General features: G+C 52.5%; 4 protein-coding genes and 1 long non-coding RNA gene across 17 annotated transcripts; 3 read left to right on the top strand and 2 right to left on the bottom strand.

Annotated features, from left to right (window-relative positions):
• The first annotated feature begins 13,266 nt into the window (after nucleotides 1-13,266).
• Nucleotides 13,267-37,531, top strand: JAK3 (Janus kinase 3). 2 transcript variants are annotated; one of them, XM_010361433.2, is made up of 24 exons: nucleotides 13,267-13,393; nucleotides 16,884-17,080; nucleotides 17,413-17,536; nucleotides 17,827-17,938; nucleotides 18,145-18,290; nucleotides 18,706-19,000; nucleotides 19,555-19,677; nucleotides 19,771-19,928; nucleotides 21,317-21,428; nucleotides 22,277-22,463; nucleotides 23,539-23,666; nucleotides 23,866-23,997; nucleotides 24,710-24,794; nucleotides 26,288-26,415; nucleotides 27,123-27,255; nucleotides 27,334-27,485; nucleotides 27,615-27,765; nucleotides 29,400-29,539; nucleotides 29,621-29,810; nucleotides 30,531-30,655; nucleotides 30,936-31,108; nucleotides 31,590-31,707; nucleotides 31,966-32,076; nucleotides 35,751-37,531. In XM_010361433.2, the coding sequence occupies exons 1-24, from the start codon at nucleotides 13,278-13,280 to the stop codon at nucleotides 35,916-35,918; spliced, it is 3,504 nt and encodes a 1,167-aa protein (XP_010359735.1). In that variant the 5' UTR covers nucleotides 13,267-13,277; the 3' UTR covers nucleotides 35,919-37,531. The 2 variants fall into 2 exon arrangements, with proteins under 2 accessions (XP_010359735.1, XP_030793062.1); XM_030937202.1 differs by lacking the exon at nucleotides 13,267-13,393 and adding an exon at nucleotides 14,881-14,902.
• Nucleotides 37,532-38,491: 960 nt separating this feature from the next.
• On the top strand, nucleotides 38,492-44,288 carry INSL3 (insulin like 3). The gene is made up of 2 exons (XM_010361434.2): nucleotides 38,492-38,962; nucleotides 43,741-44,288. The coding sequence occupies exons 1-2, from the start codon at nucleotides 38,773-38,775 to the stop codon at nucleotides 43,944-43,946; spliced, it is 396 nt and encodes a 131-aa protein (XP_010359736.1). The 5' UTR covers nucleotides 38,492-38,772; the 3' UTR covers nucleotides 43,947-44,288.
• Nucleotides 44,289-46,360: 2,072 nt separating this feature from the next.
• On the bottom strand, nucleotides 46,361-59,386 carry B3GNT3 (UDP-GlcNAc:betaGal beta-1,3-N-acetylglucosaminyltransferase 3). Its single transcript, XM_010361435.2, is given in 4 exon segments — nucleotides 46,361-47,191; nucleotides 50,413-50,823; nucleotides 50,825-51,032; nucleotides 59,309-59,386. Coding segments are annotated over 3 exon segments (1,122 nt in total). The 5' UTR covers nucleotides 50,984-51,032; nucleotides 59,309-59,386; the 3' UTR covers nucleotides 46,361-46,639.
• Nucleotides 59,387-65,884: 6,498 nt separating this feature from the next.
• On the bottom strand, nucleotides 65,885-108,522 carry FCHO1 (FCH and mu domain containing endocytic adaptor 1). 11 transcript variants are annotated; one of them, XM_030937194.1, is made up of 30 exons: nucleotides 105,022-105,075; nucleotides 104,361-104,423; nucleotides 102,186-102,230; nucleotides 101,877-101,966; nucleotides 101,369-101,442; nucleotides 92,534-92,625; nucleotides 90,604-90,678; nucleotides 87,971-88,112; nucleotides 84,446-84,598; nucleotides 84,130-84,234; nucleotides 82,424-82,522; nucleotides 82,238-82,334; nucleotides 80,505-80,549; nucleotides 80,307-80,391; nucleotides 79,705-79,729; nucleotides 79,273-79,330; nucleotides 78,626-78,804; nucleotides 78,517-78,541; nucleotides 78,102-78,153; nucleotides 76,257-76,348; nucleotides 75,602-75,877; nucleotides 73,367-73,479; nucleotides 73,171-73,258; nucleotides 72,892-73,000; nucleotides 71,568-71,723; nucleotides 70,262-70,394; nucleotides 69,576-69,775; nucleotides 67,897-67,952; nucleotides 66,681-66,845; nucleotides 65,885-66,169 (listed from the first exon to the last, which is right to left on the bottom strand). In XM_030937194.1, the coding sequence occupies exons 5-30, from the start codon at nucleotides 101,393-101,395 to the stop codon at nucleotides 66,147-66,149; spliced, it is 2,670 nt and encodes an 889-aa protein (XP_030793054.1). In that variant the 5' UTR covers nucleotides 101,396-101,442; nucleotides 101,877-101,966; nucleotides 102,186-102,230; nucleotides 104,361-104,423; nucleotides 105,022-105,075; the 3' UTR covers nucleotides 65,885-66,146. The 11 variants fall into 11 exon arrangements, with proteins under 11 accessions (XP_030793054.1, XP_030793053.1, XP_030793057.1 ...); XM_030937193.1 differs by lacking the exons at nucleotides 104,361-104,423; nucleotides 105,022-105,075 and adding an exon at nucleotides 108,426-108,522; XM_030937197.1 differs by lacking the exons at nucleotides 104,361-104,423; nucleotides 105,022-105,075 and adding an exon at nucleotides 108,426-108,493 and having other exon boundaries at nucleotides 101,937-101,966.
• Nucleotides 105,206-109,846, top strand: LOC115899279. 2 transcript variants are annotated; one of them, XR_004059023.1, is made up of 3 exons: nucleotides 105,206-105,233; nucleotides 106,883-106,960; nucleotides 109,386-109,846. It is a non-coding gene; the product is annotated as an uncharacterized LOC115899279 (long non-coding RNA). The 2 variants fall into 2 exon arrangements; XR_004059024.1 differs by lacking the exon at nucleotides 105,206-105,233 and adding an exon at nucleotides 105,785-106,422.
• Nucleotides 109,847-127,508: the final 17,662 nt, after the last annotated feature.

The raw sequence follows: 127,508 nt of genomic DNA, 5'->3' as shown, positions 1-127,508 counted from the left end.
GCCTGGGAGACAGGGCAAGACTCTGACTTGGAAAAAAACAAAAAGAAAAAAAGAAAGAAAAAGGACAGCAAGTATGCAATTTTTTATTTTCATTTTCTTATTTTGCATTTCAGGTTCTCTGAATCTGGTTTTGTGGATTCAAGTCACTACTGGGTGTGATTTTCTTTTCTTTACTTTTTTTTTTTTTTTGAGACGGAGTCTTACTGTGTTCCTCAGGCTGCAGTGCAGTGGTGAGATCTCGGCTCACTACAACCTCTGCCTCCTAGGTTCAAGCGATTCTCCCGCCTCAGCCTCCAGATTAGCTGGGATTACAGGTGCCCACCACCATGCCCAGCTAATTTTTGTATTTTTAGTAGAGACGGGGTTTCACTATGTTGGTTAGGCTGGTCTCGAACTCCTGACCTCAGGTAATCTGCCTGCCATGGCCTCCCAAAGTGTTGGGATTACAGGCGTGAGCCACCGCACCCGGCCCAATGATTTTCTTATTCCAGTATGGCTTGGCTGCCTTCACCTCCTTTGTGCTGTTAATGTCAAACATATTACCTTTCTCTATATTATAGACCCAACAATACAATTAATATATAGTTTTTGTTGTTGTTGTTTTGAGATGGAGTCTCGCTCTGTCGCCCGGGCTGGAGTGCAATGGCGCAATCTCAGCTCACTGCAACCTCCGCCTCCTAGGTTCAAGCGATTCTCCTGCCTCAGCTTGCCAAGTAGCTGGGACTACAGGTGTGCACCACCACGCCTGGCTAATTTTTGTATTTTTAGTAGAGACATGTTTTACCATGTTGGCCAGGCTCGTCTCGAATTCCTGACCTCAGGTGATCCACCCCCCCTTGGCCTCCCAAAGTGCTGGGATTACAGGCATGAGCCATTGCACCCAGCCTGTTTTATTGTCTGTTTTGTTGTTTTGAGAATCCACCTGCCTTGGCCTCCAAAAGTGCTGGGATTACAGGTGTGAGCCACCGGGCCTGGCCAATATATAGTTTTGTACAATTGCTTTTTAAATGTGTTAAGAGGCAAGGATAGAATAAATTTGCATTTATGCTATATTTTATTTTTATTTATTTTGAGACAGGGTCTCGCTCTGCTACCCAGGCTGGAGAGCAGTGGCGCAATATTGGCTCACTGCAACCTTTGCCTGCCAGGATCAAATGATTCTCCTGCCTCAGCCTCCCAAGTAGCTGAAATTACAGGTGTGTGCCACCATGCCTGACTAATTTTATTTTTAATTTTTAGTAGAGACAGGGTTTTGCCATGTTGGCTATGGCTGGTCTTGAACTCCTGACCTCTAGTGGTCTGCCTGTCGTGGCCTCCCAACATACTGGGATTACAGGCATGAGCCACTGTGGCTGGCAGATTTTATTTTTATTTTTTTGATACAGGATCTCACTCTGTTGCCCAGGCCGGAGTGCAGTGGTGAGATCTCCGTTCACTGCAGCCTCAAACTCCCAGGCTCAAGAGATTCTCCCACCTCAGACCTCCCGAGTAGTTAGGACGTGTGCCATGAAACCCAGCTAAGTTTTGTATTTCTTTTCTTGAACTCCTGACCTCGTGATCCACCTGCTTCCGCCTCCCAAAGTGCTGGGATTACAGGCATGAGCCAACATGCCCGGCCAAGTTTTGTATTTTTTGTAGAGACAAGGTCTCTCTATGTTGCCCAGGCTGGTCTTAAACTCCTGGACTCAATTGATCTGCCCACCTCAGCCTCCCGAAGTTTGGGATTACAGGCATGAGCCAAAGCACCTGGCCTTATGCAATCTTTTAAAATTACATACATTACCTTTATATGTGTTCTTCAGATTTTCACATGGATTGGAATAAATGTCTGGGGTCCCTTGTTTTCAGCCTAAAGAATTTATTTTTTTTTTTTGAGACGGAGTCTCGCTCTGTCGCCCAGGCTGGAGTGCAGTGGCCGGATCTCAGCTCACGGCAAGCTCCGCCTCCCGGGTTTACGCCATTCTCCTGCCTCAGCCTCCCGAGTAGCTGGGACTACAGGCACCAGCCACCTCGCCCGGTTAGCTTTTTTTGTATTTTTTAGTAGAGACGGGGTTTCACCGTGTTAGTCAGGATGGTCTCGAACTCCTGACCTCGTGATCCGCCCGTCTCGGCCTCCCAAAGTGCTGGGATTACAGGCTTGAGCCACCGCGCCCGGCCAAGAATTTCTTTTGGGCAGGTGCGGTGGCTCTCGCCTGTAATCCCAGGTCTTTTCGAGGCCCAGGTGGGTGGGTCACCTGAGGTCAGGAGCTTGAGACCAGCCTGGCCAACACGGTGAAACCCCGCTTCTGTTAAAAAATACAAAAATTAGCTGGGTGGGGTGGCGGGCGCCTGTAGTCCCAGCCACTTGAGAGACTGAGGCATGAGAATCACTTGAGCCTGGGAGGCGGAGGTTGCAGTGAGCCGAGATCACGCCACTGCAATCCAGCCTGGGCAACAGAGTGAGACTCTATCTCAAAAATAGATAAATAAAAATAATAATAATAATAATTTTAAAAGATTGGTATTTCTTGTAAGATGGGCAAATTAACTTTTGCACTAAAATCTTTAGCCCAACTGTAACACAGGTGGTTAGTTACCCAGTCCCTTCCTGATGGACACTTAGACTGTGAAAATTCGGAAAACTGATGGGTGTGATGAGGGACAGGGAGGCCAGAGGAGCAGGTCAGCCCTCCTCTGCCTGGGGTCTTCTGGGCAGGACGTGAGGTGAGAGGCGACTCTATCCGAACAGCGCTGCCGCGAATGTCCACCAGGTGGCAGCAGAACCCCGTCCCGTCTGCGGTGGCCCAGCTGAGGCCAAGCGGAAGACTGTGGAATGATATACAACCAGGTTCAAATCCCACCGATGGTTCGCTGGCCGCGTCGCCACTCTGGGCCTCAGTTTCCCCTTCCACACAATGAGGCCAATGATAGTCGCCAGCTTTTAGGGTTGTTGTGAGATTTAAATGGCGTCTGATTGTTTGGACTGGGGAGCCTGTCCCTGTTGAGGCCCTGTCCCTCCCTCTGTGCTGGAACTCACCACTCTGGCCTTAGTTAGGCTACAAGCAGGTGGAAAGAGATCCTGGAAAGGGCAGAGTGCAGCCTGGAGCACAAATTGGATCCTAGGACAGCAGGAGAGGGGCAGGAAAAGGAATTTAGGGAGGATGGGGAGGAGGAAGAGGAGAGGGAGATAGATCCCTGAGACCCAGCCCTGGCCTTGGGGCCTGGTGCTTCTGCCTTCAAGGCCTGGGTTGGAGCAGAGGGAGGGCATGCCAGGGTGGGGAAGGGCACGGGTTGTGATGTGCTGACTGTTTGTTTCAAAGCTTTATTATTTTTCTTTAGTTTTTTTTTTTTTTTTGAGATGGAGCCTCACTCTGTTCCCCAGGCTGAAATGCAATTGCGTGATCTCGGCTCACCACAGCCTCTGCCTCCCAGGTTCAAGCGATTCTCCTGCCTCACCCTCCAGAGTAGCTGGGATTACAGGCGCCCACCATCATGTCCGGCTAATTTTTGTAGAGACAGGGTTTCACTATGTTGGCCAGGCTGGTCTTGAACTCCCGACCTCAGATGATCCTCCCACCTCGGCCTCCCAAAGTGTTGGGATTACAGGCATAAGCCACTGTGCCTGTCCCAAAGCTTTATTATTTTTCTTTTTGGCTAGGCACGGTGGCTTACATCTGTAACCCCAGCACTTTGGGAGGCTGAAGCGGGCAGGTCACTTGACGTCTGGAATCAAGACCAGCCTGGTCAACATGGTGAAACCCCGTCTCTACTAAAAGTACAAAAATTAGCCAGCCTTTTTTTTGGGGGGGAGGGGACCGAGTTTTGCTCTTGTTGCCCAGGCTGGAGTGCAATGGTGTGATCTCGGCTCACCGCAGCCTCTACCTCCTGGGTTCAGGGGATTCTCCTGCCTCAGCCTCCCGAGTAGCTGGGATTACAGGCATGCGCCACCACATTCGGCTAATTTTACTTTTTCAGTAGAGATGGGGTTCCTCCATGTTGGTCAGGCTGGCCTCGAACTCTCGACCTCAGGTAATCCGCCCACCTGGGCCTCCCAAAGTGCTGGGATTACAGGCATGAGCCACAGTGCCCAGACTTTTTTTTTTTTTTTTTTTTTTAAATACAGAGTCTCACTGTCACCCAGGCTGGAGTGTAGTGGCGTGATCTCGGCTCATCTGCAACCTCTGCCTCCCCAGTTCCAGCAATTTTCATGTCTCAGCATCCCGAGTCCCTGGGATTACAGGTACCCATCACCACAACAGGCTAGTTTTTGTTTTTTTATGTTTTTTTTTTTTTTTGAGACGGAGTCCGGCTCTGTCACCCAGGCTAGAGTGCAGTGGCGCAATCTCCGCTCACTTACAAGCTCCACCTCCCAGGTCCACACCATTCTCCTGCCTCAGCCTCCAGAGTGGCTGGGACTACAGGCGCCCACCATCATGTCAGGCTAATTTTTTGTATTTTTGGTAGAGACGGGGTTTCACTGTGTTAGCCAGGATGGTCTCGATCTCCCGACCTCGTGATTCACCCACCTACGGCCTCCCAAAGTGCTGGGATTACAGGTGTGAGCCACCGTGCCCGGCCCAGTTTTTGTATTTTTAGTAGAGGTTGGGTTTCACTATGTTGGCCAGTCTGGTCTGGAACCCCTGACCTCAAGTGATCTGCCTGCCTCAACCTCCCAAAGTGCTGGAATTACAGGAATGAGCCACTGTGCCCGCCCCAGGCCCTGACCTTCCACCCCGTCCTCTTCTGCCTCCAATTGTTCCTGATCCCTGCTCCTATCTCTCCCAAGAGTCCTCCTCTGAATTCATTTCATTCATTCATTCATTGAGTACTTACTGTGTGGACACATGGCACAGGGGACACAGCTGTGACTGGGACAAACAAAAATCCCAGACCTGGGAGAGTTGAAAGGGAAAAAGATGGGGGAAACGGGAAAAACAAGATACATAAGAAAAATGAGCCAGGCATGGTGGCTCTCACTTGTCATCCCAGTGACTCGGAAGGCTGAAACGGGAAGATTATTTCAGGCCAGGAGTTCAAGACTAGCCTGGGCGACATAGTGAGATCCCATCTCTAAAAGAAAAGTTTCGGCCAGGTCTGGAGAGATGGGTGGATCACCCCAGGTCAGGAGTTCAAGACCGGCCTGACCAACAAGGTGAAACCCCATCTCTACTAAAAATACAAAAAATTAGCCAGGTGTGGTGGCATGCATCTGTAGTCCCAGCTACTCAGGAGGCTGAGACAGGAGAATTGCTGGAACCCGGGAGGCAGAGGTTGCAGTGAGCCGAGATTGAGCCACTGTATTCCAGCCTGGGCAACGGAGGGGAGACTCTGTCTCAAAAAAAAAAAAAAAAAAAGAAAGAAAGAAAAGAAGAAAGAAATTTACAAACAACAAAAATTTATTTCTCAAAGTTCTGGAGTCTGGGAAGTCCAAGATCAAAGCACATTCAGTGTCTGCTGAGGTCCCACATTCTGGTTCATAGATAGTGGCTTCTCACTGTGCCCTCACATGGTAGAAGGGGTCAAGGCATCTCTCTGGGGCCTCTTTTACTTTTTTTTGTCTGTCTCTTTCCCTCCCTCCCTCCCTCCCTCCCTCCCTCCCTCCCTCCCTTCCTTCCTTCGGGCCTCTTTTACTTGTTTTCTTTCTTTCTTTCTTTCTTTTACTTGTTTTCTTCCCTCTCCTCTCCTCTCCTCTCCTCCCCTCCCCTCCCCTCCCCTCCCCTCCCCTCCCCTCCCCTCCCCTCCCCTCCCCTCCCCTCCCCTCCTCCTCTCCTCTCTTTCCTCTCTTTCTCTTTTTCTCTCTTTTTTTCTGACAGTCTCACTCTGTTGCCTGTGCTGAAATGCAGGGGCATCATTTTGGTTCACTGCAGCCTTGACCTCCTGGGCTCAGGTGATCCTCCCACCTCAAGCTTCCAAGTGTCTGGGACTGCAGGTGGGCACCACCATGCCCAGCTACTTTTTGTGCTTTCTTTGGTAGAGGTGGTGTTTCGCCACATTGCCCAGGCTGATTTCAAACAAAAGTTCTTTGTCGGAGACCAGCCTGCAGTTCTCCCAGGGCGGTCAGATTACAGGCTTGAGCTACCACACCCAGCCTAGGGGCCTCTTTTATAAGGGCATTAATCCCATTCAAGAGGTTTATGATTCATGATCTAATTACCTCTTAAAAGGTTCTGCTTCTGAATACCATCGCCTTTGAGGTTAGGATTTCAATGTATTAATTTTGGGGAGACACAAACTCTCAGACCATCGCAGTATTTTATCTTTTTCAGTGCTACTGCAAAGGAAATTTTTCAAAATTTTTTTAGGTTCCAATTGTTTGCTGCTAGTATATAAAAATTCAATGGACTTTTGTATTGAATTCAATGGACTTTTTAAACCTGCTAACTTGCTGAATTTATGTATTAGTTTCCATAGTTGTCTTATAGATTCTCTTGGGTTTTTGACATATACAATCATATCCGCAAATAGCAACAATTTTATTTACTTATGTTGTTTTGTTTTGGTTTATCCAGAATCTTGCTATGTTGCCTTCAAATTCGTGGGCTCTCATTTCAGCTTCTCCAGTAGCTGGGGCTACAGGCATGTATCACCATGCCCAGTCACACCTGACTTGTTTATTTTTCTCATCTATTTTTTTTTTTTTTGAGACCGAGTCTTGCTCTGTTGCCCAGGCTGGAGTGCAGTAGCCGGATCTCAGCTCACTGCAAGCTCCGCCTCCCAGGTTTACGCCATTCTCCTGCCTCAGCCGCCCAAGTAGCTGGGACTACAGGCACCCGCCACCTCGTCTGGCTAGATTTTGTATTTTTTAGTAGAGATGGGGTTTCACCGGGTTAGCCAGGATGGTCTCGATCTCCTGACCTCGTGATCCGTCCGTGAAGGCCTCCCAAAGTGCTGGGATTACAGGCTTGAGCCACCGCGCCCGGCCTATTTTTTTTTTTTTTTTAAGACAGGATCTCGCTCTGTTGCCCAGACTGGAGTGTAATGGTGTGATGATGGCTTACTGCAGCCTTGACCTCCCTGACTCAAGCAATCCTCAGCCTCCCAAGTAGCTGGGATGACAGGTGTGAGCCATCACACCCTGCCAATTTTTAATTTTTTTTTTTTTTTTTTCGAGACAGAGTCTCCCTCTGTTGCCTAGGCTGGAGTGCAGTGGCACGATCTTGGCTCACTGCAACCTTTGCCTCCCGGGTTCAAGCGATTCTCCTGCCTCAGACTCCTGAGGAACTGAGATTACAGGCACGCGTCACCATGTCCCGCTAATTTTTGTAATTTTAGTAGAGATGGGGTTCACCATGTTGGTAAGGCTGGTCTCGAACTTCTGACCTTGTGATTCTCCCACCTCAGCCTCCCAAAGTGCTGGGATTACAGGCGTGAGCCACCGTGCCCGGCCATTTTTTTTTTCCTGAGTATAGCTCTGTTGCCCAGCCCAGGCTGGAGTACAGTGGCATGATCTCAGCTCACTGCAACTTCCACCTTCCCAGCTCAAGCCATTTTCCTGCCTCAGCCTCCTGAGTAGCTGGGATTACAAGCATGTGCCACCATGCTTGGCTAATGTTTGTATTTTTAGTAGAAACAGGGTTTCATCATATTGGCCAAGCTGGTCTCAAACACCTGACCTCAAGTGATCTGCCTACCTCAGCCTCCCAAAGTGCTGGGAGTACAGGCGTGAGCCACCACACCTGGCAATTTTTAAATTTTTTTGTAAAGATGAGGTCTCATTATATTGCCCAGGCTGGTCTCCAACTCCTGGGGTCAAGCGATCCTCCCATCACAGCCTCCTAAAGTGCTGGGATTACAGGCATGAGCCACCATGCCTAGCTTTTTCTTTTCTTTCCTTTTTTTTTTTTTTTTTTTTTTTTTTGACAGAGTCTTGCTCTGTTGCCCAGGCTGGAGTGCAGTGGTGCAATTTTGGCTCACTGCAAGCTCTGCCTCCCGGATTCACGCCATCCTCCTGCCTCAGCCTGCTTTTTCTTTTCTTATTACAGTGGCTAGCATCACCAGAACAATGTTGAATAGAGGTGGTAAGAATGGACATCCTTGTTCTCAATCTCAGGAGGAAGTTATTCAGTCTCTTACCATTTTTGTTTTTGTTTTTGTTTTCTGAGATGGAGTCTTGCTCTGCCACCCAGGCTGGAGTGCAATGGCACTGTCTTGGCTCACTGCAACCTCTACCTCCTGGGTTCAAGCGATTCTCCTTCCTCAGCCTCCTGAGTAGCTGGGGCTACAGGCACACACCACCATGCTTGGCTAATTTTTGTATTTTTAGTAGAGACGGGTTTCACCATGTTGGTCAGGCTGGTCTCAAACTCGACCTTGTGATCCGCCCTCCTCGGCCTCCCAAAATGTTGGGATTACAGGTGTGAGCCACTGTGCCCAGCCTTCAGTCTTTTACCATTAAGTAGAATATTACCTATGGCCTTTTGTAGATGTTGCCTATCAGTTTGAGGAAATTCCCATTTATTCGTAGGTTGCTGAGAGGTTTTTTTGTTTATTATTATCCTGAAAAGGTGTTGAATTTGTCATATCTTTCTCTCATTTGTTGAAATGATCATGTAGCTTCACTGTATTATTTTTCTTTTCTTTTTTTTGAGACAGGATCTTGCTCTGTTGCCCAGGCTGGAGTACAGTGGCACAGTCTTGGCTCCCTGCAACCTCTGCCTCCTGGGCTCAAGCCATCCTCCCACTTCAGGCTTCCAAGTAGCTGAGACTACAGGTGCACACCACCATGCCTGGCTAATTTTTGTATGTTTTATAGAGACGGATCTCACTACGTTGCCCAGGCTAATCTCCAACTCCTGAGCTCAAATGACCCTCCCACGTTGGCTTCCCAAAGTGCTCAGATTATAGGCATGAGCCACTGTGCCCGGCCCTGCCTCACTATACTCTTGATTTTCATTTGGCAAGTGAAGCTGAGGAACTTTATCTGGGTTTAAGAGCTGTTTGGTCTTTGTTTTCTGTGACTTCTGGATTCATATCCGCCTAAGTGGTTGGCATTTTCTTACTGCTTTCTAGATGTTACTTATATAACGAGGATATTTTATCCATGAGTTCAACTTTGTTTCCAGTTACACTTTGATTATATTTTATTCTTTGATTGTATTTACGGACTTCTTCTCAGCAGAAAAATGCGGGTATTTGTATCACTGATGTGCCCCGTTTTTCTCGGGCAAGTTCTGCGTTATGTCCCCAGAACTTCCTTTTAAAAAAATGTGAGGCCGGGCGCGGTGGCTCAAGCCTGTAATCCCAGCACTTTGGGAGGCCGAGACGGGCGGATCACGAGGTCAGGAGATCGAGACCATCCTGGCTAATACGGTGAAACCCCGTCTCTACTAAAAAATACAAAATAAACTAGCCGGGCGAGGTGGCGGGCGCCTGTGTAGTCCCAGCTACTGGGGAGGCTGAGGCAGGAGAATGGCGTTAACCTGGGAGACAGAGCTTGCAGTGAGCCAAGATCCGGCCACTGCACTCCAGCCTGGGCAACAGAGCGAGACTCCGTCTCAAAAAAAAAAAAAAAAAAAAATGTGTATCCGAGATGGGTGGATCACGAGGTCAGGAGATCGAGACCATCCTGGCTAACACAGTGAAACGCCGTCTCTACTAAAAAATACAAAAAACTAGCCGGGCGAGGTGGTGGGCGCCTGTAGTCCCAGCTACTCGGGAGGCTGAGGCAGGAGAATGGCGTAAACCTGGGAGGCGGAGCTTGCAGTGAGCCAAGATCTGGCCACTGCACTCCAGCCTGGGCAACAGAGCAAGACTCCCTCTCAAAAAAAAAAAAAAAAAAGTGTATTTATTTATTTATTTATTTATTTATTTTTTATTATACTTTAAGTTCTAGGGTACATGTGCACAATGTGCAGGTTTGTTACATATGTATACATGTGCCATGTTGGTGTGCTGCACTCATTAACTCATCATTTACATTAGGTATATCTTCTAATGCTATCCCTCCCCCTCCCCCCCACAATAGGACCCGGTGTGTGATGATCCTCTTCCTGTGTCCAAGTGATCTCGTTGTTCAATTCCCACCTATGAGTAAGAACATGCGGTATTTGGTTTTCTGTTCTTGTGATAGTTTGCTGAGAATGATGGTTTCCAGCTGCATCCATGTCCCTACAAAGGACACGAACTCATCCTTTTTTATGGCTGCTTATTTATTTTTTGAGATGGAGTCTCGCTCTGTCACCCAGGCTGGAGTGCAGTGGTGCAATCTCGGCTGACTGCAACCTCCGCCTCCCAGGTTCAAGCGATTCTCCTGCCTCAGCCTCCTGAGTAGCTGGGACTACAGGTGCCCACTACCATGCCCGGCTGAGTTTTGTAGTTTTAGTAGAGATGGGGCTTCACCAGGTTGGCAAGGCCGGTCTTGAACTCCTGACCTCAGGTGATCCGCCCGTCTCGGCCTCCCAGAGTGCTGGGATGACAGGCGTGAGCCATCGTGCCTCGCCAGAACTTCCTTTTAGAGCTTTCACATGCTCTTCTCTGGGGCTGAAGGGACCACTTTGGTCCTCACCCCAGTCTCCTCTTACTCATTCTCAAAATATTGCAGACACCATCACACTGGAGATAACAGAGACCCAGAAACTCACTTTACTTCCAGAGAGCAGAGGCTTCCGTCTCAGGCCAAGGATGAGAACAGAAAGTTGCATTCCTGTCTGCTGAAGCCACCCAGGAAGTGAAAGAGAACACTACGGCCAAGCTTCTGCTTGGCACTTCCTGCCGCAGGTCAGCTGTGGCTCCACAGAGCTGAGGGCATAATCTCTATCTCTTTCCCTTGACCCACGCGGCCCTACCCACGCCATCAAATGAGTCTCAGCTCCCCGTGTCCCTGACATCCTGCTCTTCTCAGGAACACTGTGAATTCGCGAAGCCTCCTGGCCTTTGCCTGGGCTGTTCTGCCTGCCAGAACTGCCCACACTCCCACACTCTCAGGTCACTCTCGGGCTAGTCCCACTTGTTGTTGGATTTCAGTATCAAAGCCAACTCTTCTAGGAAGCCCTCCCAGATCCAGTCATCTCTCTTAGCAGCCTGGTCCCAAGGGCAACTGGTATCATTATTGGGCAATAGCTTGTTTATTGCCATCTCCCCTGCTGGACTCTCAGCTCCCCTGGGCAGGGATTGGGTCTGCTTTGTCCCCGATTCCCTGCACACAGGCTGTGTGCAATAAGCATCTCTAGGTGATTGAACAGTTAAGGTCAACAAAATACTTCCCAAACCATTTTTGTGTTAAGACTTGTGATGGTGATACAGAGATGAAGATGCCTTTTTTTTTGAGATAGGGTCTCACTCCCATTGCCCAGGCTGGAGTGCAGTGGCATGACCACGGCTAACTGCAGCCTCAACTTCCTGGGCTCAGGTGATCCTCCCACCTCAGCCTCCCTAGTAGCTGGGACTACAGGCACATGCCACCACACCCAGCTTATTATAATTTTTTTTGTTGTTGTATTTTTTTGTAGAGACAGAGTTGCACCATGTTGCCCAAGCTGGTCTCGAACACCTGGGCTCAAGCCATCCTCCTGCCTCAGCCTCCCAAAGTGCTGGGATTACAGATTTGAGCCACTGCTCTTGGCCACAACTTCTTAAATCTATTCCTTTTTTTTTTTTTTTTTTTTTTTTTTTTGAGACAGAGTCTTGCTCTGTCACCCAGGCTGGAGTGCGGTGGCATGATCTCAGCTCACTGCAACCTCCGCCTCCTGGGTTCACGCCATTCTCCTACCTCAGCCTCCTGAGTAGCTGGGATTACAGGCGCATGCCACTATGCCCAGCTAATTTTTATATTTTTAGTAGAGATGGGGTTTCACCATGTTGGCTAGGCTGGTCTCGGACTCCTGGGCTCAAGCAATCTTCCCACCTGGGCCTTCCAAAGTGCTGGAATTACAGATGTGAGCGACTGCACCCAGTCTGCACCCAGTCACCACTTGTCAGTTTATTCCTGAAGCTCTACTGCCAGGGGCTCCAATCCTATTATCCTACGAACACTGGCCCAAGTATCTGTGCATTTGGATGCTGCCCAGGCCTTCTGCCTCTTCCATTTATAACAGCTCCTACTTCCAACCCTCCTGTGGCTCCAGATTATGATCTGGGTAAAACCCACCCTTCTCCCAAAGACTGTGATCCCCCTGTCCCCGCACGATCTTGCCCCTGTTGACCGCCCTGCAGTCCCCTTCCCCCTCATCTCACCTCTGCCCCTGGCCTGCTGACTGCTCTTCAAGCTGCTAAGATCATTGCTGTCTCAAGGTCTTCGCCCATCCTGTGCCCTCCTCCTGCAGCGCCCTTTCCCTGGCCAGCTCCCTGTCCTGCCTCGGGTCCAAGTTCCAGTCCGTGCCGGTCCTGACACCCTGGCTTTCTTTGTTATCTGCGATGATTTGGCTCCTTCATTTGCTCATTGTCTCGGGGCCAGATCACAAGTTCCAAGAGGCCAGGCCGGATCCACCTGGTTTTTTAGGACTGGGCCCAGGGCACCACAGGCAGAGGTGGGTCATTATCTCTCCCTGAGTCTTTTTTTTTTTTTTTGAAATGGAGTCCTGCTCTGTTGCCAGGCTAGAGTGTAGTGGTGCCATCTCGTCTCACTGCAACCTCTGCCTGCTAGGTTCAAGCAATCCTCCCACCTCAGCCTCCCGAGTAGCTGGGATTACAGGCATCACCAGGCCTGGCTAATTTTCCTATTTTTAGTAGAGATGGGGTTTCATCATATTGGCCAGGCTGGTCTCAAACTCCTGACTTCAAGTGATCCGCCCACCTCAGCCTCCCAAAGTGCTGCCACAGGCCACCACGCCTGGCTAATTTTTGTATTTTTAGTAGAGACGGAGTTTTGCTATGTTGGCTAGGCTGGTCTCAAACTCCTGATCTCAAGTGACCGCCTGCCTCAGCCTCCCAGAGTGCTGGGATTACAGGCGTGAGCCACTGCATCCAACGTCTCCCTGAGTCTTAAGGGAGAAATACCTCAAAGAAGAACTTGACCTTCCTCTGGGGCAACTTCCCTGCTTCCCTCCTGGGCAGATCCAGCCAGGTTTCCTTCCCCGGGTGCAAAATTAGTTCCACTGGGTGCTCAACTCACACATGCTACAGATGGATTAACTGAGGCAACAAGGGGCGGGCCAGAGCCCCCACTTAACAAGTGGGTCTAGAGTCAGCTGAGCCCCTGGTGTGACCCAGACCCTTCTCTGTGTTATCATCAGTTCCTCTGGGTTAGGGGTCTCCAGCAGCCTGTCTGAGCAGGGCGGCTGCTGCAGAGGCTTCCGGAACTTTCTGCCCCTCCTTGGCCGCCTCCCCGCCCCCGTCTCCCACAGGGCCCTGACTTTCGGTAAATGACAGTGGCTCAGGAAACCAAGGGGCCCACACAGGAAGGAGCCGAGTGGGACTTTCCTCTCGCTGCCTCCCGGCTCTGCTCTCCCTTCGAAGGCCCAGGGTCCCTGCCTGCTAGGTAAGAGCTGGTGATGCCGCAGGGCTCTGCCCAGACACTGGGGGAGGACGGTGGTGGCTGGGGATGGCTGGGCTGGCACAGGGGGCTGCCAGGGCAAAGGTGAGCTCGCCTTCCAGGCCTCAGAAGAAAGCTGCCAGACAGATGCGAGCTGGGACTCGCATCCTCCGATTGCTCGCTTCTCTGGACCTCAGCTTTTAATAAGACCCGGAGTTGCCCGCCTTGCGGACCTGGAGGGGTCAATGCGCATGCGCAATGGGGGCTGTGAGGTTGAGGGGTGGGAAGGAGGGGTTGAGGGGCGGAGTTCCCATCCCCGACCCTCGGAGCCTTCCCGGTCCAGACACAGGGTGCCCGACCATGCCAGGATGTAGAACGCTGGGGATTATAAACGGGATACCGAGGCAGAAGGATAGCTTGAGGCCAGGAGTTCAAGACCAGCCTGGGCAACATAGCCAGACCCCCATTTCTACAAACATTTTTAAAAAACCAAAAAAAAAAAAAAAAAAAAAAAGGCGTTTTCTAGGCCCAAACATCACCTCTGACTTCATTGTTTTCATTCAATATTAAAAAAAAATAATATTTTGTTAAGTTTTTTTTTTTTTTGGAGACGGGGGTCTTGTTATGTTGTTCAGGCAGGTCTCTAACTCCTGGCCTCAAGCCATCCTGCTGCCTCAGCCTCCTGAGTAAGCTGGGATTGCAGTGGGGTGCCATTGCCACTGAAGCTTTATTTTAAACTTGATTGGGGCTGGGCACAGTGGCCCATGCCTGTAATCCCAACACTTTGGGAGGCTGAGGCAGGTGGATCACTGGAGGTCAGGAGTTTGAGATCAGATTGGTCAACATGGTGAAACCCCATCTCTACTAAAAACACAAAAATTAGCCAGGCATGGTGGTAGGTGCCTGTAATTCCAGCTACTCGGGAGGCCGAGGCAGGAGAATTGCTTGAACCTGGGAGGTGGAGTTTGCAGTGAGCCGAGATCATGCCACTGCACCCCAGCCTGGGAGACAGAATGAGAATCCGTCTCAAAAAAAAAAAAAGGCTGGGCGAGGTGGCTCACGCCTGTAATCCCAGCATTTTGGGAGGCCGAGACGGGCGGATCACCTGAGGTCAGGAGTTTGAGACCAGCCTGGCCAACATGGTGAAACACCGTCTCTACTAAAAATACAAAAATTAGCCGGGCGCAGTGGTGCGCACCTGTAATCCCAGCTACTCGGAAAGCTGAGACTGAATAGCTTCAACCCAGGAGGCAAAGGCTACAGTGAGCCAGGATCGTGTGACTCTACTCCAGCCTGGGTGACAGTGCGAGACTCCGTCTCAAAACAAAACAAAACAGCTTGATTGACTGATGTTGAGGGGAAGATAAAGAGGACATGCTGTGTGATTTTATTTCTATAAAGGGCAAAACTAGGCATCATCTCTCTTTGGGAGACAAGGGGCTTCTTCAAGGTTCCTGGGACGAGGAATGTGCTCATTCTTGGTCTGGGCATTGGTGACATCAAAGTGTCCCTTTGGTAAGGTTCTTTCCCCCACAAGACTTCCCTTCCCATGGTAACCACCACACCGCTGTGCCAACTGCCCTTCCTGTTTGGTTTAACAGGCGCTTGTTGATTGCTTACTGGCACATCATCAAGAAGTATACAAATTAATGCAGATTAATTGAGTTGACACTTTAGGCCTGGACTGGGCTCAGCAAAGCGCCTCACTGAGGCTGCTGTGGAGTCAGCTCATTTCACAGCTGCGAAAGCTGAGTCCTAGGGGTCCTAGTCCTCTGGTTGTCTTAAACCTCATTAGGCCACGAGCAGTTTCTCAGACCGGTAATCCCAGCACTTTGGGAGGCTGAGGCGGGAGGATCACTTGAGGTCAGGAGTTCCAGACCAGCCTCGCCAACAAGGTGAAACCCCGTCTCTACCAAAAATACAAAAATTAGCCGGGCATGGTGGCATGCCCCTGTAATCCCAGCTACTCGGGAGGCTGAGGCAGGAGAATCACTTGAACCCAGGATGCAGAGTAAGCCGAGATTGTGCCACTGCACTCCATCCTGGGAGACAGAGCTAGATCCTGTCTCACAAAAAAAAAACAAAAACAAAAACAAAAAAGACCCTTATTAATGCCGCCCCACCCCAGCCCTGGGGCATTATTTTGGATCATAGTTTTGTATCGTGTTGTTGTTGTTTTTTTTCTAGAGATAAGGTCTTGCTCTGTCACACAGGCTGGAATGCAGTGGTGTGATCATAGCTCAATGCAGCCTCAACCTGCAGAGCTGAAGGTATCCTCCCGCCTCAGCCTCCCAAGTAGCTGGGACTATGGGGGTGTGCCACCGTGCCTTGCTAATTTTTTAGACATGAGGTCTCAAATTCCTAGCCTCAAGTGATCCACCTGACTCCGCCTGTCAAAGTGCTGGGATTACAAGGCATTTTTTTCTTTTTAAGAGGCGGTCTCACTATATTGCCCAGGCTGTTTTCAAACTCCTGGTCTCAGCCAGGCGTGGTGGCTCACACATTAATCCAGCATTTTGGGAGGCTGAGGCAGGCAGATCACTTGAGGCCAGGAGTTTGAGACCAGCCTGGACAACATAGTGAAACTCCATCTCTACTAAAAATACAAAAAAATTAGCTGAGCATGGTGGTGCCCACCTGTAATCCCAGCTACTGGGGTGGCTGAGGCACGAGAATCTCTTGAACTTGGGAGGCGGAAGTTGCAGTGAGCTGAGATCACACCACTGCACTCCAGCCTGGGCGACAGCACGAGACTCTGTCTCAAAAAAACAAAAAACATAAAACAAACTCCTGGTCTCAAGCTATCCTTCCTACTTGGCCTCCCAAAGTGATGGGGTTACAGGTATGAGCCACTGCGCCCTGCTGGAACATAGGTTTTTGTTTGTTTTTCCCGATATTTTCTTCAGATCTTCTTCATTCAGGTCAATTTGAGTGAACTGCTTTTTCTCCCTGATTTTTCTCAGGGGACTCGAAGCCCCACCACTTGCCCCACCCAGCTGGGGGCCCTGAGCGCTGTTTCTGAGGGCAAGTGAGCGAGAGGGTGGGAGGTGTTGGGAGCTGGGAAGCAGGGAGTCAGTTTCCTCCTGGGCCCATCCCAGGGAGGCTCCTTCTTTATTTCTTTTCTTTTCTTTTTTTTTTTTTTTTTTCTGTTGTCCAGGCTGGAGTGCAGTGGCATGATCTTGTCTCACTGCAAGCTCTGCCTCCCGGGTTCAAGTGATTGTCCTGCCTCAGCCTCCTGAGTTGCTGGGATTACAGGGGCACATCACCACACCCGGCTAAGTTTTGCACTTTTTAGAGACAGGGTTTTGCCATGTTGGCCAGGCTGGTCTCAGACTCCTGACCTCAAGTGATCCCCCTGCCTTGGTCTCCCAAAATACGGTGATTACAGGCATGAGCTGCCGTGCCTGGCCTCCATTACTCCTTTCCATGCCCTCCCCGCTCAGAAGTCCAGTCCTCTCTGAGCAGGACTGAAGGGCTTTTTCTCTCTGTGGCCCAGGCAAGTTGCACTCATGGCACCTCCAAGTGAGGAGACACCCCTGATCCCTCAGCGCTCCTGCAGCCTCTTGTCCACGGAGGCTGGTGCCCTGCACGTGCTACTGCCCGCTCGGGGCCCCGGGCCCCCCCAGCGCCTATCTTTCTCCTTTGGGGACCACTTGGCTGAAGACCTGTGCGTGCAGGCTGCCAAGGCCAGCGGTGAGTGCATCCCTAGTAGATCAGGCCAGAGGGAAGGATAGGGCTGTGTGGGGCCGAGATTGGGAGCTGGAATAGTTGCCTGCAGAAGTCAGCATTGGATTTGGGGCTTTGGGGGATGAGTAGGAGTTTAGTAATGGAGAAGGGTGTGCAGAGTGAGCCTCTGAGGCAGTGGGAATGGCCTGTGCAGACTGAGAGGTGTGACGGCACATGAAGGGAACAGCTGGTCATCTCTTGAGGTATGGAACGATCTGGATGGTTGGGTATGATCCTGGCACTCCTGAAGCCACCGATGGGGTGACTCAGGAGGGAGCTGATGGGACCGTCACCTGTAGGCATCCTGCCTGTGTACCACTCCCTCTTTGCTCTGGCCACGGAGGACCTGTCCTGCTGGTTCCCCCCGAGCCACATCTTCTCCGTGGAGGATGCCAGCACCCAAGTCCTGCTCTACAGGATTCGGTAGGAAGTGCCCCCTCCAGCCCCCAGGGATTGATCATCTCCTTGCATTTCGAGGTGCCCACACCCCTGCCCCAGGGAGGATATGATCACTACCCATTTCTCAGATGAGGAAACGGAACAGAGAGGGTGGGTCACTTGCCCAAGGTCACACAGCAAATTAAAGGTATAAGCTGGGCTCTGTGAGGCCTCTGCAGAATCTGTCCCCCCCTCCCCCCGCCCCACCACCATACTGTCACCCCTACTGAGGCTGGGTTGCACTTTCATCCCAGGGTTCTCTCCTCTCCTAACAGCTTTTACTTCCCCAATTGGTTTGGGCTGGACAAGTGCCACCGCTTCGGGCTACGCAAGGATTTGGCCAGCGCTATCCTTGACCTGCCAGTCCTGGAGCACCTCTTTGCCCAGGTGAGGTTCCGCCTGGGGTTTGACCCAGGGGTTGGGGGCCCAAGGGACAACATCAGGGCTGGCTTGCAATCAGGTGGGGCCTCGTCTGACCCTCCCTGTGGCAGTCCAGGGGTGGGGGTCAGCCCAGGATTGGGGGGATCTGCAGGTTAACATCAGGGCTTGAAGTTGGGTGGCCTCAGTTGATGCTCCCTGTGGCGGCCCCCCAGCACCGCAGTGACCTGGTGAGTGGGCGCCTCCCTGTGGGCCTCAGCCTCAAGGAGCAGGGTGAGTGTCTCAGCCTGGCCGTGCTGGACCTGGCCCGGATGGCGCGAGAGCAGGCCCAGCGGCCAGGAGAGCTGCTGAAGACTGTCAGGTGAGAGCCACCAGACTGTGGAGACGGCCTCTGCTTGGGAGTAAACAACGTGGGCTCCATTGGGGCTTTGCCGGGCTCCCAAAATGGAGTTCCCCTGCAAGCTTTCAGGGTGTTCCTATGACCCAGGGCCTCCCACGAACCCAGCCCTCTCCACCTCCAGGCTCCAGCTGGAAAGACACCTGACCTCCCCCAGCTAAAAGGCCTGTGGGGTCCCTGTCCGACCTGTGGGCGCCAATGGCCCTCCCCTACTCTGAGGTCCTGTCCCCATATCTGACCCTGAATGAGAGTCTATATGTGCCTCTTGCTCCAACTGGGGCTCACCCCAGCCCCTGGCCTAAAGCCTGGGTTTGTGTGTGTCCCCGCGGTGACTCGTCCCGACGCTGAAGACCGGCTCCCTCCCCTCCAACTCCCGCAGCTACAAGGCCTGCCTACCCCCAAGCCTGCGCGACCTGATCCAGGGCCTGAGTTTCGTGACGCGGAGGCGTATTCGGAGGACAGTGCGCAGGGCCCTGCGCCGCGTGGCCGCCTGCCAGGCCGACCGGCACTCGCTCATGGCCAAGTACATTATGGATCTGGAGCGGCTGGATCCGGCTGGGGCCGCCGAGACCTTCCATGTGGGCCTCCCTGGGGTCCCTGGTGGCCAGGACGGGATGGGGCTGCTCCGCGTGGCTGGTGACGGAGGCATCGCCTGGACCCAGGGAGAACAGGAGGTGAGGGCGGACCCTCCGCTGGGCGGGGCCAACGTGGGGTGGGGCTCGGGAGGGGCTGGAGAGTGGGCGGGGATGTGGGGCGGAGCCAAAGCAAAAGAGATGGGGAAGTGGGCGAGGCTTAACGAGGGGCGGGGCTTAGGAAGGGAGGAGACTACGGGAGTGGGAGGGGCAAGATGAGTGAAGGGTGGGGCTGAGCAACGCCGGAATGAAAATGGGAGGGGTTGAGGAGGGGAAGTGGGTGGGTGGGCGCTGGAACGAGGCAGGACTAAGAGACGGAGTGAGGCTCCGAAAGCTGGGAGGCTGCGAAGTGGGGCAGGGATCAAGGAGCGGGGTACCAGCAGAGAGAAGGAGGCGGGGATTGGCAGAGTGGGTGGGAGATGTTTGGGGATGGGCAGGGGAGGGGTTGAGAGGGTTAGAGTTGATAGGAGGGGGCACGGCTTGGAAGGGTTGAGTGGGAAAGGGGTAGGGAAGGGGATGGCGTGGTTTGGGGAGCTCATGGGCATGGTTTGGTGGGGTCCAGCAGGGCCCCCACTTCGGTATCTCCTCCTTCCCAGGTCCTCCAGCCCTTCTGCGACTTTCCAGAAATCGTAGACATTAGCATCAAGCAGGCCCCGCGCGTTGGCCCGGCCGGGGAGCACCGCCTGGTCACTGTCACCAGGACAGACAACCAGATTTTGGTGGGTGCAGGATCCCCCTCCCCTCCAGCCTTACCCCGAGGGCGGGACCGGCACCCTCCGGTTGCACTGGGCTCTGACGCTTGTCCCTCGCAGGAGGCCGAGTTCCCGGGGCTGCCCGAGGCTCTGTCTTTCGTGGCGCTCGTGGACGGCTACTTCCGGCTGACCACGGACTCCCAGCACTTCTTCTGCAAGGAGGTGGCACCGCCGAGGCTGCTGGAGGAGGTGGCAGAGCAGTGCCACGGCCCCATCACGTAAGAACCTGCCCCCCATTCCCGGCCTCTGCGGCCACGCAGTGTCCATGCTTCAGTGTCCTCACCTTCCAGGAGCCCTGGACAGGGGTCAAGTGCTCAAACCACACCTGCCGCACAGTCAGCGCTCAGTGAAGCTGAAGTATTCCGTCTGCTGCCCAGGGTGACCGCTACTCTCTCTCTCTCTCTGACCCCAGGGCCATTTCCTGGAGATGGATAAGTCGCCTACCTTCACCTACAGCCTCTTGTTTCATCTCCCAGGAAGGGCCAGGCATAGTGGTGCACACCTGCAATCCCAGCACTTTGAGGAGCCAAGGCGGGAGGATTGTTTGAACTCAGGAGTTGGAGACCAGTCTAGGCAACAAGAGAGACCCCATCTCTACAAAAAAAAAAAAAATAGCTGGCTTTGATGGTTGACCTGTAGTCCCAGCGACTCTGGAGGCTGAGGCAGGAGGATCACTTGAGCCTAGGAGTTGGAGGCTGCAGTGAGCGGAGATTGCACTCCAGCTTGGGCAACCAAACCGAGCAAGACTCTGTCTCTTAATACAAACAAACAAACAATCTCTCGGGAAGACTCGAAGACTTACGGCCAATTTTTTTTTTTTTTTTTTTTTTTTTTTTTTTTTTTTTTTTTTTTTTGAGATGGAGTCTGGCTCTGTCGCCCAGGCTGGAGAGCAGTGGCGCGATCTCGGCTCACTGCAGCTTCCGCTTCCTGGGTTCACACCATTCTCCTGCCTCAGCCTCCTGCATAACTGGGACTACAGGTGCTCGCCATCACGCCTGGCTAATTTTTTGTATTATTATTATTATTATTATTATTTTTTTTTTTTTTGAGACGGAGTCTCGCTCTGTCGCCCAGGCTGGAGTGCAGTGGCCGGATCTCAGCTCACTGCAAGCTCCGCCTCCCGGGTTTACGCCATTCTCCTGCCTCAGCCTCCCGAGTGGCTGGGACTACAGGCGTCTGCCACCTCGCCCGGCTAGTTTTTTTTTGTATTTTTTAGTAGAGACAGGGTTTCACTGTGTTAGCCAGGATGGTCTCGATCTCCTGACCTCGTGATCCGGCCGTCTCGGCCTCCCAAAGTGCTGGGATTACAGGCTTGAGCCACCGCGCCCGGCCAATTTTTTGTATTATTAGTAGACACGGAGTTTTACCGTGTTAGCCAGGAAGGTGTTGATCTCCTGACCTCGTGATCCGCCTGCCTCAGCCTCCCAAAGTGCTGGGATTACAGGCTTCAGCCACCATTCCCTGCCTGTGGCTGATTTTATAAATGGGGGGAGAGTATCACCTGGCAAGGATCCCAGGGCTACAGAGGTACCTGAATTTGAGCCCAGGTCTCTCTGTCTCCTTCTGTTTCTGACTCCTCTCCATTCCCTCTCACCTTTTCCCACAGTCTGGACTTTGCCATAAACAAGCTTAAGACTGGGGGCTCACGTCCTGGCTCCTATGTTCTCCGCCGCAGCCCCCAGGACTTTGACAGCTTCCTCCTCACTGTCTGTGTACAGGTCGGTCTACGGCTAGGGTGGGTAGTGGAGGGCTTTCTGGAGGAGGTGATGTTTGAGTTGAGATTTAAAAGATCAGTCAGCATTTGGTTCCTGAAGAATAGGAGGGAAAAGACACCCTCAGGGAACAGAACAGCACATTCAAAGGTCTAGAGACTGGAATGAGTTTTGTGATGCTTTAGGAGGAAGGACTGAGACTGGGCATGGTGGCTCACACCTGTAATCCCAGCATTTTGGGAGGCCAAGGCAGGCAAATCACCTGAAATCAGGTGTTCGAGACCAGCCTGGCCAACATGGTGAAACCCTGTCTCTACTAAAAATACAAAAATTATCTGTGCGTGTTGGCACAAGCCTGTAATCCCAGCTACTCGGGAGGCTGAGGCAGGAGAGTCACTTGAATCTGGGAGATGGAGGTTGCAGTGAACAGAGATCATGCCATTGCACTCTAGCCTGGGGCAACAGAGCGAGACTGTCTCAAAAAAAAAAAAAAAAAAAAGGCCTGGCACAGTGGCTCACACCTGTAATTTCAGCACTTTGGGAGGCCAAGGCAGGCGGATCACAAGGTCAAGAGATCGAAACCATCCTGTCCAGAATGGTGAAACCCTGTCTCTACTAAAAATACAAAACTTAGCTGGGCGTGGTGGCACACACCTGTAGTCCCAGCTACTTGGGAGGCTGAGGCAGGAGAATCGCTTGAACCCAGGAGGCGGAGGTTGCAGTGAGCCGAGATTGCACCATGGCACTCCAGCCTGGGCAACAGAGCCAGACTCCGTCTCCAAGAAAAAAAAGGAAGAAGGACTCAGAGGAAAAGTGTCACTCACTCTCACTCAGGGTTCACTCTTCTTTTGCAGAGCCCCCTTGGTCCTGATTATAAGGGTTGCCTCATTCAGCGCAGCCCCACAGGGACCTTCTTTCTGGTTGGCCTCAGCCGATCCCACAGCAGCCTTCGAGAGCTCCTGGCAGCCTGCTGGGATGGGAGGCTGCATGTAGATGGGGTTGCAGTGACCCTCACCTCCTGCTGTATCCCCAGACCCAAAGGTGAGCCCCCTCCTCCCCTGAAATGAGTGGCTGATCTGGGACCCTGGCTTTCTATGTCTGTGACAACTCCTGTGTGGGTGGCAAATGGCAGAAACTGCAGATCAAGGTGGGTTAGGGAAGAAAAGGTGATTTATTGGCTCAGGAAGTTAGAGATATATAACCTTTAGGTCTGGCTTGATCTAGGCACAGCTAGATGTGAGCCATGTCACCTGCACCTAGTCTCTCTCCATCTCTCAGCTCTGGGTGAATTTCACTCTTCAACAAACCCCTCTGATGGGACAACTCTGAGATGTGAGTTCTTCAGAGTCTCCCAGAATCCCTAATAGAACCGAGCTCTGGTTGTCCACAGTGCCACTTGCTCATTAAAGCCCCCTGCAGGGCTCCTTCCTTCCTTGTCTCTCATCCAAAATCCCTATGAGGGCTTTCTGGATCTCCTTTCAAGTAAACCATATGCCAGCCAGGCGCAATGGCTCACATCTGTAATCCCAGCACTTTGGGGGGCTGAGGCAGGTGGATCACTTGAGGTCAGGAGTTTGAGACCAGCATGGCCAACATGGTGAAACTCCATCTCCACTAAAAATACAAAAATTAGCCGGGTGTGGTGGCGCACACGTGTAGTCCCAGCTACTCTGGAGGCTGAGGCAGGAGAATCACTTGAACCTGGGAGGCAGAGGTTGCAGTGAGCCGAGATCGCGCCACTGCACTCCAGCCTGGGTGACAGAGTGAGACTCTGTCTCAATAAAGACAAAAAAATTAGCCGGGCATGGTGGCACACACCTGTAGTCCCAGCTACTCGGGAGGCTGAGGCAGGAGAATCGCTTGAACCTGAGAGGCGGAGGTTGCAGTGAGCTGAGATCTCGCCACTGCCCCCCTAACCTGGGTGACAGAGTGAGACTCCGTCTCAACAACAGCAGCAACAACAAAACAAAAACAACAACAACAGAAAACCATGTGCCCTGGAGTCTTCATCAGGGGCGGCTTCTAGAGGTACCCCAAACTAAGCCATGAGTTAGCTAACCCTTGGGGACTTTTCACCTCTGATTTCTGGTTTTTGTCCCTCATCCTCTCCCCATAGAAAAGTCCAACTTGATCGTGGTCCAGAGAGGTTGCAGCCCACCCACGTCCTCCCTGGTTCAGCCCCAATCCCAATGTCAGCTGAGTCAGATGACATTTCACAAGATCCCCGCTGACAGCCTAGAGTGGGTAAGCAGCCCTGGGAAATGGGACAATACCTCAGTCTGTGGACCAGAGACTCAGATGTGTGGCCGCAGCCACACGCTATAACTTTGCCTTGCTTCGGTTTTCCCATCTGTAAAATGGGGCTAGCAGCTATGTATCACTTGGGCTGGGATCCTGCAGGAACCCCCTCACTGGCCCCTTCTGCTGTCCCCTCACCATTCAGCATGAGAACCTGGGCCATGGGTCCTTCACCAAGATTTACCGGGGCTGTCGCCACGAGGCGGTGGATGGGGAGTCCCGAAAGACAGAGGTGCTGCTAAAAGTGATGGATGCTAAGCACAAGAACTGCATGGAGGTGAGAGCGGTGGGGACCAGACATTTGGAGTCAGGGCTGGCTGGAGAGGGGGTCATGGATACAGAGAAATTTAAAAACACACAGGGGCCTGGGCGCGGTGGCTCATGCCTGTAATCCCAGCACTTTGGGAGGCTGAGGCAGGAGGATGCTTTGAAGCCAGGAGTTCAAGAACAGCCTAGGCAACCTAGCGACACCTCATCTTTATAAATTTTAGGCCGGGCACAGTGGCTTACGCCTATAATCCCAGCACTCTGGGAGGGTGAGGCGGGCAGACCATCTGAGGTCAGGAGTTGGAGACCAACCTGACCAAAATGGAGAAACCCGGTCTCTACTAAAATTACAAAATTAGCCAAGCATGGTGGTGCATGCCTGTAATCCCAGCTACTCGGGAGGCTGAGGCAGGAGAATCGCTTGAGCCTGGGAAGTGGAGGTTGCACTGAGCCAAGATTGCGCCACTGCACTCCAGCCTGGGTGACAGAGGGAGACTCCATCTCAAAAAAAAAAAAAAAAAAAGAGAAAAGGTAGATGATAGTGGGAGCTTCCGTCCTGTATCAGAAAATCATGGTAGTGCTGTGTGCACTAATGGCAGACTCCAGGGCCAAAAGTGAACTGTGGCCAGATGTTCACCTAAGGCAGGTTTGTGAGCCCAAAATGTGGGATTGTTGGAGTGGAAGGAACCCACGTATCTTCTCTCCCTTCCCATCTTCCCCAGTCATTCCTGGAAGCAGCGAGCTTGATGAGCCAAGTGTCGTACCGGCATCTCGTGCTGCTCCACGGCGTGTGCATGGCTGGAGACAGTGAGAGCCCCTCACCCTCCCACCCCACCCCTGCCTCACCCAAGTCCAGGCTGTTCTTCCCGCCTCTGTTCTGAGCCTCTATATGACAGCACCGGCAACACACTAGGCCTCCGTGGATGGGGGCCATGTTCATAACCCTTTATTTATGTCTCTTCATCATCACTGCTTGGAAAGTGGCTCCAGGTTCCCACCCATACTCAGCCCCAGAATGATCTGAAGTCAGACAAACCTGGCTTTCTAATCTCTGCAGCTTTGCGCGGGTCACATAACCTTTCTGAGCCTTGGTTTCATTGTTTGGGAGTCCAGGATGGGCCAAGAGCTGGGGACAGAGGCTAGAATGTGACAGGCAGGGCGTGATGAGGGGCGAGGAGGGCAGCATGGGGCACTGTGGATGATCAGAGAGGCTGTTGGGCCAGCCTGGGGGTCAGGCAATGCTTGTGGGTAGACAAAGATGCATTCTAACCTGGAAAGATAAGGACAAGTGTGAATTAGGAAAGGAAGAGGGGTGTTCTAGGCAGAGGACACAGAACATGCAAAGGGTTAGAAGTAAGATACAAAGGCTGGGCATGGTGGCTCACGCCTGTAATTGAAAAGCCGAGGCCGGGCGCGGTGGCTCAAGCCTGTAATCCCAGCACTTTGGGAGGCCGAGACGGGCGGATCACGAGGTCAGGAGATCGAGACCATCCTGGCTAACATGGTGAAACCCCATCTCTACTAAAAAATACAAAAAAAAAAAAAAAAAAAAACAAAAACTAGCCGGGCGAGGTGGCGGGCGCCTGTAGTCCCAGCTACTCGGGAGGCTGAGGCAGGAGAATGGCGTAAACCCGGGAGGCGGAGCTTGTAGTGAGCTGAGATCCGGCCACTGCACTCCAGCCTGGGCCACAGAGCGAGACTCCGTCTCAAAAAAAACAAAAAACAAAAAACAAAAAACAAAAACAACAACAAAAAAGAAAAGCCGAGGCGGGTGGATCACCTGAGATCAGGAGTTCAAGACCAGCCTGGTCAACATGGCAAGACCCTGTCTCTACTAAAAATACAAAATCAGCTGGGTATGCTGGCATGCGCCTGTAGTTCCAGCTACTTGGGAGGCTGAGGCAGGAGAATAGGTTGAATCCGGGAGGCAGAGGTTGTAGTAAGCCGAGATCACGTCACTGCACTCCAGCCTGGGCAACAGAGTGAGACTGTGAAAGAAAGAGAAAGAAAGAAAAGAAAGAGAAAGAAAAGAAAAGAAAGAAAGAAAGAGAGAGAGAAAGAAAGAAAGAAAAGAAAAGAAAAGAAAAGAAAAGTGAGATACAGATACAGAGAGGGCTCAGCACCTTCTAGGCATTGCAGGCAAATCATTCAGAGATGGAGGTGGGAGGAGAGGTGAGTACAGTATGAACAGAGGTAGCAGGGGAGGGAACAGAGATGAGAGTTTGAGAGACCCTGAGAGCCAGGGTGTTGGCAGAACCTGCTCAACACACCCAATCCCGCCTCTCCCTGCTGCCAACCAGGCACCATGGTGCAAGAATTTGTACACCTGGGGGCGATAGACATGTATCTGCGAAAACGTGGCCACCTGGTGCCAGCCAGCTGGAAGCTGCAGGTGGTCAAACAGCTGGCCTACGCCCTCAACTATCTGGTGAGTGCTCCTCTGCCTGCTCCACCCTCCATTCCCAGGGAAGGCTTTCTCTGGGTGGAAGAGGAATTGGGAGTGGGCTCTGTAGTGTGCATAGGAGTTTGGTATGTGTTCAAGGGGAGGGCATTTTAGGTTGAGGCTGTGAGAACACTAGAAGACAACAAGTCATTTATGGATGTCAGGGGCTGTAGTGAATGATAAGGCTGGGCACAGAGAAAGGCTTCCTAGAAGAAGGAACACTGGAGATGGGGCCTTGAAGATTGAGTAGAAGTTCATCAAGAGAAGAAAGGAAGGCAGGCACGTCAGGCTGTGGGAACAGCCTAGGCAAAGGCCTGCAGGCTAGATAGTGTGTTGCATTCCCTGGGGTCTATCAGGCAGTTCTGTTGGCAGGAGACCAGGGTGCAAGTGTGGAAGGGAAGTTCACTGGAAGCTTGAGCAAGGGCCTTCAATGCCAGGCTGAGGAGCTTCACTTTGTGTCAAAGGCACTGGGGAGTCACAGGATGGGGTGGTGTTTGAGAAGGGGAGGGACATAGCCAGGTCAGTGTAGGGGGTGAACTAGAGGGGCAAGACAGGATGTCAGGAGTCAGGGATGATGTTGGAGCATGTCTGAGCAGTACCAAATGGGCTTTGAAGGATGTCTAGGAGTTTGCCAAACAGACTCTTCATTCATCAAACCCTCCCTGGCATTTCCCTATGCCTGGCCCCCTTAGGAGGACAAAGGCCTCCCCCACGGCAATGTCTCCGCCCGGAAGGTGCTCCTGGCTCGGGAGGGGGCTGATGGGAGCCCACCCTTCATCAAGCTGAGTGACCCTGGGGTCAGCCCCGCTGTGTTAAGCCTGGAGAGTAAGTTCCTGGAGGTGGAGGAGGGAGGGGCTGAGCAGGGTAAGGAAGTGGATGCCTGATCCCACTTCCATTCCTCAGTGCTCACCGACAGGATCCCCTGGGTGGCTCCCGAGTGTCTTCGGGAGGCCCAGACACTTAACTTGGAAGCTGACAAGTGGGGCTTCGGTGCCACGGTCTGGGAGGTGTTTAGTGGCGTCACCATGCCCATCAGCGCCCTGGATCCTGCTAAGGTCAGAGCCCCTCACCTGGCATCAGTCTCTGAGCCCCTACTTTGATAGAGGGTAGACTGATATCCAGTTTGGGGAGATTGGGGTGCATCTGGTGGGATGGGGATTACCAACTCCTCCTCTCACCCTCAGAAACTCCAATTTTATGAGGACCGGCAGCAGCTGCCGGCCCCCAAGTGGACAGAGCTGGCCCTGCTGATTCAACAGTGCATGGCCTATGAGCCGGTCCAGAGGCCCTCCTTCCGAGCCGTCATTCGTGACCTCAACAGCCTCATCTCTTCAGGTGCCTGCTGGGCCGGGTTGGGTGGGAAGGGCTGTGATGTCATATTAGGCCCAGGGGAAGCAGTGTGGTTTGCGGCAGGCCACACCTTGTGTGTCTGGCAAGGTTGGAGGGGTTGGTGACTGTGACAGTGTGAGCTTCAATGGCTGCTGTAACAAACAGTCCCCTCAGTCAAGGTTCAACATGATGATATTTTATTTATGTATGTATTTATTTATTTTTGAGACGGAGTCTCGCTCTGTTGCCCAGGCTGGAGTGCAGTGGCACAATCTCGGCTCACTGCAACCTCTGCCTCCTTGAACCTCTGGTTCAAGCGATTCTCCTGCCTGAGACTCCCAAGTAGCTAGGATTACAGGTGCATGCCACCATGCCCAGCTAATTTTTGTATTTTTGGTAGATGTGGGATTTCACCATATTGGTCAGGCTGGTCTCGAGCTCCTAACCTCAAGTGATCCTCCCGCCTCGGCCTCCCAAAGTGCTGGGATTACAGGCATGAACCACCATGCCTGGCCCATTTTATTCTTTTAAAAAAATGTTTGGCTGGGTGCAGTGGCTCATGCCTGTAGTTCCAGCTCTAGGTAGGTGTATCACTTGAGCCCAGGAGTTCCAGACCAGCCTGGGCAACATGGCAAAACTCCATCTCTCAAAAAAAAAAAAAAAAAAATTTAGCCAGGCATGGTGATGCATGCCTGTATGCATTTTTATTTTATTTTATTTTATATTTTTGAGACACCATCTTCCTCTGTCACCTAGGCTGGAATGCAGTGGTACGATCTTGGCTCACTGCAACCTCCCTGGTTCAAGCAATTCTCGTGCCTCAGACTCCCAAGTAGCTAGGATTATAGGGGTGTGCCACCAAACATGGCTACATTTTTGTATTTTTTAGTAAAGACAGGGTTTTGACATGTTGGCCTGAGCTAGTCTCAAACTCCCGGTCTCAAAAAGATCCATCCACCTCAGCCTCCAGTATTGGGATTACAGGCGTGAGCCACCACACCTGGCTGGAGTTTTTTTTTTTTTTTTTTTTTTTTTTTTTTGTGATGGGGTCTTGCTATGTTCCCCAGGCTGGTCTTGAATTACCGGCTCAAACAATCCTCCTGCCTTAGTCTCCCAAGTAGCTGGGATTACAGGCACACACAACCATGCCCAGTGTGATATTTAATCTTCATTCGATGAGGGTGTCCAGGCCCCCAGGAACCTCTCACCTTGTGGCTGCACTCACCTCTGGTGTTGGGTCTCTGTTGGATCCTTTGCGGATAAAAGAGAGAGTGTGGAGGGCCCCATACTAGGTTTCCATGGGCCAGGACTGGAGGGGCACCCAGCATATCTTGTCCATCAGCCTGAGCTCAGTCATGTGGCCACATTTCATAGCAGTGGAACTGGGGAAATGAGTTCTCATTATATCCTCCATCTTTGTAGCCATGTGGAGTTGCACAGGGTGTACACTGCACAAGGAGGCTTCCTTTGCCTGGGATGGGGTGCGAGACAACTTTTTCCAGTCTCCTTTGGCTTGCAATGGCCCTGCCATAGTGCACAGAGAGGGTCAACATGCAGATGGAGGTTGCACAGCAAGTCAACTCAGGAGTGGGGCCCAGGATGAGAGGCGCTGCTTACCACTGCCCATGCCCCCACCCCAGACTATGAGCTCCTCTCAGACCCCACACCTGGTGCCCTGGCACCTCGTGATGGGCTGTGGAATGGTGCCCAGCTCTATGCCTGCCAAGACCCCACGATCTTCGAGGAGAGACACCTCAAGTACATCTCACAGCTGGGCAAGGTAAGGTGGGCAGGGCCAGGATGGGTTGGAGAGGGCAGAGCAGCATCCAGATGCCTGGACGCCAGTCCTGCTATCCCCCAGGGCAACTTTGGCAGTGTGGAGCTGTGCCGCTATGACCCGCTAGGCGACAACACAGGTGCCCTGGTGGCCGTGAAACAGCTGCAGCACAGCGGGCCAGACCAGCAGAGGGACTTCCAGCGGGAGATTCAGATCCTCAAAGCACTGCACAGTGATTTCATTGTCAAGTATCGTGGTGTCAGCTATGGCCCGGGTGAGCCAGGTCCCGGATGAGTGAACTGAGACGTATGGGTGCTTTTCAAAGTGCACATTCGTACCTTCCTGCCAGGCCACTTTATATAGGCTGGGAACGTGATTATTGATTGATCCAGATTCACATGAGTTACAGGTTTGAATCCTGACTCTACCCCTTACCAGTTGTGCAACCTTAACTTCTCTGAGCCTGTTTCTCCAGCTGAAAAATGGGTCATTGTGATATTTACTTTGTTATTGTTGTTTGTTTGTTTGTTTTTGAGACGGAGTCTCGCTCTGTCACCCAGGCTGGAATGCAGTGGCTCAGTCTCGGCTTACTGCAACCTCTGCTTCCCAGGTTCAAGTGATTATCCTGCCTCAGCCTCCCGAGTAGCTGGGATTACAGGAGCGTGCCACCGCACCCAGCTAATTTTTATGTTTTTAGTGGAGATGGGTTTTCACCATGTTGGCCAGGCTGGTCTTGATCTCCTGACCTCAAGTGAGGCTTCAAAGTGCTGGGATTACAGGCGTGAGCCACTATGCCTGGCCGTGATATATAAACACATCAATGTATGCTGTAGAAAGTACTCAAGAGATATTAGCAATGTGTAATTGTCGCGGTTCCCATATTACAGTCAGCAAAACTGAGGGCGAGAGGGACACAAGGTCCCACTGTGAAACGGGGAAGAATGAGGGGAGGAGCACAGCTGGGCCCTGCTGTGACAGCTCCTGCTTTCTCCAGGCCGCCAGAGCCTGCGGCTGGTCATGGAGTACCTGCCCAGCGGCTGCTTGCGCGACTTCCTGCAGCGGCACCGCGCGCGCCTCGATGCCAGCCGCCTCCTTCTCTACTCCTCGCAGATCTGCAAGGTGCGAGGGGGCGCTCAGGGACTTGTGGGGATTCAGCTGGCTCGGCCTGGGCAGGGGTCTGCGTGGAGGTTGTGGTGAAGGCTGAGGAGTGAAGTTTGGGGTCCAGGTCTCGGGGGTGGTGGGGTTGGCTTAGGGTTCAGGATCAGAACTTCAGTGAAGGATGGCTCGAGGGTAGGGTTAGAGTTGGGGTCTGGGTTAGGGTTAGAGTCCAGGTCAGGCTTAGGGTGCCTGCCGGATTATCCTGGGATCCTCTCTGCACGCTCACACCGCCCGCCCACAGGGCATGGAGTACCTGGGCTCCCGCCGCTGCGTGCACCGCGACCTGGCCGCCCGAAACATCCTGGTGGAGAGCGAGGCCCACGTCAAGATCGCTGACTTCGGCCTAGCTAAGCTGCTGCCGCTTGACAAAGACTACTACGTGGTCCGCGAGCCGGGCCAGAGCCCCATTTTCTGGTGGGGAACCCGCGCCCAGGCTCCGCCCCTACTCCCCACGGCTCTGGCTCCTCCCCTAACATGGCCCCGCCCCCTGCCGCTGCTTTGTTCCCCAGCCTTAGCCCCGCCCTTCTCTCAGCTCTCGCCCCGCCCAAACATCAGAGCCCCACTCCTCCAACACCCTGGCTCCGCCCCTCAGTGCTGGCCCCTTCTTAGTTCCGCCCTTCCCCCAGTTCTGGCCCCTCCCCCTCCCTCGGCTCTGGCTCCGCCCCGTCTCCGCCCCTCCACGCTGGCCCCGCCCCCTCCCCTTGGCTCTTCCCAGGCACCTCCCAGGGCTGGAGAATCCGCCCATCCCACAGCCAGGGAAACCGAGACCCTGGAGATGGGACTGACCTGCTCACAGTCCCCACCTACCCTGACCAGTTCCCCATTCCAAGGCTGCCCCCCTCTTCCTGTCTTTTCTCCACTCTCGCATCTCAAGACCTCCCTGTCCCCTCTCCAGGTATGCCCCCGAATCCCTCTCGGACAACATCTTCTCTCGCCAGTCAGACGTCTGGAGCTTCGGGGTCGTCCTGTACGAGCTCTTCACCTACTGTGACAAAAGCTGCAGCCCCTCGGCCGTGAGTCGGCTCCCGTGGGCCCCCAGCCTCCTTCTCCCTCCACGCCCCTCGTGGCCAGTCTCCAACCTGTCTGCGCCTGCGTCCCTCTTTAGCATGGGGTCACTTGGTCCCAGCATCATAGGCCTCAGTGGGGAGGACCCTACCTCACCTTTCTGACCCCTTCACGGTGCAGGCAGCCCCTCCCCGCTCCATCACATGGCTCCTCCCCACGCCACGGGTGGCCCCTCCCCCACCACATGCGCTCCCTCTTGGCTCCAGGAGTTTCTGCGGATGATGGGATGTGAGCGGGATGTCCCCGCCCTCTGCCGCCTCTTGGAACTGCTGGAGGAGGGCCAGAGGCTGCCGGCGCCTCCTGCCTGCCCTGCTGAGGTGAGCGCCGCAGGGCCAGCCTCAGTTTCCCAGTCTGTAGATTGGGCCGGGGTTTCGGGCCAGCCAGCTGGCGCCTGAGTCTCTGGACTGAGAGGAGAGGCTAGAGTGTGAGGCTGATGAGGATCCTGACCCCCACTTGGCTACTTTCTCACTGTGAAGCAAGTCAGAGCACTTTCAGAGCCTCAGTTTACCCTTTTCCAAAATGAGCATAGTAACGCCTTATAGCTTGAGGGAAGATCAGACTCCTGAACACCTGTGCCTATGAGGGCTCAGCTCAAAGCCGAGCACACAGTCTATGCTCCGTAAATGTTGGTGAGGTTCATGGTTTGTTTGTTTGTTTTTTTTTTTTAGAGATGGGGGTCACTCTGTTGCCCAGGCTGGGGCACAATTATAGCTCACTACAACCTCCACCTCCTGAGCTCAAGTGATCCCCCTAGTTCAGCGTCTGTAGTAGCAGGGACTACAGGTGTACACCACCACGCCTGGCTAATTTAAAAGTAATTTTTTAGAGATGGGGGGGGGGGGTCTCATTATGTTGCCCAGGCTGGTCTTGAACTTGTGAGCTCAAGTGATTCTCTGTCTTCGGCCTCGCAAAGTGCTGGGACTACAGGTGTACACCCCCATGCCTGGCTAATTTAAAAATAATTTTGGCCAGGTGTGGTGGCTCACAGCTGGTAATCCCAGCACTTTTGAAGGCTGAGGCAGTCAGACCGCCTGAGGTCAGGAGTTCGAGACCAGCCTGGCCAACATGGTGAAACCCTGTCTCTACTAAAAATACAAAAATTCCCCGTGTGTGGCCGTGGGTGCCTGTGATCCCAGCTACTTGGGAGGCTGAGGCAGGAGAATTGCTTGAACCTGGGAGGGGAAAGTTGCAGTGAGCTGAGATCATGCCACTGCACTCCAGCCTGGGCAAAAGAGGGAGTCTCCATCTCAAAATAAATAAATAAATAAAATAAAAATAATTTGCTTTTTAGAGACGGGGTCTCGCTATGTTGCCCAGGCTGGTCTTGAACTCCTGGACTCAAGCGATCCTCCTACCTTGGCCTCCCAAAGTGCTGGGATTTACGGGCATGAGCCACTGTGCCTGGCTAACTAAAAAAAAAATTTTTTTAGAGATGGGGTCTCTCTGTGTTGCCCAGGCTGGTCTTGAGCTCCTGGGCTCAAGTGATCCTCCTGCTCTGGCCTCCCAGAGTGCTGGGATTACAGATGTGAGCCACCACATCCCACCCTGTCATGGTTTATAATCATGTAATCATAACCTTTGTGGAAGTGTCTAACATGCGGTTGGTCATTGATAAATTAATTCGCTCAGGCCAAAAACATTTATTGAGTGCCAACTGTGTGCCAGGACTTGTTGGGTGCTGAAGACCCAGATAGGGAGAGAACCCTGTCCCCCCAGTAACTAGCAGAAGCTGATAAGAACATTCTAGGCTGGGTGTGATGGCTCATGCCTGTAATCCCAACACTTTGGGAGGTTGAGGCGGAAGGATCACTGGAGCCCAGGTGTTCAAACCAGCCTGGGCAACATAGTGAGACCCTGTCTCTACAATAGTACAAGCATTAGCCGGTGTTGTGACATGCACCTGTGGTTTCAGCTACTAGGGAGGTTGAGGCAGGAGGATTGCTCGAGCCCAGGAGGTCAAGGCTGCAGTGAGCCATTATTGTGCCACTGCACTCCAGCCTGGACAACAGAGTGACACCCTGTCTCAAAACAAAACGAAACGAAACAGAAAAACAAAATTCTGGTAATGATAAGTGCCTTGAAAGAGATGAACAGAGGGAAATGTGGGGTGGGGGTGGTCAAAGAGGGCCTCTTAGGGGGCAATGCTGGAAGGAGGAGAAGCCTACCTACGAGTAAAGCTAGGAGAAGAAATGTCCAGTGGGAGACACAGAAGGAACAAAGGCCTTGGGGAGGGAATGGGCTGGGTGCGTTTAAGCACCAGTGCGATGGAGGCAGGTGTGACTGCCTGGAACAAATGAGGCAAGGAAGGATGGAGATGAGCAAAGGAGGGCATCAGGGGAGACGTGGTTTTTTTTGTTTTTTTTTTTTTTGAGACGCGGTTTCGCTCTTGTTGCCCGGGCTGGAGTGCAATGGCGTGATCTCGGATCACTGCAACCTCCACCACCCAGGTTCAAGCAATTCTCCTGCCTTAGACTCCCAGGTAGCTGGGATTATAGGTGCACGCTACCACGCCCAGCTAATTTTTTTTTTTCTTTTTTTTGTTTTTGAGACGGAGTTTCGCTCTGTCACTCAGGCTGGAGTGCAGTGGCGCAATCTCGGCTCACTGCAAGCTCTGCCTCCCGGGTTCACGCCATTCTCCTGCCTCAGCCTCCCGAGTAGCTGGGATTACAGGCAACTGCCACCATACCCGGCTAATTTTTTGTATTTTTAGTAGAGATGGGGTTTCACCGTGTTAGCCAGGATGGTCTCGATCTCCTGACCTCATGATCTGCCCGCCTCAGCCTCCCAAAGTGCTGGGATTATAGGTGTGAGCCACCGCGCCCGGCCTAATTTTTTTAATTTTTATTTTTAGTTAAGACGGGGTTTCTCCATGTTGGTCAGGGTGGTCTCAAAAGAAGTGTGTTCTAAGATCCATAGGGGCTGGGTGCGGTGGCTCATGCCTGTAATCCCAGCACTTTGGGAGGCCGAGGCGAGTGGATCACATGAGGTCAGGAGTTCAAGACCAGCCTGACCAACATGATGAAACCCCATCTCTACTAAAAATATAAACTTAGTCAGGTATGGTGGTGTGTACGTGTAATCCCAGCTACTTGGGAGGCTGAGGCAGGAGAATCACTTGAACCCAGGAGGCAGAGGTTGCAGTAAGCCGAGATCGTGCCACTGCATTCCAGCCTGGGCAACAAGAGCGAAACTTTGTCTCAAATAAATAAATAAATAAATAAGATCCCTAGGGAGCCATGGGAGGTTTTGGAGCAGAGATGGGATGGAATTTAATTTGTGTTTTAAAACTGAATGGGGCTGGGTGTGGTGGCTCATGCCTATAATCCAAGCACTTTGAGAGGCCGAGACAGGTGGATCACCTGAGGTCAGGAGTTTGAGACCAACCTGGCCAACATGGTGAAACCCCGTCTCTACTAAAAATACAAAATTAGCGGGGTGTGGTGGCACGCACCTGTAATCCCAGCTACTTGGGAAGCTGAGGCAGAATAATTGCTTGAACCCGGGAGGTGGAGGTGGCAGTGAGCCAAGATCATGCCATTGCACTCCAGACTGGACAACAGAGCTAGACTCCGTCTCAAAAAAACAAAAACAGGCCGGGCGCGGTGGCTCAAGCCTGTAATCCCAGCACTTTGGGAGGCCGAGATGGGCGGATCACGAGGTCAGGAGATCGAGACCATCCTGGCTAACACGGTGAAACCCTGTCTCTACTAAAAAAATACAAAAACTAGCCGGGTGAGGTGGCAGGCACCTGTAGTCCCAGCTACTCAGGAGGCTGAGGCAGGAGAATGGTGTAAACCCGGGAGGCGGAGCTTACAGTGAGCTGAGATCCGGCCACTGCACTCCAGCCTGGGCCACAGAGCGAGACTCTGTCTCAAAAAAAAAAAAAAAAAAAGAAAACAAAAACAAAAACAAAAACAAAAATACACTGAATGGGAGTCGTGTCCTTCTGATTGCTCAGGCATGACCCCATTCTCTGTCCCCCGCCTCTCAGGTTCACGAGCTCATGAAGCTGTGCTGGGCCCCTAGCCCACAGGACCGGCCATCATTCAGCACCCTGGGCCCCCAGCTGGACGTGCTGTGGAGCGGAAGCCGGGGGTGTGAGACTCACGCCTTCACTGCTCACCCAGAGGGCAAACCACACTCCCTGTCCTTTTTATAGCTCCTGCCCGCAGACCTCTGGATTAGGTCTCTGTTGATTGGCTGTGTGACCTTAGACAGGGAGCTGCCCCTCTCTGGGCCTCAGAGGCTTTATAAGGGTCCTCTACTTCAGGAACACCCCCATGACATTGCATTTGGGGGGGCTCCCATGGCTTGTGGAATAGCCTGTGGCCTTTGCAATTTGTTAAGATTCAAGACAGATTGGCAGATGTGTCAGTGAGGCTCTCTTGAGTCCTGGCCCAAAGAAGCAAGGAACCAAATTGAAGACCCTCCCATCTTCCTATCCCCTCAAGCCCTGGCCCCCTGAGTTTCCTTTTCTCTCTCTCTCTTTTTATTTTTATTTTCATTTTTGAGACAGAGCCTCGCTCTGTTACCCAGGGTGGAGTGCAGTGGTGCGATCTCGGCTCGGTGCAACCTCTGCTTCCCAGGTTCAAGCGATTCTCCTGCCTCAGCCTCCTGAGTAGCTGGGATTACAGGTGTGCACCACCATACCCAGCTAATTTTTTTTATTTTCAGTAGAGATGAGGTTTCACCATGATGGCCAGGCTGATCTCAAACTCCTGACCTCAAGTGATCCTCCCACCTCAGCCTCCCAAAGTGTTGGAATAATAGGCGTGAGCCACCATGCCCGGGCTTTTTTTTAATTTGTAATTATTAATTTTAAGAGACAGGATCTTGCTATGTTGCCCAGGCTTGTCTTGAACTTCTGGGCTACAGTGATCCTTCTGCCTCAGCCTCCCAAATAGCTGGGACTACAGGCACCCAGTTTTGAGTTTCCTGTCTTATTTCCAAGGGGACATTCATGTATGATCTGACTTCTGCTCTCCAATCTCTTGTTTCTCTGGAGGAAGCCAAGGACAAGAGCAGTTGCCCTGGCTGGGACTCTGTCTTTTGGGATAGCCCATGTATCTCTTTGGTATCCTGTAAGGGGGCAGGAGGGGCTGGGGTCCCAGTCCACCCTAATGGTACCTGAGCATCCCAGGGCTGCAGTTTTCCCACCTGTCCAATGGGACCCCTTCTGTCCTCACCCTACAAGGGGCACAAAGGGATGACACCAAACCTGGCAGGAACTTTTCGTGCAATCAAGGGAAGGAAAGGCATTCCTGGCAGAGGGAACAGCATGCCAAGTGTGAGAAGGCTCAGAGTAAGGAGGTTAAGAGTCCAGGTATTGGAGCCTACGGTTTTGCCCCTTCCACGCTGTGTGACGGTGGGCAAGTTCCTTTCCCTCTCTGGGTCTCAGTTCTGTCACCTGCAAAATGGGCAGAGCTTACCCCTTGGCTGTGCAGGGTCAACTTTCTGACTAGTGAGAGGGATTCTCATGCAGGTTAAGCTCCTGCTGCTCCTCCTCACCTACCTGCAAAGCTTTTCTGCCACTGTTGCTCCTTGGAAAACTCTTATACATCTCTCTAAACTCCAGCTACCACATCTTTGCAGCCTTCCCTCATATACCCCCACCGCTATTGCACCCCTGTCCTTCCCTCCAGCCCCACTGTGACCCTGGGGTTGGGGAAGTGTCTGTGTCCAGCTGTCTCCCCTGACCTCAGCGTTCCTTGAGGCCTCAATGCAGAGCGGGCTCTGGGAGTTTGTTGACTGAATAAAGGAATTCAGTGGAAACGATGGTTTGTGCTGGACTTGGGGCGATGGGGAGCCTTAGAGGGTGTGTGAGCTGGGAGGGATGTGGTTAGGGCTGTGGGCCAGAGACCTCTCAGGGAGCCACTGTGGGGGCCCTAGGGCAGGCTGGTGGAGGAGGACCACTGCGTAGGGCTTGGCTGGAGCCCTCGAGGACAGAGCCCCCTCACTCCCAGGCCCAGCTGCTGGCCTTGGCTGCAGCCTGGGGGAGCTGATTGCAGGCTCTCTGTGGGTGGGGAAGGAACAGGCTGCTCTCCCAGTTGTCAGAGGACAAGGCCAGGTTGGGGGAGCGAGGCTGTGGAGAGGGGACCAACATCACTGGGGCTAGGCCACCTCCCCCACACCGGCCCCTGTCGTGTGCACCTCATAACTGCTAGAAAGATGTGGAGAGTGGCCAGGTTCAGTGGCTCACGTCTGTAATCCCAGCACTTTGGGAGGCCAAGGCAGGAGGATCACTTGAGCCCAGGAGTTCAAGACCAGCCTGGCCAACATGGCGAAACTGTCTCTACTAAAAATACAAAAATTAGCGAGGTGTGCTGGTGCATGCCTGTAATCCCAGCTACTCAGGAGGCTGAGGCAGGAGAATTGCTTGAAACTGGGAGGTGGAGGTTGCAGTGAGCTGAGATCATGCCATTGCACTCCAGCCTGGGTGACAGAGCAAGACTTTGTCTCAATAATAATAATAAAAGTAATAATAGTCCAGGCACAGCTCATGCCTGTAATCCCAGCACTTTGGGAGGCCAAGTCAGACGGAATGTTTGAGGTCAGGAGTTGGAGACCAGCCTGGACAACATGGCAAACCCCAGTCTCTACTGAAAAAAAAAAAAAAAAAAAAAAATTAGCCAGACATGGTGGTGTGCACCTGTAATCCCAGCTATTTAGGAGGCTGAGGCAGGAGAATCTCTTGAACCCAGGGTGTCAGAAGTTGCAATGAGCTGAGATCAAGTCACTGCACTCCAGCTTGGGCAACAGAGCCAGATTCCATCTCAGAAGAAAAAAAAAAAGAAAAAAAAGAAAAAAGAAAGACTCATTGCCCAGTGCTCCCTCTGGGAGAAATACATCTAAGGGCCTGGCCCTGGGAGAAAGGCCCTGGCACTAACCCCACCCTTGACCTTCTTCCTGGGCGGTACTGAAGAATGTTCTGTCCCTTCTCCAAGGCTCCCAGCTGGGGCGTCCCAGGCGCCTATAAAGGGGGTCCCCGCTTGGCCTAGGCGCCACCCACCGCCATGGACCCTCGTCTGCCTGCCTGGGCGCTGATGCTGCTGGGCCCTGCCCTGGTGTTCGCGTTGGGCCCCGCACCCACCCCAGAGATGCCTGAGAAGTTGTGCGGCCACCACTTCGTGCGGGCGCTGGTGCGCGTGTGCGGGGGCCCCCGCTGGTCCACGGAGGCCAGGAGGCCTGCAGCAGGAGGCGACCGTGAGTGGGGACGGGCAGGGGCAGCCCTCTGGGAAGCTGAGGTGGGGCAGGCGCACGCAGGCGCAGGTGCACACGTGCAGGGCAGGTGGGCAGGCTTGCATGCGTGTGCCCAGGGCTCACCTGCCGGCTGCGTGCACAGATGGTGGATCCGCACTGGAGTCTGTGTGAACCCGCGTGTGAAAGTCCCCGGAGCCATTAGCCAGGCGCGGTGGTTCGTGCCTGTAATCCCACCACTTTGGGAAGTTGAGGCGGGCGGATCCCCTGAGGTCAGGAGTTCCAGACCAGCCTGGCCAACATGGTGAAACCCCATCTCTACTAAAAATAATGAAAAAAAAAAAAATTAGCCGGGCGTAATGGTGTACATCTGTAATCCCAGCTACTTGGGAGGCCAAGGCAGGAGAATTGCTTGAACCAGGAAGGCGGAGGTTGCAGTGGGCTGAGATCATGCCATTGCACTCCAGCCTGGGCGACAGGGTGAAACTCCATCTCAAAAAAAAAAAAAAGAGAAGAAGAAGAAGAAGAAGGAAAGAAAGTCCCTGGAGCATGAGTCCCCTGAGGGGCCAGAAACAGTGTGAGGCAGGAGAGGTAGGCTCTTGCAAGTACACGGTGAGATCCTGTCTTAAAATTTCTATATTTTGATCTTCATGAATTTTTGCCTTAATTTTGCTTTGTTTGTTTGTTTGTTTTTCGAGACAGGGTCTCACTCTGTCGCCCAGGCTGGAGTGCAGTGGTGTGATCTTGGCTCACTGCAGGCTCAACCTCCTGGGCTCAAATGATCTTCCTGCCTCAGCCTCGGAGTAGCTGGGATACAGATGCTGCCACCATGCCCAGCTAATTTCTTTTTGTTTTTTGTAGAGAGGGAGTCTCACTCTGTTGCCCAGGCTGGTCTCAAACTCCTGAGCTCAAGTAATCCTCCCACCTTGACCTTCCAAAGTGTTGGGATTAGGGACGTGAGTCACTGTGTCCAGCCTTAAAGGTATTTAAAAGTATTGCTTTTGAAAAGTATTGCTTTTTACAATTATTTTATTTTATTATTTTTATTTATCTATTTATTTTGAGACATAGCCTTGCTCTGTCACCCAAGTCAGAGTGCAGTGATGTGATTTTGTCTCACTGCAACCTCTGCCTCCCAGGTTCGAGCAATTTTCCTGCCTCAGCCTCCGGAGTAGCTGGGAATGCAGGTACGCACCATCACACCCGGCTAATTTTTGTATTTTGTTTGTTTGTTTGTTTGAGATAGAATCTCACTCTGTCACCCGGGCTAGAGTGCAGTGCCATGATCTTAGCTCACTGCAACCTCCGCCTCCTGAGTTCAAGCAATTCTCCTGCCTCAGCCTCCTGAGTAGCTGGGATTACAGACCACTGCCCAGGCCACCCACCACCATGCCCCGCTGAGTTTTTGGATTTTTAGTAGAGATGAGGTTTCACCATGTTGGCCAGGCTGGTCTTGAACTCCTGACCTCAGGTGATCTGCCTGCCTCAGCCTCCCAAAGTGCTGGGATTATAGGCATGAGCCACTGCACCCGGCCTAGTTTTTGTATTTTTAGTAGAGACAGGGTTTCACTATGATGGCCAGGCTGGTCCTGAACTCCTGACCCTGAGTGATCTGCCCTACCTTGGCCTCCCAAAGTGTTGGGATTACAAATGTGAGCCACCGTGCCTGGCCTTTTTACAAATATTTTAAATTTGATTTTAAAAGTATTGCATTAAAATACTTATCTTGCTGGACATGGTGGCTCACACCTGTAATCCCCGCTACTCAGGAGGCAGAGGAGGGAGGATCACTTGAGGCCAGGAGTTTGAGACCAACCTGGACAATATGAGACTCAGCCTGAGACAGAAACCCTTGTCTCAAAAAAAAAATTATTATTATTATTATTATTATATTTTGAGACAGGGTCTTGCTCTATCACCCAGGCTGGAGTGTAGTGGCATGATCTCGGCTCACTGCAACCTCTGCCTCCCAGGCTCAAGCAATCCACCCACCTCAGCCTCCTGAGTAGCTGGGACTATAGGCACATGTCACCATGTTTGGCTAATTTTTCTATTGTTAGTAGTGATGGGGGTTTCACCATGTTGCCTAGGCTGATCTCAAACTCCTGAGCTCAGGCAGTCTGGTCACCTTAGCCTCCCAAAGCCTTGAATTACAAGGCCTGGCCACAAAGTTTTTTTTGTTTGTTTTGTTTTGTTTTTCTGAGATGGAGTTTCGATCTTGTCGCCCAGGCTGGAGTGCAATGGCATGATCTTGGCTCACCACAACCTCTGCCTCCCGGGTTCTAACGAATCTCCTGCTTCAGTCTCCTGACTAGCAGGGATTATATAGGCACATGCCACCACGCCTGGCTAATTTTGTGCTTTTAGTAGAGAAGGGGTTTCTCCATGTTGGTCAGGCTGGTCTTGACTCCCGACCTCACATCTGTAATCCCAACACTTTGGAAGGCTGAGGCAGGGAAGTCACTTGAACCCAGGGGTTCAAAAGCAGCCAGGCCAACATGGGGAGACCCCATCTCTATTTTATTTAAAAAAACTAATGCTGGCTGGGTGCAGTGGCTCATGCCTGTAATCCCAGCGTTTTGGGAGACCCAGGCGGGCAGAACATGAGGTCAAGAGATTGAAATCATCCTGGCCAACATGGTGAAACTCCGTCTCTGCTAAAAATACAAAAATTAACTGGGAGTTGTGGCGCGTGCCTGTAGTCCCAGCTACTCAGGAGGCTGAGGCAGGACAATCACTTGAACTCAGGAGGTGGAGCTTGCAGTGAGCCAAGATAATGCCACTGCACTCCAGCCTGGCGCTAGAGCAAGACTCCATTTCAAAAAAAAAAAAAGCTAACGCTGACATTTGGGGATGTATATGGTAGAGGGGCCGTCCTGTGTATTGTAGGGTGTTAGATAACATCTTTGTCTTCTGCCCCCTAATGCCATGAATAGCCTCACACCCCACCGAAGTTGTGACATCCAAAACTGTCCCCAGACAAGTATACCCTGGAAACAAGATCACCCTGGTTTGAGAACCACTGGTGTCAATTGTAAACTGCAGATTGGGTAGGCGGTAAACAACCCTCTAAATTTTCATAAGTCCTTTTTTTTTTCTTTTTCTTTTGAGACAGTCTTGCTCTCTCACCCAGGCTGGAGTGCAGTGGCATGAACTCGGGTCACTGCAGCCTTGCCTTCCCAGGCTCAAGTGATCCTCCCACCTCAGCCTCCCAAGTAGCTGGGACTACAGGCACGCACCACCACGCCTGGCTGATTTTTGTATTTTCTGCAGAGACGAGGTTTTGCCGTGTTGCCCAGGCTGGTCATGAACTCCTGGGCTCAAGCAACGCACCCACCTAGGCTTCCCAAAATGCTGGGATGACAGGTGTGAGCCACGGTGCCTGGCCTCAAAAAAATATCCTGATGGCTTCATGCTTCCCTCTCCGTACCCTAGTCCTGGCCCTGGTGCCGGTATATAAGACAAGTTTGTGCAGATGTGTTAACGTGTGTCCACATGCCTCTGTGTGCCACTCCACTTGGGGCGTTAGGGATCCAGGAGAGGGGGTCTGCAAGGGTGTGTCCACGTAGGGGTGTGTGTGTGTCTGTGGGTCCACCACACATGCGTGGGTGACCAGGAGGTGGACCCACAGACACATGCACACCCCTGCATGTCTCTGTGCCATGAGGAGTCTGTGGGTGGGTCTCTGACCTGTTCTGGGTGCCTCATGGACCCTCAGACCTGTTGGGGAAACTGACACCATCTGTAGCTCCAAGACCCCCGACACTCCCTGGGCAGGGCTTGGGGCACTCAGGTGGCATATGGGGACACACGCAGCTGGGGATGTGAGTGTGGACATGAGTGGATGAGAGGATTAACCAGGTGCCTGGTGTACAGCAGGTGCTTAATAAGTGTTTTTTTTGTTTTTTTTTTTTTTGAGACACAGTTTCATTCTTGTCACCTAGGATGGAGTGCAATGGTACGATCCCAGCTCCCTGCAACCTCCACCTCCTGGGTTCAAGTGATTCTCCCACCTCAGCCTCCCAAGTAGCTGGGATTACAGACGCCCGCCACCACACCTGACTAATTTTTGTATTTTTTAGTAGAGACAGGTTTTCACCATGTTGGCCAGGCTGATCTCAAACTCCTGACTTCAAGTGATCCGCCCACCTCAGCCTCCCAAAGTGCTGGGATTACAGGCGTGAGCCACTGCGCCCGGCCAGTGCTCACTTTTCTTTTTTTTTTTTTTGTGAGACGGCATCTCGCTCTGTCGCCCAGGCTGCAGTGCAGTAGTGGGATCTCGGCTCACTGCAAGCTCCGCCTCCCGGGTTCACGTCATTCTCCTGCCTCAGCCTCCCGAGTAGCTGGGACTACAGGCGCCCGCCTCGTCGCCCGGCTAGTTTTTTGTATTTTTCAGTAGAGACGGGGTTTCACCGTATTAGCCAGGATGGTCTCGATCTCCTGACCTCGTGATCCGCCTGTCTCGGCCTCCCAAAGTGCTGGGATTACAGGCTTGAGCCACCGCGCCCGGCCAGTATTTTTTTTTTTTTTTTGTCGAGATGGGGTTTTACCGTGTTAGCCAGGATGGTCTCGAACTCCTGACCTCGTGATCCACCCACCTCGGCCTCCCAAAGTGCTGGGATTACAGGCGTAAACCACTGCGCCCGGCCAGTGCTTTTTGTTTGCATGTGTGATGCGTGTTTGGTGGGCCACTCAGTGGGATGTGTGTGGATTCGTGCACATGCAGCATGGGGTGGCGTGTCCTCTGTCGTTTCCGTTCCAGTTGAGTTTCACTCTATCGCCAGGTGAGTTGCTGCAGTGGCTGGAGAGACGACATCTGCTCCATGGGCTGGTGACCGACAGTAACCCTGTGCTGGGACCTGGCCTGCAGCCCCTGCCCCAGACTTCTCACCATCACCGCCACCACCGTGCAGCTGCCACCAACCCTGCACGCTACTGCTGCCTCAGCGGGTGTACCCAACAAGACCTGCTGACCCTCTGTCCCTACTGATTCCTCCTTGGGTGCAGCCTCAGAGTGGCCTGAGGCCCAGAGGGTCTGGTCTGGTGAGCTCCTGAGGCCACACAGCACCATAAAGTCTCGTGTCTGCAAGCCTTTGATTACCTCCTGGGATGGGGTGCTCACTACCTACCCCAGACCAATGCCACCTGCAGCCTGTTGAGTCAACTGCAGAATAAATCACACCCTAGCCCTGGCTTGGAGGATCCCCACTTTCACAGATGCTGGACACTGAGAGCCAAATGTCTTTACTCCAGAGGCGCCCCAGACGCTCCGCTCCCTGCATGTGTAACACCCCTTCTTGCTGTCTCCTAGTAAATAAACGACCCAAAGCAGCTTCCTGCATTTTTCTCTAGAAAAAGGGACAAGCCGGCCCGGCGCGGTGGCTCAAGCCTGTAATCCCAGCACTTTGGGAGGCCGAGACAGGCGGATCACGAGGTCAGGAGATCGAGACCATCCTGGCTAATACGGTGAAACCCCGTCTCTACTGAAAAATACAAAAAACTAGCCGGGCGACGAGGCGGGCGCCTGTAGTCCCAGCTACTCGGGAGGCTGAGGCAGGAGAATGGCGTAAACCCGGGAGGTGGAGCTTGCAGTGAGCTGAGATCCGGCCAGTGCACTCCAACCTGGGCGGCAGAACAAGACTCCGTCTCAAAAAAAAAAAAAAAAAAAAAAAGGGACAAGCCTCAGTCAGTCCCTGTGTGGGCTTGTCCCCCAGCAGCCACAGACCCACCGGCACTTCCAGGAGCTTGATAACTAGAGAGGCATTGCGACGCAAAGTGGGGAACCTGAGGCCCAGGGTGAGGGCTGCTTGCCAAGGTCACCCAGGGAGGGAAGGGTTAAGTGCAGGACTTGAGCCGAGGTCTCTACCAAGGCCCATGGGAGTCCTTAGCATTGAGGACTTAGAATGGCAGACATTAGACACAAAACAAATGTCTGAAAATGATCATCACAAAACACACTGGTCTTTTTTTTTTTTTTTTTTCAGACAGGCTCTCACTCTGTTGCCCAGGCTGGAGAGCAGTGGCACAATCATAGCTAACTGAAGCCTCCAACTCCTGGGCTCAAGTGATCCACTTCAGCCTCCAAGGTAGCTGGGATTACAGGTGCCCGCCACCACACCCGGCTAATTTTTGCATTTGTAGGAGAGACAGGGTTTCACTATGTTGGCCAGGCTGGTCTTGAACTCCTGAACTCAGGTGACCTGCCCACCTCAGCCTCCCAAAGCATTGAGATGCAGGCGTGAGCCACTGCACCTGGCCCAGTCATTGGATTTAGGGTTCACCCTAATCCATGATAACCTAATCCACCCTAATCCTCATCTCTGTCTACAAAGACTCTATTTCCAAGTAACCCCATATTCTGAGGTTCTGGGTGGACGTGAATTCTTGCAGACACTACTCAATCCAGTGGAGCAGGGGAGCTGGGACTCTCCCCCGAGGGCAATAGGGAGCCACAGAGGGCATGTGAGCAGGGGCAGAACGAGGTCAGATGTGCCTGTTAGAAAGACCTGCAGCTCCATCTCATCCAGGCCTGACTGTCCTGCTTGGATGATGTCTCAGCCTCCCAATTCCCTCCAGTCCCGACAGCAGCCATTTTTAACCATCTTTTTTTTTTTTTTTTTGAGACTGAGTCTCTCTCTGTCACCTAGGCTGGAGTGCAGTGGCACGATCCTCAGCTCACTGCAACCTCCGCCTCCCAGGTTCAAGTGATTCTTTTGCCTACAGCCTCCTGAGTAGCTGGGACTACAAGCACACACCACCACGCCCGGCTAATTTTCCTACTTTTAGTAGAGACGAGGTTTCACCATGTTGGTCAGAATGGTCTCTATCTCTTGACCTTGTGATCTACCCACCTTGGCCCCCCAAAGTGCTGGGATTACAGGTGTGAGCCACCACGGCCGGCCTACTTATTTATTTTTTTGAGATCGAGTCTCACTGTGTTGCCCAGGCTGGAGTGCAGTGGCTTAATCTCAGCTCGCTGCAAACTCCGTCTCCCAGGTTCAAGCGAATCTCCTGCCTCAGCCTCTCAAGTAGCTGGGATCATAGGCATGAGCCACCACACCCTGCTGATTTTTGTATTTTTCGTCGAGACGGGGTTTCGCTATGTTGTCTAGGCTGGTCTTAAACTCCTGACTTCAGATGACCCGCCCACCTTGGCCTCCCAAACTGCTGGTATTACAGGCGTGAGCCACCATGCCCAGCCTCATTTTATTTTTGAAACAAGGTCTCCCTCCCACCCAGGCTGGAGTGCAGTGGCATGGTCCTGGCTCACTGCAACCTCAACCTCCCGGGCTCAAGTGATCCTCCCGCCTCAGCTTTCCGAGTAGCTGGGACCATGGGTGGGCACTACCACACTGGGTTAATTTTTTTCTGTAGAGACAGGGTCTTGCTATGTTGCCCAGGCTGGTCTCAAACTCCTGGGCTCAGGTGATCCTCCCACCTCGGCCTCCCAAAGCCCTGGAATTATAGTCATGAGTCACTGTGTTTGGCCCTATCACCCCATTTAAATTCTGTTCAGGCTGGTGTAGTGGCTCATGCCTATAATCCCAACACTTTGGGAGGCCGAGGCAGGTGAGTCCCTGGCACTCACCTATGCTCAGATCACAAAGGTCTCAGCTTCCTGGGAGGAAGGTGTCACCCCTTCCTATGGATAGGAGCCCAGAGGCTGGGGACCCTGATGCTGACTCAGTAGATCCGTGTCTGTTTGCCGCAGGTGAGGTTGGGCTGGTTCAGTGCATCCCACATGAGCAGCATCTCATAAGGCAGGAAGCGGTGCACCAGCAGCAGGTCTCGGTAGAAGCAGGGGTCAAAGGAGGACAGGTGTTGCGATGGGGCATGCACACCAGCCGTGCGGATGCCGCTGTGGGAGGTAGGCTTCAGTCCCTCGAGCTCCAGACACATACCCAGGAAGACATCATCAATAGGGAAGAGGTCCAAGACAGGAGCGGCACGGCGAAGGGCAGCGGCAGTGAAGCGGGACAGCAGGAAGCCACCACCCGCACAGTAGGGTGGGTACCACTCATTCTGAGTCACCACCTTCGGCACATAGTACTTGCTCCACAAAACCCGGATGGGGCCCACGTTTCGGATCAGTTGCCCCACGAAGAGGTGGCGGCCAGGGTCATGGTCCTGCAGGTAGGAGACCATGTTGTCTGTGTGTGCAAAGACGTCATCATCGCCGTTGAGCACGAAGCTGGCATTGGTGCACCTCGTCTCCTGCCACTGTAAGAACAGCACCTGCAGGCAGGGTGGGCAGGGCATGCTTGCTTGAGGGCTGGAGAAATTGGCCTTGGGTCTCTGTTGGCCACTCCAGTCCAGTGAGCCCAGGAAAGAGAGTGTCCACAATCTGGCCTGGGTTTGAAGCCCTGCCCTGTGGGGTTACTTGGGAAAACCCTCTCTGTGCCTTAGTTTCCAACTCTCTAAACAGGCCTTATCATGTGCCTCTAGGAGTGTTGGGGAATCCATGGAGACCATGCTCCATGAAGCACCAAGAAATGCTGGAAAATTGTTACATTTACATTTATTGCTATTCCTTCCAACTCTGCCTGGCCAAGCCCTGTTGTTAAATCATCATTTGTGTGAATTTTGTTTGTTTGTTTCTGAGACAGGGTCTTACTCTATTACCCAGGCTAGAGTGTAGTGGTACGATCATAGTTCATTGCAGCCTTGAAATCCTGGGCTCAAGTGATCCTCCCACCTCAGCCTCCCAAGTAGCTGGGACTACAGACACATGCCACTACTCCTGGCTAATTAAAAAATATAAATTTTTTTAGAGATGGGATCTTGCTATGCTGCCGAGGCTGGTCTTAAACTCCAGGCCTCAAAGGATCCTCCCACCTCAGCCTCCTAAAGTGCTGAGATTACAAGCATGAGCCACCACCCCTGTGTAATTAATTAATTATTTTTTAGATGGAGTTTTCGCTCTTGTTGCCCAGGCTGGAGTGCAGTGGTATAATCTCGGCTCACCACAACCTCCACCCTCTGGGTTCAAGCAATTTTCCTGCCTCAGCCTCCCAAGCAGCTGGGATTACAGGTATGCGCCACCACGCCTGGCCAATTTTTTGTATTTAGTAGAGACGGGGTTTCACCATGTTGGTCAGGCTGGTCTTGAACTCCTGACCTCAGGTGATCCACCTGCCTTGGCCTCCCAAAGTGCTGGGATTATAGGCATGAGCCATCGTGTCCTGCCTGTGTGATTGTTAACATCCACCTCTCCCAGCAAACACTGGGCTTCCCTACTTGGGTCTGTGTCTCTCTCTTTCTATTCACGCCATCTCCCTCAGCACGCAGCATAGTGCCAGCGCTTCACGGGTGCTAGGTTCATATTTGTCAAGCTGACGTTTATCACAGACTTTTGCAGGTTATTTTTTTGAGACAGAGTCTCACTCTGTCAACCAGGCTGGAGTGCCGTGGCAGGATCTTGGCTCACTGCAAACTCCACCTCCAGGGTTCAAGCAATCCTCCTGCCTCAGCCTCTCAAGAAGCTGGTTTCGAACTCCTGGCCTCAAGTGATCCGCCCACCTCGGCCTCCCAAAGTGCTGGGATTATAGGCGTGAGCCACTGTGCCCGGCCACTTTTGTGTTTTCAGAACACAGCACATTGAGAGGCCGTGGCCCCTACCCACCTCAGCCTCAGTTTCCCCTATGGTAACCTACATGGGCTGGGTATCTGCTTGTTGCTGGGTGCTGTGTTTAGTGCTTACCTACCTTGAATCCTGAATTCACCGTTAGGAGGCAGAAGTGGTCCTCAATCTTATTTACAGACGAGGGAACAGAGGCTCTCCAGAGAAGACTGCAGTAAGGTCACCCGCAGAGAAACGGCTACCAGAGGCCTTGAGCCCAGGCCTGCCTGTACCTCCTACGAGCAGGAACCTGCAGAGTTCCCTGTTCCTCCTTGAAAATGTTATCTCTACTTGTCTTGCTCTACTTGAGGACCTAGGAGGGGTCCTTGGAGTCCCTCCATTTCCTCATCTGCAGATGGGCAGGATTTTCTCACCTCTCCTGGGTTCTTTTATTAAAAAATAGAGACGAGGCTGTGTGCCGTGGCTTATGCTTGTAATCCCAGCACTTTGGGAGGCCAATGCAGTGTGGATCAACTTAGGTCAGGAGTTTCAGACCAGCCTGGCCAACATGGTGAAACCCCATCTCTGCTAAAAAGTACAAAAAAATTAGCTGGACTTAGTGGCATGCACCTGTAATCCCAGCTACTCAGGAGGCTGAGGCAGGAGAATCACTTGAACCTGGGAGGTGGAGGTTGCAGTGAGCCGAGATCGCACCACTGCACTCCAGCCTGGGCGACAGAGCCAGGCTCCATCTCAAAAAAAAAAAAAAAAAACAATAATAATAATAATTAATTAATTTAAAAACATAAAAATTAATTAAAATTAAAAAAAAAAAAAGACGAAGTCTTGCTATGTAGCTCAGGCTGGCCTGAAACTCTTGGGCTCAAGCAATCCTTCCTCCTCAGCCTCCGACAGTGCTGGGATTACAGGCATGAGCCACCACGCCCAGCTACCTCTCATGGCTTTTTGTCCATCAAAAAGGTCTCCACTGAGCACCTGTTGTGCACCTGAATGTATTCTAGGCATTAGGGACACAGCAGTGAGTGAAACAGACACAGCCCCCAGTCTCATTGGGAGACAGAACCAGAACAAATAAACAAGGAGATGTTGGCTGTGCGCAGTGGCTCACGCCTGTAATCTCAGCACTTTGGGAGGCTGAGGTGGGAAGATCGCCTGAGGTCAGGAGTTCGAGATTACCCTGGCCAACATGGTGAAACCCAGTCTCTACTAAAAATACAAAAATTAGCTGGGCGTGGTGGCGAGTACCTGTAATCCCAGCTACTTGGGAGGCTGAGGCAGGAAGATTGTTTGAAACCAGGAGGCGGAGGTTGCAGTGAGCCCAGATCACACCACTGCACTCCAGCCTGGGCAACAGAGCAAGACTCCATTAAAAAAATAAATAAACAAAAATAAACAAGAAGATGTGTCTCTGTCATTGCCAAGATGAGTTGGACATTCAGCACTGGTCTGGGTGCCTTACAAATGCCATCTCCTGTAAACCTCACAACAGCCCTCAGAGGTGGGTGGGACTCATTCACATCCCATTTTCCAGGTGAGAAAACTGAGGCACAGAGAGGTGAATGAACTCCTCCAAGGTCGAACAACAAGTAAGAGGCAGAGCTTGGATTCGAACCCGCGTCATCAGGCTTGAGCTCTGTGCTAGTAACCTAGCTCCTCTACCCTTCCCCCCAGCCACCCTGGGAAGAAGACGATTTGGGGTCACCACGAGGCTAGTGAGGACAGCGGAGGGACAGAATGGGCTGTGATGGACTGATGAGAGCTTCTGGTCCCCTGGGTCCCTCAGGAGTGGGTGGCAATTTGGACAAGAAGGATAGGTGGCCCTGATCAGGTGACCCCAACCCAGCGCACCTGCTCAGGTGACCCCAACCCAGCGCACCTGCTTGAGCGTGAGGTTGAAGAAGGAGTCGTGGAAGTCCCACTGCAGGATGTCTCCGTGAGTCTGTGCCTCCAGCTGCAGCAGCCAGTTGACCTTGCGGGCCTGGTGTGGGTCGGGGGCTGTGCCCACGAGGAAGAGGAGGCGCAGCTGCAAACCCCGCACCTTGCGCTCGCGGCCCCACGTGCGCCGCAGCAGCTCGCGGCGCTCATAGTTGGTGGGGGAGGACTTGATCGCCAGCAGCAGGAAAACCGGCTGCGCGCACTTAGAAGGGGGCACGTCCAGCAGCAGGGGAAAGTCGCGGCAGTGTTTGTACAGCAGGAAGTCCCGAACATTCTTCGGCTGCTTGGCGAAGTCCGAGTGGTTGGCCATAGAGGTGTTGGCCTGGCACCCGGGCCCGGGCTGGGTGGGTGAGTGGAGTGGGCCAGGCCAGGGCCTTGGGGGTCGCCGGTGGCTGCTCCTGGACCTTGCAGGTGGGTGGTGACACTTGCAGACTGAAGAGGAGGAGGAGAGTAAAAGCGACAATGGCCAGAATGAGGGTGGCATTGGGCCGCAGGTGCCGGAGATACTTCATCCTGGCCAGCCAGGGTCTGGGGTCAGCCTGAGGAGCCCCCGTGCGGCTCCTGTGGAAAACAAAACTCACTGAACGCTCACCTTGAGCAAAGTGCTTTTCCTGTGACCCCCAACACCTGGTTGCACCTATACAGTTGCTCAGGTTGGCAAAATATTGAAATTCACCCCCTACTTAACTCCTCCACCCCTTACAAGATCCACTTCAAGGCATTCCAACCCCTGTTGGCTCTGACAGGTGCCCTGGCCCTCCCTGCTGGGGATTAATTTTTTTTTTTTTTTTTTTTTTTTTTGAGACAGCGTCTCTCTCTCGTTCTGTTGCCCAGGCTGGAGTACAGTGTCTTAATTTCAGCTTACTGCAGACTCCACCTCATGGGTTCAAGCGATCCTCCTGCCTCAGCCTCCTGAGCAGCTGGGATTACAGGTGTGCACCACCGTGCCTGGTTAATTTTTTTGTATTTTTAGTAGAGATGGGGTGTCACCATGTTGGCCAGGCTGGTCCTGAACTCCTGGCCTCAAGTGATCCACCTGCCTCGGCCTCCCAAAGGGCTGCGATGATAGGCATGAGTCACCGTACCCTGCCTTTCCGTGTGAAGTCTTAGTTTCCTTATTAGGACATGGGGGTGCTGAGATTCCCTGCTCCAGTACACACACACACACATACAATGGGGCCACTGCTCCCTGACTGCAAAAGGGCTTGACACATATTAGCTGTGTGGTGACCACCTCAGTGACTGTCAGTCCTACCACCCTGGCTACCTTAATTCCCCAGCTATTCCCTACTTACAGACAGGGACAGTGAGGCTCAGCATGGAGCAGTATCAGAACCCAGGACTTTTTTTTTTTGAGACGGAGTCTCACTCAGTCGCCCAGGCTGGAGTACAGTGGTGCAATCTCGGCTCACTGCAAGCTCCGCCTCCCGGGTTCATGCCATTCTCTGCCTCAGCCTCCCAAGTAGCTGGGACTACAGGCGCCTGCCGCCACGCCTGGCTAATTTTTTGTATTTTTAGTAGAGTCGGGGTTTCACCGTGTTAGCCAGGATGGTCTCGATCTCCTGACCTCGTGATCCACCCGCCTCGGTCTCCCAAAGTGCTGGGATTATAGGCATGAGCCACCGCGACCGGCCAGGACTTTTTTTTTTTTTTGAGATGGAGTTGCCCAGGCTGGAGTACAGTGGTGCAATCTCGGCTCACTGCAACCTCCGCCTCCTGGCTCGAGTGATTCTCCTGCCTCATCCTCCAGAGTAGCTGGGACCACAGGCACGTGCCACCACACCCGGTTAATTTTTTTTTTTTCTTTTTTATTTTTTTTTGAGACAGAGTCTCGCTCTGTCGCCCAGGCTGGAGTGCAGTGGCTGGATCTCAGCTCACTGCAAGCTCCGCCTCCCGGGTTTACGCCATTCTCCTGCCTCAGCCTCCCAAGTAGCTGGGACTACAAGCACCTGCCACCTCGCCCGGCTAGTTTTTTGTATTTTTTAGTAGAGACGGGGTTTCACCGTGTTCGCCAGGATGGTCTCGATCTCCTGACCTCGTGATCCGCCCGTCTCGGCCTCCCAAAGTGCTGGGATTACAGGCTTGAGCCACCGCGCCCGGCCCACACCCGGTTAATTTTTTAGAGATGAAGTTCCACCATGTTGGCCAGGATGGTCTGATATCCTGATCTCATGATCTGCCCACCTTAGCCTTCCAAAGTGCTGGGATTACAGGCATGAGCCACCGTGCCCGGCCAGAACCCAGAACTTTGACAGGTAAGGTATGCCCACCTCATACGTCCCTCAACTCGGGGTCACTGGGAGACTCCCTTCCCAGGCCTCAGGGCCTCCCAGAATCTATCACAAGGGACTGCGTCATGGATGGCACCAAACATCCCTCAAAGAGAACCTGGCCAACTCTCAGCCACCTGGGGCACAGACAGGTGAATATCTGTGAATATGCATGAGTCCAATCCTGTTAACTGTCACAGTGACTCAGCAGCCCTAGAGTGTTAACTGAGCACCTACTGTATGCTAGATGCTGGGGAGGCAGCCGTGACCAAGCCAGCCCTGCCCTTATTATAATAAGTAGAACAGCTTAGGCACATGGTGAAACCCCATCTCTACAAAAAACACAAAAATTAGGCTGGGTGCAGTGGCTCACACCCATAATCCCAGCACTTTAGGAAGCTAAGGCAGGTGGATTACTTGAGGTCAGGAGTTCAAGACCAGCCTGGCCAACATGGGGAAACTCACTCTCTACAAAAAACAAACAAACAAACAAACAAAAAATTAGCCAGGTGTGGTGGGCGCCTGTAGTTCCAACTACTCGGGAGGCTGAGGCAGGAAAATCACTTGAACCCAGGAGGTGGAGGCTGCAGTGAGCTATGATCACGCCACTCCACTCCAGCCTGGATGACAGAGCAAGACTCTGTCTCAAATCAAAACAAAACAAAAAATTAGCAGGCTGTGGTAGCATGCACTTGCGGTTTTAGTTACTTGGGAGGCTGAGGTGGGAGGATTACCTGAGCCCAGGACTTCATGGCTGCAGTGAGCTATGATCACACCACTGCACTCCAGCCTGGGCAACAGAGCAAGACACTGTCTCAAAAAAAAAAAATTGTAAATGATATGAACAATTAGTGACAGCCATATTAATTGCTACTGAGGCAGGTCCACAGGGGACCTGAGCAACGTAGGATCAGGGAGGTCCTGAAGGATGATGGGAATTCACTTGGGCAGACTGTGGGAAAGGGCAAACCAGACAGAGTGGAGCACGTGCAAAGGCCCTGAGGTGGATATAAATTTAGGGTGTTGGTGGCAGAGCAAGGAGGCTGATGTGATTGGGACAGGGGGTGAGAAAGGAGGTGATGATGGAATTATGGGACCCTGCTGGGGTACCAGAATAGAATGGGCAGGCCAGGAAGAATGTCTTGTTTCCTGTGAGAAGCAATGGGGAGCCATGGAGGGTCTATGAGCAGGGGAGGGATCAGATTTATGCCTTTAAGAAGTCCCCTGTGGGCTAGGCAAGGTGGCTCAGGCCTATAATCCCAGCACTCTGGGAGGCTGAAGTGGGAGGATTGCTTGAGTTTAGTTCGAGACCAGCCTGGGTAACATGGTGAAACCCCATCTCTACCCAAAATACAAAAGTTAGCCAGCTTGGTGATGCATGCTTGTAGTCCCAGCTATTCAGGAGGTTCAGGTGGGAGGATGGCCTGATCCCAGGAGTTTGAGGCTGCAGTGAGCCATAATCACACCACTCCAGCCTGGGCAGCAGAGAGAGACTGTCATTTCAAAAAAAAAAAAAGTTCCCTGTGGTCACTAAGGGATTAGGAATATTTCAATCAGGGTAGGGCAACAAAGGGAGACCCTGTCTCTGCTAAAAGTAAAAAAAGGAAACAAAATTAGCTGAGTGTGGTGGTGTACACCTGTAGTCCCAGCTACTCGGGAGGCTGAGGTGGGGGGAGATTGGGTAACATCTAGGTGGAAGAGTTTGGTGGTCTAGACAGAGGCTGGCTGCTGGGGTATAGGAGAGTAGGCAGGTTTAGAAAATAAGGTGAAGGGCAGGCGCATTGGCTCACAACTGTCATCCCAGCACTCTGGGAGGCCAAGGTGGGTGGATCACCTGAGATCAGGAGTTCAAGACCAGTCTGGTCAACATGGCGAAACCCCTGTCTCTACTAAATACAAAAAATTAGATACAAAAATTAGCAGGGCATGGTGGCTCATGACTGTAATCCCAGCTACTCTGGAGGCTGAGGCAGGAGAATCGCTTGAACCCAGGAGGCGGAGGTTGCAGTGAGCCAAGATCACACCACTGCACTCCAGCCTGGGTGACAGAGCAAGACTACGTCTCCAAAAAGAAAAGAAAAGAAAAAAAAGGTTGGGGGCAGTGGCTCACGCATGTAATCTCAGCACTTTGGGTGGCCAAGGTGGGTGGATCACTTGAGCTCAGGAGTTCGAGATCAGCCTGGCCAACATGGCAAAACCCAGTCTCTACTAAAAATACAAAAATTACCCGGCTGTGGTGGTGGGTGTCTGTAATCCCAGCTACTCAGGAGGCTGAGACAGTAGAATCACTTGAATCTGGGAGGTAGAGGTTGCAGCGAGCCAAGATCACGCTATTGTACTCCAGCCTGGGCAATAGAACAAGACTCTATCTCAAAAAAAAGAAAAAAAAAATAATAATAAGATGAAGAAACTCATCAATGTTTTGATTACAGCCCAGATGTTAGGAGATGTTGGGGGTGGAAAAAGAAGGACCAAAAGGAGCAGAATGTGAGGAACATCTGGGCAATGGGAGACTCAGTCTGGTAGCCAGGTGAGAGCGACTGGCACACGATGGCCTATAAGCCAGGAAGGCCCAACAGGTATTGATTGTGTGTGCTGTATTTTAAGAGATGGGGTCTCACTATGTTGTCCAGGCTGGTCTTGAATTCCTGGCCTCAAACAATCCTTTTGCCTTGGCTTCCCAAAGTGCTGGGATTATAGACATGAACCACCTTGCCAGCTAATTTTTTAAATTTTTTTTTTCTTTTTTTTTGAGATGGAGTCTCGCTCTGTCGCCCAGGCTGGAGTGCAGTGGCCGGATCTCAGCTCGCTGCAAGCTCCACCTCCCGGGTTTACACCATTCTCCTGCCTCAGCCTCCCGAGTAGCTGGGACTACAGGTGCCCGCCACCTCGCCCGGCTAGTTTTTTGTATTTTTTAGTAGAGACGGAGTTTCACTGTGTTAGCCAGGATGGTCTCGATCTCCTGACCTCGTGATCTGCCCGTCTCGGCCTCCCAAAGTGCTGGGATTACAGGCTTGAGCCACCGCGCCCGGCCTTTTTTTTTTTTTTTTTTAAGCAATAGGATCTCACTTGCTCTGTTGCCCAGGCTGGAGTGCAGTGGTGCTATCTTGGCTCACTGCAACCTCTGCCTCCAGGGTTCAAGAGATTCTCCTGTCTCAGCCTCCAGAGTAGCTGGGATTACAGGTGTGCATTACCATGCCCAGCTAATTTTTGTATTTTTAGTAGAGATGGAGTTTCACCACGTCGCCCAGGCTGGTCTCAAACTCCTGACCTCAGGTGATCTGCCCGCCTTGGTCTCCCAAAGTGCTGGGAATACAGGTGTGAGCCACCACACTCAGCCACAATGAGATTTAATGGCAACTGCCACCACCCTTATCACTCGCATAGTTGTGACTGTTACTGCTCTGAGCAAGTGCTGAGCACCTAGTGTGTGCCACATCTGGGTCTAGGTTCCGAGGACACAGCCAAGATAATGGAGAGAAACACTCGTGTGCACAGGATGCTAATACACTAACAGGGGACAGAGAAGTGGCAAACGAGGACAATTTTCCAGAGGAGTGCAACCTCTGGGGGTGAAGAAACTCCATGGTGGAAGTTGGGGACGCTTGCAGGAGAAGGTGTGAGCCCCTGGCCTGTGGAGGAACCCGAGGAGTCTCACCCAGCCTTCCAGAGGGGAGCCTAGGGTCCAGGTGGGCGATCTGTGCAGAGGGTGCACCCCTGTCCAAGATCACACAGCCGACTGACGCCAGGGTGGGTTGGTGGGATTTGAACCCTGACCTGAGGGTGGTTCCTCATCTGTTCTTACCAGTTTGGGTTTCCCAATAATGATGCACTGTCGCTTTTTACAAGGAGCAGGAGTTGCTTTTGCAAACAGAAGGGGAAGAAAAGAAGAAGAAATAGCCCAGTAAATTATTTAGGTTCACAATGGCCGGACCCTGCTTTAGTGAAACCATGTGTGCTAGTGAGTTCTATCAATATACGCTCAATATTCACACCGGGGAACGCCTGGATGTGGAAAAAGGGGTGGGGCGGGGCAGGATGACAGATGACACATGCACTTTAGACCTTGGTGTCCTGGGTTTCTAGGTCCCGAGGCTCTGTCATGGATGACTCATTGTATGTCACCCATGCCAGGCCTACCCCAGACCTGGCCCTGGTTGCAGGAACTGCCTGGGGCACCTGTGTGAGACTGGAAAGGAGCCGAATAAACCCCAGACCTGGCCCAGTGGAGTCTCAAAGGACATCTCTGGGATCACTCCATAGATGGGGAAACTGAGGCTGGGAAGCCAGGCCGTGCATTGCAGTTCAACCTCAGACCCTTCCCACAATCCAGGAGTGATGGGGGAACTGAGGTATCATGGGCCCCTCCTCTGGGGACTTCCTGGACCCCCATGCCCTCAGGCCAATCAGGGCTCTTCTCCAAGCCTTGTGCTTAGAGCCCAGAAATATTCATGATATTATTTCTGTCATGCAAAGATACATGTTATAAATGAGAACATAATGAGCTGCATAATCAGGACTAGAATCAATATGCCAGGTCGTGTGTGCAGCCTGGCCACCATCTGTCCATCTAAACTCCATATCTGTGCTGAGAAGTAGGGCTGTATTTGCCCCATGTTTATGGACAGGAAAATTGAGGCACAGAGAGATCTAGAAATCCATCTAAGAAAGGTTGGATGGGAGCCTAGTTCCTGTCTTTAACTCCCAGCTGATGAGACTTCCTTTAGTTTGCCATGTTGTTAGTGAGCTCACCATCACGAGGAGCAATCAAGCCAAGCCAGATTCCCACCAGGAAGAGGGTCCACAATATGCATCCTCCCTGGCTCATGGGGTTGGGGGAGTGAGCAAATTCCTGCCTTGCTCTGGGCCTCAGAGGCTGGTGGCAGGAGGAAATGTCACTCAGTGAGCCCTTACTTGCTCCTCCTGGGCTGACCTGGCTTGTCTGGATTCCCTGAACTCTGGCCTGGAACACAGAAGCACCAAGGCCCCCTTTTGGTTCCCCCACACCCAGAGCACCTGCCAGGAACTGCCACACCCTAGGGGTGAGGGTCAGGGAAGGTGTCCAGGCTGGGCTGGGCAAACAGCCAACTGATAACCTAGGCCGGGGGGGGGCCCAGCTGCCTGACCTGGGGACCACACCTCATTCCTCCTGACTCTAGGCCCTGATACCAGCCCTGCCTGGTGTCACCTTGAGAACAGGGCAGTGGGAGGAAGTGATGGCCCCCAGGGCTGGCCCCAGACCGAGACAGCCAGGTGGCTGCCCCTGGGTCCTGAATCCCAGATCTGGACTGCAGGAGGCCCCGGCCCAAGTTGAGGGGTGACCTCAGTTTCCTCTTGAGAAGTGTCCATTTAAAAAAATCAAGACTGGGCATGGTGGCTCACGCCTGAAATCCCAGCACTTTGGGATGCCAAGGCAGGAGGACTGCTTGGGTCCAGGAGTTTCAGACCAGCCTGGACAACATAGTGAGACCCTGTCTCCACACACACAAAAATTTTTAAATTAGCTGCGTGTGGTGTGCCCCTGTGGTCCCAGCTGCTCGGGAGGCTGAGGTGGGAGGATCACTTGAGCCCAGGAGGTTGAGGCTGCAGTGAGCAATGATCGAGCCACTGTTCTCCAGCCTGGGTGACAAAGTGAGACCCCCCAACCTCTACAAATAAAACAGACAAACAAATAAAGTTTAAATCTGACCCAGAGGAAAAGGTAGTCAGGATCCTTGGAACAGGAATGAATCTGAACAGTGGCTACAGACATTATTATTAATATAATTATGATGACAGCTGACTGTCCCTGGGCACCCACTGAGTGGCCACAGCTCTTATCCACTCAACTCATCCTCGCCAAGGTCCCATGCCATGAGATTCCCCCCTTGACACATAGGGAAACTGAGGCTCAGAGACCTAACGCCACTCACGCAAGGGCCCCCAGTGGCTAGCAGTACACCTCATCACAAAAACTTCCTCTGACTGAACGCTTTGGGCATCCTCATCCCAGCTGATTCACTGTTCCACCTCACAGAGGGGAAACTGAGGCCGGTTCAGAGAACAAGAGCAGTGTGTCCATGCCACACAGCCAGGGCCCCTGGAATGCCGCCCAGCACCTGGCAGGGCCTGCAGCACCGGAGCCGCAGGGAGAGAATGGGGGTCACCTGCAGTTCCTAAACCCAACTGGGGACCCCGGTGCTGGCTTGCCCAGCTACTGCCAACCAAGGGGCCAACAATCTCAACAACGCAGGCAACAGTAACAGTAACAGCCAAGGCTGACTGAGCGGCATCTGCCTCGGGGTATGACCCCGCCCAATCTGGGAGGGACGCCGGGGTCCTGGGTCGCCAGCCGTGAGAGAGGCTTCCTCCCCGACCTAGGTTCTAGCTGGCCTTGGGAACGCCGGAGACAATTACGGATGGGTGAGGGCAACCGGTTTCCTGAGACTCGGGGCTCCTGAATGTTCCCACATCTGCAGGGTATACGCGGTGGAGACCGGCAGGGGCTTTTCCAGAGCCCCAACTTCCCCACCCCGAAATCCCCACCACTGGGGTCCGCCAGATCCTCCGGGGGCTGCCGACACTCACCCCGACGACAGTCACGCCTCTGCCCCTCTACCTGCTCCTCTCCGCTCGCCAGCCGAAGACTTTTCACCTGAGCCAGAGCTCCCGCCCCTCCCCCGATTCTTCCCTCCCACCGGACTCACGCCTTCCCGCCTCCCTCCGCCTTCGCCTCCTGCCAGGCCCCCTCTTCCAGCTGGGCTGAGTTTCCCGGTGGCCCAGGCGAGTTCCCCGCCGGCTCCTCCCTCCCCGGCCACGCCCCTTCCCCTCCCCGGGCCCGGCCCCCACCTCTGCCATCCCCCTCTTGCCACCTTTGCCCCTCTCGGGGCGCACGACCCCACCCTGGGTCTGGTCCGCTGCTAGGGAATCTGGGGAATGAGCTCCCCGTGGCTGGAGATGAACAAGCAACGCCTTGTGGGTTCCTGGCACAGAGCCCGGTCGGCGATGGCCCACGTGTGTTCGGTGAAGAAATGATTGGATAAGGCCGTGGAGGAGGGAGGGAGGCAGGTTAAACCTTGCGGAGCCTCTGCTCTCTGGAGGGGATTCAAAGATTCCTGAACCACCCCCGCCCCCCCCCAAAAAAAGATTCCTGAACTCAGGGCGGGGCGCGGTGGCTCACTCCTGTACTTTGGGAGACCGAGGGGGGCGGATCGCTTGAACCCAGGAGTTTGAGACCAGCCTGGGCAACATAGTGAGATTCCATCTCTATATTTTAAATAATTCCAGGACCCAAAAACCTACGATGTGCCCCCAGACATCCAGATGCCACCTGCTGGCATTTGGAAAGGTTCTGGAAGTCGAAAATCAGACAGATTTGTAGTGTTTTCTTTTTCTTTTTTTCTTTTTTTGAGAGACAGGATCTCGTTTTGTCACCCAGGCTAGGGTGCAGTGGTATGAAATCGGCTCGCTACAATGTTGACCTCCCCAGTTCAAGCGATCCTCCCACCTCAGCCTCCTGAGTAGCTGGGACTACAGGCACCCGCCAGCATGCCTGGCTAATTTTTTGTCATTTTTCTAGATATGGGGTTTTGATATGTTGCCCAGACTGGTCTTAACTGTGGGCCTCAAGTGACCCGCCTGCCTCAGATCCCCAAAGTGCTGAATTATAGACTGCGAGCCACTGCATCTGGCCTCAGATTTGTAGATTTTTAGGTTTGGGGTTGGCTAGGATTCAAACCCTGCCCTATGCTGCCTCTGAATCTCTAGAATATTCTAGCCTGGACCCCGCGTTGGGAGCTCTTGGGTTGGGGAAGTCCAGGTGTGTGAGCTGGGCTATGGTTTCAGGAAGCCCCTCCTTTCTCCTTCATCCCTGTTTCTTCCCGAGGAGGAAGCCGAGATGTATACGTGGCCTGGCTGTGCCTCAGTTTCCTCACCTGTAAAATGTAAGAAATAGCTCCTGGGTCATCTAGATGGGAGAGGTTTGGGAGTGAACCCTCAGAGCAAATGCATGATTAAAACTGTATGGAGGGCAGTTACCGGAAATGTCATAGTGTCAAATGTGGCTCTACTGTTCCCAGTGGTACTGGGAGCACACACTTTCTTACTGATAAATCCTCGGACTTTGATTCAGAGTCTATGCTCACCCTATTGGCCCCCTGGATTCTCCAAGTCATGGGCCCCAGGAAGGGAGTTGCTGGCCGGGAAGGAGCCGGAACGGAGCCGGAACCAAAAGTCCCGTGCTGGCTGGGCGGGGTGCCTTACCCCTGTAATCCCAGCACTTTGGAAGGCCGAGGTGGGCGGCTCATGCTGGTAATCCCAGCACCTGCCAAGGCCACAGTGGGTGGGTCACCTGAGGTCAGGAGTTCGAGACCAGCCTGGCCAACATGATGAACCCCTTTCTCTACTAAAACATACAAAAATTAGCCAGGCATACTGGCGGGCACCTGTAATCCCAGCTATTCGGGAGGCTGAGGCAGGAGAATCACTTGAACCTGGGAGGTAGAGGTTGCAGTGAGCAGAGATCATGCCACTACACTCCAGTCTGGGAGACAGAGCGAGACTCCGTCTCATAAAAAACAAAAAGACAAAAAAACTAGCCAGGTGTGGTGGCGGGCGCCTGTAATCCCAGCTGCTCAGGAGGCTGAGGCAGGAGAATCGCTTGAACCTGGGAGGCGGAGGTTGCAGTGAGTAGAGATCGCACCACTACACTCCAGCCTGCGTGACAGAGTGAGACTCCATCTCAAAAAAAAAAAAAATATATATATATATACCATCCTGTGACAGGGTCCCCGCCCATCCCCTCCTCCACCAGGTGCTGGCTCTCCAGAATTGAGGGTGCTGGAAGGATGTGAGCTCTAGCCCCGCCCCACTCACCTAGGAAACTGAACGCTCCCACCCTTTTCCCATGTGTAAGACATGCAGACACCTGAGCCCCTAGTCCTTTTACACCAGGTGATTCTGGGGTTCACTGGATGCAATAGAGTGAATTCTGGTGCTGGAGGGCCTGGGTTCAAATGCGGACTAGAATGACCCTATGATTCCGCCATTGCCCTCTTAGGTATCTACCCAAAGGAACTGAAAACAGGTGTTCCAACAAATGCTTGCATAGCCAAGTTCATAGCATGATTCACAATGCTCTTTTCAGCTGTTTGGGTGGAGCTAACCCACCCAAATGTCCAGTGGATGAATGGATAAACAACGTGTGGTCCATCAGTGGAGTCTTGAGTCTTTTTTTTGTTTTTGAGACGGAGTCTCGCTCTGTCACCCAGGCTGGAGTGCAGTGGCAGGATCTTGGCTCACTGCACCCTTTACCTCCCAGGTTCAAGTGATTCTCCTGCTTCAGCCTCCCGAATAGCTGGGATTACAGGCACCTGACACCATGCCCAGCTACTTTTTGTATTTTTAGTAGAGACGGGGGTTTCACCATGTTGCCCGGGCTGGTCTTGAACCCCTGACCTCAAACAATCCACCTGCCTTGGCCTCCCAAAGTGCTGGGGTTACAGGTGTGAGCCACTGTGCCCTGCCTGGAGTCTTATTCAGCCATCAGAAATACTAAAGTCCTGGCCAGGCGCGGTAGCTCATGCCTGTAATCCCAGCACTTTGGGAGGCTGAGATAGGCAGATCACTTGAGGTCAGGAGTTCGAGACCAGCTTGGCCAACATGGCAAACTCCCGTCTCTACTAAAAATACAAAAATTAGCTGGGCATGGTGGTGCATGTTTGTAATGCCAGCTACTCAGGGAGCTGAGGCAGGAGCTGAGGCAAATCCAGGAGACGGAGGTTGCAGTGAGCCGAGATCATGCCACTGCACTCCAGCCTGGGTGACAGAGCGAGACTCTTGTCTCCAAAAAAAAAAAAAAAAAAAGGAGAGAGAGATTGAAGTCCTGTTAAGATATTGAAGTCCTGATCCAGATGAAACTCAAAAACACGATGCTCAGTGAAAGAAGCCAGACACAAAAGGCCACGTGTTGTATGATTCCATTTATATAAAATGCCCAGAACAGGCAAATCCACAGAGACAGGAAGCGGATGAGTGGTTGCCAGGGCCTGTGGGAGGGGAAATGGGGCATGACTGCTGAAGGGGATGGGGTTTCCTTTCAGAGGGGATGAAAATGTGCTGAAATTAGGTAAAGGGTGTGGCTGTACAGTATTATGAATATACTGAAACTCACTGAATTGTTCACCTTATAGTGGTTCATTTTTTGTTTTGTGAATTTCAGCTCAAAAGAAAATCCAATTAGGTCACTTACCAGCTGGTGGTGGCCTCTGACACGTGACCCAACTGATGGCGCAGTGCCAACAGATCACTCTGTGTCACAGCTGAGGTTTTAAGGCCACCCGGGTGGAAGAGACCAGGGCATGTAAACTAAATAATGAAATCACGCCTGCCCGGGGTTGGCAGGTTTAACGGGTTCCACGCCCTCTCTCTTGGAATTCACTCTTCTAAGACACATTATGTCACACCTGCTCTGGAAGTCCGGGCAGTTAGGATACCATACCTGGGAAAAGTGCCTTCTGTGCTTTATTGTTTGCTTGTGTTTTCTGTGTTGTTTTTGTTGCTCTGTCACCCAGGCTGGAGTGCAGTGGCGCCATCTCATCTCACTGCAACCTCCGCCTGCCGGATTCAAGCAATTCTCCTGCCTCAGCCTCCCCAGTAGCTGAGATTACAGGCACCTGCCACCATGCCCAGCTAACTTTTGTATTCTTAGTAGAGATGGGGTTTCACCATGTTGGCCAGGCTGGTCTCGAACTCCTGGCCTCAAGTGATCCACCTGCCTGGGCCTCCCAAAGTGCTGGGATTACAGGCGTGAGCCAACGCGCCAAGCCCTGGTTGTTTTTTTTGAGATGGAGTCTCACTCTGTCTCCCAGGCTGGAGTGCAGTGGCGTGTTCTCAGCTCACTGCAACCTCCTCCTCCTGGGCTCCAGTGATTCTCCTGCCTCAACCTCCTGAATAGCTGGGATTACAGGCGCCCACCACCACGCCTGGCTTATTTTTGTATTTTTAGTAGAGATGGGGTTTTACCATGGTGGCCAGGCTGGTCTTGAATTCCTGACCTCAAGTGATCTGCCTGCCTTGGCCTCCCAGAGTGCTGGAATTACAGGCATGAGTCACCATCCCAGATGACTTCTTCATTTTCAAAGGTGCCCAGCCTCATTTGTGTCCCAAGGAAGGCCAATTAAAACTACTCGGAGGTGCCATATACCTGCCACTTATCAGACAGGAAATAACCCACACCCAGATTAGGCTACATTATGAGGAGGCGGTGGCAAATAGATTTTGATTTTGTCACCTCTATAAAGCTACAGCTCTCTCCAACACCCAGGACCCCACTGCACAGGTGTGGTCTCTGAATTGATAGCCTAGGTGCTAAGACCTGCAACGGAGAAGACACGAAGGGCTTGGAAGTCCCTGGGCTGTCTGTAGCCAGACAGGGCAGGTGCTGCAGTCACTTCTGCCTCATTTGATGCCCCAACTCCTGTAATCATCATTCCTTCCTACAGCTGATTTTTGTTGTTGTTTTTATTTTGTTTTGTTTTGATACAGGGTCTCACTCTCGTTGCCCAGACTGGAGCACAGGGGTGCAATCTGGGCTCATCGCTACCTCTGCCTTCCAGGCTCAAGCGATTCTCCTGCCTCAGCCTCCTGAGTAGCTGGGATTACACGTGTACACCACTACCGCCTGGCCAATTTTTGTATTTTTAGGGGAGACGGAGTTTCACCATGTTGGCCAGGCTGGTCTTGAACTCCTGACCTCAAATGGTCCACCTGCCTCAGCCTCCCAAAGTGTTGGGATTAGAGGCATAAGCCACCCTACCTGGCCTATTTTGTTTTAAGAGACAGTGTCTCACTCTGTGGCTGCCCAGGTTGGAGAGCACCAGTGTGATCTTAGCTCACTGTAGCCTCAACCTCCTGGGCTCAATTGATCCTCCTGCCTCAGCCCCCCGAGTAGCTCGGACCATAGGTGTGTGCCACCATGCTTGGTCAATTTTCCTATTTTTGTAGAAACAGGGGGGTCTTGCTATGTTGCCCAGGCTGGTCTTTAACTCCTGGTCTCAAGTGATCCTCCTGCCTCAGCCTCCCAAAGCGTTGGGATTACAGGTGTGAGCCATGGTGCCCAACTCTCAGCCAATGTTAATTATGCACTTGCTTTGTGCCAGGAATGCTCCCTGAACCTCTCCCAACTACAGGATTCCTCCCACCTTACAGACAAGGAAACCAAGGCACAGCCAGAGGCACTCTCTCTTTCAAGGACAGGGTGGGAGGATCAGAGAAAGCGCACAGCAGGTCTCAGGCCAAATTCCGCCTCCTCCTTCCTTCCTTTTGAGCTTCGTCCAGTCTGGGCTTGCTCCCTGGGGTCTGTACAGCCTCAAGGTCAGGAACCCGGGATCTGGTTCCCTGAATGTCCATCAGGACCTAAGACTGTCCACTAGGCTCAGACCTGCTCCCCACTGCAGTCTGCTGTTACTGCTTCTGTCCTGCCCTCCCCAGCAGGCCACTCTTGCACACCTGCACCAATGCCCACCCTCCTCCTAGGGCTCCCAAAGCTGCCTGGTACTACTGGGGGTTTTGCCGTATAGTTGGCACTCTTCTAAGTGTGTGACCTCCCACAGATACCCAGTGAGGTGAGTTGCAGATGAGCTAACTGAGGCTCAAGTCCCATGCTCAAAGTCACATGGCCAGTGGCAGCCAACCAGGTTCTTCACTCAGGCTTCCTATCTCCACTTCCTGGCTTCCAAGAACTTTGTCCTGCTCACAGCTCTCTCCCTGCTACACGGTATACAGTAGATACTCAATTAATGTTTGTAGGTTGACTAATTGCTTCCTCACTAAACTAACAACCTTCCATCACTTTGCTTGGGATGCCCATTCCTAGCTTGCAAACTCCTACTCATACCTCAAAACCCCATTTATAATGCCCCCTCCTTAGAAAGTTTTCCTGACTGCTTGAGAAGACTCCTGGCACCCCTTTCTGGGCTTCTCTAGTCCTTCTCCCTCCCTCTAGCCCACCTCTGAGCCCATGGGGCTGGGGTGTCTGGTTCTTTCTCTCCCAGAATGGCCCTGTACAGGTTGAGCGCAGTGCAGGGAGGGAGGTGCATTAGGTCTCTCACATTCATCCGCCTTCTCTTTCTCCCCTCTCTGGCAATACAAAGGATACTTCCTGGAGCAGGAAAAGGTTTCCTTTTTTATTTTATTAGAAAATAAAGTGTTTATTCAAAGAACATTAAAAGGCCAAGACCTGTGTGGGGTTGGCATGAGGGGGAGGAGCGAATCTCGGGCTCAGCCAGGCTGGGCATGGGGCTCCTCTCCGTGGAGTCTGGGCCTCAGGGAGGCTGGGGTGGGAGGCCCCAGGGTCCGGCAGGAGGGTAGGGAGCGGTCAGCCAGCACCAGGGCGCAGTGTAGAGCTGGGGCGGCAGCATTTACGGGTTCAGCAGCTCACCAGGTACATCCCTGTGGGGGCGCAGCTGTGAGGGGGAGGGGTGGGGAGAAGGGGTACGGGAGGGGTTCCCCGGCTCTGACTCTGGGATGCTTCAATCATCCTAAGGGGGAGGGGTGGGGAGAAGGGGTATGGGAGGGGTTTCCCGGCTCTGACTCTGGGATGCTTCAATCATCCTTGTCCTCTTCAAAACACCCCTCTATCTCATAGTCCTTGCTGCCACTGGGCCCCAGGAGCCCCTTGTTGGGGGCAGGAGAACAGGGTGGGGCGGGAGGAGGGGATGGCAGGGGGGACTTCGGGCTCCCTGGTTTGGGTCCTTTCAAGGATGTCCTCCAGGGGCCAGCCCCAGACACATGGGGCCCTGACTCCTTGCCCACCTGTGCCCTCCATCTGGGGTCTCCTGGCCCCAACACCCACCTATCCTTCCCAAGGATCCCCACGCCCCAATCCCTCCCCACATCCCAGGGCTTGCCCCTAGCAAGGTCCCTGCTCCTGAGGTCACCCAGCAGCAGGGCTGGGGAGTACCTGTGGCAAACCTCCTCTTCACCAGTGACATGCGGTAACCACTGCCCACCAGTTCCAAGTCCACGCCCGACAGAGTGGCCCCCTCGCTGGTGAACTGTGCGGCCACGGGGCTGGGTGTGCTGGGCCCTGAGAGCGGCTCCCAGCTGGCAGAGAGGCGGCCAGAGCCTGGGGAGACCTGCAGTCAGCTGCGCCCTGGCACCAGCCCCCATCCCAGCTGTGAAACAGGCTCCTCTTTGGCCCACACCTGAAGCCCTTTGTTCTGTGGTCTTCATGTGCCCCATCAGACCTCCCTTCAATCCCCTGCATCCGTCCCTCCTGGCATCACTGGGCTTTGTGTGGCTGGCAAGGGAGTCCTGCCTCAGGGCCTTTGCATCTGCTGTGTCTGGCCACCTGGCACTGGGACACCCTCTCTTCCAGCTTTTTTCTTTCTTTTTTTTTTTTTTTTTTCAGAGACAGGGTCTGGCTCTGTTGCCCAGGCTGGAGTATAGTGGTGCAATCATAGGTCACTGCAGCCTCCAACTCCTGGGCTCAAGTGATCCTCCCACCTGGGCCTCCCAAAGCACTGGGATTACAGACCTATGCCACTGTGCTCGGCCCTCCTCCAGCTTTTTCTTTTTTTTTTTTTTTTTTGAGACAGTCTCACTCTGTCACCCTGGCCAGAGTGCGGTGGCATGATCTCAGTTCACTAAAACCTCCGCCTACTGGGTTCAAGCGATTTTCCTGCCTCAGCCTCCCGAGTAGCTGGGATCACAGGTGCATGCCACCACACCTGGCTAATTTTTATATTTTTAGTAGAGACAGGGTTTCACCATGCTGGCCAGGCTGGTCTAGAACTCCTGACCTCAAGTGATCCACCCGCCTTGGCCTCCCAAAGTGCTGGGATTACAGGCATGAGCCACCGCACCTGGCCTTTTTTGTTTGTTTTTTAGAGACAGGGTCTGGCTCTATTGCCCAGGCTAGAGTGCAATGGTGCTATCATGGGTCACTGCAGCCTCCAACTGCTGGACTCATGTGATCCTGCAGCCTAGGCCTCCCAAACCACTGGGATTACAGACTATGCCACCCAGCCAGGCCCTCCTCCAGCTTTTTAAAGCCTTCCTCAATGCCCATACTTGCCCGCCCTCAGTATGTCCCCAATTCTTCCCCAACATAAGTAAGTGCCTCCCACCTGACCCCAGTCCCTCCCACCCAGCCCTCATGCACAACCACAGCTCACCCCCTGCCTCAGACACATCTGGAAGCCTCCACGTGAGCCGCTTCTCCTCCAGGTTCCTGGCCATGAGAGAATCTTGATCAGGGCTTCCCCACAGAGGATGCTGAGAGCCCAGGGTCCCGCCTCAGCAGCCTCCTGGCTGTGTGACCCCAGCAAACTTTCTCCCCCACTTCACCTCAATTTCCCCATCTGTGAAATGGGGGTGAGATATGGAACAGCCGCGGAGCCACACAGCCTTGCAGCACTTTTATGTGTGTGTGTGTGTGTGTGTGTGTGTTTTGAGATGCTGCCTCACTCTGTCGCCCTGGCTGATGTGCATTGGAGTGATCTCTGCTCACTGCAGCCTATGCCTCCCGGGTTCAAGCGATTCTCCTCCCTCAACCTCCTGAGTAGCTGGGATTACAGATGCCCGCCACCATGCCTGGCTACTTTTTGTATTTTTAGTAGAGACAGGGTTTCACCATATTGGCCAGGCTGGTCTCGAACTCCTGACCTCAGGTGATCCACCTGCCTGGGTCTTCCAAAGTGCTGGGATTACCGGCATAAGCCACCATGCTCAGCTTCCTTGCAGAACTTTTAGATGATGCATTCTGTCCTGTAAGTCTGGCTTCCTCACAGCAGACTTTTTTTTTTTTTTTAACTTTTGTTTTTTCTATTTTTTTTTTTTTTTTTTTTGAGACGGAGTCTCACTCTGTCGCCCAGGCTAGAGTGCAGTGGCACAATCTTGGCTCACTGCAAGCTCCACCTCCTGGGTTCACACCATTCTCTTGCCTCAGCCTCCCAAGTAGCTGGGACTACAGGCACCCGCCACCATGCCTGGCTATTTTGTTTAGTAGAGACAGGGTTTCACCATGTTAGCCAGGATGGTCTCAATCTCCTGACCTCGTGATCCGCCTGCCTCGGCCTCCCCAAGTGCTGGGATTACAGGTGGGACAATTTTTGTTTTTTAAGAGACAGTTGTCACCCAGGGTAACTCCCTGAGGCCTCAACTCCTGGGTTCAAGCAATCCTTCTGTCTCGGCCTCCCGAGTAGCTGGGACTACAAGAGCACAATACCATGACTGACTACTTCTTAAAATATTTTTTTTGCAAGGCTGGGCACAGTGGCTCATGCCTATAATCCCAGTACTTTGGGAGGCCAAGGCAGGTGGATCACCTGAGGTCAGGAGTTCAAGACAAGCCTGGCCAACATGGTGAAACCCCACGTCTACTAAAAAAATACAAAAATCAGCTGGGCATGTAGCAGGCCCTCGTAATCCCAGCTACTCGGGAGGCTGAGGCAGAGAAAAATCGCTTGAACCCGGGAGGCGGAGGTTGCAGTGAGCTGAGATCGTGCCATTGCACTCAAACCTACACGACAGAGCGAGACTTCATCTCAAAATAAATAAAATAAATAAATAAACAAATTTTTTTTTTGTAGAGATGAGGTCTCACTATATTGCCCAGGCTGGTCTCAAACTCCTGGCCTTAAGTGATCCTCCCACCTCAGCCTCCCAAAGCACTGCAATTACAGGCATGAGCCACGGCACCTGGCCCTCACAATATCACCCTTAGTGCTAAGCAAGGTGGGCTCACAGTTAACGGTCAGGCCTAGGGTGCACCCTTTAATCGTTGCATCAAGGAGAAGGTATGGAGTTATGGGGGAAACTGCTAAGTTTTCCTTGGCCTCCCGCACGCCCTCACCAGGTGGCGGCCGGCTGCAGGCGGACGTTGGTCACAGGTTCCCCCACAGGCAGCAGGATCTGGACGTTCGTGAGTGGCGTGGGCACAGCTGTGGCACCGGGCCGGTAGCCGTACTCCACTGAGACCTGGGTGAGGGTGGCCCCACACTGCCAATGGGCACTGAGCTGCAGAGGCACAGACTGGGGACCCGGGCGGGAGAACTAGGAATAATGAGAATGGGAGAGAGGACACAGCTTGGGCCATCCCGTCTTGCCATATCATGTGCTATTCAACCACTTAACCCCGCGATGCACACACTGCCCCAAGGGGGCCCAATCACAGGGAGATTTGATGGATGAGAGGCTGTATTACACCAGGTTTCCAGCAGGGGGCAGGAGAGCGCCTCATTCTAACAAAGTCTCCCAGGGAAGTTCAAGTGAAAAGATTCCAGGGCTGGGCTTCTAGTTCATATAAAGATGCTATCTGCAACAGGGGATGCATGCTCTCCCACACTGCCTACTCCTCCACCATCCATTCCCCACCCACCCTGCCTACTCCCTCCAGCTCATCGGCTCTCACAGGTTGGATCTCTTGAGGTCAGGAGTTCGAGACCAGCCCGGCCAACATGCAAGCGCCTCCAGGTCTGCTGCCAGCTCACCGTGTCCCCCACTCCACCACCTCCTCCCGGACCCATGCGGGTGGCACACCTGGTATCGCAGCAGCACCACGTTGTAGTAGGAGGCGGTGGGGTTCTGCTCTGCCTGGCGCTGCAGAGCCTCGGTCAGAGCTGCCATGTTGAGCCAGAAGTCTTTGGTCTCAGGGTCACTCTGGGAGGGGTCACTGCAGAAACCCGGACTGATCACCGCAATCCTCGGGACATGCCCTCCCAGGGCTCCCAGCATTCAATCTACCCCTTCCTAAAGATGTAATTTCCTCATCCTGGCTAACACGGTGAAACCTTCTCTCTACTAAAAAATACAAAAAACTAGCCGGGCGAGGTGGCGGGCACTTGTAGTCCCAGCTACTCGGGAGGCTGAGGCAGGAGAATGGCGTGAACCCGGGAGGCAGAGCTTGCAGTGAGCTGAGATTCGGCCACTGCACTCCAGCCTGGGCGACAGAGCGAGACTCCGTCTCAAAAAAAAAAAAAACAAAAAAGATGTAATTTTCTGGTCCACCCTGGGCCCAGCAAAGCCCTACCTGGATGGTAGTGGTGGTGGCAGTAAAGGAGGGATGGAAAACAAGGGTCAGAGAGGGCAAGTTACTTGCCCCAGGCCACACAGCAAATCCCAGGAGGCGGCTGGGTGCGGTGGCTCATGCTTGTAATCCCAGCACTTTGGGAGGCTGAGACGGGTGGATCATCCAAGGTCAGGAGTTTAAGACCAGCCTGACCATCGTGGTGAAACCCCATTTCTACTAAAAATACAAAAATCGGCCAGGCATGGTGGTACATGCCTGTAATCCCAGCTACTCAGGAGGCTGAGGCAGGAGAATCACTTGAACCCAGGAGGCGGAGGTTGCAGTGAGCCGAGATCGCGCCACTGCACCCCAGCCTGGGCAACGATAGCAAAACTCCATCTCAAAACAATAATAATAATAATTTAAAAAAAAATCAGGCCGGGTGTGGTGGCTCATGCCTGTAATCCTAGCACTTTGGGAGGCCAAGGCAGATGGATTGCCTGAGCTCAGGAGTTCGAGACCAGCCTGGGCAACAAGGTGAAACCCTGTCTTTACTAAAATACAAAAGAAATTAGCTGAGTGTAGTGGCATGTGCCTGTAATCCCAGCTACTCGGGAAGCTGAGGCAGGAGAATTGCTTGAACCCGGGAGGTGGAGTTGCAGTGAGCCGAGATCACGCCATTGCACTCCAGCCTGGGTGACAGAGCAAGACTCTTGTCTCTACAAAAAAAAAAAAAAAAAAAAAAAATTCCCAGGAAGCAGAGAGGGAATTCAGAGCCCGGAAGCCCCTGACCCCCAGCAGCCTCTGAGGCCCTCTCCCACTGCCCATCCATAGTACCTGAAGAGCAGATCAGCGTTGGGCTGGAAGTGCTCAATAGGGGCTGTGTGTACAAGCCGGAAGCTGAGGACAGGTGGGGGTGGGGTCCCGCTGAACACACGCACGATGCCAGCAGGGAAGGTCATGGTCAGCTCCCCAGTTACTCGAGCCAGGCAGCTGGGGAGGATGAGGGGACTGGGTGTTGGCTTAGGGCTCTGCCTGGAGTCTCATCCTCCCCCTTCTCCTGGTTCCACTGGTGTCTGTGGCTCCCCAGACTCTTCGGATCTAGAATGGCCCTGATGATCCCCCGTATCCTTTCCCCCAACCTCCTCCTCTTTCATTCCTGCCTGGACAGGAAGAATCCACCCTGGGCTGAAGGAGGCAGGAACATCTCCTTCCCTAGTTCTCTTTTCTCCTAGGCCACCAGGGAGCTCAAATTAAAATGTTCAGTTTTTTTAGCTGTCCTTTGCTTGGGTTTTTGATCTGACACTCTCCTCTTCTTCATGGTTTGACTTTCATATCTTTTCTGCTGAAGGCCACCCCAATATATATCCCTGCCCTCCACTCATCCTTAAACCATCCCCTTACCCCCTTACTGGGCCGAACTTCTAGTGTTACTCCCTTCATCTCAATGCCCACGGCAGCCTTGGAGTCTACAGCAATGCCTAGCCCTGCTCAAATGCTCTCCTATGGCCGGGCACGGTGGCTCATGTCTATAATCCCAGCACCTTGGGAGGCTGAGGCAGGTGGATCACTTGAGGCCAAGAGTTCGAGACCAGCCTGGCCAACATGGTGAAACCCTGTCTCTACTAAAAACACAAAATCAGCTGGGTGTGGTGGTATGCGCCTGTAATCCCATAATTACTTGGGAGACTGAGGCAGGAGAATCTCTTGAACCCAGGAGGAAGAGTTTGCAGTGAGCCAAGATCACACCACTACACTCCAGCCTGGGCAACAGAGTGAGACCCTGTCTCAAAACAAACAAACAAACAAAAAATACAATAATTTAGTCAGGTGCAGTGGCATGCACCTGTAGTTCCAGCTACTCGGGAGGCTGAGGCAGGAGAATGGCTTTAACCCAGGAGGCGGAGGTTGCAGTGAGCTGAGATTGAACCACTGCACTCCAGTCTGGGCAACAAGAGTGAAACTCCATCTCAGTTAAAAAAAAGAAAAAAAAGGCCCTCCTATGGCTCCACTGCCCTCAGGACAGGGGCCTGGTCACTTGGCTCAGTGTTCAAGGCCCTTTCACCATAAGATAGACCATGAAGCACATCTGAAAGCTGTCCCTGCTGGACCCTCCCCAACACAGACCCCCCACAGGCCCTGTCTGCCCATCACCAGGTACCTGGGGCTGTGGCCACGGAAGTAGGCATGGACGTACTCCGTGAAGGCTGTGGCTACGGGCAGAGCATCCTGGGAGCCCAGGACCACAGGGCTCGGACCCCGGGAGACTCCTGGGGGTGGTGGGGAGGGAATGGGGAACAATGGACAGAAAGCATGAACACAGGCTCCAGGCTCGAGACCCCCCGCCCAACCACACCTCTGCCAACAGAGAAGCCACCCACCCAGACCAGAGAAGGTGACACTGAGGCCCAAAGCTGGGCCCAGGACCGCTCTCACGTACCATGTCCTGTCTGGGATGAGAAGCTGGGCCGGTCCAAGGCAGTGCCGGGGGCTAACGAGCCCAGTGGGGAGGGGCTCAGGGAACGAGACTGGAAGGGAAAGAGACAATCTGGGCTATCAGTGCCCCAGGACCAGTGCCTAAAAGCTGACCCCGGAGGCGGCCCCCAGCCCAGCTTCTGCCACACCCCCTCACCTACCAGGTCCCCGTTGCTACGTGTGAGAGGGCAGGACACCTTCCTAGAGCGAAGTCTCCTGGGTGGGGCTGCCAGGCCCTCCCTGGCTGTGGGGTCAGCAGGTGCAGGCATCAGGTCTGGGAGCAAGTACAAAGAGGCACTGCTGAGATGCTGCCCAGGGCCTCTGGGGCCTCCCCAGGGGCACAAACTCAGTCAAAATATAGGAGGTGGGCTTTTCCATGGAGACTCCCTGTGGGTCTGAAGTCCTGGGGTTGCAGAAAAGGTGCCAGACAGGACTGCGGATACCGTGCACACCCCTGACCCTCCCAGACGCCAGAATGGTGGCCCAATAGGAGGTGAGCTCCCCATTACTGGGGATATGCAAGCAAGCACTGAAGGCTTAAGACGCAGGCATACTGTAGGGAGGATTCAGCGAGGGTTTTTAGCCAACATTCAGCCATTCTGTGACCTCTACCCTCTCCAGGAACCTGACTGCAGCCACCTACTGTGGCCTGTGTCTGAGTCTCATGCCTTTAACAGCCAAGCTCCCCTCCCTCTCCTGCTTCTTCAGGGTTCTGGTTGTGTTCCACCTATGAACGTGCTCACTTGCTCAGCTACCTCCCCTCCAACCTACCTCCCCCCTCACCTGCACCCCAGGCTGTGCTCCCCCCTCTACCTGACTTTCTCAGCCTCAGCACTGCAGACATTTGGGGGCTGGACCATTCTTGTGGATGGTGGCTGCCCTGTGCACTGTAGGGTGCTGAGCAGCAACCGAGGCCTCCACCCACTGAATGCCAGGAGCACCACTCCTGCCTGGTGGTGACAACCAAAAATGTCTCTAGACACTGACAATGTCCCCTGGGGGGCAGAATTTGCTAGGTTGGATAAGAGCCTCTGCTCAGGCTGGATTTGGTGGCTCACACCTGTAATCCCAACACTTTGGGAGGCCGAGGCAGGCAGATCACCTGAGGTCAGGAGTTCAAGACCAGTCTGGCTAACATGGTGAAACCCTATCTCTACTAAAAATTAAAAAAATTAGCCGGGCATGGTGGTGGGCGCCTGTAGTCCCAGCTACTCGGGAGGCTGAGGCAGGAGAATGGCATGAACCTGGGAGGTGGAGCTTGCAGTGAGCCGAGATGGTGCCACTGCACTCCAGCCTGGGTGACAGAGCAAGACTCTGTCTCAAAAAAAAAAAAAAAAAAAAATTAGCCAGGTGTGGCGGTGTGCACCTGTAGTCCCAGCTACTTGGGAGGCTGAGGCAGAGAAGTGCTTGAACTTGGGAGGCAGAGGTTGCAGTAAGCCAAGATCACACCACTGCACTCCAGCCTAGGCAACAAGAGCAAAACTCCCTCTCAAAAAAAAAAAAAAAAAAACTTCTGCTCTTGCTCTGTGGTCTCCACCCACTAGGCTCTCCCTTGAACAGGCTCCAACCAGGCCCTTTCCTATGGAGGGCGCCTAGCACCCTTGTTGGCACTGCTGGGGACCTTGAGGTGGTCACAGCCCACAGTCCCTCTGACTCAGGGGCTTCCCATTCTCCTCAGGTAGCTCCTAGGAGCCCACCCCACCGCTCTCCCCCAACCTGCTGTCCTCCTGTCTCCAACCCCTCCGGGGTCCCCGGCTCTGTCCTCTCCTCTACTCTCTCTGGCCAGCTGCTCCTCCTGTTTTGATGACATCTTCAAGGAGGGGGTGCTCTGTCGAGAGGGTGCTCTGACCTGACCTTTCCCAAACTCAGGGTCCACTGTGCACCTGACACCTAAAGGCCCAGCCTCGACGTCCATCCGCCCCTCCCCTGCTCATGGCCCTCAGCGTTACTCAGGGTAACACTTACAAGCCCTCCCTGTGCCCATCAGGCCCTGCCCACACCCCCCTTCTCTTCCTCCTCCTCCCCTCATCACCCTGTTCCAGCAGGCAGACCTCCTTGCTGTTCTTCAGACAGGCCTAGTGTGCTCCTGCCCCAGGGCCTTTGTAGGGGCTGTGCCCTCTGCCCAGCACATCTTTCCCCTCATGTCCACGTGGTTCTGTCCTCACTTCCCTCAAATCTCAGCTCAGATGTCCCTTCCTCGGGTGCCCCCACCTGGCACCCGCTACCGCCTGCCTTGCTAAATGTCTATCTCATTGTTGTCCCTGCAACGGTGGGAGGTTCTGCCTGCCTGGTCCTAGCGGTGTCTCCAGCAGCCTGATCAGGCCCTGCCCACAGCAGGCGCTCAATCCCCCGCCCAGGGTTCCAGCAACTCTCAGGCCCAGACCCGCTGGACTCACCTCCTCCTGCCAAGGTCTCCAGCCCCCAGGGGCCTGGAGACGGGGCGAGGGGCTGCGGTGAGTCTGTCAGAGGCGGTGCTCGGATACCCCTGGCCTCTGGGGGTGGCGCCCTACAGCTGGGCGGGCTCTGCGGGGTGCCTGGGCGGGGGACCCAGGAATCTGGGGAGGGGCCAGGTGCCGCGTGTGACGGAGAGTCCAGGCCGGAATCCTCCACGTTTTCGGGCGACGAGGAGGAGAAAGGGGAGGGGCTGGAGGTGAAGCCCAGGCTGCTAGAGCCTTGGGGAGGGAAGCGGGCGGTCAGCTCCGACCCTCACCCACTCGGAGTCCCTGCCCATCCTCCTGCAGGCCACGGCCACGTCGAGGGAAGGTCGGGGGGGCCCCATTCAAAGTCCTTGAGCACGCCCCCAAGGCTATGCCTTCTGGTGACTTCCCTCTCCACAAATGTCCGGCCCATCCACCCAGTCACTGCCCACTGGCCAAGGCCCCGTCCTATCTATGGCCCCTCCCACCTGTACTCTGGCCCCGCCCACCCTGACACGGACTAGTCCTCCCTCCAGCCTGGCCTCCAAGGTACTCGATTGGCCTAACTTTGCAATGGCCCCACCCATCCTCCCTCCGGCCACACCCATGACCTCCAATCCCTTATCCCCATCACCTGTAAAATCTTCGTGGTCAAAGGCTGACTCCAGGGGCGGCCCAAAGAGGTTCTTGGACACCTGCTCCTCTGACTGCAATCTCTCTGCACAGCTAGAGAGGGTGAGGCCAAGAGGAAACTGGTTCTATTTTTCCCAAGCCTCATCCCACCCTGGGGCCTTTGCACATGCTGTTCCCGGTTTTTTTTTTTTTTTTTTTTAGACGGAGTCTCGCTGTCGGCCAGGCTGCAGTGCGGCACAATCTCAGCTTGCTGCAACCTCCGCTTCCTGGTTCAAGCAATTCTCCTGCCTCAGCCACCAGAGTAGCTGGGATTACAGGCACCTGCCACCATGCCCGGCTAATTTTTGTATTTTTAGCAGAGACAAGGTTTCACCATGCTGGCCAGGCTGATCCCAAACTCCTGACCTCAACTGATCTGCCCGCTTTGGTCTCCCAAAGTGCTGGGATTACAGGTGTGAGCCACTGTGCTCAGCCTGTTCCCAGTCTGGAGTTCCATTTCCCCAGCTCTCTTCATAGCCACCTCCTGGCTCCTCTTTGGGGCTTAGCTCCAAGTCACCCTCTCGAGGAGGTTCCCATCCCCACCTCAAGGGAAGTCACCTCCTTCTGTCTTTGCGTCATCGGCTTTCATTTCTTCATAGCACTTAGAAATATTGAATATGCTCTAACTTATTTGCTTTTTTTTTTCTTCTTGAGACGGAGTTTCCTCCTGTTACCCAGGCTGGAGTGCAATGGCGCAACGGCAGCTCATTGCAAACTCCGCCTCCCAGGTTCAAGCGATTCTCCTGCCTCAGCCTCCCTAATAGCTGGGATTACAGGCATGCACCACCATGCCCAGCTAATGCTGTATTTTTAGTAGAGATGGGGTTTCTCTATGTTGGTCAGGCTGGTCTCGAACTTTCAACTTTAGGTGATCCGCCTGCCTTGGCCTCCCAAAGTGCTGGGATTACAGGTGTGAGCCACCACGGCTGGCCTTATTTGCTATTCTTTTTTTTTTTTTTTTTTTTTTTTTTTGAGACTGAGTCTGGCTCTGTCGCCCAGGCTGGAGTGCAGTGGCCGGATCTCAGCTCACTGTAAGCTCCGCCTCCCGGGTTTACGCCATTCTCCTGCCTCAGCCTCCTGAGTAGCTGGGACTACAGGCGCCCGCCACCGCGCCTGGCTAATTTTTTGTATTTTTAGTAGAGACGGGGTTTCACCGTGGTCTCGATCTCCTGACCTTGTGATCCGCCCTCCTCGGCCTCCCAAAGTGCTGGGATTACAGGCGTGAGCCACCGCGCCCGGCCTCTTATTTGCTATTCTTAAAATCTGAGTCACTAGAATGTGATTCTGAGAAGGGAGACCTGTCTCAGAACCCAGGCCCTAGAACAGCACAGGTACATAGCAGGCACTCAATAAATGTTCATCAAATGAATGACTAAATGGTCCCTCAAAAGCCAACATGGGCCAGGCGCAATGGCTCATGCCTGTAATCCCAGCACTTTGGGAGGCCGAGGCAGGCAGATCACTTGAGGTCAGGAGTTCGAGACCAGCCAGGCCAACATGGTGAAACCCTGTCTCTACTAAAAATACAAAAGTTAGCTGGGCGTGGTGGTAGGTGCCTGTAATCCCAGCTACTTGGGAGGCTGAGGCATGAAAATTGCTTGAACCCAGGAGGTGGAGGCTGCTGTGAGCCGGGATCGCACCACTGCACTCCACTCTGGGCGACAGAGTGAGACTCTGCCTCAAAACAAAAAACAAAAAAAACCCCAGCATGACATCAACTCCCAGCCGAGACAAGAGATCACCAGGCGGAGACATGGGGAGGCAGAGGTGGGGACAGCCCCCACCTGCCCACTCGTGTGGAACCCACCTGCCAGTTCTGGGGGCAGACCGAGGTCTCTGGGGTTTCCCAGCAGCGTCCCCTACAAGAGATGTACCTCCTTGAGCTTTCTTGTCACCCTGCCTGCAATGCTCCCCACTTCACGGACCAAGGGACCGAGGCTTGGGGGTGTCCAGCCAGTTGCCCAAGGTGATCAGCAAATCAGGCAGACACAGATTCAAGCCTGAGCGAGCCCGTCTCCAGATGCTGGCTCCTCCTGGCCCCAGCTACCCCTTTCAGCTCTCACTTAATTTCATAATGACCTCATTTTACAGAAAAGGAGACTGAAGGTCAGTGTGGTTAAGCAGCCTGCCCCAAGTTACAAAACAGAGCTATGATTCAAGCCCACACTCATAGCCTCCCCTCCTTAGGATCCTCCCTACTCTGAAGACCAAAGGCTACTCACGTGAAGAATGGCGTTTCATGGTGCCCTGTGGACAAAGTGGGCGGCATCAACATGAGCACATCCAGCCAGCCTTGCCAGCACCACCCAGGGCACCCCTCCCATGCCTCACCCCTGGGCCAGGAGGAAGGATGAGGCTGCCCGCAGTGGCCCTGAGCTGTGCCGCTGCTGCCTCAGGGCTGCAGGCTGGAGCCCGGGTCGGGGCGGGCTTGATGTGCACGTAGAACTTGCGGGGCTCTTCATCATCGAAGTCGGAGTCGCTGGACGAGAAACGGGAGGGCTCGGCCGTGCGTGGGCTGCAGTCAAGGTCCAAGCCAATCCCAACACAAGCTTCTCCCCAGTCAGCTCTCCAATCCAACCTTGTCCCTCCCTGCTCAAACCCTTCAAGGTCCTGCCCAATCCCATCGCTCGTCATGTGCAACCTTCAGTCCTGACACCATGTCCCACCAGCACTCCCACCCCCCAGCCAAGCCTTTGCACAAGCATGCGCAGACCTAACTGGCAAACTCCTATTCAGCTGCAAAACCCCAACACTGGTGCCTCCTCCTCCAGGAAGCCTTGCTGGCTTTCCTTTTGTCTCTCCCTCTTGCCCAGTGCTGACCCCAGAGAGTGGGTGTTTACATTTAGGTTGGCTTCATCCACAAGGGAGACCCTCTCCAGGATGTACCCAGAGAGGATTGCTGAAGGTGGACTGGTTATTGTGGACAGTTTTGACCTTGCTGTGTCAACAACTGCTCCTGGGGGGTGCCAGAAGGATATTGTTCTGGGTCACGTCAGGCCGGACAGTGAAACCTTCTTCATCCACCTCTGGACACGTCTAGGGGAGTCGGGGGACAGCAGTGAGTCAGGCTCCCCACTATTGAACCTTCCATCTTACCCTGCCAACCACCCCCTGCCCCACCCCCAGGCCTTGACTCAGACCTCAAAACAACCCTGATGGCAACGACTGTCTTCCCTGGGTGTGTGGGCAGGTTCCTGGGACAAACTGAGCTTCGGCAGGGACATTATTCACACCCACGTAGTCCACGGGACTTTGCAGCTGAGGTGGGATATGAACTCAGCCCCCAGGCTCCAGCCCGCCCCTCAATCTCGGCTCTTTAGTTTCCAGTAGGGATCCGGTCTCTAGGAGCCAAGAGTGGGATCAAACTCCTTCCACTTGTAGCTCAGCCTGACCCCTCCCACGTCACTCACCCCTGAATCTGGCTCCAGGAAATCTCTGGGGATGGAGGAAGAGATGTTGGTATCAGCTTCTGCAGCCCATCTGGTGCCCCCTGTCAGCCCGCAACACTGGACATGGAAGCTGGGGTAGCTCCCCGGCTGTGATACTGCCCTGACCTAGCCCTGGAGGCGGTGGGACCCTGGGGCTTGCTTGGGGAGGGGCTTGAATCTGAAGTTAGCTGAGTAGAGAGTGTTCTCAAATAGCCTGGGAGGGAAGGAATCCTGGAACTCATCTGAAGGGCTGCCTTGTGAAGGTAGGGAGAGTTAGGGCTAGCCTTGGCAAACAGAACAATCCTGGGCCAGCTTGGACAGAGGAAATGCTAGGTTACTCTGCGACAGGCAGTTCTTGGCCTAACCTGGCAAAAGGAAGAATTCTGGACTAGCTTGGGCAGCAGTAACATTGAGCTAGCCTGGGGCAGAGGTACTCCTGGTCTAGCTTGGGTGGAGGGAATCCTGGTCCAGCCTGGAATATGGATACTCCTGGGCTATCCCAGGAGGGGACTTCTGGGATAGCCTGGGCAGGGGAAGGGATTCTGGGCTAGCCTGGGCCAGACAAGGCAGGGGTGCTTTCTCACACAGCTGCAGGTGGCTCTGGCTCCCGCTCCCGCCGGCTTAATCCCGGAAGGCGAAAGGTCTTGGCTCCCCGCAAACGTTTCATCGCTGAGGACAGATTGCGGTGCAGCTGAGAACTGGGAGGTGCCTTCTTTCACATTCAGATCAGCCTCCCTCACCCCCACGGTCCAGCCTGGGCGTCCAGGCCCAGACGTACTTGCCTTCCTGCAGGGCAGCCGCACTGTATGCCTCGAAGTCCAGAGGTCCTGAGACGGGAGACAGAAACTCAATTGAGGGGCTGGGCATGGTGGCCTGTGCCTGTATTCTCAGCACTTTGGGAGGCTGAGGTGGGTGGATCACCTAAGGTCAAGAGTTCGAGACGAGCCTGGCCAACATGGTGAAACCCTGTCTCTGCTAAAATTACAAAAAAATTAGCCAGATATGGTGGCAGGTGCCTGTAATCCCAGCTACTCAGGAGGCTGAGGCAGGAGAATCGCTTGAACCTAGGAGGCAGAGGTTGCAGTGAGCCGAGATTGCACCACTGCACTCCAGGCTGGGTGACAGTGTAAACTCTGCCTCAAAAAAATTTAAAAAAGAGAGAGAGAGAGAGAAAGAAACTAAACGGAGGGTGGGGAGACTGGGCTTCGAAAGGGTACTACACTTTTGGCCACAAAATGGCACCTGGATCTGAACTCAAGGTCCATCAGGTTCCCAGACAAGAACCAGCCCTAGATCATCAGGAGTGGGATGGATCAAGGGCTGGTCTGGTTCCAGCTGGTTAGTCCCACCGTAGGGGGTGACATGAGCTACTTCCACATACTTCCAGCATTTGTGGCTGGAACTTGGGTTGGGTTGGGGGATGGACCATGCGTCTGTGCAGTGGGCTGGGCTTTGAGTGACAGGATGAGGCATGGGAACTCTCTCCCAAGAACAATGGGGAGCCATGGAAGGTGTGTGAGCAGGAGGAGGACACAACAGATCTGGGGCCTGTGAAGAGCAAGAGTGGGGCCCCACGCAGGGAGGGGTGACCTGAGCCAGGGCTGAGCCAGAGAGACAGGAGGGAGAAAGAACAGGTTTTGCTGGTTAACAAGACTTGAAGACACAACTGTATACCAGCATTTAGTGAGTGCCTACTGTGTGCCTGGCACACCCTTTGCCCTTTACCTGAATTAAATCACTGAACGTTACATTATTAACATCCTCACTTTACAGATGAGGAAACTGAGGCTCAGAGAAGTCAAAGCACAGGTCCTAGGTCACACAGCAGGTGATGAAGAAAAGACTCAAGCCCAGGTCTGACTCTAAAACTTTTGCTCTTAACTCCTCCCCAGTTCTGTAGCTGAGTATTTGCAAATTGTTCTTTTGCTCAACAACCCTCAATGGCTCCCTTAGGCCCTGGGGGTGAAGTCTGAACAGCTGAGCCTGGCACTCAAGGCTCCTCTGGGATCTGGTTCAAAGAGATTTACACGTAAGATCAAGCTGGAGAGCTGGACTCGTCAGCAGCCCATTTTTCCCATGAAGAAACCAAGGCCTGGCCATGAGCAGTGGCTCACGCCTGTAATTCCAGCACTTTGGGAGGCTGAGGCAGGCAGATCACCTGAGGTCAAGAGTTCAAGACCAGCCTGGCCAACATGGTGAACCCTCATCTCTATTAAAAATACACACACAAAAATTAGCTGGGCGTGGTGGCACGTGCCTGTAGTCCCAGCTACTCCAGGAGGCTGAGGCAGAGAATAGCTTGAACCCTGAAGCAGCAGCTACAGTGAGCCAAGATCGCACCATTGCACTGCAGCCTGGGCAACAGAGGCAGAGGAAGACTCCATCTCAAAAAAAAAAAAAAAAAGAAAGAGAGAAACCAAGCCCCAGGGAGGTTCAGTCTCCTGCCTCTGGAGTCCTGCCCATCACCTGCAGCTGTGGCCCTAAAGCCCGACCCCTGATGGCTGCCCTGACTCACCTGGCTTCTCCTGGCCTGTGCCCTTACTCTCTGCAAACTTCCTGAGTAGCATCTCCACGCTGACGTTCTCGATGTTCTGCTTAAATTCCTCATGCACCTGTGCCAGGTGGGCGGGGTGTGAAACTGGTCAAGGCCCCTTTGCCCAACAGTGACCCCCGCCTCATTCCTCACACCTGCCCAACTCACCTGCCCGATCTGCACGTGCGTGTCCTCCACTGAGTGAGCATAGGAGCCCAGCAACGCCTTCATGTGCCTCAGGTGTGTCTCTTCCATGGCTTGGAAGCGCTGAATCAGGAGGGGAGAGGCAGGTGGAGAGAAGGTCAGGGCCAAGAAGGAGTGGCCATGTGACTCAGCCTGACCAATCAGAACACCCTAAGCCCTTGGCTCACTGATTGATTTGGGGAAGGGACAATGAGAGTCTGCCCTAGGACTTTCTCTGAATCTACAGAAAAAGATACTTCCATTCCTGAACCAATGAGCTGATGGGATGTAAGTGGGGGATGTTGGGGCCCACTTTGATGCACACATGTGCATGCATGCACACACACACACACACACACACGGGCATGTCTGCCTGGGAGTGATGTCCCCAGAGAGCAAAATAGACTTAAGAAGCAGAAATGGTGGTCGGGTGTGGTGTATTATGCCTGTAATCCCAGCACTTTGGGAGACCAAGGTGGGCAGATCATCTGAGGTCAGGAGTTCAAGACCAGTCTGGGCAAAAACCCTGAAACCTGTCTCTACTAAACCCTGTCTCTACTAAAAATACAAAATGGTGAAACCCTGTCTCTACTAAAAATACAAAAATTAGTTGGGCGTGATGGCACGTGCCTGTAATCCCAACTACTACTAGGGAGGCTGAGGCAGGAGCATCACTTGAGCCCAGGAGGTGGAGGTTGCAGTGAGCTGAGACTGTGGCACTGCACTCTAGCCTGGGCGACAGAGAGACTCCATCTCAAAAAAAAAAAAGAAGCAGAAATGCACAATTTCCTGCCAGCACTATTTGAGCACCTGGATTCAGCTATGACTGAAACCTCCACAACTCAAAAATAAAACTTTTCAGTTCCCTGAGCATGTCAGCTATTTTTAAATTTTATTTTTGTTTGTTCTTTTTTTTTTTTTTTCCCAAGACAGAGTCTCGCTCTGTCGCCCAGGCTGGAGTGTAGTGGTGCACTCTCTGCTCACTGCAAGCTCCGCCTCCTGGGTTTATGCCATTCTCCTGCCTCAGCCTCCCGAGTAGCTGGGACTACAGGCGCCCGCCACCACGCCTGGCTAATTTTTTGTATTTTTAGTAGAGACGGGGTTTCACTGTGTTAGCCAGGATGGTCTCGATCTCCTGACCTCGTGATCCGCCCGTCTGGGCCTCCCAAAGTGCTGGGATTACAGGCGTGAGCCACCACCATGCCTGCCTTGTTCTCTTTTTTTATATACACCTTGTCAGTTTGAATGAGGGTTTCTATCACTCGTAGCTTGAAAAAAGTTCTGATTCCTAATCCTGAGATTCCAATCTGCTTTTATTTATTTATTTTATTTTTTCCAGACAGGGTTCCACTCTATCACCTAACCTGGAGTACAATGGCTCAATCTTGGCTCACTGCAATCTCCACCTTCCAGTTCAAGTGATTCTCCCGCCTCAGCCTCCTGAGTAGCTGAGATTACAGGCACCTGCCATTACATCTGGCTAATTTTGTATTTTTAGTAGAGACGGGGTTTTGCCATGTTGGCCAGGCTGGTCTCAAACTCCTGACCTCAGGTGATCCGCCCACCTTGGCCTTCCAAAGAGCTGGGATTACAGGTGTGAGCCACCACACCCTGCCTGGGATTTCTGCGGCCCATAACCTCCAGGGCAAAGGCATGTGTGGGTCTTAAAGGTACAGATGCCTGGTTCTTACCAGGGCCGAGTCCAGCATCTTCTGCTCAAAGTCAGCTCGGGCTGAGTTGTATTTTTCCACTGAGCGTCGCAGGCTCTCTGCCGCCTTCTTGGTTTTAGTTTCTGCCTACGAAGCCCAGGGAGGAAATGGGGATGGAAGGGGGACACTCAGGGGGCTTCCCCCAGGCCCCATCACCTGGCAGGTGGACTCCTCGGGGTACCCAGGGTGTGATCACCCACAAGTTCCACGACCGTTGCTCTGGGACGTGTTTCCACTCTGATTAGGCAGCCCCTCTGCCCCGCGGCAAATTCCTCAGAACCCCCTGCTGTGAGCCCACCTTGTCCATCTCCTTCTGGCTGGTACTCTCCCTCCGCAGCCGCTCCTGGTCCATGCAACGGTTCAGGTAGTTCTCGCGGGACTTGGGCAGGAGCTGGCTGACGCCCGAGAGTACCTGCACAGCATCCAAGGTGCCCACCACTTCCTCCTTGCACTGCAGGGATAGGAGGGGAGATCGTGGGTAGACTGTGAAATTCCTGACCTCCCAAATACTTCCTGCCAGCATAGAAAACACATAGAGGCCGGGCGCGGTGGCTCAAGTCTGTAATCCCAGCACTTTGGGAGGCCGAGACGGGCGGATCACAAGGTCAGGAGATCGAGACCATCCTGGCTAATACGGTGAAACCCCGTCTCTACTAAAGAATACAAAAAACTAGCCGGGCGACGAGGCGGGCGCCTGTAGTCCCAGCTACTTGGGAGGCGGAGGCAGGAGAATGGCGTGAACCTGGGAGGCGGAGCTTGCAGTGAGCTGAGATCCGGCCACCGCACTCCAGCCTGGGCGGCAGAGCCAGACTCCGTCTCAAAAAAAAAAAAAAAAAAAAAGAAAACACATAGAAAAACACATAGTCTTTTTCTATGTGTGTGTGTGTGTGTGTGTGTGTGTGTGTGTGTGTTTTGTTTTGTTTCTTTTTTTTTTTTTTTTTTTTTTTTTTTTTTTTTGAGACGGAGTCTCGCTCTGTCGCCCGGGCTGGAGTGCAGTGGCCGATCTCAGCTCACTGCAAGCTCCGCCTCCCGGGTTTACGCCATTCTCCTGCCTCAGCCTCCCAAGTAGCTGAGATTACAGGCGCCAACCATCACACCCGGCTAATTTTTGTATTTTTAGTAGAGACGGGGTTTCACCATGTTGGCCAGGCTGGTCTTGAACTCGTGACCTCAGGTGATCTGCCCACTTCAGCCTCCCAAAGTGCTGGGATTACAGGCGTGAGCCACCGTGCCTGGCTTGTGTGTGTGTTTTTAATAGCAATGGGGTCTTGCTATATTGCCCAGGCTGGTCTCGAACTCCTAGACTCAAGCAATCCACCTGCCTCAGCCTCCCAGTGTTGGGATTACAGGCGTGAGCCACCATGCCCGGCCTGTATGTTTTTCGTTTCAAAACATTTTTAACTTTTTAAAAAAGTACTATTTACACATGGTTCATATTTCCGAAAGTTGTAAGGGGTTAAGCCAGGAAAAAGCCTCCCATATACGGGCCCTCCAGCCTAGAAGTCCCCAATAGTTACTGTGATACTTCTCTAGAAATAATCTGTATATGGATAAAGATGCTTGTTCTAACCCATGTTTTATGACAAACGGTGGCAGACTGTGTTGCTTAACTCGCCCTTTTGTGTGTGTGTGTGTGTGTTTGTCTTTTTTTTTTGAGACAGTCTCACTCTGTCACCCAAGCTGGAGTGCAGTGTCGTGATCTCAACTCACTGCAACTTCCACCTCCCAGGCTCAAGTCATTCTCCTGTCTCAGCCTCCTGAGTAGCTGGAATTACAGGTGTGAGTGCCACCACGTCTGGCTAATTTTTGTATATTTAGTATAGACAGGGTTTCACCATGTTGGCCAGGCTGGTCTGGAACTCCTGACCTCAAGTGATATGCCTGCCTCAACTTCCCAAAGTGCTGGGATTACAGGCGTGAGCCATCGTTCCTGGCTAGCAAGACCCCTTCTCTACCAAAAATTTAAAAATTAGCGAGGCTGGGTGCGGTGGCTCACGTAATCCCACACTTTGGGAGGCCGAGGCGGGTGGATCACCTGAGGTCTGGAGTTCAAGACCAGCCTAGTCAACATGGTGAAACCCTGTCTCTACTAAAAATATAAAAAATTAGCCAGGCATGCTGGTGTACGCCTGTAATCCCAACTACCTGGGAGGCTGAAGCAGGAGAATTTATTGAACCCAGGAGATGGAGATTGCAGTAAGCTGAGATTGTGCACTCCAGCCTGGGCAACAGAGCGAGTCTCCATCTCAAAAAAACAAAACACAATAAAAACAAAGTATTACCAACTCCCTTTTTAAACAGGAGTTAAAAACGTGGATTTCGGAACTCTGTAAAGGCAATGCATCTACGATTCTACAATTATAAGCTTTGAATATTGTGGAATTCTAAGAGTCTAAGATGGTTCTTCCAAGATTCTAGGTTTATAAGACTGTAAAAATAGTAAAAATGAATATCTGTATCTTCTAATGCTTTAGAACAGCTGTTGGCAAATGTTTTCTGTAAAGGGATATATAGCAAATGTATTTGGCTTGATATAAACACTTGACTCTGTCACTGCAGTGCAAAACAGCCAGAAATGACAGGCACATCAATGGGCATGGCTGTGTGCCAATAAAACTCTATTTACCGGCACTGATGTGTGACAGTCATACAATTTTCACACGTGTTGAAATTTTATTTTTCTTTAGATTTTTTCTAAACCTTTAAAAATGTCAAAACTAGTGATAACCCATTTCTTTTTCCTTTTCTTTCTTTCTTTCTTTCTTTTTTTTTTTTTTTTTGAGGCGGAGTCTCCCTCTGTCCCCTGGGCTGGAGTGCAGTGGCCGGATCTCAGCTCACTGCAAGCTCCGCCTCCAGGGTTTACGCCATTCTCCTGCCTCAGCCTCCCGAGTAGCTGGGACCACAGGCGCCCGCCACCTCGCCCGGCTAGTTTTTGTATTTTTAGTAGAGACGGGGTTTCACCGTGTTAGCCAGGATGGTCTCGATCTCCTGACCTCGTGATCCACCCATCTCGGCCTCCCAAAGTGCTGGGATTACAGGCTTGAGCCACCGCGCCCAGCCTTTTTTTTTTTTTTTTTTTTGAGATGGGTTCTTTCTCTGTTGCCCAGGCTGGAGTGCAGTGGCGTGATCATGGCTCACTGCAGCCTCGACCTCCCATGCTCAAGTGATCCTCCCACCTCAGCCTCCTGAGTAGCTGGGACTACTGGCATGTGCCACCATTCCTGGATAGTTTTTTGTTTTTGGTAATGACAGGGTCTCCCTATGTTGCCCAGGCTGATCTCAAACTCCTGGAGGATCCTGGGCTCCAGCCATCCTGCCGCCTCAGCCTCCCAAAGTGCTGGGATTATAGGCATGAGTCATTGCACTGGGCCCAAACATTTTTTAAAAATTAGCCAGGCATGGTGGCATGCACCTGTAGTCCCAGTTATTCTGTGGGGGCTGAGGAAGGAGGTTCACTTGAGCCCAAGTGTTTGAGGCTGCAAGTAGCTCTGATCATGCCACTGCACGTGGGTGACAGAGCAAGACCCTGTCTCTCAAAAACAAGCAAACGAAAAAAAAACCCTTCTTTGTACAAACACTGGTGGTGAGGCGTGGGCTGGATTTGGCCCGCGGGCCACAGTGTGCTACCTCCTGGTCTGGAATTTTGCAAGTTTGAAATTCAAAAATGCTCAGGTCCTTAAGACCCTGGGCTTGACATTGTGGAATTAACGGAATTATCCGAGGCGCGCATCCGCAGGTTTTAAGGCCCCAGAAGATCTGGGGTCCTGTGAGCTGCTGGTGTTCCACACCCACCCAGCCGCTGGGCGGCGCCCACGACACACACCTTCTTGTGGGTCTTGAGCTGTTCCTCACCGTAGCGGAGAACGTCCTTGATGAGATCCTGTAACTTCCGTGTCAGTTCCAGGTGGCACAGCGCCAGCTTGTCTGAGGAGACGCGGAAGACCTCCCAGAGCGGGGCGAATGTCCTGGGGACAGGCAAGGTCACACGCAGGGTTCATCAGGCTCACCCCACCCCGGGAAAGCGCTGGCACTGGCTCAGGTATGTGCTGTGCGCTGATCCCTGCTAAACATGAATGCATACTAATTCATTTAATCTCCATTGCAGCCGTAAGAGGCGGGCCTGTGACAGATGGGGAAACTGAGGCATAGGGGGTCTATAGGTCATCCCAAGGCCCCTCAACAAATGAACATCAGGGCTGGAATTTAAACTCAGGCCCTGGTAATCCCAGCACTTTGGGAGGCCGAGGCGAGCGGATCACTTGAGGTCAGGAGTTCGAGACCAGCCTGAGCTGGTCTCTACTTAAAATACAAAAATTATCTGTGTGTGGTGGAGGGAGCCTGTAATCCCAGCTACTCAGGGGGCTGAGGCAGAAGAATCGCTTGAACCCGGGAGGCGGAGTTTGCAGTAAGCTGAGATTGCACCACTGCACTCTAGCCTGGGTGACACAGCGAGACTCCATCTCAAAATAAATAAATAGGCCGGGCGCGGTGGCTCAAGCCTGTAATCCCAGCACTTTGGGAGGCCGAGACGGGCGGATCACGAGGTCGGGAGATTGAGACCATCCTGGCTAACACGGTGAAACCCCATCTCTACTAAAAAAAAATACAAAAAACTGGCCGGGCGAGGTGGCGGGCGCCTGTAGTCCCAGCTACTCGGGAGGTTGAGGCAGGAGAATGGCGTAAACCCTGGAGGCGGAGCTTGCAGTGAGCTGAGATCCGGCCACTGCACTCCAGCCTGGGCGACAGAGCTAGACTCCGTCTCAAAATAAAAAAAATTAAAAATTAAAAAAAAAAAGAAAGAAAATTACAAATGCCATCGGGACCACATTATGTGTTTTGTTTTTGTTTTCTTGAGGCAGGGTCTGGCTCTGTCACCCAGGCTGAAGTGCAGTGGTGCAATCATGGCTCAATGCAGCCTCAATCTCCTGGACTCAAGCCATCATCCCACCTCAGCCTCCTGAGTAGCTGAGACTACAGGCATATGCCCCCATGCCCGGCTAATTTTTGCATTTTTAGTAGAGACAGAGGTTTCTCCATGCTGCCCAGGCTGGTCTTGAACTCTTGGCCTCAAGTGATTCTCCCACCTCAGCTTCCCAAAATCCTGGAATTATAGGCGTGAGCCACCGCACCCAGGCACAAAGTTCATATAGAGTTATTAGTATGTCAGGCCCCTAAGGCCTCGCCCTGCCATCTCCCCTCCTACTTCCTTTCCTCATTGCCCAACCCCTGCAGCCACACCAACCTCCTCACTCTTCCTTAAACATGCTACACCTGTCAACTTGGGGCCTTTGCACTGGCTGAGCCACTTGCCTCGGTGTCTGTCCCTCAGACATCCCCATGGCCAGCCTCTCTCTCCCTCCCTCCCTCTCTCTCTCTTTCTTTCTTTCTCTTTCCTCTCTCTCTCTCTCCTCTCTCTCTCTCTTTCTTTTTTTGAGACGGAGTCTCGCTCTGTTGCCCAGGCTGGAGTGCAGTGGCGCGATCTCGGCTCACTGCAAACTCCACCTCCCAGGTTCACACCATTCTCCTGCCGCAGCCTCCCAAGTAGCTGGGACTACAGGCTGCGCCACCTCACCCGGCTAATTTTTTTTCCGTATTTTTAGTAGAGACGGGGTTTCACAGTGTTAGCCAGGATGGTCTCGATCTCCCGACCTTGTGATCCACCCGCCTCGGCCTCCCAAAGTGCTGGGATTACAGGCGTGAGCCACCGTACCTGGCCTGCCAGCCCCTTTCTATTAAGGTCTCAGCTCAGGGAGGCCGGGCCCACCCCTGAGAAAGTGCCCAACCTCTCGTAGTCCTATTTCATTCCCTCCCCAGCACCTTTTTTTTTTTTTTTTTTTGAGACAGAGTTTTCCCGCTTGTTGCCCAGGCTGGAGTGCAGTGGCACAATCTTGGCTCACTGCAACCTCCGCCTCCCATGTTCTAGCGATTCTCCTGTCTCAGCCTCCTGAGTAGCTGTGATTCCAGGCGCCCGCCACCACACTCGACTACTTTTGTATTTTTAGTAGAGATGGGGTTTTGCCATGTTGTCCAGGCTGGTCTTGAACTCCTGACCTCGGGTGATCTGCCCACTTCAGCCTCCCAAAGTGCTGGGAGTACAGGCGTGAGCCACTGTGCCTGGCCCCCTTCCCAGCACTTTTCACCCCAGAAAAAAAAAAAATGTTTTTTTGTGTGTATTTAACATCTGTGTGGTCATGCAACCCAGATGTACATTGCACGAAGGTGACTGGGTTTTTATCTGTCTGGGTTGCTGCTGGTGCTTGGCACACAGAAGGCACTCAATAAATATTTGCGGAATGAATGAGCTAGTGTGTAAATGAATTATATACATTCCTCTATCCAATTAGCCCCATAATCAAGATGGATGACACTCTATTCTACATGCCCTGAGTGTGAAGAGATGTCCACCAAGGAGGAGGCTCCCAATGTCCCCACGTTGGTGACCCCTACCCCACTCACCCCATGGGGGTCCCATTGCTGGCCAGCTTGGAGAGTTTCGCCATCGCCTTGGAGTAGGTCTCCTCGATGGTTGCCCTGGGTAGGAGAATGAGGTAAAGATGGAGAAACTGCCCGGGCGCAGTGGCTCACGCCTGTAATCCCAGCACTTTGGGAGGCCGAGGCAGGCGGATCACCTGAGGTCAGCAATTCAAGACCAGCCTGGCCAACTTGGTGAAACCCCGTCTCTACTAAAAATACAAAAATAAGCCAGGTGTGGTGGTGCATGCCTGTAATTCCCAGCTACTCGGGAAGCTGAGGCACGAGAATTGCTTGAACCTAGGAGGTGGAGGTTGCAGTGAGCTGAGATCGTGCCACTGCACTCCAACCTGGGTGACAGAGCAAGACTCCATCTCAAAAAAAAAAAAAAAAGATGAAGAAGCTTTCAGACACCCTTGAGAGAGGCACTGCACCTCTGGGCCTCAGTTTCCCCATCTTAAACACCTGAACTGTGGCTTTCCATGATGGGGTGATGACACAACCCTCTAAAGGATGTTTTGAAAATTCATAGAAGATTTTTTCTTATGTAATATATTTTATTAACAACAGTAGTAGGCCCGGGCATGGTGACTCATGCCTGTAATCCCAGCACTTTGGGAGGCTGAGGCAGGAGAACCACTGGAACCCAGGGATTCGAGACCACCCTGGGCAATACAACGAGACTCCTTCTCTAAAAAAAAAAAAAATTTTAAACTAGATAGATGTGGTGGTGCACTCCTGTAGTCCCAGCTACTCAGGAGCCTGAGGTGGGAGGATCGCTTGGTCCTGGTAGGTTGAAGCTGCAGTGAGCTATGCCCAGCTATGTTGCTGGGCAACAAAGTGAGACTCTGTCTCTTTTTTTTTTTTTTTTTTTTTTTTTGAGACAGAGTCTCACTCTGTCGCCCAGGCTGGAGTGCAGTGGCCGGATCCCAGCTCACTGCAAGCTCCGCCTCCTGGGTTTATGCCATTCTCCTGCCTCAGCCTCCCGAGTAGCTGGGACTACAGGCGCCCGCCACATCACCCGGCTAGTTTTTTGTATTTTTTAGTAGAGACGGGGTTTCACCGTGTTAGCCAGGATGGTCTCGATCTCCCGACCTCATGATCCGCCCGTCTCGGCCTCCCAAAGTGCTGGGATTACAGGCTTGAGCCACCGCGCCACGCCGACTCTGTCTCTTAAAAACAACAACAACAACAACAACAAAAGGCAGGGCGCAGTGGCTTACGCCTGTAATTCCAGCACTTTTGGAGGCCAAGGCGGGCAGATCACCTGAGGTCGGGAGTTTGAGACCCACCTGGCCAACACAGTGAAACCCCGTCTCTACTAAAAAAATATAAAAGTTAGCCAGACGTGGTGGCAGGCACCTGTAGTCTCAGTTGCTTGGGAGACTGAGGCAGGAGAATCGCTGGAACCCGGGAGGCAGAGGTTGCAGTGAGCCGAGACTGCGCCATTGCACTGCAGCCTGGGCAACAGAGCAAACCTCTGTTTAAAAAAAAAAAAAAAAAAAAGCCAGATGTGGTGGTACATGCCTATAGTCGCAGTTACTCGGGAGGCTGAGGTAGGAGGATCCCTTGAACTCAGGAGTTCGAGGCTGCAGTGAGCTATGCTGGGGTCACTGCACTCTAGCCTGGGCAACAAAGAGAGATCTTGTCTCCAAAAAAAAAAAAATTCCCACCGTGAGTAGGTTATATCATCCTCTTTTGAGGAGGGGCGCTTTCGAAATCAGGTGATTGTTGTTTAAAAGGAGATATGGGGCTGACAGGGTTGAGAATCGGTCATTTCCAGGATCTTCTAGCCCCTCTGGTGTCTGGAATCCTCAGGGATCTAGCCCCTGACCATGTAGGGCGTAGTCATGAGGTGGGCGTGACTACAGGGTGGTGGGCGTGGCCCCTGGTGGATGGGGCTTGGGGACCTCACCTCTCCCGGATGAAGTCCGCCAGCTCCTTGGTGGAGATGGGCCCCTGCTTCACGCTGTGGTACAGGACCTCAAAGCCATGATTTTTCTCGCCCTGTAGGGGATGGGAGTAGAGACTGAGAAAGAATGGGGGGGGGGGGTGCATCATAGTTGCTTAGCAACGGAGGCGTGGCCAAGGAGCAGCAGTCCATCCCCTTGGCTGTAGGGACTCGTTCAGAACTGAGCGAATCAGCTTGCTGCATTTCCCCTGGGCCATAGGATTGTCTATGGACCTTAAATTTGTCCAATCAGAGAGAAGCTTGGGATTTTCTTTTTGTCCCGTAGTTGCTGGGGAGGAATCTCATTTGTTCTGTGTCTTTGTCTCCTTCTGTCTTTGTGTCTCTGTTTTTCTGAGTCTCTCTGCCATTTTCGGTCTCAGTCTCCTCCCCCTTTCTCTGTCTTTCCATAAATGAGGAATTATATGGCCACAGGGGATATTGGAAGTCAAATGCAAACCGCGAACCTTAGAAAGAAGCTGAACCAGGCCGGGCGCGGTGGCTCAAGCCTGTAATCCCAGCACTTTGGGAGGCCGAGACGGGCGGATCACGAGGTCAGGAGATCGAGACCATCCTGGCTAATACGGTGAAACCCCGTCTCTACTAAAAAAATACAAAAAACTAGCCGGGCGACGAGGCGGGCGCCTGTAGTCCCAGCTACTCGGGAGGCTGAGACAGGAGAATGGCGTGAACCCAGGAGGCGGAGCTTGCAGTGAGCTGAGAGCCGGCCACTGCACTCCAGCCTGGGCGACAGAGCGAGACTCCGTCTCAAAAAAAAAAAAAAGAAAGAAAGAAGCTGAACCAGAGGGCTTTTGTATTTAAAAAAAAAAAAAAAATGTGTGTTCAGCTGGGCGCAGTGGCTCACACGCCTGTAATCCCAGCACTTTGAGAAGCCAAGGTGGGTGGATCACTTGAGGTCAGGAGTTCGAGACCAGCCTGGCCAACATGGCGAAACCCTGTCTCTACTAAAAATACAAAAATTAGCCAGGCGTGGTGGCGCATGCCTGTAATCCCAGCTACTTGGGAGACTGAGTCAGGAGGATTGCTTGAGCCCACCAGTGCACTCCAGTCTGGGTATCAGAGCAAGACTGTCTCAAAATGAAGGAAAGGGAAAGGGAAAGGGAAAGGGAATGAAGAAAGAGAAAGGAAGGAAGGAAGGAAGGGAGGGAGGGAGGGAGGGAGGGAGGGAGGGAGGGAGGAAGGAAGGAAGGAAGGAAGGAAGGAAGGAAGGAAGGAAGGAAGAAAAATAAATTGGAGTGGGTCACGCCTGTAATCCTAGCACTTTGGGAGGCCGAGGCAGGCAGATCACGAGGTCAGGAGTTTGAGACCAGCCTGGCCAACATGGTGAAACCCTGTCTCTACTAAAAATACAAAATTAGCCAGGCATGGTGGTGCACCCCTGTAATCCCAGCTACTTGGAAGGCCGAAGCAGGAGAATTGCTTGAACCCGGGAGGCAGAGGTTGCAGTGAGCCGAGATCGTGCCATTGCACTCCAGCTCTGGGCAACAGAGCAAGACTCCATCTCGGGAAGAAAAACAACAACAACAGGCCGGGCGCGGTGGCTCAAGCCTGTAATCCCAGCACTTTGGGAGGCCGAGACGGGCGGATCACAAGGTCAGGAGATCGAGACCACCCTGGCTAATACGGTGAAACCCCGTCTCTACTAAAGAATACAAAAAACTAGCCGGGCGAGGTGGCGGGTGCCTGTAGTCCCAGCTACTCGGGAGGCTGAGGCAGGAGAATGGCGTAAACCCGGGAGGCGGAGCTTGCAGTGAGCTGAGATCCGGCCACCGCACTCCAGCCTGGGCGAAAGAGCGAGACTCCGTCTCAAAAAAAAAAAAAAAAAAAAAAAAAAAGAAAAACAACAACAACAATTTATATATATAATATATATATATACACACACACACACATATGAAAAAAAAAGTCAAATTGTCTCTCTTTGCGACATGATCTTATGTATAGGAAAGCCTAAACACTCCACCAAAAAACTCCTAGAACTGATGAACAAATTCAGTTAAGTTGCAAAATACAAATATCAACATATGAAAATCAGTAGCGTTTCTATACACCATTAATAAAATAGCTGAAAAGAAATCAAGAAAGTGATCGCATTTACAATAGCTACAAAGAAAAAAAAAAGGTGTGTTGAATCAAGTTGCTGGATCAAACCAACCCTGAAAGCCACATTCCCCCATAATCATTCGATCTTAAAAGCCAATACAGTCCCCGTTGCTTAAGTCACTGTAGTTGTGTTTTCTGTTCTTGTCAACATGGAAACTCCCTCTATGAGAACCCAAAGTAGGGTCCAGGTTTGAGTTCTCTCCCTGGACCCAGCAAAGCCCAGCACAGAATAAGAGACAGAGGCCGGGCGCGGTGGCTCAAGCCTGTAATCCCAGCACTTTGGGAGGCCGAGACGGGCGGATCACGAGGTCAGGAGATCGAGACCATCCTGGCTAACACGGTGAAACCCCGTCTCTACTAAAAATACAAAAACTAGCTGGGCGAGGTGGCGGGCGCCTGTAGTCCCAGCTACTCGGGAGGCTGAGGCAGGAGAATGGCATAAACCCGGGAGGCGGAGCTTGCAGTGAGCTGAGATCTGGCCACTGCACTCCAGTCCGGGCGACAGAGCGAGACTCCGCCTCAAAAAAAAAAAAAAAAAAAAAAAAAAAAGAATAAGAGACAGAAAGGGCATTTGAGTTTGTCGAAAAAATGAACAAATGATTCTGCTGTTACCTGCTAGTGCCAGTGGGAACGGAGCATTTCTACCCTGGTGCCTGAGAATGCCTTGCACAAAATCTCTTTACTCCAATTTCTGGGGTTGTCATGGTGGAGGAGACTAGGGCTGCACTGTGTGACGCAGGCAAGTCACTGCCCCTCTCTGAGCTTTTAGCAGCTCCTCATTAAGATGGGGCTGGGAGGCTGCGCGCGGTGGCTCACGCCTGTAATCCCAGCATTTTGGGAGGCTGAGGCAGGCAGATCACTTGAGGTCTTGAGTTTGAAACCAGCCTGGTCAATATGGTGAAACCCTGTCTCTACTAAAAATGCAAAAGTAGTCAAGCACGGTGGCAGGTGCCTGTAATCCCAGCTACTCAGGAGGCTGAGGCAGGAGAATCGCTTGAACCCGGGAGGCAGAGATTGCAATGAGCCAAAATCACGTCACTACACCACAGCCTGGGAGACACCCGCCTCTTACATGGGGATGATACAAGCAGCAACATAATCCATGTCAATGCTCCCCAAAGCCCCAAAGGCAACTCTAGCTTTTGCTAATTTGTAACATTAGTTATTAATAGTTAGCATTTGTTTTAAATTGGCTTATGTTTCTCCCCCAAAGACATTTATGTAAAAGGGCAACTTTTTCTGCCACTCTCGATGGAAAATTGGGACCCTTTGCCGCATGAAAGGAGTAGGAAAAACCGAGGCAACAACTATATCTTAATGCCAGCCAGCTTCTGTCACCTGGGAAGGGCATCATGCCTGAACACTACTAAGCTGTCCATTAAAAATGGTTATCAGGCTGGGCGAGGTGGCTCACACCTGTAGTCCCAGCACTTTGGGAGGCCGAGGCAGGCAGATTATCTGAGGTCAAGAGTTCGAGACCAGACTGGCCAACATGGTGAAACCCTGTCTCTACTAAAAATACAAAAATTAGCCAGGAGTGGTGGCACATGACTATAACCTCAGCTACTCGGAGGCTGAGGCAGGAGAATCTCTTGAACCTGGGAGGCAGAGGTTGTAGTGAGCTGAGATTGTGCGATTGCATTCCAACCTGGATGACATAGCAAGACTCTATCCCCCACTGCCAAAAAAAAAAAAAAAAAAAAAAAAAGGGTGGTAAAACAGGAGACACAACGTATTTCAGGACGAAGCAGGAATGCCTCAAATCATGGCTAATATTTAATGCTGATGTGGAGGTGCTGGCCAATGCAGTAAGATAAGAAAAAGAATTGAGAGCAGATTATATGACCATCTACAGAAAACAAAAAAGAATAAACAAAATTAATTGAACTGAGGAAGAGGATAAAAGGCAAGACCAATATAGATTAAATATAGGGATTTTTTTTTCCTTAACAGGCGCATGCCACCACTATGCCTGGCTGATTTTTGTATTTTTAGTAGAGGCAGGGTTTCACCATGTTGGTCAAGCTGGTCTCGAACTCCTGACCTCAAGTGATCTGCCTGCCTCGGCCTCTCAAAGTGCTGGGATTACAGGCATGAGTCACCACACCTGGCCTCATACACACCTTCTGATCCCACTTCTCTCTACCCCTTGCAGACCTGGTCCTCTGTGCCCACTGTTGGGATTGGACACCTTTAGATTTGGACTTAAAACTCACCATAACAACTTTAAAACCAATGATTAGATGGGTGTGGTGTCTCACGTCTGTAATTCCAGCACTTCAGGAGGCTGAAGCAGGCAGATCACTTAAGGTCAAGAGTTCAAGACCTGACTGGCCAACATGGTGAAACCCTGTCTCTACTAAAAATACAAAAATTAGCCAGGCCTGGTGGTGGGCACCTGTAGTCCCAAATACTCGGGAGAACAAGGCAGGAGAATTGCTTGAAGCAGGGAGGCAGAGGTTGCAGTGAGCTGAGATCCCACCACTGCATTCCAGCCTGGCCAACAGAGTGAGACTCTGTCCCACTCCCCCCCAAAAAAGGTAATCAGCTGGGGTCTTGGGGTCTGATGGAATTGGGGACATTTTAGCATCAAATCAGGTCTTGTAAGAATACTGGAAGAGAAGGCTTGTGGAGGGATCTGATGCCATTTAAGACCCAACACACATCAGTGAAGCCATCCCTCTGGCAGCATTTGGCCGGTTTTCCATAAATGGTAGTTTCCTGTGCCCTCCTCCAACCTGCCGGGTTCACCCTTCCAGGTACCTGGAAGCTTGAATGTTATATATATTTTTCTATGTTTGAGACAGGGTCTCGTTCTGTCTCCCCAGTTGGAGTGCAGCGGCACAATCATGGCTCACTGCAGCCTCAAATTCCTGGGCTCAAGAGATCATCCCACCACAGCCTCCCAAGTAGCTGGGACCACAGGCACATGCCACCATATCCGGCTAATTTTTTTGATTTTTAGTAGAGACGGGGCCTTACCATGTTGCCAAGGTTGGTCTCGAACTCCTGGACTCAAGCAACCCTCCTATCTCAGCCTCCCAAAGTGCTGGGATTACAGGTGTGAGCCACCACACTTGGCCAGAAGCTTGAAGGTTAAAGCCAGAAGTCACTGCCAGATAGCGTTTCCTGCTGCATCAATGGAGAAACTGAAGCCAAGACTGGGGCAGACCCAGGTCAGCCTCAAGCCCAAATCTCCCAATGGTCACACTTCATTCTAGAATCATCGATGGGTCCCGACTGCCCACCAGATGCTGAAGTTCAAGTCCATGGCCTGGAATTGCCACTCCAGCCTCATCTCCTAGCTTCTTCTTAGCCTCACCCACAAAACAGCAAATAGCAAAGACAGGCAGTGCCTTTCCACCACCACACCTTTGTCCAGGCTATTCCCGCCATCAGCTCTCCAGTCTCCATCTCCTTCCACCCATCCACATCCTTCCACTTCTCAAGGATCATTGCCACCTGCTCTAGAAACTTCCCTAACTCTGCTCAACCCCCTCCCCACTTCACTGTTGCTCCCTCCAGCTCACCAGGAATATATTTTATTTTTTATTTATTTATTTTTTTAGACAGGGTCTCACTCTGTCACCCAGGCTGGAGTCCAGTGATATCTTGGCTCATTGCAACCTCCGCCTCCCAGGCTCAAGCGATCCTCCCATCTCAGCCTCCCAAGTAGTTGGGACCACAGGTGCACACCACCACACCCAGCTAAGTTTTTGTCTTTTTAGTAGAGACAGGGTCTTGCTATGTTGCCTAGGCTCGTCTCAAACTCCTGGGCTCAGGCAATCCACCATCTCAGCCTCCCAAAGTGTTTGGATTACAGACATGAGCTACCGTGCTCCATCTATATTTTCTCTCTTCTTGTGTTTGGAATTGTACTTTCAAAGTTCAAGTGTCCAATTGCCTTATACGCACAGGGTCACTTTGGGTTGGTGACTTCATCTCTCTGGCCTCAGTTTCCTTCCTTGTGTGACAAGTGGGGACAACAACAGCACCCAACTCCCAGGGGTCTTGCTGGGATGAGGCTGGCACAGTGCTGGCCCCAGGAGATCCTCGGGTGAGGCTGCACCAGGCACCACCGCCCAGGCCAGCATCTGGGTCTGACTCAGAGCCAACTACTGGCCCGTTTCCCAGACCTGGCAAATCCCCAGCGGCGTCTGCCTCCCTTGGACTGGGCTGGCAGCCGAGGGTCCTAGGAGGGGCTGTCTCAGGTCTGTCTCTCCCATCAGAACTTCAAGACATCAGACTTGCCTCAGTGCCAGCCAAAGTGTGGTTTTTTTGTTTTGTTTTTTTTTTTGAGACAGAGTCTCACTCCATCGCCCAGACTGGAGTACAGTGGTACAATCTCACTGCAACTTCCACCTCTCAGGTTCAAGCGATTCTCCTGCCTTAGCCTCCCAAGTAGCTGGGACTATAGGCTCACGCCACTATGCCCAGCTAAGTTTTGTATTCTTAGTAGAGATGGGGTTTTGCCATGTTGGCCAGGCTGGTCTCCAACTCCTGACCTCAGGTGATCTGCCCCCCTCGGCCTCCCAAAATGCTGGGATTGCAGGCATGAGCCACTGCGCACAGCCAAGAGTGTGGTCTTTGTAACAGAGCTTATTTATGTCCTTCTCCTGCTCACCCTTCCCCCACGACTCCCTAGTACACTTTATGCTTCAGCCCTGCCCTGGCGTGATGAGACTGGGGCATCCCTGTCTGGCTTACTCTCCCCTGATGAGAGCCTCCTTTGAGCCATCAGGGCCCCGGCATCACCCAGCAAAGAACCAGGCTTCTGTGGCGGCTTCAATACCAGCAACTGATAAAAAGAAACCTTGCCAGTGACAGAAGGCCTCCCGGAGTCTGGGGGTGCATGGGGGTGCATGGGGTGGGAGTGGCGGCGCAGGAATTTCATCCCTTTTTCCCAGATGGGGAAACGGAGGTTCAGGCAGACAAAGCCATTTGCTCCAGGGCTTCCAGCAGAGCCCAGTTCGAATCCTGAACTCAAAGCTCTTTTTTTTTTTTTTTTTTTTTTTTTTTTTGAGACGGAGTCTCACTATCACCCAGGCTGGAGTGCAGTGGCCAGATCTCAGCTCACTGCAAGCTCCGCCTCCCGGGTTCACGCCATTCTCCTGCCTCAGCCTCCCCAGTAGCTGGGACTACAGGCGCCCGCCACATCGCCCGGCTAGTTTTTTGTATTTTTTAGTAGAGATGGGGTTTCACCGTGTTAGCCAGGATGGTCTCGATCTCCTGACCTCGTGATCCACCCGTCTCGGCCTCCCAAAGTGCTGGGATTACAGGCTTGAGCCACCGCGCCCGGCCCTGAACTCAAAGCTCTTAACCATTCTCTACCAGGATATCTTTGGGTGGGGTGGGGAAGTCGGGGGCGGTTTCTATTTTCTCTTTGCTGATCTGAATTTTCTGCAGCGAGCCTGCACGCCTCACACAATTAAAAAGGATTTAAAATAAATGTAGGTGCCACTGTCGGGGTTCCAAAATGAGGGTGACTTCTGATCCTCAAATGGTCACCTCCATTACACAGTAGTACTAACAGGAGCTCAGAGAGGGGTAGCCCCTTGCTGGGGTCACACAGCCTTTCAGGGGCAAATCGAGGAGTCTCACCTTTGGAGAGAGGGCAGAGGTCACACCCCTGCAGGTGGCAAGGGAGTGCGGCCCCTTTAAGAAAGCGAGTGCCAGTAAGAGGAGCCCCAGCTGGGGAGGGAGCAAGGGCAGGAGTGGGGCTTGTTGCCAGGGGCAACCAGTCACCTAGCAACAGGCTTCCCCGCTGCAAGCTCAGGGCTTGCAACTGGGGAAGGGGCTTTCTGACCTGGTCCTTCCCTGACTCCTGGGCCCTCCCCTGTTTACCCATCCTCTGTGGCACCCCGTCAGCCTGGCTCTGCAGGAGGAGTCCCTGTTCCCCAAACTTGCCACTCAGTGTCACACCTCTGGTCTTTTGCCCAGGCTGTCCCACAGCAAACACGATTCTGTGTCCTGGTTCCCAATGCAGGACCCCCAAGGCTGGGTTCAGCCCTGGTCTTGCAGGGCTGAAGGTGTCTAAGCTGGCTCTGAAGGTGTCTAAGTTGGCTCTGGGTCCCCTAGACTGGGGACTCCTCCCTTGGGGCTGGGGCTGGGATGGATTCTCTCGGAGGCCCCAGCATCTCCTAGGGCTGGCTGGGGATGAGGTCACAGTGGCAGGGAGAGAGGAAATGAATGAATGAAAACAAATCTGTCTCACTCAGCATCCCTTGGTCTACAGTAGGTGATCTCCAGCCTGAACAGTGGAGGGGTGCACAGGCCATGAGAGGCCAGGTCAGGAAAACCCCTCAATTCTCCAGGGTGGGAAGGGGGTGGAAATTCCCTGGCTGGAATGACCCTGGGTCCTGGAAGTTCAGTTTAGCCCTGGGTTTGAGCACTGACTCTGCACTTTTTCATGGGGCAACTTCAGGTTGCTTAGACGTTCCCACTCTGAGCCTTGGTCTCCCTATGACACAAGCTATGACTTACCCAAGGTCGTAAGGCCTGCGAGGTCTGGGATGGGTATGAATTCAAACCCAGCCTGACTCTTCCAACTTTAACTTCCATCCCTTGCAGACCGTCTACCTGTCCAACACTCTACCCACAACTCTCCAGTCCCCCCATCTCCATAAAAGTCCCTGCAGCCCTGCCAGCATCCCCTGCCAAAATAAGAGTCGGTCTTACCCAAAAATGCTCCCCAAAATACGACATCCTGATGGTCTCTGTGGAGACCCCTGCAGGCCCCGTCCAGTGCCTGTCTGAAGAGAGAGGCAAGTTTGAGCTACAGAGTCATTGCCAGTGTGGGCTTGATGGGGGGGAAAGTCCCTCCCTGTAGAGGAAGGAGAGAAAGGACGAAGGAGGAACTGAAAGCTCCAATGCTAAGAGCATGCCAGGACCCCTGAGATAATTCAGCCCCAGTGCTGGTCCCAAGTAGCTCCAGCAGAGGGGGTCAGAACAAGACATAGATGCTCCCAATTCCAGAGTCAGGACTAGACTAGGTGGAGGGACAAGAGCTGAGGGAGTCTATATTGGAGGAGGGGGCATGGAATGTGGGGTTTTTAGGTACATATAAGAGTTCATAGCAGTGGGTAGGAGCAGTGCTGGATGACCCCAACCTTGGCAGGAAAACTCTGATCCACTTCACAGATGGGAAAACTGAGCCCTCCCCACCCCCAGAGGGGAAGCCACTTGCCAAGATCACACAGCTAGGAAGGGACAGTAGATTTGCACTCTGGACTGGCTGAGCCCAGACCTGAGCTCTCGGCTCCACTCCAGGCGGCTCCTGCAGGAAAAGGGTTTGAAGAGAAATAGATGCAGGGGCTGTGATCAGCCACATGGGGGTTGGGGTCCGTGAAGTGTCCCTGAGGGTCCCTTGGGGTCTTCTGAATTCCTCTAGGACAGTCCCCACCTTATGCACCCTCCTGGGAGTCAGAGCTCACTCCTCCAGCTGGCACTGCTGCCCCCATGAGTCCCAACCCTGCCCTCGAAAGCCAGTGTTCACCTGGTGTCTGAGTCACTGTCCAGCTCCGTGCCTCAGTTTCCCCATCTGCAAAATAAGAAGGAATGCTTAGAAGGGATCTTCCTGGGGAAACCCAGGTGTTTCTGCACAAAGGCTGGGTCAGGCTGCCCGGCAGGGGACGGACAGGCAGTGTCCTTGGCATGTTCTAGAGGCCAGGCTTGTCACTGGAGCCTGCAGGCCTCATTCATAATTCATGACCCCACAGGCAGCTCGGTAGCAGCTGGGAGCCTGGGAGGCACAGCGGCAGGAGTGACAGGGACCCGCGACCACAGGATGGGGAAGCTCCCGGGGCCTTCCCAGGAAAGGACTGAGCAAGACCTTGGGCAAGGCTGCCCCCTCTGCGCCTCAGTTTACCTAATCTTGAAAGTTAGTTTAGGCTAGGAGTGGTGGCTCACGCCTGTAATCCCAGCACTTTGGGGGACTGAGGCGGGTGGATCACTGAGGTCAGGAGTTTGAGACCAGCCTGGCCAAAGTGGTGAAACCCTGTCTCTACTAAAAATACAAAAATTAGCCGGGTGTGGTGGCGGGCACCTATAATCCCAGCTACTCGAGAGGCTGAGAGGAGAATCGCTTGAACCTGGGAGGCGGAGGTTGCAGTGAGCTGAGATGGGGCCACTGCACTCTAGCCTGGGCGACAGAGTAAGACCTTGTCTCAAAAAAAAAAAAAAAAAGTAAAGTAAAGAAAAGAAAAGAAAGAGAAAGAAAAGAAGAGAAGAAAAGAGAAGAGAAGAGAAGAAAGTTTAATTGGACCTATTATCATTGAGCCTCCAATCCCGGGACTTCTGTGAGTCACCCAAGAGCTCCCATTTGCTCACCCAGACTAGGACAATGTCAGGGTCCCTGAGCTGATTCAGCCCTGGGCCTGGCCCTGCAGGAGTCCCCAGTCTAGAGAGACAGAGCTGGACACAGATCCTCCCGTCCTGCATGGTCAGGGCTGGGCCAGATGGAGGGACAAGGTCCAAAAGAGCCTAGACGAAAGGAGGGCTCATGGGAGTTGGGGTTTTAAAGCATGAATAGGAGTTCACTGGGCAAGGAATTATTTGTTTCAACAAACATTCCCAACCCTGCACTGGTTAATGACAGGGGCCCTGAAAACCTTCAGTCCCCTCTGCAGCCCCTTAGGAAACCTAGTTTTGTGGCAGGGGTAGGGTGGTGACCATGCTATACTGACATCCCTAGGGGAAAAGCCCTAAATTTCCATATCACTTCTTAGCTTCTGTCCGTGACCAGGACCCTAAGCATCTCCAAATCCCTTAGAGCTCTGCTGACTGGCATGGGAACCACTAGCCCCACGTGGTGACTTAATTTTTCTTTTTTGTTTTCGGAGACAGGGTCGCGCACTGTTGCCCAGGCTGGAGTGCAATGGTGAGATCATAGCTCACTGCAGCCTCGACCTCCCACGTTCAAGGGAGTCTTGAATAGCAGCCTCCCGAGTAGCTGAGACTACAGGCTCACATCCGAATTTTTGTATTTTTATTTTTTTATTTGTTTTGGAGACAGGGTCTTGCTCTGTCACCCAGGCTGGAGTGTACAGTGGCACGATCACAGCTCACTGCAGCCTTGACTTCCCAGGCTCAAGTGATCCTCCCGTCTCAGCCACCTGAGTAGCTGGGACTACATGCCCAACTAATTTAAATTTTTTTTTTTTTTTTTTTTTTTTTTTTGTAGAGACTAGGTCTCACTAGTGTTGCCCAGGCTAGTCTCGAACTCCTGAGCTCAAGCCATCCTCCTGCCTGGGACTCCCAAAGTGCTGGGATTGCAGCCATGAGCCACCACCCCGGCCTTAATTTTTGTATTAATGTTAAATCAAGGAAAATTAAATACAATTGGCTGGGCGCAGTGGCTCACGCCTGTAATCCCAGCACTTTGGGCGGCTGAGGTAGGTGGATCACTTGAGGTCAGGAGTTTGAGACCAGCCTGGCCAACATGGCAAAACCCCATCTCTACCAAAAAATATAAAGATTAGCAGGGTGTGGTGGCACACACCTGTAGTCCCAGCTACTTGGGAGGCTGAGGCACAAGAATCGCTTGAACCTGGGAGGCAGAGGTTGTAGTGAGCCAAGATCACACCACTGCACTCTAGCCTGGGTGAAAGAGTGAGACTCTATCTTAAAAATAATAAATAAATAAATAAATAAAATAAATAAAATTATATACCCAACTCCTCGGCTGTGCCAGCCTCTCTTCCAAGGCTCAGTAGCTACATGGGGCTGGTGGCTGCTGTAATGGATGACAGATGAGAAAGCCTTGCTGCCAACATTGTTCTAGAAGATCCCAGGAACCAAGGAGCCCAAGTTCCCCAGAAACCAAGAATCTCACTACTGTTTTTACAGTTTCAATTAGATCGCCTCACCCCACCTCTGGCAAACAGATACACACAGAACACTAGTATGTGCGTGACCCTGTACCTAACTATTCACACGCCTCTGCTCATCCAAGCTTCATGCCATGCCCTCAGATGCAACCCCAACTTTATGAGGGAAACTGAGGCACAGAGTGATCAGTCATTGGTCCCAGCTGACTGTGATTTTGCCCCTGGTCTGTCTGCCAATGACCTCCTGTTTGAAACCATCACGCGTGGCTCTCTGGGTTTCCAAGCCCCCTCTGTCGTCCCCACAACCCAAACCACCACTCACAGCTGGAATGGAGGATGGGGGGCAGGGCAACGGGTGGCCCCATGCAGGCTTTCACCAGCCCAGGAAGTGACACCTGCTACTTCTCCTGAAACCCAGGTTCCGGGCAGGGGGGGCCTCCCCTCTGTTCCTGAGGGGGGCCAAGGAGAGATGATGGGCATCTACTGGCCAGGGCTCATACTCACCGGACAGGGTAGCGAGTGGGATGGGGCCCCCGTCTGATGGGGCAGGCGCCAGGAGACAGCCACGAGGCCACTTCCGTCAGCACCAAGTTGGAGGCTTGTGTGCATGGGGGGGACAGGAAGCTCACCCCGCCCCGCCTACCATCCAACCGCCACCTTACCTCCCCCGCCCAATCAGCACCCGTGGGACCTCCCTGGAACCACATAGGCCATGGGTGAGTAAACAAGAGGCACCTGAACCTGGAGCCCCCCCCAGCCTGAACCTGGAGCTGTTCTTACCGAACAAATATTAATCATGACAACAATTGGGAAATAAATGAGCACCAACCCTGGCCCAGGCATTCAACATCTTGCCATCCCGAGGTAGGCTGATACCCACTTCACAGAGGGGGCAAACTGAAGCTCAGAGAGGGAAATGCACTCAGAAAGGGGAAGACATGGCCAGGCGCGGTGGCTCACGCCTGTAATCCCAGCACTTTGGGAGGCCGAGGCGGGGAGATCACGAGGTCAAGAGATCGAGACTATCCTGGCCAACACAGTGAAACCCCATCTCTACTAAAAATACAAAAATTAGCTGGGCGTGGTGGCACGTGCCTGTAGTCCCAGCTACTCGGGGGCGGGGGAGAGAGAGAGAGAGAGAGAGGAGGGAGAATCGCTTGAACCCGGGAGACGGAGGTTGCAGTGAGCTGCGATCGAGCCACTGCACTCCAGCCTCGGCGACAGAGAGAGACTCTGTCTCGAAAACAAAACAAAACTATATTTTACAATTACATTGGCATAAACATGAATATACTAATATTATACACAAAAATGTTTCCTTCAACCCAGAAGTTCATTTTTTTTCCCTTTGGATTTTAAAAGAAGTGAAAACATCAACCTACGGACCCCTGAAAGCACTGTGAGCCTGAGACATCGGGCTTGTTGAGACATCAGGCTCATCTGATGGAGAAGTCAGCCCTGCTAGAACCCAAGTCTCCCAGCCTGAACAGCACCAGCACAAAGCCCAGAGATGGCCAGAGACTTGCCCAAGGTCACACAGCACATTGCCAGCTGACTCAGAGGCCCCCATCCTGCCTTCCCGGCACCAAGTCTTGCAAACCTGGGGCTGAGACATGTGAGCAGCCCCAGAACAGATAAAACAAAGCAGGAACCACATCAGCAACAAAGGCAAGACCCGAGCTCCCATTCTGGGAATTGAGTGCTGCCTGGCTGGGTGTCCAGAGCCGCTGACGTCTTGCCTGGTGACCTTGGGCCACTCCTGACCTTCCAGGATCTGGCTTCCAGGATCCTGGGAAGCAGGAGCTGGCATTTCCCTCTCTCTCTCGGACCCCAGTGAATGTACAGTAGGGCCAGCAGCAGGGATTTTCTCATCCTTCCCACAGACCAGTCACTTGGTTCAAGCAGGTACCGTGCTGTTTCAATGACCCACTATGTCATGTCTCCCCTCTTGGCTTAGCCACCTGGGCTGCGATCACTTATACAATCTGGCTTGATTCTCGGCACCGCACCTCAAGGCAGGGTCTTATCTCGACCAGCACCATGATGGGGAAACTGAGGCACATGCCCCAGGTCACACAGTGACTCAGGCCACTAAGTGGGAATCTGAGCCAGGGATTCTCAGGAATTTTCTGTTCTCTCCATGGGTCTCCTCCCTCTTCCTCACTTCATTTGGCAAACATCTATCGAATGCCTACTGTATGCCCAGCTTTCCCAGGTGCTAGAGTCTCCTCAGGCAATGCCCTTGGTAGACTCCCCCTTCCCCTCCCTCCTCCTGGTCAGCTGTGACCCGATTTAAAGAGCACTAATGCTGTCATTAATATTATAATGATCATGTCTGTATTTACGGAGCTTCCTCCTCCCACAGATTCCTCTCATCTTCCCAGAGGAATTCAGCCCATTTCACAGAAGAACAAACCAAGGGACCAAGTGAAAACACACACAGGTAGAGGCAAATTCAAACCTGGGGGTGTCAGACTCCCAGCCCTGTGCCCACCACTGGGAGGGCGCTCCAAGGGACAGGGGATGAGCTGGCCTGGCAACTCCCACCTCCTCCTCCTGCCCAGGACCTCGCCCGAGAACAGGTTCGCCCCTGGTGTGGGTGATGGTATGTGGGTCAGGGTGTGCCCTAGGTGGCCCCACTGGTGAGACCAGGGTGGTGATGCCCCGTCCCAACGATTGCAGCTTGGTCCTGTGTTTTACTCCCTGCCCCCATGCCCCCAGCCCCAATATCAGAGTGTCATCATCAACCCATTTTGCAGCGCAGTAAACTGAGGCTCAGAGGATAGCAAGACACTGTGGGAGGGTCTCCAAACTCAATACTCTCTTGACCCCAAACCACCCACATGTTAAGCAAAAAAGTGAATCACCATCAGACAAAATGTGGGCTGGGTGAGTTCAGAATCTGTAAAATGCAGGGTCCGAAGCTCCCAACCTCAATTTTCAAAAGAGGAAACCGAGGTTTGGAAAGGCGCTGTCACCTGCCCAAGGTCACCAGTGAAGCAGGTCCATTTGACTCTGCCTCCTGGTCCCCACTGCGGCTGGGGCAGGTGACTCGGGGGATCCAAGGCAGATGGAGGGGCCCCCCACCACCCAAACCTCCTCCGCACCCCACTCACAGCCAGCCTCTGGCAAGATCCTAATTTACCTCGATTTATTTTAATCCCCAGGAACAGATGCTAGCTGTACACCCCGCCCCTCAGTAACAGAGGGACCCCCCCCAAGTCCAGGCTCCAGGCCCTTCAAGGCCTGGCCTGGATAAACCGTGCCAGGCAGGGGACCCCACACTGACCCCCAAAATTCCAACCTTGGGGTCCGCACAGAAGATGCCAGTGAAACGCCCCCCACCCCATCCTTAAGGTGGGGGACTGGGATGGGGCAGATTAGAGGAGGGGCCAGGTGACCCTCCAGCTCCTCCAGCCATCAGGCCTGGAGAGGGGTTCACAGTGGAGGAAAAGGGAAGTGAGTACCTCATCCTCGGTCCCCGGTGGTCTGCAGGCCGGAGCTGGGAAGAGGGAATTTGCGGGTGGTCCTAATCTCAGCCACCGCCCAGGGTTCCAGGCTGGAAGGGGAGCGGCGCCCCCATCTTTGCAGCCCCAGAACCCAGACCTAGGCTTAGAATAAAAGGATTTGGGGAGGGGTCTCGCGTCGTCACCGCCCCCGTGCACGCTCGGTTCTAGGCCAGGAGAGGGTGGATTTGGGGAGCTGTCCCCGTTTCCGCCTGCGGACCCCCGATTACCACTTGGGGGAGAAGCCGGGGCGCCCACCGCTTAGCCCCCAACCCCTGCTCTCCATCCCTCGCGTCCCGCCGCGCCTTTGCCCTCCGCAGCCGCCGGGGCTGCAGGGCACGGTGAGCGTGGGAGGCTGCGCGGGCCAGGGTGTCCCAGGGGGTTCCGGGGGGCAACACTCACCTCCTGAGCTCGGGCCGAGCCCCGCGCTCGCCGCCACCTGCGGCTCGGTCGCTGACACCCGAGCCCGCCCCGCCCCTCCCTCCGCGGCTGCGGCTCGGCTGCCGACTGGCTCCGCCCCCGGGGCGTGGCCTACAAAGTCCCCACCCCCGCGACGCCTCCAGGAGGCAGGGCGGGCTCTGATCCCGCGCGGTCCCCCATTGGACCATTTAGGCGGCCATCTCCGCCAGCCCAGCGCGCTGATTGGTCCATCCGAAGACCAGGATCTTTTTTATAGTCCCCCCTTTACGCCACCCGCAGTCTATTTGCATAATTTAAAGAGACAGGCGCCACTCTTTCCCCCCTGAGATTCAGTGGTAAGGGGTAAGGAGCGACCAACGTTTATTGAGCGCCCAGGCAGGGCTCATTTGATGACCCCCCCACAAGCCTGTAACCGGAACGTTATTGGTCTTTATTTTACAAGTGGAAAATCTGAGGCTCAGAGAGGGCAAGGTCTTGTTTGGAGGCCACACAGCAAGTCTGCAGCCGGCCTAGGGCAGCCCCGGGATCCGGCCCCTTGCACAGGAGGTCATCCCCTCATAGGACATATGACAGTTCTTTTTTGGAGGTCGAACTCGATTGCTTGAGGTTAGGAGTTCAAGACCAGCCTGGCCAACATGGTGAAACCCTGTCTCTACTAAAAATACAAAAATTAGCCGGGCGTGGTGGCAGCTGCCTGTAATCCCAGCTACTCGGGAGGCTGAGGCAGGAGAATCACTTGAACCCGAGAGGTGGAGGTTGCAGTGAGCTGAGATCACACCACTGCACTTCAGCCTAGGCGACAAGAGTGAGACTTCGTCTTAAAAAACAAAGGAAAACGAAGAGAAAGAAGAAATAAACTTACACAACACCCGCTAGTCCCCCATTCTACCCTCTGCTTAGGGACAGGGCACCCAGCTGATCGCTCTTGCCTCTCTCCACCAGCCTCCCAGGCTCAGTCAGGGCAGCCCAGGAGCACAGACCAGAAGCTTGGGACACCCTAAGGATCTTCTCTTCCCTTCATCACCAGCATTTCATCCTGTGGATTCAGTGTCTCTGAAACGGTTTCGAATTGTCCATTCTAGACACCACAGTGGTCCCGGCGAAGACCCAATTATCTTCAGCCTGGATGCCGCCTCAGTTTCCTATTTGTGTTTCTTGTTCCCTCTATCCCAGCCCTACACAATCCCTGTTCTCCAAGGCAACTACAGATGTTCTTTCTTTTCTTTCTTTTGTTGTTTAGAGACGAGGTCTTGCTCAGTTGCCCAGCCTGGAGTGCAGTGGCATGATCATAGCTCACTGCAGCCTCAAACTCTCAGGCTTAAGTAATCCTCCTGCCTCAGCTTCCAAAATGCTGAGACAACAGTCATGAAGCACTGAAACTGGCCAGTTCATTTTATTTCCAAATAAACCCTTTATTTTAGAGCAGTTTTAGATTTATAGAATTATTGTGAAGATAATACAGAGAGTTCCTGTATACCCCACACTCAGCTTTCTCCTATTATTTTTTTCTTTAATTTTTTCTTTTTAATAGAGACAGGGTATCCCCATGTTGCCCAGGCTGGTATCAAACCCCTGGGCTAAAGCAATCCTCCCATCTCGGCCACCCAAAGTGCTGAGATTGACAGTCATAAGCCACTGTGCCTGGCCTATTATCATTATTATTTGAGACAGAGTCTCGCTGTGTCGCCCAGGCTGGAGTGCAGTGGCACGATCTCAGCTCGCTGTGCAAGCTCTGCCTCCCAGGTTCACGGCATTCTCCTGCCTCAGCCTCCCAAGTAGCTGGGACTACAGGCGCCTGCCACCACACTTGGCTAATTTTTTGTGTTTTTAGTAGAGACGGGGTTTTACCATGTTAGCGAGGATGGTCTCGATCTCCTGACCTCGTGATCCGCCCGCATTGGCTTCCCAAAGTGTTGGGATTACACCGCACCCGGCCTATTATTATTATTATTATTAATTTATTCATTTGGTGAGACGGGGTCTTGCTCTTGTCGCCTAGGCTGAAGTATGGTGACGCCATCTCAGCTCACTGCAACCTCTGCCTCGCAGGATCAAGCAATCCTCCCACCTCAGAGCCCTGAGTAGCTGGGATTAAAGGCACGCGCCACCATGTCCAGCTAATTTTTGTATTTTTTTGTACAGATGGAGTTTCACCATGTTGCCTAGGCTGGTCTTGAACTCCTGAGCTCACTCCATCCTCTCCCCTCATCCTTCCAAACTGCTGGGATTATAGGCGTGAGCCACTGTACCTGGCCTGCTTCCCCCGTGATTACCACCTTCCATTGGTATGTCCATTTATTACAATGTCTTTTATCTTTTTCTTTTTCTTTTTTTTGAGACAGAGTCTCACTCTGTTGGCCAGGCTGGAGTGCAGTGGCGCCATCTCGGCTCACTGAAACCCCCGCCTCCCGGGTTCAAGCAATTCTCCTGCCTCAGACTCCCGAGTAGCTGGGATTACAGGCACCCACCACCACACCCAGCTAATTTTTGTATTTTTAGTAGAAATGGGGTTTTGTCATGTTGGCCAGGCTGGTCTCAAACTCCTGACCTCAGGTGATCTGCCTGCCTCGGCCTTCCAAGGTGCTGGGATTACAAGAGTGAGCCACTGCGCCCGGCCCGCCTCCCACATGATTATCACCTTCCACTGGTATGGCTACTGGTTGCAATGTCTTTTTTCTGTCCTAGAATCTTACATGACATTTACTCCTCATGTCTCCTTAGGCTGTTCTGGGGTTTGTCAAACTGTCTTGTTTTTGGTGACAGTTTTGAGGCATGGTGGTCAGGTGTTCTATAAAATGTCCCTCCATTGAGGTCTTTCTGATGTATTTCTCACAGTTAAATGAGGGTGATGGATTTGGGGAAGGAAGACCACAGAGGTGCAGCGCCCATCTCATCACACCATATCAAAGGTACAAACTGTCAACATGCCTTACTCTGCTGGTGTTGACTTTGATTTCCTGGCCGTAATGGGATCTGTCAGGTTTGGGGTTGTTTGTTTGTTTTTTGTTTTGTTTGTTTTTTATTTCTTTGTTTTCTTGAGACAGAGTCTCGCTCTGTTGCCTAGGCTAGAGTGCAGTGGCGCAATCTTGGCTCACTGCAACCTCCGCTTCCCAGGTTCAAGCGATTCTCCTGCCTCAGCCTCCTTAGTAGCTGGGATTACGGGTGCCCGTGACCATGCCCAGCTACGTTTTGTATTTTTAGCAGAGACAGGGTTTCACCATATTGACCAGGGTGGTCATGAACTCGTGACCTCAGGTTATCCTCCTGCCTCGCTCTCCCAAAGTGCTGGGATTACAGACGTGAGCCACTGTGCCTGGCCTGTTTTTTCTTTCAGAATGTCCTTATTTTCCGGCACTGCAGGATGCTCTGGGCTCTTGTATATTTCCTGTCCTGGTTCTAGAATCAGCCTTTTCTCCAAGGAGTAGCCCCGGTACCTTTGAGTGGAGAACGGTGTTAGAAACCAAGACCTGGGTTGTCGGTGTCCTTGTTTTTTGTTTGTTTGTTTGCTTGTTTTTGAGATGGAGTCTCACTCTGTCGCCCAGGCTGGAGTGCAGTGGTGTGATCTCAGCTCACTGCAATCTCCGCCTCCTAGGTTCAAGCGATTTTCCTGCCTCAGCCTCCCAAGTAGCTGGGACTACAGGTGTGCACCACCACGCCCAGCTAATTTTTTTGGGTTTTTTTTTTTTTGTATATTTAGTAGAGACGGGGTTTCCCCGTGTTGGCAAGGCTGATCTTGAACTCCTTACCTCAAATGATCCACCCGCCTGTGCTTCCCAATGTGCTGGGATTCCAGGTGCACGCCACTATTCCCAGCTAATTTTTGTATTTTTAGTACAGACGGTGTTTCACCATGTTGTCCAGGCTGGTCTTGAACTCCTGACCTGAAATGATCCACCGCCTGGGCCTCCCAGTGTCCTGGGATTACAGGCATGAGCCACCACGCCCGGCAAATGTGTACTTGTTGTACACAAAGTCCCCTTGCTTGTCTGTGATCTTCTACTTTATCCCCGAGAAACCTGGCTCCCACCACCAGCCCTCCAAAGTAGGAGGCAGGACTCAACTCCAGAGGTGGGGCTGCGACATTGGACCAAATTGAGGACTAGCTATTATAAAACAGACCCCCAGGGAAGGGGCTTTTCTTAAGCTATGCCCACCGGTGTGCCATGTCAGTTTACCATTGCCATGGCAACATGCAGAAGTTACCACCCCTTTCCGTGGCAACAACCCTGATGACTTGGAAGTTGTCACCCTTTTCCTGGAAGTTTCTGCATAAACTGGCTTAATTTGCATGTATATATATATATATATATATATATAAATTTTTTGAGATGGCATCTTGCTCTGTTGCCCAGGCTGGAGTGCAGTGTTGCAATCTCAGCTCACTGCAACCTCTGCCTCCTGGACTCAAGCGATTCTCCCGTCTCAGCCTCCCGAGTAGCTGGGATTACAGGCGCACGCCTGGCTAATGTTTGTATTTTTAGTAGACACGGGGTTTTACCATGTTGGCCAGGCTGGTCTCAAACTCCTGACCTCAGGTGATCCGCCCACCTCGGCCTCCCAAAGCGCTGGGATTACAGGCTTTAGCCACCATGCCTGGCCTTCATTTGCATATAATTAAAAGTGGGTATACTTATGAGTGCAGCTATGCCTGTGAACGACTCTTCTGGGTGCACTGTCTATGCAGAGTAGTCTTGCTCAGCAAGGAAAAGCACCTCTGATGCTGCTCTACACAGCCACTTCAACAAATGCTGCTGTTTAGGGTCAGGCGTGGTGGCTCACGCCAGTAATCCCAGCACTTTGGGAGGCCGAGGTGGGTGGATCACCTGAGGTCAAGAGTTCGAGACCAGCCTGGCCAACATGGCGAAACCCTGTCTCTACTAAAAATACAGAAATTAGCTGGGCATGGTGGCTCATGCCTATAAGCCCAGCCATTTGGGAGACTGAGGCTGGAGGATTGCCTGAGCCAGAGAGTTGGAGGCTGCAGTGAGCTATCATCACGCCACTGCACTCCAGCCTAGGCAACAGCGAGACTGTCTCAAAAAAAAAAAAAAAAAAAATAGCCAGGCCTAGCGGCAGGCATCTGTAGTCTCAGCTATTTGAGAGGCTGAGGCATGAGATTCACTTGATACTGGGAGATGGAGGTTATAATGAGCCGAGATGGTGCCATTGCACTTCAGTCTGGGTGGCAGAGCAAGACCTCTCTCAAAAAAAAAAAAAAAAAAAAAGAGAGAGAGAGAAAGAAAAGACCAGGCATGGTGGCTCACTCCTATAATCCCAGCACTTTGGGAGGTCAAGATGGGTGGATCACCTGAGGTCAGGAGTTCAAGACCATCCTGGCTAACACAATGAAGCCCCGTCTCTACTAAAAACAAAAAAAACTAGCCGGGTGTGGTGGCAGGCTCCTGTAATCCCAGCTACTTGGAAGAATGAGGCAGGAGAATCGCTTGAGGCAGAGGTTGCAGTGAGCCAAGATCACGCCATTGCACTCCAAGAGCTAAACTCCATCTCAAAAAAAAAAAAAAGAGGAAGAAGAAGAAGAAAAAAAGTTGCTATTTACCAGTCTGGGCAACATCGCCGAACCCCATCTCTACAAAAAAAAATACGAAAATTACTCCAGGCACAGGGGGTCAAACCTGCAATCCTGGCATTTTATGAGGCCCAGGTGGGAGGATCACATGCGCTCAGGAGTTTGAGACCAGCCTGGGCAAAATGGTGAAACCCTGCCTGTGCCAAAAATACAAAAAATCAGCTGGGCTCCATGACTTGTGCCTGCCTGTAGACCCAGCTACTTGGGAGGCTGAGGTGGGAGGATCCCTTGAGCCCAGGAGGTGGAGGGAACAGTGAGCGGAGATCGCGCCACTGCACTCCAGCCTGGGTGACAGAGCAAGACTCCGTCTCAAAAAAATAAATAAGTAAAGAAATAATTAGGTGGGCATGGTGGCACGTGCCTGCGATCTAAGCTTCTCAGGAGGCTGAGGTGGGAGGACTCCTGGAGGCTGCAATGAGCCAAGATCATGGCACTGCATTCCAACATGGGCATGAGAGTGAGATCCTATCTTAAAAAAAAAAAGAAAAGAAAAGAAGTAGAAAACAGAAGAAAAGAAAAAAGAAAAGTTGCTATTTTAACACAATTGACTTGCCCTGGAATTCCTTCCTGGGTGAAGCCAAGAACCCTTCCAGGCTAAGCCCCAGTTTTGAAGCTCGCCCGTCCTCATCACCTTCATGTGCTCAGCTGTTCCATTGCAGTGCACATGTGTAGCAATTCCAGAATGTTTAACCGGGACCCACAGCAGGGTTTCAAACAGAAACTGATCACCTTCTTCTCCAGCTTGAAACACTCCCCAGACTCCCCAGCACTCTTGGTAAAAACTGCAAACCCATCTCAGCAGCCCATCATGCTTATGGGGTCCAGCCCTCCCTACGTTCCTGTCCTCATCTCTCTCTACCCGCCTCAATGCAGGTGGCACAAAAGCAGTTCCACCTCAGGGCCCATCTGACTGGTAACTTTCCTACTTTGAGCTCTTAGTTCCTGTTTGGTCCCCTCCTCCAGGAAGCCCTCCATCTGGCCTCCCAGGCTTCTTTCCCACCTTTAGCTCTTGTGGTCCCCTCCTCTAGGAAGCCCTCCTTCTGGCTGCCCAGGCTCCTGTCCCACCTTTTGCTCTTAGTTCCTATGTGGTCCCCTCCTCCAGGAAGTCTTCCTTCTGGCATCCCAGGTTTCTTTCCCACCTTTAGCTCTTAGTTCCTATGTGGTCCCCTCCTTCAAAAAGCCCTCCAGTTGGCTTCCCAGGCTCCTGAAAACCCATCTGGCCTTCCTTCCAAGTCAGTGCTGATCCCCCAGGACTGGGATGTTATGTTAGGCATTGCCCCCTCCCCCTCCAGCCTGGTAGCTTCTTAGGGGCCCTGGTACCATCCACACCTGTCAGGTGAGGTCTGAACTGCATCCACACTCCCCCAGACACTCCTTTCCCAAGCCTGGGCCAGGGGAAACTAAGCTCAGAGAAAGCAAGCTATTCTCGGAAGTCACACAGCAAACACATGTCAGAGGCAGGACTTGACGTGGGTGTGCTGGTACCACAGCTCACACCTGCCCTGGGCCCAGATCCCAAAGGATGCTGTAGGGGGTGGGGAGGACAGGATGACATAGGGCAGGCCTGTCTGGGGGTGCCTGGGGCCGAACAGGCCAGGGAAGAAAACTCAGGAGTCCAGTTGCCAAAACAGCCCAAGGCTCCCTACTCCTCCTGGAGGTTCAGGCCAACTTTTTTTTTTTTTTTTTTGAGACGGAGTCTCGTTCTGTAGCCCAGGCTGGAGTGCAGTGGCCGGATCTCAGCTCACTGCAAGCTCCGCCTCCCAGGTTTATGCCATTCTCCTGCCTCAGCCTCCCGAGTAGCTGGGACTATAGGCGCCCGCCACCTCACCTGGCTAGTTTTTTGTATTTAGTAGAGACAGGGTTTCACTGTGTTAGCCAGGATGGTCTCGATCTCCTGACCTTGTGATCCACCCGTCTCGACCTCCCAAAGTGCTGGGATTACAGGCGTGAGCCACCGCGCCTGGCCCAGGCCAACTTTCTTATTTCTGAGATTGGGGAAGAGGAGAAGCCCAGAGAGGTTAAATAACATTCCCAAAGTCACCCAGCAGCGCTGCCAAGCTGGGGCACAACCAGCATTTCCCAAGAACCTACTGTGTGGGGGCAGGTACTGGGCCCTTTCCTGGGCAGCAGGGGACCCAGAAACAACCAAGATGGAGAGGGTGCAGCTCACCGTGAGGGGAATCAATATAAACTTATTGACATATTGACATACAAACATGTAAACAAGTAAGAGTCTGCTAGGGCTACGGACTAAAAGGAAATACAACAGGGAGATGTGCCGGTGGACAGGATGACAGTTTTTTATTTTTATTTTTATTTATTTATTTATTTAGAGATGAAGTCTTGCTCTTGTCCCCCAGCCTAGAGTGCAGTGGCACTATCTGGGCTCACTGCAACCTCCGCCTCCCGGGTTCAAGCGATTCTCCTGCCTCAGCCCCCCGAATAGGTGGGATTACAGGCACCCGCCACCATGCCCGGCTAGTTTTTGTATTTTTTTTTTTTTTTTGAGACAGAGTCTCGCTCTGTCGCCCGGGCTGGAGTGCAGTGGCCGGATCTCAGCTCACTGCAAGCTCCGCCTCCCAGGTTTACGCCATTCTCCTGCCTCAGCCTCCCGAGTAGCTGGGACTACAGGCGCCCACCACCTTGCCTGGCTAGTTTTTTTTTTTTTTAGTATTTTTTAGTAGAGATGGGGTTTCACCGTGTTAGCCAGGATGGTCTCGATCTCCTGACCTCGTGATCCACCCGTCTCGGCCTCCCAAAGTGCTGGGATTACAGGCTTGAGCCACTGCGCCCGGCCAGTTTTTATATTTTTAATAGAGATGGGATTTCACCATGTTGGCCAGGCTGGTCTCAAACTCCTGACCTCAGGTGATCCACCCACCTCAGCCTCCCAAAGTGCTGGGATTACAGGTGTGAGCCACCACGCCCAGCCTTATTTATTTATTTTGAGACAGTCTCACTCTGTTGCCCAGGCCATCTCAGCTCACTGCAACCTTCGCCTCCCAGGTTCAAGCAATTCTCCTGCCTTATCCTCCTGAGTAGCTGGGATTACAGGCACCTGCCACCACGCCCGGCTAATTTTTTTTTTTTTTTTTTTTTTTTTTGAGACGGAGTATTGCTTTTGTCACCCAGGCTGGAGTGCAGTGACGCGATCTTGGTGACTGCAACCTCTGCCTCCCGGGTTCCTCTGCCTCAGGCTCCTGAGTAGCTGGGATTACAGGCATGTGCCACCACGCCTGACTAATTTATGTATTTTTAGTAGAGATGGGTTTCACCATGTTGGCCAGGCTGGTCTCGAACTCCTGACCTCAGATGAGCCACCCACCTCACCCTTCCAAAGTGCTAGGATGACAGGCGTGAGACACTGCGTCTGGCCCTAATTTTTGTATTTTTAGTATAGATGGGGTATCACTATGTTGACCAGGCTGCTCTTGAATTCCTGACCTCAGGTGATCCGTCTGCCTCAGCTTCCCAAAGTGCTGGGATGACAGGCATGAGCCACCATGCCTGGCCAGGACACTTTTAAGAGAGGGGGTCAGGAAGGGTCCAGGCAGTGGACTAAGAGGTAGCAAGGAGGGCTACCTGGAGGAGGTGCCATAGCAGGCAGGGCTCTACCACGCCCTGCCCCATCACTGCCTCTTACTGGGAAGAGCTGACATCATCCCAGAAATTAGCTCTGGCCACGCCCTACCAGGACCTGGCACCTCCACCCACTCGCACTGGAAGGCCTCTCCCAAGTCCACACTTTAAGCCTACTTCCCCTGCGTCTCCCCTCCCCCAGGCCCCATGGGGTTTGGTCCCAGCTGCTCAGTGAGGCCTCCAGGCAGCTGCTTCCCACACTCTTCCCCCTTTGCGGCGGCTTCAATGTCACCCTTCTCTCGGTTCCTCCAGCAAACCAGGCCTTTGCCTCTGCTGGTCCCTCCTCCAGGAGCGCCCTTCCCTAGCAAGGCTCACCCTTTTGCATCCTTGGGAATCCTCCTTTAACTCCCCAGGCAGCAGTGCTGCAGGCCTCCTTTGAGCCTGCGGGGTGCGTGTGCCACCTCCCCACACCTCACGCCATGGGCTGTTACTTCTTTGTGTTATGTTGGCCCAGTTGACACTGTTTGCCCCGTGGGAGGAACTTCCAACAGTTTTTTTGTTTTAATTTTGTTTCTGTTTAGATGGAATCTTGCTCTGTTGCCTAGGCTGGATCTCGGCTCACTGCACCCTCTGCCTCCCAGGTTCAAGCAATTCTCCTGCTTCAGAGTAGCTGGGATTACAGATGTGCAGCAACACACCTGGCTAATTTTTGTATTTTTAGTAGAGATGGGGTTTCTCCATGTTGGCCAGGCTGGTCTTGAACTCTTGACCTCAAGCGATGTGCCCACCTCGGCCTCCCAAAGTGCTGGGATTACACGTGCGAGCCACTGCACCCGACCTAAAAAGCTTTCTTGAGAGTCAACTGGCGAGGAGACAGTAGGCGAATTTCAAGTCTGTCTCTTCAAGCTGGAGCTTGGGAGCAGGTTTCATAGGCAGAGGATTACCATGGGAGATACGGAAATGCAATGGGGATGATATGATTGCATCATGTGCAGGGGCGATGATGCGTTCTCGGTGCTCAAGTCCACACTGCAATAAACAAGGCACCGCCCTCCTCCTTTTATTTTTTGAGACAGGGTCTTGCTCTGTTGCCCAGGCTGGAGTGCAATGGCGAAATCACAGCTAACGGTAGCCTCAACCTCCGGAGGTTTAAGTGATCTTTCCACCCCAGCCTCCCAAGTAGCTGGGACTATAGGCATATGCCACCACACCCAGCTAATTTTTGTATTTTTTGTAGACGGGGTCTCACTATGTTGCCCAGGCTAGTCTCCAACTCCTGGCCATGAGACAGCACACCCAGTTTTCTCTTTTGAATTTTGTCCCCATTCCTTTTTTTTTTTTTTGTGATGGAGTCTCACTCTGTCACCCAGGTTGGAGTGTCGTGGTGCAATCTCAGCTCACTGCAATCTCCACTTCCTGGGTTCAAGCAATTCTCCTGCCTCAGCCTCCCAAGTGGCTGGATTACAGGTGCGTGCCACCATGCCCAGTTAGTTTCTTTTGTATTTTTAGTAGAGACAGGGTTTCACCATGTTGGCCAGGCTCAAACTCCTGACCTCAGGTGATCTGTCTGCCTGGGCCTCCCAAAGTGCTGGGATTACAGGTGTGAGCCACCACGCCCGGCATAGTCCCCATTCCTTGATCTGAGTACTTGGGTTCTACCTGTAGTTGAGTTTTTCATTCCACTCAAGGGTTATGCATTGGTCATGCTTTGTTCATCTGTTAATGCTCCAGCTATATGTGACTTGCACCCTGGGGGTCCATTGCACTGAAAAACAACTCATAATTTTGTTACATTTTGTTACTAACAAAGCTGAACCAGATTGGATTGGTTCTGTTTATACCACACCCATTTGTTGCAGCCTACAACAGCAAATTCAGTGGTCTGGACAGACTATATGGCTTAAAATACTCTTTGACTTTTTTTTTTTTTTTTTTTTTTTTCAGAGTCTTGCTCTGTCGCCCAGGCTGGAATGCAGTGGCACGATGGCTTCACTGCAATGTCCTTCCTCCCCGGTTTAAGTGATTCTCCTGCCTCAGCCTCCTCCCGAGTACCTGGGATTACAGGCATGTGCCACCATGCCTGGCTAACTTTTGTATTTTTAGTGGAGATGGGTTTCACTATGTTGCCCAGGTTGGGGGTCTCGAACTTCTAACCTCAAGTGATCTGCCCACCTCAGCCTCCCAAAGTGCTGGGATTACAGGCATGAGCCACTGTGCCCAGCCACCTTTTGCCTTTTCACTAGAGATTTTTGTCCATTTACATTTGTTGAAATGACTGGCAAGTTTTATGTACTTTCCTCATCTTATTTTGGGTTTTCTATTTGTACCCTTTCCCTATGAGCCTTAGGTGGGAATGTATCTTTTTCATTCTAATTTTACCCCCTCTACTATGTGGAAGTCATAGACTAATTTTGTTCTCCTAGTATTTACTGCAAAATCTTTACTATTTCTCCTATGCTCACCCAAGTAATATGTTACCTCCCCACAAAGATTTTAAGACCTTCCTCCACTTAGCTCTTCCTATTTGCCATTGTTGTTGAAGTTTAGTTTTTAACCCTATCACATTGGACTTTATAATTATTTTTTTTTTTTTTTTGTTTTTTGTTTTTTTTGAGGCGGAGTCTCGCTCTGTCACCCGGGTTGGAGTGCAGTGGCCGGATCTCAGCTCACTGCAAGCTCCGCCACCCGGATTTATGCCATTCTCCTGCCTCAGCCTCCCGAGTAGCTGGGACTACAGGCGCCCGCCACCTCGCCTGGCTAGTTTTTGTATTTTTTTAGTAGAGACGAGGTTTCACCGTGTCAGCCAGGATGGTCTCGATCTCCTGACCTCGTGATCCGCCCGTCTCGGCCTCCCAAAGTGCTGGGATTACAGGCTTGAGCCACCGCGCCCGGCCTATAATTATTTTTAATGGTGGTTATTTTTTATTGATTCACCCACAAATTTTCTACTTTTCTGCTCGCTGATTCCTTCTGCATGTCAGCCCTGTACCTAGATCACTTTCTTTCTGCCTGAAAAACTTCCTCAGAATTTCCTTCAGTGAGGGTCTGCAGGAGATAAATTATCAGCTGCTGTCTTCATTTCATTCTCATCCTCCAAATTTATGTATTTATTTATTTTAGAGACAGGGTCTCACTTTGCTTCCCAGGCTGCAGTACAGTAGTGTGTGATTATAGCTCACCGTAGCCTCCTACTCCTGGGCTCAAGCTATCCTCCCATATCAGCCTGTGGTGTAGCTGGGACTACAGGTGCATGCCACCACACTTGACTAATTTAAAAATGTATTTTTGGCTGGGTGCAGTGGCTCACGTCTGTAATCCCAGCACTTTGGGAGGCCAAGGCAGGCAGATCACCTGAGGCCAGGAGTTTGAGGCTAGCCTGGCCAACATGATGAAATCCCTTCTCTACTAAAAATACAAAATTAGCTGGGTGTGGTGGTGCATGCCTGTAATCCCAGCTATTCTGGAGGCTGAGACAGGAGAATCACTGGAATCCACAAGGCAGAAGTTGCAGTGAGCTGAGATGGTGCCGTTGCACTCCAGTCTGGATGATAAGAGTGAAACTCTGTCTCAAAAAAATAAATAAATAAAAATAAATTTAAAAAATTAAAATTTATTTTCATTTTCATGGGGATGGAGGTCTTGCAATGTTGCCCAGGCTGGTTTTGAATTCCCGACCTCAAGCCATCCTCCTGCCTCAGCCTCCAAAAGTGTTGGGATTACAGGGACGAGCCACTGTGCCCAGCCTGGACTGCTCTGAACCATGTTGTCTACTTGAGGACTTTCAGACACCCAGATAACGTGGTTGGAGTTGCAAATTCATGTGAGGTTACGCATCCTCAGATAAGATTTCACTCCCTCTCCTAACAGCAAAGTCTGAGATAACAAGTTTCCTTTCAGTTCTTGGGACATGTGTGTTAAAGAACTTATTTTGATTTCCAGTTCACTTTTATGTTGAGTGGACACCACTTTGAGGCCTTATCAGACTCAAACCCGCCTTGTCTGACGCCTAAGCTGTCCCCTCCTGGGGCTACAATGACATTTTGGCCTTATTGTTCTTTATTTTCTGGTTATCTTGCTGATAAATTAATAAAGGTTTAACTTGTTTTAACTCAGCATTTTTGGTTGTTTGTATTGGTTCCATGTCTGGGAAATTTATCAAGCCCCATCTTTCAGTTCTCCAATTTTCTCTTCAACTCTCTCAAATCTACTATTAAACCTGTCCAGTGGTTTAAATCTCAATCATTAACTTCAATTCTCTTTTTTCTTTTCTTCTTCTTTTTTTTTTTTTTTTTTGAGACAGAGTCTTGGTCTGTTGCTCAGGCGGAAGTGCAGTGTGCAGTGGTGCTATCATGGCTCACTGCAGCCGCGACCTCCCGGGCTCAAGTGATCTGCCAGGCTCAGCCTACCAAAGTGCTGGGATTACAGGCATGAGTCACAGCACCTGGCCCAGGTTCTTCGTTTCTCTTAGTTCTATTTGCTCTTCATCTTGAGAATCTGGTCCACCATGTGGTCAGAAGCTGAAGCTCATGGCACTTTTCATCCATGGGTTTGGGCCCCCTCCATGGAGATTCTAGAACTCCAAGAGGAATTGGGATGTGAAAATAGCTGGAAATGAAGTTCTTCTTTCATAAATAAAAGGAAAGAGAAAGGACATGCCTGACAAGATATTAAGACACACAGAGCCGGGCCCAGTGGCTCATGCCTGTAATCCCAGCACTTTGGGAGGCTGAGGGGGGCGGATCACAAGGTCGGGAGTTTGAGACCAGCCTGGCCAATATGGCAAAACCCCGTCTCTACTAAAAATACAAAAATTAGCCAGGTGTGGTGGCACGTACCTGTGGTCCCAGGTACTCAGGAGGCTGAGGCAGGAGAATCACTTGAACACGGGAGGCAGAGGTTGCAGTGAGCCGAGATTGTGCCATTGCACTCCAGCCTGGGCAACAGAGCAAGACTCCACCCCCCCCCAAAAAAATAAATAAAAAGATACGCAAAGCTAGGCTGGACACAGTGTGGCTCATGCCTGTAATCCCAGCACTTTGGGAGGCCGAAGTGGGCAGATCACTTGAGATTAGGAGTTCAAGACCAGCCTGGTTAACATGGTGAAACTCTGACTCTACTTAAAAAATACAAAAGTGGCCGGGCGCAGTGGCTCAAGCCTGTAATCCCAGCACTTTGGGAGGCCGAGACGGGCGGATCACGAGGTCAGGAGATCGAGACCATCCTGGCTAACACGGTGAAACCCCGTCTCTACTAAAAAATACAAAAAAACTAGCGGGGCGAGTTGGCGGCGCCTGTAGTCCCAGCTACTCGGGAGGCTGAGGCAGGAGAATGGCGCAAACCCGGGAGGCAGAGCTTGCAGTGAGCTGAGATCCGGCCACTGCACTCCAGCCTGGGCAACAGAGCGAGACTCCGTCTCAAAGAAAAAAAAACAAAAAACAAAAATTAGCCAGTTTTGGTGGTGCATGCCTATAATCCTAGATACTTAGGAGGAGACTAAGGCAGAAGAATCACTTGAACCTGGAAGGCGGAGGCTGCAGTGAGGCGAGATCATACCACTGCACTGCACTCCAGCCTGGCGACAGAGCGAGACTCCATCTATAAAAAAAGGAAAACAGGCCGGGCATGGTGGCTCACACCTGTAATCCCAGCACTTTGGGAGGCCAAGGCGGGCGGATCACGAGGTCAGGAGACCGAGACCATCCTGGCTAACACGGTGAAACCCCGTCTCTACTAAAAATACAAAAAAATTAGCTGGGCATGGTGGCGGGCACCTGTAGTACCAGCTACTTGGGAGGCTGAGGCAGGAGAATGGCGTAAACCCGGGAGGCGGAGCTTGCAGTGAGCCAAGATTGTGCCACTGCCCTCCAGCCTGGGTGACAGAGCGAGACTCCGTCTCAAAAATAAATAAATAAATAAATAAATAAATAAATAAATAAATAAATAAGGAAAACAACAAGAACTTGGCCAGAAAAGTTGGTGATGAATTAGAGCAGATTTGGAAACAGGTGCAGACCCACAGGGGACCTTATTTAAGGAGGACAAGGCATTTCAAATCCGTATACAGCACAGGACAATCAAGGAGCCTTTGGGGTGAGGCAGCTTCTATCCCTCTCTTCAATCCCAAGTAAGTCTTAGGATAAAAGTTGAAATTATGCAAAAGAAAAAAATGTAGGAGAATTCGTACCAACAGCAGGAAACACCTCTCAAACATAAAAGAGAGACATTTAAAATTGCAGTTTGGGCTGGGCGCGGTCTCATGCCTGTAATCCCAGCACTTTGGGAGGCCGAGGTGGGCGGATCACAAGGTCAGGAGATCGAGACGATCCTGGCTAACACAGTGAAACCCCGTCTCTACTAAAAATACGAAAAAAAAAAATTAGCTGGGCGTGGTGGCTGGTGCCTGTAGTCCCAGCTACTCGGGAGGCTGAGGCAGGAGAATGGAGTGAACCCGGGAGGCAGAGCTTGCAGTGAGCCGAGATTGCGCCCCTGCACTCCAGCCTGGTTGACAGAGTGAGACTCCATCTCAGAAAAAAAAAAAAAAATTGCAGTTTGGCCAGGTGCAGCGGCTCATGCCTGTAATCCCAGCACTTTTGGAGGTTGAGGTGGGAGGATCACTTGAGGCTAGAAGTTCGAGGCTGCAGTGAACTATGATCCCATCTACTGCTCTACTGCACTCCAGCCTGGGAAAGAGAGACTGTCAAAAAAAAAACAAAAAACAAAAAACAAAACAAAAAACCAACCACACAAAAATATTTACAGCAAAACCATGCCTAAACAAAATAGAAAAGTACATTTGGAAAACATTTACCACATAAGTTTATTAATCCTAATTTAAAAAAGAAAATTGTTCAGGAATGAGAAAAAGACAAATATCCAATGAGAAAAATATCAAACCAGTTAATTAGAAAAAGGCCCATAAGTCAGGCACAGTGGCTCATGCCTGTAAATACCAGCACTTTGGAAGGCCGAGGTAGGAGGATCGCTTGAGCCCAGGAGTTCATGATCAGCCTGGGCAACATAGAGAGATCTCATCTCTACAAATAATAAAAGAAATTAGCTGGGTGTGGTGACACACACCTGTGGTCCCAGTTACTTGGGAGGCTGAGGTGGGAGGATCTCTTGAGTCTGGAAGGTGGAGGCTGCAGTGAGCCACGATCATGCCACTGCACTCCAGCCTGGGCAACGCAGGGAGGCCCTGTCTCAAAAAAAAAAAAAAAAGGGCTGGGCGCAGTGGTTCATGCCTGTAATCCTAGCACTTTGGGAGGCCAAGGCAGGTGGATCACCTGAGGTTAGGAGTTTGAGACCAGCCTGGCCAATATGGAGAAACCCCGTCTCTACCAAAAATACAAAAAATTAGCCAGGCCTGATGGTGCATGCCTATAGTCCCAGTTAGTCAGGATGCTGAGGTGGGAGGAACGCTTAAGCCCAGGAGGCAGAGGTTGCAGTGAGCCACCACTGAGCCACTGCAGTTGTCTGGGTGACTGAGCAAGACCCTGTCTCAAAAGAAAGAAGGAAAAAAGGCCTGGGCTGGGCATGGTGGCTCATGCCTGGAATCCCAGTACTGTGGGAGGCCGAAATGGGTGGATCACTTGAGGCCAGGAGTTTGAGACCAGTTTGGTCAACATGGCAAAACCCCATTTCTACTAAAAATACAAAAATTAGCCAGGCATGGTGGAACATGCCTGTAATCCCAGCTACTCGGGAGGCTGAGGCACGAGAATTGCTTGAACCCGGGAGCCTGAGGTTGCAGTGAGCAGAGATGGCACCATTGCACTCCAGCCTGGGCAAGAGAGAGAAACTGTCTCAAAAAACAAACAAACAAACAAAGAAAGCCCATAAATAGAAGGAAACCTCCCTGGTAATGGGACAATTGAAATAAAAACAAGTAGGCAGCAGGGGTCACTAGACAGTTTGGCCAAAACAAGAAACCCGGGGGAGTCATCCTCATGTATAAATGGTGACCCTTGAAGAGGTCCATCCTTACCCTGGCAACGGAGAAAAGGCCATAACCTGAGTCCTCCAATTTTCTCTAGAAAATTGATGACACTGATGACACCACTGGAAGAAGAAGTCCACAAAATCTCAGAGCCACAAAAGTGATTCTGGCAGCTGTTCCCAGAGAGCAGGCAGTTTTGCTGACCCTCTTACAATGTGTGATGGATGCCATATTAGTTTCCTGTGGCTGCCATTAACAATCACAAAGCAAGCACCTTCCAACAGGAATTTCTTCCCTCACTGCCCTGGGGGTCGGAAGTCCAAAAATCAGGACAGCAGAGCCATGCTTCCACAGTGGCTTAAGGGAGGAAGCTTCCTTGTCTCTAACAGTGGCTTGTGGCCACATCACTCCAATGTCTGCCTCTGTCCTCACATGGCCTTGTGTGTTTTTTCTGAGACAGGATATTACTCTGTTACCCAGGCTGGAGTGCAGTGGTTTGATCTTGGCTCATTACAACCTCCGTCTCCCAGCTCAAGTGATCTTCCCACCTCAGCCTCTGGAGTGGCTGGGACTACAGGCGTGCGCCACCATGCCCAGCTAATTTTTGAATTTTTTTGTAGAGATGGGGTCTTGCTATGTTTCCCAGACTGGTCTGGAACTCCTGTGCTCGTGATCTGCCTGCCTTGGCCTGCCAAAATGCTAGGAGTCCAGGCGTGAGCCACCGTGCCCAGCCACCTTCTGTCTCTTAGAGGATACCATGTCACTGGATGCAGAGCCTGTCTGGACAATCCAGGGTGATCTCTTGAGCTTCTTTGTTGCACAAAGCCTGGGTGCTGTGGCTCATGCCTATGTTTTCAGCACTTTGGGAGGCTCAGGTGCGTGGATCGCTTGAGGCCAGGAGTTCAAGACCAGCCTAGCCAACATGGTGAACCCCTCTGCTAAAAATACAAAAATTAGGCTGGGTGCGGTGGCTCAAGCCTGTAATCCCAGCACTTTGGGAGGCCGAGGAGGGAGGATCACGAGGTCAGGAAATCGAGACCATCCTGGCTAACATGGTGAAACCCCGTTGCTACTAAAAATACAAAAAAATTAGCCAGGTATGGTGGTGGGCGCCTGTAGTCCCAGCTACTCGGGAGGCTGAGGCAGGAGAATGGTGTGAACCCAGGAGGCGGAGCTTGCAGTGAGCCGAAATCACGCCACTGCACTCCAGCCTGGGGGACAGAGCAAGACTCCGTCTCAAAAAAAAACAAAAACAAAAAAACAAAAAACAAAAATTAGCCGGGTGTGGTGGTGGGCACCTGTAATCCCAGCTACTAGAGAGCTGAGGCACAAGAATTGCTTGAATCCAGGAGGCGGGGGTTGCAGTGAGCCAAGATCGCCCCAATGCACTCCAGCCTGGGCAACAGAGGAAGACTCCATCTCAAAAAAAAATAATAAAAAAACTATATTTGCAAAGATCCTTTTTCAAAATAACATCACATTGACAGGTGTCAGGGGTCAGGAGTTGAATGTGTTTTGGGGGTTGGCTACCATTCAACCCAGTACAGATGACATCGTATCTAATAGTAAACCTAAGTGCTTGTATTTGTGCAGAGACGGGTCAGAGTGCATTGGTCAGAAGTGGATGTTCTGTCATCTCTGGGTTTCACATTCCTCTGTAAATCCTTCCTGCAGAGTAAGACTTTCTGGAACAAGCATCCATCTCCTCTAGGGACAGCAGAATAGCTTCTGTTTGATGGCCTTGGAGCAGAGACGGGTATTCAATCTCCCCCTGCCACCAACTGGTTTGTGACAGGTAGTCAGGTAGCTACTTCGTGCCTATAGCTTGGGCGCCTCACAGTTGCTGGGTCGGGGTGGAGGCTGCAGTCAGGAGCTCCACCGGCCAGCGGTCGTTAACTCTGAGAGGCACTTCCTTCCCAAACCCGGCCCTGCGAAGCCTGTGTTTCTTCCATCTGCGACATGG

The sequence above is a fragment of the Rhinopithecus roxellana genome, chromosome 8 (assembly GCF_007565055.1).
Source record: "Rhinopithecus roxellana isolate Shanxi Qingling chromosome 8, ASM756505v1, whole genome shotgun sequence".
Taxonomy (NCBI): Eukaryota; Metazoa; Chordata; class Mammalia; order Primates; family Cercopithecidae; genus Rhinopithecus; species Rhinopithecus roxellana.
Note: the sequence above shows the minus strand (reverse complement) of the source record. Positions and strands in the feature narration are given on the sequence as shown.

Bases quoted from the DNA above. Each gene is read 5' to 3' on its own strand.
- JAK3 (XM_010361433.2), top strand. From the start codon at position 13,278: ATGACAGTGGCTCAGGAAACCAAGGGGCCCACACAGGAAGGAGCCGAG. The intron at 18,291-18,705 runs GTGAGAGCCACC...CAACTCCCGCAG, and splicing joins GAGCTGCTGAAGACTGTCAG to CTACAAGGCCTGCCTACCCC. The intron at 30,656-30,935 runs GTGCGAGGGGGC...GCCCGCCCACAG, and splicing joins ACTCCTCGCAGATCTGCAAG to GGCATGGAGTACCTGGGCTC.
- FCHO1 (XM_030937193.1), bottom strand. From the start codon at position 101,395: ATGTCGTATTTTGGGGAGCATTTTTGG. The intron at 82,523-84,129 runs GTAAGAACCAGG...CTCCTGATTCAG, and splicing joins AGATGCTGGACTCGGCCCTG to CGCTTCCAAGCCATGGAAGA. The intron at 82,335-82,423 runs GTGAGTTGGGCA...CACCTGGCACAG, and splicing joins CGCACGTGCAGATCGGGCAG to GTGCATGAGGAATTTAAGCA.
- INSL3 (XM_010361434.2), top strand. From the start codon at position 38,773: ATGGACCCTCGTCTGCCTGCCTGGGCGCTGATGCTGCTGGGCCCTGCC. The intron at 38,963-43,740 runs GTGAGTGGGGAC...CTCTATCGCCAG, and splicing joins GCCTGCAGCAGGAGGCGACC to GTGAGTTGCTGCAGTGGCTG.